Raw genomic sequence first — 140,622 nt, forward strand, 5'->3', positions numbered from 1 at the left:
GCGCCCCGAGGAGCGTCAGGCCACATGTCTTTACTCAGTCTGACTGAGCGCCTCAAGGAGAGAGGCCCAAGCAAGACGCGCCCCGAGGAGCGTCTTGCCACGTGTCAACACTGGGTCTGATTGAGGGCCTTCTGGAGAGAGGCCCAAGCAAGACGCGCCCCGAGGAGCGTCTTGCCACATGTCAACAATGGGTCTGACTGAGGTCCTCCAGGAGAGAAGCCCAAGCAAGACGCGCCCCGAGGAGCGTCTTGCCACATGTCAACAATGGGTCTTACTGAGGGCCTCCAGGAGAGAAGCCCAAGCAAGACGCGCCCCGAGGAGCTCCTTGCCACATGTCAGCACTCGGTCTGACTGAGCGCCTCCAGGAGAGAGGCCAAAGCAGGATGCGCTCGGAGGAGCTTCTTGCCACATGTTAACACTGGGTCTGACAGAGGGCCTCCAGGAGAGAGGCCCAAGCAAGACGCGCCCCGAGGAACGTCTTGCCACATGTCACCTCTGGTTCTGACTGAGCGCCTCCAGGAGAGAGGCCCAAGCAAGACGCACCCTGAGGAGCGTCTTGCCACATGTCAACAATGGGTCTGACTGAGGGCCTCCAGGAGAGAAGCCCAAGCAAGACGCGCCCCGAGGAGCGTCTTGACACATGTCAACACTGGGTCTGACAGAGGGCCTCCAGGAGAGAGGCCACAGCAAGAAGCGCCCCGAGGAGCGTCTTGCCACATGTCACCACTGGGTCTGACAGAGGGCCTCCAGGAGAGAGGCCCAAGCAAGAAGCGCCCCGAGGAGCGTCTTGCCACATGTCAAAACTGGGTCTGACTGAGCGCCTCCAGGAGAGAAGCCCAAGCAAGACGCGCCCCGAGGAGCGTCAGGCCACATGTCACTACTCAGTCTGACTGAGCGCCTCCAGGAGAGAGGCCCAAGCAAGACGCGCCCCGAGGAGCGTCTTGCCACGTGTCAACACTGGGTCTGATTGAGGGCCTTCTGGAGAGAGGCCAAAGCAAGACGCGCCCCGAGGAGCGTCTTGCCACATGTCACCACTGGGTCTGACTGAGCGCCTCCAGGAGAGAGGCCCAAGCAAGACGCGCCCCGAGGAGCGTCAGGCCACATGTCACTACTCAGTCTGACTGAGTGCCTCCAGGAGAGAGGCCCAAGCAAGACGCGCCCCAAGGAGCGTCTTGCCACGTGTCAACACTGGGTCTGATTGAGGGCCTTCTGGAGAGAGGCCAAAGCAAGACGCGCCCCGAGGAGCGTCTTGCCACATGTCAACAATGGGTCTTACTGAGGGCCTCCAGGAGAGAAGCCCAAGAAAGACGCGCCCCGAGGAGCTTCTTGCCACATGTCAGCACTCGGTCTGACTGAGCGCCTCCAGGAGAGAGGCCCAAGCAAGACGCGCCCCGTGGAGTGTCTTGCCACATGTCAACAATGGGTCTGACTGAGGGCCTCCAGGAGAGAGTTCCAAGCAAGATGCGCTCGGAGGAGCGTCTTGCCACAAGTCAACTCTGGTTCTGACTGAGCGCCTCCAGGAGAGAGGCCCAAGCAAGACGCGCCCAGAGGAGCGTCTTGTCACATGTCAACACTGGGTCTGTCTGAGCACCTCCAGGAGAGAAGCCCAAGCAAGACGCGCCCCGAGGAGCGTCTTGCCACATGTCAACAATGGGTCTGACTGAGGGCCTCCAGGAGAGAGGCCCAAGCAAGACGCGCCCCGAGGAGCGTCTTGCCACATGTGAATACTGGGTCTGACTGAGCGCCTCCAGGAGAGAGGCCCAAGCAAGACGCGCCCCGAGGAGCGTCTTGCCACATGTCAGCACTGGGTCTGACTGAGCGCCTCCAGGAGAGAGCCCAAGCAAGATGAGCCCCGAGGAGCGTCTTGCCACGTGTTACCACTGGGTCTGACTGAGTGCCTCCAGGAGAGAGCCCGAAGCAAGACGCGCCCCGAGGATCGTCTTGCCTTATGTCAGCACTCGGTCTGACTGAGCGCCTCCAGGAGAGAGGCCCAAGCAAGACGCGCCCCGAGGATCGTCTTGCCACATGTCACTTCTCAGTCTAACTGAGCGCCTCCAGGAGAGAGGTCCAAGCAAGACGCGCCCCGAGGAGCGTCTTGCCACATGTCACTACTCGGTCTGACTGAGCACCTCCAGGAGAGAGGTCCAAGCAAGACGCGCCCCGAGGAGCGTCTTGCCACATGTCAACACTGGGTCTGACTGAGTGCCTCCATGAGAGAAGCCCCAGCAAGACGCGCCCCGAGGAGCGTCTTGCCACATGTAACTACTCGGTCTGACTGAGCTCCTCCAGGAGAGAGGCCCAAGCAAGACGCGCCCCGAGGAGCGTCTTGCCACATGTCAACAATGGGTCTGACTGAGGGCCTCCAGGAGAGAAGCCCAAGCAAGACGCTCCCCGAGGAGCGTCTTGCCACATGTCAACAATTGGTCTTACTGAGGGCCTCCAGGAGAGAAACCCAAGAAAGACGCGCCCCGAGGAGCTTCTTGCCACATGTCAGCACTCGGTCTGACTGAGCGCCTCCAGGAGAGAGGCCCAAGCAAGACGCGCCCCGAGGAGTGTCTTGCCACATGTCAACAATGGGTCTGACTGAGGGCCTCCAGGAGAGAGTTCCAAGCAAGATGCGCTCAGAGGAGCGTCTTGCCACATGTAACTACTCGGTCTGACTGAGCTCCTCCAGGAGAGAGGCCCAAGCAAGACGCGCCCCGAGGAGCGTCTTGCCACATGTCAACAATGGGTCTGACTGAGGGCCTCCAGGAGAGAAGCCCAAGCAAGACGCTCCCCGAGGAGCGTCTTGCCACATGTCAACAATTGGTCTTACTGAGGGCCTCCAGGAGAGAAACCCAAGAAAGACGCGCCCCGAGGAGCTTCTTGCCACATGTCAGCACTCGGTCTGACTGAGCGCCTCCAGGAGAGAGGCCCAAGCAAGACGCGCCCCGAGGAGTGTCTTGCCACATGTCAACAATGGGTCTGACTGAGGGCCTCCAGGAGAGAGTTCCAAGCAAGATGCGCTCAGAGGAGCGTCTTGCCACATGTCAACACTCGGTCTGACAGAGGGCATCCAGGAGAGAGGCCCAAGCAATACGCGCCCCGAGGAGCGTCTTGCTACATGTCACCACTGGGTCTGACTGAGCGCCTCCAGGAGAGAGGCCCAAGCAAGACGCGCCCCGCTGAGCGTCTTGCCACATGTGAATACTGGGTCTGACTGAGCACCTCCAGGAGAGAGCTCCAAGCAAGACGCGCCCCGAGGAGCGTCTTGCCACCTGTCAACACTGGGTCTGATTGAGGGCCTTCTGGAGAGAGGCCCAAGCAAGACGCGCCCCGAGGAGTGTCTTTCCATATGTCAAAACTGGGTCTGACTGAGCGCCTCCAGGAGAGAGGCCCAAGCAAGATGCGCCCCGAGGAGCGTCTTGCCACGTGTCACCACTGGGTCTGACTGAGTGCCTCCAGGAGAGAGCCCGAAGCAACACGCGCCCTGAGGATCGTCTTGCCTCATGTCAGCACTCGGTCTGACTGAGCGCCTCCAGGAGAGTGGCCCAAACAAGATGCGCCCCGAGGATCGTCTTGCCACATGTCACTTCTCAGTCTAACTGAGCGCCTCCAGGAGAGAGGTCCAAGAAAGACGCGCCCCGAGGAGCGTCTTGCCACATGTCACTACTCGGTCTGACTGAGCACCTCCAGGAGAGAGGTCCAAGCAAGACGCGCCCCGAGGAGCATCTTGCCACATGTCAACACTGGGTCTGACTGAGTGCCTCCATGAGAGAAGCCCCAGCAAGACGCGCCCCGAGGAGCGTCTTGCCACATGTCACTACTCGGTCTGACTGAGCGCCTCCAGGAGAGAATACCAAGCAAGACGTGCCCCGAGGAGCGTCTTGCCACATGTCAACAATGGGTCTGACTGAGGGCCTCCAGGAGAGAAGCCCAAGCAAGAAGCGCCCCGAGGAGCGTCTTGCCACATGTCAACACTGGGTCTGACTGAGGGCCTCCAGGAGAGAGTCCCAAGCAAGATGCGCTCGGAGGAGCGTCTTGCCACATGTCACTACTCGGTCTGACTGAGCACCTCCAGGAGAGAGGTCCAAGCAAGACGCGCCCCGAGGAGCGTCTTGCCACATGTCAACACTGGGTCTGACTGAGTGCCTCCATGAGAGAAGCCCCAGCAAGACGCGCCCCGAGGAGCGTCTTGCCACATGTCACTACTCGGTCTGACTGAGCGCCTCCAGGAGAGAGAACCAAGCAAGACGTGCCCCGAGGAGCGTCTTGCCACATGTCAACAATGGGTCTGACTGAGGGCCTCCAGGAGAGAAGCCCAAGCAAGAAGCACCCCGAGGAGCGTCTTGCCACATGTCAACACTGGGTCTGACTGAGCGCCTCCAGGAGAGAGGCCCAAGCAAGACGCGCCCCGAGGAGTGTCTTGACACATGTCAACAATGGGTCTGACTGAGGGCCTCCAGGAGAGAGTCCCAAGCAAGATGCGCTCGGAGGAGCGTCTTGCCACATGTCAACACTTGGTCTGACAGAGGGCCTCCAGGAGAGAGGCACAAGCAAGACGCGCCCCGAGGAGCGTCTTGCCACATGTCACCTCTGGATCTGACTGAGCGACTCCAGGAGAGAGGCCCAAGCAAGACGCGCCCCGAGGAGCGTCTTGTCACATGTCAACACTGGGTCTGTCTGAGCGCCTCCAGGAGAGAAGCCCAAGCAAGACGCGCCCCGAGGAGCGTCTTGCCACATGTCAACAATGGGTCTGACTGAGGGCCTCCAGGAGAGAAGCCCAAGCAAGACGCGCCCCGAGGAGCTTCTTGCCACATGTCAACACTGGGTCTGACTGAGCGCCTCCAGGAGAGAGGCCCAAGCAAGACACGCCCCGAGGAGCGTCTTGACACATGTCAACACTGGGTCTGACTGAGGGCCTCCATGAGAGAAGCCCAAGCAAGACGCGCCCCGAGGAGAGTCTTGCCACATGTCAACACTCGGTCTGACTGAGCGCCTCCAGGAGAGAGGCCCAAGCAAGACGTGCCCCGAGGAGCGTCTTGCAACATGTCAACAATGGGTCTGACTGAGGGCCTCCAGGAGAGAAGCCCAAGGAAGACGCGCCCCGAGGAGCGTCTTGCCACATGTCAACACTGGGTCTGACTGAGCGCCTCCAGGAGAAAGGCCCAAGCAAGACACGCCCCGAGGAGCGTCTTGACACATGTCAACACTGGGTCTGACTGAGGGCCTCCATGAGAAAAGCCCAAGCAAGACGTGCCCCGAGGAGAGTCTTGCCACATGTCAACACTCTGTCTGACAGAGGGCATCCAGGAGAGAGGCCCAAGCAATACACGCCCCGAGGAGCGTCTTGCCACATGTCACCACTGGGTCTGACTGAGCGCCTCCAGGAGAGAGGCCCAACCAAGACGCGCCCTGAGGAGCGTCTTGCCACGTGTCAACACTGGGTCTGACTGAGCGCCTCCAGGAGAGAGGCCCAAGCAAGACACGCCCCGAGGAGCGTCTTGCCACGTGTCACCACTGGGTCTGACTGAGCGTCTCCAGGAGAGAGGCCCAAGCAAGACGCGCAACGAGGAGCGTCTTGCCACATGTCAACCTTGGGTCTGACTGAGCGCCTCCAGGAGAGAGGCCCAAGCAAGACGCGCCCCGAGGAGCGTCTTGCCACATGTCAACAATGGGTCTGACTGAGGGCCTCCAGGAGAGAGTCCCAAGCAAGATGCGCTCGGAGGAGCGTCTTGCCACATGTCAACACTGGGTCTGACAGAGGGCCTCCAGGAGAGAGGCCCAAGCAAGACGCGCCCCGAGGAGCGTCTTGTCACATGTCAACACTGGGTCTGTCTGAGCGCCTCCAGGAGAGAAGCCCAAGCAAGACGCGCCCCGAGGAGCGTCTTGCCACATGTCAACAATGGGTCTGACTGAGGGCCTCCAGGAGAGAAGCCCAAGCAAGACGCGCCCCGAGGAGCGTCTTGACACATGTCAACACTGGGTCTGACAGAGGGCCTCCAGGAGAGAGGCCCAAGCAAGATGTGCCCCGAGGAGTGTCTTGCCACATGTCACCACTGGGTCTGACTGAGCGCCTCCAGGAGAGAGGCCCAAGCAAGACGAGCCCCGAGGAGCGTCAGGCCACATGTCTTTACTCAGTCTGACTGAGCGCCTCCAGGAGAGAGGCCCAAGCAAGACGCGCCCCGAGGAGCGTCTTGCCACGTGTCAACACTGGGTCTGATTGAGGGCCTTCTGGAGAGAGGCCCAAGCAAGACGCGCCCCGAGGAGCGTCTTGCCACATGTCAACAATGGGTCTGACTGAGGTCCTCCAGGAGAGAAGCCCAAGCAAGACGCGCCCCGAGGAGCGTCTTGCCACATGTCAACAATGGGTCTTACTGAGGGCCTCCAGGAGAGAAGCCCAAGCAAGACGCGCCCCATGGAGCTTCTTGCCACATGTCAGCACTCGGTCTGACTGAGCGCCTCCAGGAGAGAGGCCAAAGCAAGATGCGCTCGGAGGAGCTTCTTGCCACATGTTAACACTGGGTCTGACAGAGGGCCTCCAGGAGAGAGGCCCAAGCAAGACGCGCCCCGAGGAACGTCTTGCCACATGTCACCTCTGGTTCTGACTGAGCGCCTCCAGGAGAGAGGCCCAAGCAAGACGCGCCCCGAGGAGCGTCTTGACACATGTCAACACTGGGTCTGACAGAGGGCCTCCAGGAGAGAGGCCCAAGCAAGATGCGCCCCGAGGAGTGTCTTGCCACATGTCACCACTGGGTCTGACTGAGCGCCTCCAGGAGAGAGGCCCAAGCAAGACGCGCCCCGAGGAGCGTCAGGCCACATGTCTTTACTCAGTCTGACTGAGCACCTCAAGGAGAGAGGCCCAAGCAAGACGCGCCCCGAGGAGCGTCTTGCCACATGTCAACAATGGGTCTGACTGAGGGCCTCCAGGAGAGAAGCCCAAGCAAGAAGCACCCCGCGGAGCGTCTTGCCACATGTCAACACTGGGTCTGACTGAGCGCCTCCAGGAGAGAGGCCCAAGCAAGACGCGCCCCGAGGAGTGTCTTGACACATGTCAACAATGGGTCTGACTGAGGGCCTCCAGGAGAGAGTCCCAAGCAAGATGCGCTCGGAGGAGCGTCTTGCCACATGTCAACACTTGGTCTGACAGAGGGCCTCCAGGAGAGAGGCACAAGCAAGACGCGCCCCGAGGAGCGTCTTGCCACATGTCACCTCTGGTTCTGACTGAGCGACTCCAGGAGAGAGGCCCAAGCAAGACGCGCCCCGAGGAGCGTCTTGTCACATGTCAACACTGGGTCTGTCTGAGCGCCTCCAGGAGAGAAGCCCAAGCAAGACGCGCCCCGAGGAGCTTCTTGCCACATGTCAACATTGGGTCTGACTGAGCGCCTCCAGGAGAGAGGCCCAAGCAAGACACGCCCCGAGGAGCGTCTTGACACATGTCAACACTGGGTCTGACTGAGGGCCTCCATGAGAGAAGCCCAAGCAAGACGCGCCCCGAGGAGAGTCTTGCCACATGTCAACACTCGGTCTGACTGAGCGCCTCCAGGAGAGAGGCCCAAGCAAGACGTGCCCCGAGGAGCGTCTTGCAACATGTCAACAATGGGTCTGACTGAGGGCCTCCAGGAGAGAAGCCCAAGGAAGACGCGCCCCGAGGAGCGTCTTGCCACATGTCAACACTGGGTCTGACTGAGCGCCTCCAGGAGAAAGGCCCAAGCAAGACACGCCCCGAGGAGCGTCTTGACACATGTCAACACTGGGTCTGACTGAGGGCCTCCATGAGAAAAGCCCAAGCAAGACGTGCCCCGAGGAGAGTCTTGCCACATGTCAACACTCTGTCTGACAGAGGGCATCCAGGAGAGAGGCCCAAGCAATACACGCCCCGAGGAGCGTCTTGCCACATGTCACCACTGGGTCTGACTGAGCGCCTCCAGGAGAGAGGCCCAACCAAGACGCGCCCTGAGGAGCGTCTTGCCACGTGTCAACACTGGGTCTGACTGAGCGCCTTCAGGAGAGAGGCCCAAGCAAGACACGCCCCGAGGAGCGTCTTGCCACGTGTCACCACTGGGTCTGACTGAGCGTCTCCAGGAGAGAGGCCCAAGCAAGACGCGCCCCGAGGAGCGTCTTGCCACATGTCAACAATGGGTCTGACTGAGGGCCTCCAGGAGAGAGTCCCAAGCAAGATGCGCTCGGAGGAGCGTCTTGTCACATGTCAACACTGGGTCTGTCTGAGCGCCTCCAGGAGAGAAGCCCAAGCAAGACGCGCCCCGAGGAGCGTCTTGCCACATGTCAACAATGGGTCTGACTGAGGGCCTCCAGGAGAGAAGCCCAAGCAAGACGCGCCCCGAGGAGCGTCTTGACACATGTCAACACTGGGTCTGACAGAGGGCCTCCAGGAGAGAGGCCCAAGCAAGATGTGCCCCGAGGAGTGTCTTGCCACATGTCACCACTGGGTCTGACTGAGCGCCTCCAGGAGAGAGGCCCAAGCAAGACGCGCCCCGAGGAGCGTCAGGCCACATGTCTTTACTCAGTCTGACTGAGCGCCTCCAGGAGAGAGGCCCAAGCAAGACGCGCCCCGAGGAGCGTCTTGCCACGTGTCAACACTGGGTCTGATTGAGGGCCTTATGGAGAGAGGCCCAAGCAAGATGCGCCCCGAGGAGCGTCTTGCCACATGTCAACAATGGGTCTGACTGAGGTCCTCCAGGAGAGAAGCCCAAGCAAGACGCGCCCCGAGGAGCGTCTTGCCACATGTCAACAATGGGTCTTACTGAGGGCCTCCAGGAGAGAAGCCCAAGCAAGACGCGCCCCGTGGAGCTTCTTGCCACATGTCAGCACTCGGTCTGACTGAGCGCCTCCAGGAGAGAGGCCAAAGCAAGATGCGCTCGGAGGAGCTTCTTGCCACATGTTAACACTGGGTCTGACAGAGGGCCTCCAGGAGAGAGGCCCAAGCAAGACGCGCCCCGAGGAACGTCTTGCCACATGTCACCTCTGGTTCTGACTGAGAGCCTCCAGGAGAGAGGCCCAAGCAAGACGCGCCCCGAGGAGCGTCTTGACACATGTCAACACTGGGTCTGACAGAGGGCCTCCAGGAGAGAGGCCCAAGCAAGATGCGCCCCGAGGAGTGTCTTGCCACATGTCACCACTGGGTCTGACTGAGCGCCTCCAGGAGAGAGGCCCAAGCAAGACGCGCCCCGAGGAGCGTCAGGCCACATGTCTTTACTCAGTCTGACTGAGCGCCTCAAGGAGAGAGGCCCAAGCAAGACGCGCCCCGAGGAGCGTCTTGCCACGTGTCAACACTGGGTCTGATTGAGGGCCTTCTGGAGAGAGGCCCAAGCAAGACGCGCCCCGAGGAGCGTCTTGCCACATGTCAACAATGGGTCTGACTGAGGTCCTCCAGGAGAGAAGCCCAAGCAAGACGCGCCCCGAGGAGCGTCTTGACACATGTCAACACTGGGTCTGACAGAGGGCCTCCAGGAGAGAGGCCACAGCAAGAAGCGCCCCGAGGAGCGTCTTGCCACATGTCACCACTGGGTCTGACAGAGGGCCTCCAGGAGAGAGGCCCAAGCAAGAAGCGCCCCGAGGAGCGTCTTGCCACATGACACCACTGGGTCTGACTGAGCGCCTCCAGGAGAGAGGCCCAAGCAAGACGCGCCCCGAGGAGCGTCAGGCCACATGTCACTACTCAGTCTGACTGAGCGCCTCCAGGAGAGAGGCCCAAGCAAGACGCGCCCCGAGGAGCGTCTTGCCACGTGTCAACACTGGGTCTGATTGAGGGCCTTCTGGAGAGAGGCCAAAGCAAGACGCGCCCCGAGGAGCGTCTTGCCACATGTCACCACTGGGTCTGACTGAGCGCCTCCAGGAGAGAGGCCCAAGCAAGACGCGCCCCGAGGAGCGTCAGGCCACATGTCACTACTCAGTCTGACTGAGCGCCTCCAGGAGAGAGGCCCAAGCAAGACGCGCCCCAAGGAGCGTCTTGCCACGTGTCAACACTGGGTCTGATTGAGGGCCTTCTGGAGAGAGGCCAAAGCAAGACGCGCCCCGAGGAGCGTCTTGCCACATGTCAACAATGGGTCTTACTGAGGGCCTCCAGGAGAGAAGCCCAAGAAAGACGCGCCCCGAGGAGCTTCTTGCCACATGTCAGCACTCGTTCTGACTGAGCGCCTCCAGGAGAGAGGCCCAAGCAAGACGCGCCCCGTGGAGTGTCTTGCCACATGTCAACAATGGGTCTGACTGAGGGCCTCCAGGAGAGAGTTCCAAGCAAGATGCGCTCGGAGGAGCGTCTTGCCACAAGTCAACTCTGGTTCTGACTGAGCGCCTCCAGGAGAGAGGCCCAAGCAAGACGCGCCCCGAGGAGCGTCTTGCCACATGTGAATACTGGGTCTGACTGAGCGCCCCCAGGAGAGAGGCCCAAGCAAGACGCGCCCCGAGGAGCGTCTTGCCACATGTCAGCACTGGGTCTGACTGAGCGCCTCCAGGAGAGAGGCCCAAGCAAGATGAGCCCCGAGGAGCGTCTTGCCACGTGTTACCACTGGGTCTGACTGAGTGCCTCCAGGAGAGAGCCCGAAGCAAGACGCGCCCCGAGGATCGTCTTGCCTTATGTCAGCACTCGGTCTGACTGAGCGCCTCCAGGAGAGAGGCCCAAGCAAGACGCGCCCCGAGGATCGTCTTGCCACATGTCACTTCTCAGTCTAACTGAGCGCCTCCAGGAGAGAGGTCCAAGCAAGACGCGCCCCGAGGAGTGTCTTGCCACATGTCACTACTCGGTCTGACTGAGCACCTCCAGGAGAGAGGTCCAAGCAAGACGCGCCCCGAGGAGCGTCTTGCCACATGTCAACACTGGGTCTGACTGAGTGCCTCCATGAGAGAAGCCCCAGCAAGACGCGCCCCGAGGAGCGTCTTGCCACATGTAACTACTCGGTCTGACTGAGCGCCTCAAGGAGAGAGGCCCAAGCAAGACGTGCCCCGAGGAGCGTCTTGCCACATGTCAACAATGGGTCTGACTGAGGGCCTCCTGGAGAGAAGCCCAAGCAAGAAGCGCCCCGAGGAGCGTCTTGCCACATGTCAACACTGGGTCTGACTGAGCGCCTCCAGGAGAGAGCCCCAAGCAAGACAAGCCCCGAGGAGCGTCTTGACACGTCAACACTGGGTCTGACTGAGGGCCTCCATGAGAGAAGCCCAAGCAAGACGCGCCCCGAGGAGAGTCTTGCCACATGTCAACACTCGGTCTGACAGAGGGCATCCAGGAGAGAGGCCCAAGCAATACACGCCCCGAGGAGCGTCTTGCCACATGTCACCACTGGGTCTGACTGAGCGCCTCCAGGAGAGAGGCCCAACCAAGACGCACCCTGAGGAGCGTCTTGCCACGTGTCAACACTGGGTCTGACTGAGCACCTCCAGGAGAGAGGCCCATGCATGACACGCCCCGAGGAGCGTCTTGCCACGTGTCACCACTGGGTCTGACTGAGCTTCTCCAGGAGAGAGGCCCAAGCAAGACGCGCCACGAGGAGCGTCTTGCCACATGTCACCACTGGGTCTGACTGAGCTTCTCCAGGAGAGAGGCCCAAGCAAGACGCGCCACGAGGAGCGTCTTGCCACATGTCACCACTGGGTCTGACTGAGCGCCTCCAGGAGAGAGGCCCAAGCAAGACGCGCCCCGAGGAGCGTCAGGCCACATGTCAACAATGGGTCTGACTGAGGGCCTCCAGGAGAGAAGCCCAAGCAAGACGCGCCCCGAGGAGCGTCTTGCCACATGTCAACAATGGGTCTTACTGAGGTCCTCCAGGAGAGAAGCCCAAGCAAGACGCGCCCCGAGGAGCTTCTTGCCACATGTCAGCACTCGGTCTGACTGAGCGCCTCCAGGAGAGAGGCCCAAGCAAGACGCGCCCCGAGGAGTGTCTTGACACATGTCAACAATGGGTCTGACTGAGGGCCTCCAGGAGAGAGTCCCAAGCAAGATGCGCTCGGAGGAGCGTCTTGCCACATGTCAACACTGGGTCTGACAGAGGGCCTCCAGGAGAGAGGCCCAAGCAAGACGCGCCCCGAGGAGCGTCTTGACACATGTCAACACTGGGTCTGACAGAGGGCCTCCAGGAGAGAGGCCCAAGCAAGATGCGCCCCGAGGAGTGTCTTGCCACATGTCACCACTGGGTCTGACTGAGCGCCTCCAGGAGAGAGGCCCAAGCAAGACGCGCCCCGAGGAGCGTCAGGCCACATGTCTTTACTCAGTCTGACTGAGCGCCTCAAGGAGAGAGGCCCAAGCAAAACGCGCCCCGAGGAGCGTCTTGCCACGTGTCAACACTGGGTCTGATTGAGGGCCTTCTGGAGAGAGGCCCAAGCAAGACGCGCCCCGAGGAGCGTCTTGCCACATGTCAACAATGGGTCTTACTGAGGGCCTCCAGGAGAGAAGCCCAAGCAAGACGCGCCCCGAGGAGCTTCTTGCCACATGTCAGCACTCGGTCTGACTGAGCGCCTCCAGGAGAGAGGCCAAAGCAGGATGCGCTCGGAGGAGCTTCTTGCCACATGTTAACACTGGGTCTGACAGAGGGCCTCCAGGAGAGAGGCCCAAGCAAGACGCGCCCCGAGGAACGTCTTGCCACATGTCACCTCTGGTTCTGACTGAGCGCCTCCAGGAGAGAGGCCCAAGCAAGACGCACCCTGAGGAGCGTCTTGCCACATGTCAACAATGGGTCTGACTGAGGGCCTCCAGGAGAGAAGCCCAAGCAAGACGCGCCCCGAGGAGCGTCTTGACACATGTCAACACTGGGTCTGACAGAGGGCCTCCAGGAGAGAGGCCACAGCAAGAAGCGCCCCGAGGAGCGTCTTGCCACATGTCACCACTGGGTCTGACAGAGGGCCTCCAGGAGAGAGGCCCAAGCAAGAAGCGCCCCGAGGAGCGTCTTGCCACATGTCACCACTGGGTCTGACTGAGCGCCTCCAGGAGAGAGGCCCAAGCAAGACGCGCCCCGAGGAGCGTCAGGCCACATGTCACTACTCAGTCTGACTGAGCGCCTCCAGGAGAGAGGCCCAAGCAAGACGCGCCCCGAGGAGCGTCTTGCCACGTGTCAACACTGGGTCTGATTGAGGGCCTCCAGGAGAGAGGCCCAAGCAAGACGCGCCCCGAGGAGCGTCTTGACACATGTCAACACTGGGTCTGACAGAGGGCCTCCAGGAGAGAGGCCCAAGCAAGATGCGCCCCGAGGAGTGTCTTGCCACATGTCACCACTGGGTCTGACTGAGCGCCTCCAGGAGAGAGGCCCAAGCAAGACGCGCCCCGAGGAGCGTCAGGCCACATGTCTTTACTCAGTCTGACTGAGCGCCTCAAGGAGAGAGGCCCAAGCAAAACGCGCCCCGAGGAGCGTCTTGCCACGTGTCAACACTGGGTCTGATTGAGGGCCTTCTGGAGAGAGGCCCAAGCAAGACGCGCCCCGAGGAGCGTCTTGCCACATGTCAACAATGGGTCTGACTGAGGTCCTCCAGGAGAGAAGCCCAAGCAAGACGCGCCCCGAGGAGCGTCTTGCCACATGTCAACAATGGGTCTTACTGAGGGCCTCCAGGAGAGAAGCCCAATTAAGACGCGCCCCGAGGAGCTTCTTGCCACATGTCAGCACTCGGTCTGACTGAGCGCCTCCAGGAGAGAGGCCAAAGCAGGATGCGCTCGGAGGAGCTTCTTGCCACATGTTAACACTGGGTCTGACAGAGGGCCTCCAGGAGAGAGGCCCAAGCAAGACGCGCCCCGAGGAACGTCTTGCCACATGTCACCTCTGGTTCTGACTGAGCGCCTCCAGGAGAGAGGCCCAAGCAAGACGCACCCTGAGGAGCGTCTTGCCACATGTCAACAATGGGTCTGACTGAGGGCCTCCAGGAGAGAAGCCCAAGCAAGACGCGCCCCGAGGAGCGTCTTGACACATGTCAACACTGGGTCTGACAGAGGGCCTCCAGGAGAGAGGCCACAGCAAGAAGCGCCCCGAGGAGCGTCTTGCCACATGTCACCACTGGGTCTGACAGAGGGCCTCCAGGAGAGAGGCCCAAGCAAGAAGCGCCCCGAGGAGCGTCTTGCCACATGTCACCACTGGGTCTGACTGAGCGCCTCCAGGAGAGAGGCCCAAGCAAGACGCGCCCCGAGGAGCGTCAGGCCACATGTCACTACTCAGTCTGACTGAGCGCCTCCAGGAGAGAGGCCCAAGCAAGACGCGCCCCGAGGAGCGTCTTGCCACGTGTCAACACTGGGTCTGATTGAGGGCCTTCTGGAGAGAGGCCATAGCAAGACACGCCCCGAGGAGCGTCTTGCCACATGTCACCACTGGGTCTTACTGAGCGCCTCCAGGAGAGAGGCCCAAGCAAGACGCGCCCCGAGGAGCGTCAGGCCACATGTCACTACTCAGTCTGACTGAGCGCCTCCAGGAGAGAGGCCCAAGCAAGACGCGCCCCAAGGAGCGTCTTGCCACGTGTCAACACTGGGTCTGATTGAGGGCCTTCTGGAGAGAGGCCAAAGCAAGACGCGCCCCGAGGAGCGTCTTGCCACATGTCAACAATGGGTCTTACTGAGGTCCTCCAGGAGAGAAGCCCAAGAAAGACGCGCCCCGAGGAGCTTCTTGCCACATGTCAGCACTCGGTCTGACTGAGCGCCTCCAGGAGAGAGGCCCAAGCAAGACGCGCCCCGTGGAGTGTCTTGCCACATGTCAACAATGGGTCTGACTGAGGGCCTCCAGGAGAGAGTTCCAAGCAAGATGAGCTCGGAGGAGCGTCTTGCCACAAGTCAACTCTGGTTCTGACTGAGCGCCTCCAGGAGAGAGGCCCAAGCAAGACGCGCCCAGAGGAGCGTCTTGTCACATGTCAACACTGGGTCTGTCTGAGCGCCTCCAGGAGAGAAGCCCAAGCAAGACGCGCCCCGAGGAGCGTCTTGCCACATGTCAACAATGGGTCTGACTGAGGGCCTCCAGGAGAGAGTTCCAAGCAAGATGAGCTCGGAGGAGCGTCTTGCCACAAGTCAACTCTGGTTCTGACTGAGCGCCTCCAGGAGAGAGGCCCAAGCAAGACGCGCCCAGAGGAGCGTCTTGTCACATGTCAACACTGGGTCTGTCTGAGCGCCTCCAGGAGAGAAGCCCAAGCAAGACGCGCCCCGAGGAGCGTCTTGCCACATGTGAATACTGGGTCTGACTGAGCGCCTCCAGGAGAGAGGCCCAAGCAAGACGCGCCCCGAGGAGCGTCTTGCCACATGTCAGCACTGGGTCTGACTGAGCGCCTCCAGGAGAGAGGCCCAAGCAAGATGAGCCCCGAGGAGCGTCTTGCCACGTGTTACCACTGGGTCTGACTGAGTGCCTCCAGGAGAGAGCCCGAAGCAAGACGCGCCCCGAGGATCGTCTTGCCTTATGTCAGCACTCGGTCTGACTGAGCGCCTCCAGGAGAGAGGCCCAAGCAAGACGCGCCCCGAGGATCGTCTTGCCACATGTCACTTCTCAGTCTAACTGAGCGCCTCCAGGAGAGAGGTCCAAGCAAGACGCGCCCCGAGGAGCGTCTTGCCACATGTCACTACTCGGTCTGACTGAGCACCTCCAGGAGAGAGGTCCAAGCAAGACGCGCCCCGAGGAGCGTCTTGCCACATGTCAACACTGGGTCTGACTGAGTGCCTCCATGAGAGAAGCCCCAGCAAAACGCGCCCCGAGGAGCGTCTTGCCACATGTAACTACTCGGTCTGACTGAGCGCCTCAAGGAGAGAGGCCCAAGCAAGACGTGCCCCGAGGAGCGTCTTGCCACATGTCAACAATGGGTCTGACTGAGGGCCTCCTGGAGAGAAGCCCAAGCAAGAAGCGCCCCGAGGAGCGTCTTGCCACATGTCAACACTGGGTCTGACTGAGCGCCTCCAGGAGAGAGCCCCAAGCAAGACACGCCCCGAGGAGCGTCTTGACACGTCAACACTGGGTCTGACTGAGGGCCTCCATGAGAGAAGCCCAAGCAAGACGCGCCCCGAGGAGAGTCTTGCCACATGTCAACACTCGGTCTGACAGAGGGCATCCAGGAGAGAGGCCCAAGCAATACACGCCCCGAGGAGCGTCTTGCCACATGTCACCACTGGGTCTGACTGAGCGCCTCCAGGAGAGAGGCCCAACCAAGACGCACCCTGAGGAGCGTCTTGCCACGTGTCAACACTGGGTCTGACTGAGCACCTCCAGGAGAGAGGCCCATGCATGACACGCCCCGAGGAGCGTCTTGCCACGTGTCACCACTGGGTCTGACTGAGCTTCTCCAGGAGAGAGGCCCAAGCAAGACGCGCCACGAGGAGCGTCTTGCCACATGTCACCACTGGGTCTGACTGAGCACCTCCAGGAGAGAGGCCCAAGCAAGACGCGCCCCGAGGAGCGTCAGGCCACATGTCAACAATGGGTCTGACTGAGGCCCTCCAGGAGAGAAGCCCAAGCAAGACGCGCCCCGAGGAGCGTCTTGCCACATGTCAACAATGGGTCTGACTGAGGGCCTCCAGGAGAGAAGCCCAAGCAAGACGCGCCCCGAGGAGCGTCTTGCCACATGTCAACAATGGGTCTTACTGAGGGCCTCCAGGAGAGAAGCCCAAGCAAGACGCGCCCCGAGGAGCTTCTTGCCACATGTCAGCACTCGGTCTGACTGAGCGCCTCCAGGAGAGAGGCCCAAGCAAGACGCGCCCCGAGGAGTGTCTTGACATATGTCAACAATGGGTCTGACTGAGGGCCTCCAGGAGAGAGTCCCAAGCAAGATGCGCTCGGAGGAGCGTCTTGCCACATGTCAACACTGGGTCTGACAGAGGGCCTCCAGGAGAGAGGCACAAGCAAGACGCGCCCCGAGGAGAGTCTTGCCACATGTCAACACTGGGTCTGACAGAGGGCCTCCAGGAGAGAGTCCCAAGCAAGATGCGCTCGGAGGAGCGTCTTGCCACATGTCAACACTGCATCTGACTGAGGGCCTCCATGAGAGAAGCCCAAGCAAGACGCGGCCCGAGGAGAGTCTTGCCACATGTCAACACTCGGTCTGACAGAGGGCATCCAGGAGAGAGGCCCAAGCAAGACGCGCCCCGAGGAGCGTCTTGCTACATGTCACCACTGTGTCTGACTGAGCGCCTCCAGGAGAGAGGCCCAACCAAGATGCGCCCTGAGGAGCGTCTTGCCACGTGTCAACACTGGGTCTGACTGAGCGCCTCCAGGAGAGAGGCCCAAGCAAGACGCTGCCCGAGGAGCGTCTTGCCACATGTGAATACTGGATCAGACTTAGCGCCTCCAGGAGAGAGGCCCAAGCAAGACGCGCCCCGAGGAGCGTCTTGCCACATGTCAGCACTGGGTCTGACTGAGCGCCTCCAGGAGAGAGGCCCAAGCAAGACGCGCCCCGAGGAGCGTCTTGCCCCGTGTCAACACTGGGTCTGATTGAGGGCCTTCTGGAGAGAGGCCCAAGCAAGACGCGCCCCGAGGAGCGTCTTGCCACATGTCAACAATGGGTCTGACTGAGGGCCTCCAAGAGAGAAGCCCAAGCAAGACGCGTCCCGATCAGCGTCTTGCCACATGTCAACAATGGGTCTTACTGAGGGCCTCCAGGAGAGAAGCCCAAGCAAGACGCGCCCCGAGGAGCTTCTTGCCACATGTCAGCACTCGGTCTGACTGAGCGCCTCCAGGAGAGAGGCCAAAGCAAGATGCGCTCGGAGGAGCGTCTTGCCACATGTTAACACTGGGTCTGACAGAGGGCCTCCAGGAGAGAGGCCCAAGCAAGACGCGCCCCGAGGAGCGTCTTGCCACAAGTCACCTCTGGTTCTGACTGAGCGCCTCCAGGAGAGAGGCCCAAGCAAGACGCGCCCCGAGGAGCGTCTTGTCACATGTCAACGCTGGGTCTGTCTGAGCACCTCCAGGAGAGAAGCCCAAGCAAGACGCGCCCCGAGGAGCGTCTTGCCACATGTCAACAATGGGTCTGACTGAGGGCCTCCAGGAGAGAAGCCCAAGCAAGACGCGCCCCGAGGAGCGTCTTGACACATGTCAACAATGGGTCTTACTGAGGGCCTCCAGGAGAGAGGCCAAAGCAAGACGCGCCCCGACGAGCGTCTTGACACATGTCAACACTGGGTCTGACAGAGGGCCTCCATGAGAGAGGCACAAGCAAGACGCGCCCCGAGGAGTGTCTTGCCACATGTCAACAATGGGTCTGACTGAGCGCCTCCAGGAGAGAGGCCCAAGCAAGACACGCCCCGAGGAGCGTCTTGACACATGTCAACACTGGGTCTGACTGAGCGCCTCCAGGAGAGAGGCCCAACCAAGATGCGCCCTGAGGAGCGTCTTGCCACGTGTCAACACTGGGTCTGACTGAGCGCCTCCAGGTGAGAGGCCCAAGCAAGACGCGCCCCGAGGAGCGTCTTGCCACATGTGAATACTGGGTCTGACTGAGCGCCTCCAGGAGAGAGGCCCAAGCAAGACACGCCCCGAGGAGCGTCTTGCCACATGTCAGCACTGGGTCTGACTGAGCGCCTCCAGGAGAGAGGCCCAAGCAAGACGCGCCCCGAGGAGCGTCTTGCCACATGTCAGCACTGGGTCTGACTGAGCGCCTCCAGGAAAGAGGCCCCAGCAAGACGCGCCCCGAGGAGCGTCTTGCCTTATGTCAGCACTCGGTCTGACTGAGCGCCTCCAGGAGAGAGGCCCAAGCAAGACGCGCCCCGAGGAGCGTCTTGCCCCGTGTCAACACTGGGTCTGATTGAGGGCCTTCTGGAGAGAGGCCCAAGCAAGACGCGCCCCGAGGAGCGTCTTGCCACATGTCAACAATAGGTCTGACTGAGGGCCTCCAGGAGAGAAGCCCAAGCAAGACGCGCCCCGAGGAGCTTCTTGCCACATGTCAGCACTCGGTCTGACTGAGGGCCTCCAGGAGAGAGGCCAAAGCAAGATGCGCTCGGAGGAGCGTCTTGCCACATGTTAACACTGGGTCTGACAGAGGGCCTCCAGGAGAGAGGCCCAAGCAAGACGCGCCCCGAGGAGCGTCTTGCCACATGTGAATACTGGGTCTGACTGAGCGCCTCCAGGAGAGAGGCCCAAGCAAGACGTGACCCGAGGAGCGTCTTGCCACATGTCAGCACTGGGTCTGACTGAGCGCCTCCAGGAGAGAGGCCCAAGCAAGACGCACCCCGAGGATCGTCTTGCCACGTGTCAACACTGGGTCTGATTGAGGGCCTTCTGGAGAGAGGCCCAAGCAAGACGCGCCCCGAGGAGTGTCTTGCCATATGTCAAAACTGGGTCTGACTGAGCGCCTCCAGGAGAGAGGCCCAAGCAAGATGCGCCCCGAGGAGCGTCTTGCCACGTGTCACCACTGGGTCTGACTGAGTGACTCCAGGAGAGAGCCCGAAGCAAGACGCGCCCCGAGGATCGTCTTGCCTTATGTCAGCACTCGGTCTGACTGAGCGCCTCCAGGAGAGAGGCCCAAGCAAGACGCGCCCCGAGGATCGTCTTGCCACATGTCACTTCTCAGTCTAACTGAGCGCCTCCAGGAGAGAGGTCCAAGCAAGACGCGCCCCGAGGAGCGTCTTGCCACATGTCACTACTCGGTCCTACTGAGCCACCTCCAGGAGAGAGGTCCAAGCAAGACGCGCCCCGAGGAGCGTCTTGCCACATGTCACTACTCGGTCTTACTGAGCGCCTCCAGGAGAGAGGCCCAAGCAAGATGTGCCCCGAGGAGCGTCTTGCCACATGTCAACAATGGGTCTGACTGAGGGCCTGAAGGAGAGAAGCCCAAGCAAGAAGCGCCCCGAGGAGCGTCTTGCCACATGTCAACACTGGGTCTGACTGAGCGCCTCCAGGAGAGAGCCCCAAGCAAGACACGCCCCGAGGAGCGTCTTGACACGTCAACACTGGGTCTGACTGAGGGCCTCCATGAGAGAAGCCCAAGCAAGACGCGCCCCGAGGAGAGTCTTGCCACATGTCAACACTCGGTCTGACAGAGGGCATCCAGGAGAGAGGCCCAAGCAATACACGCCCCGAGGAGCGTCTTGCCACATGTCACCACTGGGTCTGACTGAGCGCCTCCAGGAGAGAGGCCCAACCAAGACGCACCCTGAGGAGCGTCTTGCCACGTGTCAACACTGGGTCTGACTGAGCGCCTCCAGGAGAGAGGCCCATGCATGACACGCCCCGAGGAGCGTCTTGCCACGTGTCACCACTGGGTCTGACTGAGCTTCTCCAGGAGAGAGGCCCAAGCAAGACGCGCCACGAGGAGCGTCTTGCCACATGTCACCACTGGGTCTGACTGAGCGCCTCCAGGAGAGAGGCCCAAGCAAGACGCGCCCCGAGGAGCCTCAGGCCACATGTCAACAATGGGTCTGACTGAGGGCCTCCAGGAGAGAAGCCCAAGCAAGACGCGCCCCGAGGAGCGTCTTGCCACATGTCAACAATGGGTCAGACTGAGGGCCTCCAGGAGAGAAGACCAAGCAAGACGCGCCCCGAGGAGCGTCTTGCCACATGTCAACAATGGGTCTTACTGAGGGCCTCCAGGAGAGAAGCCCAAGCAAGACGCGCCCCGAGGAGCTTCTTGACACATGTCAGCACTCGGTCTGACTGAGCGCCTCCAGGAGAGAGGCCCAAGCAAGACGCGCCCCGAGGAGTGTCTTGACACATGTCAACAATGGGTCTGACTGAGGGCCTCCAGGAGAGAAGCCCAAGAAAGACGCGCCCCGAGGAGCGTCTTGCCACATGTAAACACTGGGTCTGACTGAGCGCCTCCAGGAGAGAGGCCCAAGCAAGACACGCCCCGAGGAGCGTCTTGACACATGTCAACACTGGGTCTCACTGAGGGCCTCCATGAGAGAAGCCCAAGCAAGACGCGCCCCGAGGAGAGTCTTGCCACATGTCAACACTCGGTCTGACAGAGGGCATCCAGGAGAGAGGCCCAAGCAAGACGCGCCCCGAGGAGCGTCTTGCTACGTGTCACCACTGTGTCTGACTGAGCGCCTCCAGGAGAGAGGCCCAACCAAGATGCGCCCTGAGGAGCGTCTTGCCACGTGCCAACACTGGGTCTGACTGAGCGCCTCCAGGAGAGAGGCCCAAGCAAGACGCGCCCCGAGGAGCGTCTTGCCACATGTGAATACTGGGTCTGACTGAGCGCCTCCAGGAGAGAGGCCCAACCAAGATGCGCCCTGAGGAGCGTCTTGCCACGTGTCAACACTGGGTCTGACTGAGTGCCTCCAGGAGAGAGGGCCAAGCAAGACGCGCCCCGAGGAGCGTCTTGCCACATGTGAATACTGGGTCTGACTGAGTGCCTCCAGGAGAGAGGCCCAAGCAAGACACGCCCCGAGGAGCGTCTTGCCACATGTCAGCACTGGGTCTGACTGAGCGCCTCCAGAAGAGAGGCCCCAGCAAGACGCGCCCCGAGGAGCATCTTGCCTTATGTCAGCACTCGGTCTGACTGAGCGCCTCCAGGAGAGAGGCCAAAGCAAGACGCGCCCCGAGGAGCGTCTTGCCCCGTGTTAACACTGGGTCTGATTGAGGGCCTTCTGGAGAGAGGCCCAAGCAAGACGCGCCCCGAGGAGCGTCTTGCCACATGTCACCTCTGGTTCTGACTGAGCGCCTCCAGGAGAGAGGCCCAAGCAAGACGCGCCCCGAGGAGCGTCTTGCCACATGTCAACAATGGGTTTGACTGAGGGCCTCCAGGAGAGAAGCCCAAGCAAGACGCGCCCCGAGGAGCGTCTTGCCACATGTCAACAATGGGTCTTACTGAGGGCCTCCAGGAGAGAGGCCCAAGCAAGACGCGCCCCGAGGAGCGTCTTGTCACATGTCAACACTGGGTCTGTCTGAGCACCTCCAGGAGAGAAGCCCAAGCAAGACGCGCCCCGAGGAGCGTCTTGCCACATGTCAACAATGGGTCTGACTGAGGGCCTCCAGGAGAGAAGCCCAAGCAAGACGCGCCCCGAGGAGCGTCTTGCCACATGACAACAATGGGTCTTACTGAGTGCCTCCAGGAGAGAGGCCAAAGCAAGACGCGCCCCGACGAGCGTCTTGACACATGTCAACACTGGGTCTGACAGAGGGCCTCCATGAGAGAGGCACAAGCAAGACGCGCCCCGAGGAGCGTCTTGCCACGTGTCAACACTGAGTCTGACTGAGCGCCTCCAGGAGAGAGGCCCAAGCAAGACGCGCCCCGAGGAGCGTCTTGCCACATGTCACCAATGGGTCTGACTGAGCGCCTCCAGGAGAGAGGCCCAAGCAAGACGCACCCCGAGGAGCGTCTTGCCACTTTTCAACACTGGGTCTGACTGAGCGCCTCCAGGAGAGAGGCCCAAGCAAGACGAGCCCCGAGGAGCATCTTGCCACATGTCAACACTGGGTCTGACTGAGTGCCTCCATGAGAGAAGCCCCAGCAAGACGCTCCCCGAGGAGCATCTTGCCACATGACACTACTCGGTCTGACTGAGCGCCTCCAGGAGAGAGGCCCAAGCAAGACGCACCCCGAGGAGTGTCTTGCCACATGTCAACACTGGGTCTGACTGAGCGCCTCCAGGAAAGAAGCCCAAGCAACACGCGCCCCGAGGAGCGTCTTGCCACATGTCGACACTGGGTCTGACTGACTGCCTCCATGAGAGAAGCCCCAGCAAGACGCGCCCCGAGGAGTGTCTTGTCACATGTCACTACTCGGTCTGACTGAGCGCCTCCAGGAGAGAGGCCCAAGCAAGACGTGCCCCAAGGAGCGTCTTGCCACATGTCAACAATGGGTCTGACTGAGGGCCTCCAGGAGAGAAGCCCAAGCAAGAAGCGCCCCGAGGAGCGTCTTGCCACATGTCAACACTGGGTCTGACTGAGCGCCTCCAGGAGAGAGGCCCAAGCAAGACGCGCCCGGCGGAGCGTCTTGCCACGTGTCAACACTGGGTCTGACTGAGCGCCTCCAGGAGAGAGGCCCAAGCAAGACGCGCCCGGCGGAGCGTCTTGCCACGTGTCACCACTGGGTCTGATTGAGCACCTCCAGGAGAGAGGTCCCAGCAAGACGTGCCCCGAGGAGCATCTTGCCTAAGGTCAGCACTCGGTCTGACTGAGCGGCTCCAGGAGAGAGGCCCAAGCAAGACGCGCCCCGAGGAGCGTCTTGCCACATGTCACTACTCGGTCTAACTGAGCGCCTCCAGGAGAGAGGCCCAAGCAAGAAGTGCCCCGAGGAGCGTCTTGCCACATGTCAACAATGGGTCTGACTGAGGGCCTCCAGGAGAGAAGCCCAAGCAAGACGCGCCCCGAGGAGCGTCTTGCCACATGTCGACACTGGGTCTGACTGAGGGCCTCCAGGAGAGAGGCCCAAATAAGACGCGCCCCGAGGAGCGTCTTGCCACATGTCAACAATGGGTCTGACTGAGGGCCTCCAGGAGAGAAGCCCAAGCAAGACGCGCCCCGAGGAGAGTCTTGCCACATGTCAACACTGGGTCTGACTGAGCACCTCCAGGAGAGAGGCCCAAGCAAGACGCGCCCCGAGGAGCGTCTTGCCACATGTCAACACTGGGTCTGACTGAGTGCCTCCAGGAGAGAGGCCCAAGCAAGACGCGCCCCGAGGAGCGTCTTGTCACATGTCAACACTGGGTCTGACTGAGCATCTCCAGGAGAGAGGCCCAAGCAAGAAACGCCCGGGGAGCGTCTTGAAGCATGTCAACACTGGGTCTGACTGAGCGCCTCCAGGAGAGAGGCCCCAGCAAGACGCGCCCCGACGAGCGTCTTGCCACGTGTCAACACTGGGTCTGACTTAGCGCCTCCAGGAGAGAGGCCCAAGCAAGATGCGCCCCAAGGAGCGTCTTGCCAGGTGTCACCACTGGGTCTGACTGAGCTCCTCCAGGATAGAGGCCCAAGCAAGACGCGCCCCGAGGAGCGTCTTGCCACGTGTCACTACTGGGTCTGATTGAGCACCTCCAGGAGAGAGGCCCCAGCAAGACGCGCCCCGAGGAGCGTCTTGGCTTATGTCAGCACTCGGTCTGACTGAGCGCCTCCAGGAGAGAGGCCCAAGCAAGACGTGCCCCGAGGAGCGTCTTGCCACATGTCAACAATGGGTCTGACTGAGGGCCTCCAGGAGAGAGGCCCAAGCAAGACATGCCCTGAGGAGCGTCTTGACACATGTCAACACTGGGTCTGACTGAGGGCCTCCACGAGAGAAGCCCAAGCAAGACGCACCCCGAGGAGAGTCTTGCCACATGTCAACATTCGGTCTGACAGAGGGCATCCAGGAGAGAGGCCCAAGCAATACGCGCCCCGAGGAGCGGCTTGCCACATGTCACCACTGGGTCTGAATGATTGCCTCCAGGAGAGAGGCCCTACCAAGAAGCGCCCCGAGGAGCGTCTTGCCACATGCCAACACTGGGTCTGAGAGGCCCAAGCAAGACGCGCCCCGACGAGCGTCTTGCAACGTCTCAACACTGGGTCTGACTGAGCGCCTCCAGGAGAGAGGCCCAAATAAGACGCGCCCCGAGGAGCGTCTTGCCACATGTCAACAATGGGTCTGACTGAGGGCCTCCAGGAGAGAAGCCCAAGCAAGACGCGCCCCAAGGAGCTTCTTGACACATGTCAACACTGGGTCTGACTGAGCACCTCCAGGAGAGAGGCCCAAGCAAGACGCGCCCCGAGGAGCGTCTTGCCACATGTCAACACTGGGTCTGACTGAGCGCCTCCAGGAGAGAGGCCCAAGCAAGACGCGCGCCGACGAGCGTCTTGTCACGTGTCACCACTGGGTCTGATTGAGCACCTCCAGGAGAGAGGCCCCAGCAAGACGCGCCCCGAGGAGCGTCTTGCCACATGTCACTACTCGGTCTAACTGAGCGCCTCCAGGAGAGAGGTCCAAGCAAGACGAACCCGAGGAGCGTCTTGCCACATGTCACTACTCGGTCTGACTGAGCGCCTCCAGAAGGGAGGTCCAAGCAAGACGTGCCCCGAGGAGCGTCTTGCCACATGTCACTACTCGGTCTGACTGAGCGCCTCCAGGAGACAGGCCCAAGCAAGACGTGCCCTGAGGAGCGTCTTAACACATGCAAACAATGGGTCTGACTGAGGGCCTCCAGGAGAGAAGCCCAAGCAAAACGCGCCCCGAGGAGCGTCTTGCCACATGTCAACACTGGGTCTGACTGAGCGCCTCCAGGAGAGAGGCCCAAGCAAGACGCGCCCCGACGAGCGTCTTGCCACATGTCACTACTCGGTCTAACTGAGCGCCTCCAGGAGAGAGGTCCAAGCAAGAAGCGCCCCGAGGAGCGTCTTGCCACATGTCACTACTCGGTCTGACTGAGCGCCTCCAGAAGGGAGGTCCAAGCAAGACGTGCCCCGAAGAGCGTCTTGCCACATGTCACTACTCGGTCTGACTGAGCGCCTCCATGAGAGAAGCCCAAGCAAGACGCGCCCCAAGGAGTGTCTTGCCATATGTCAACACTGGGTCTGACTGAGCGCCTCCAGGAGAGAGGCCCAAGCAAGATGCGCACCGACGAGCGTCTTGCCACGTGTCAACACTGGGTCTGACTGAGCGCCTCCAGGAGAGAGGCCCAAGCAAGATGCGCCCCGAGGAGCGTCTTGCCACGTGTCACCACTGGGTCTGACTGAGCGCCTCCAGGAGAGAGGCCCAAGCATAACACGCCCCGAGGAGCGTCTTGACACATGTCAACACTGGGTCTGACTGAGGGCCTCCATGAGAGAAGCCCAAGCAAGACGCGCCCCAAGGAGAGTCTTGCCACATGTAAACACTCGGTCTGACAGAGGGTATCAAGGAGAGAGGCCCAAGCAATACGCGCCCCGAGGAGTGTCTTGCCACGTGTCAACACTGGGTCTGATTGAGGGCCTTCTGGAGAGAGGCCCAAGCAAGACGCGCCCCGAGGAGCGTCTTGCTACATGTCACCACTGGGTCTGACTGAGCGCCTCCAGGAGAGAGGCCCAAATAAGACGCGCCCCGAGGAGCGTCTTGCCACATGTCAACAATGGGTCTGACTGAGGGCCTCCAGGAGAGAAGCCCAAGCAAGACGCGCCCCAAGGAGCTTCTTGACACATGTCAACACTGGGTCTGACTGAGCACCTCCAGGAGAGAGGCCCAAGCAAGACGCGCCCCGAGGAGCGTCTTGCCACATGTCAACACTGGGTCTGACTGAGCGCCTCCAGGAGAGAGGCCCAAGCAAGACGCGCGCCGACGAGCGTCTTGTCACGTGTCACCACTGGGTCTGATTGAGCACCTCCAGGAGAGAGGCCCCAGCAAGACGCGCCCCGAGGAGCGTCTTGCCACATGTCACTACTCGGTCTAACTGAGCGCCTCCAGGAGAGAGGTCCAAGCAAGACGAACCCGAGGAGCGTCTTGCCACATGTCACTACTCGGTCTGACTGAGCGCCTCCAGAAGGGAGGTCCAAGCAAGACGTGCCCCGAGGAGCGTCTTGCCACATGTCACTACTCGGTCTGACTGAGCGCCTCCAGGAGACAGGCCCAAGCAAGACGTGCCCTGAGGAGCGTCTTAACACATGCAAACAATGGGTCTGACTGAGGGCCTCCAGGAGAGAAGCCCAAGCAAAACGCGCCCCGAGGAGCGTCTTGCCACATGTCAACACTGGGTCTGACTGAGCGCCTCCAGGAGAGAGGCCCAAGCAAGACGCGCCCCGACGAGCGTCTTGCCACATGTCACTACTCGGTCTAACTGAGCGCCTCCAGGAGAGAGGTCCAAGCAAGAAGCGCCCCGAGGAGCGTCTTGCCACATGTCACTACTCGGTCTGACTGAGCGCCTCCAGAAGGGAGGTCCAAGCAAGACGTGCCCCGAAGAGCGTCTTGCCACATGTCACTACTCGGTCTGACTGAGCGCCTCCATGAGAGAAGCCCAAGCAAGACGCGCCCCAAGGAGTGTCTTGCCATATGTCAACACTGGGTCTGACTGAGCGCCTCCAGGAGAGAGGCCCAAGCAAGATGCGCACCGACGAGCGTCTTGCCACGTGTCAACACTGGGTCTGACTGAGCGCCTCCAGGAGAGAGGCCCAAGCAAGATGCGCCCCGAGGAGCGTCTTGCCACGTGTCACCACTGGGTCTGACTGAGCGCCTCCAGGAGAGAGGCCCAAGCATAACACGCCCCGAGGAGCGTCTTGACACATGTCAACACTGGGTCTGACTGAGGGCCTCCATGAGAGAAGCCCAAGCAAGACGCGCCCCAAGGAGAGTCTTGCCACATGTAAACACTCGGTCTGACAGAGGGTATCAAGGAGAGAGGCCCAAGCAATACGCGCCCCGAGGAGTGTCTTGCCACGTGTCAACACTGGGTCTGATTGAGGGCCTTCTGGAGAGAGGCCCAAGCAAGACGCGCCCCGAGGAGCGTCTTGCTACATGTCACCACTGGGTCTGACTGAGCGCCTCCAGGAGAGAGGCCCAACCAAGACGCGCCCCGAGGAGCGTCTTGCCACATGCCAACACTGGGTCTGACTGAGGGCCTCCATGAGAGAAGCCCAAGCAAGACGCGCCCCAAGGAGAGTCTTGCCACATGTCAACACTCGGTCTGACAGAGGGTATCCAGGAGAGAGGCCCAAGCAAGACGCGCCCCGAGGAGTGTCTTGCCACGTGTCAACACTGGGTCTGATTGAGGGCCTTCTGGAGAGAGGCCCAAGCAAGACGCGCCCCGAGGAGCGTCTTGCTACATGTCACCACTGGGTCTGACTGAGCGCCTCCAGGAGAGAGGCCCAACCAAGACGCGCCCCGAGGAGCGTCTTGCCACATGCCAACACTGGGTCTGACTGAGCGCCTCCAGGAGAGAGGCCCAAGCAAGACGCGCCCCGAGGAGCTTCTTGCCACGTGTCAACACTGGGTCTGACTGAGCGCCTGCAGGAGAGAGGCCCAAGCAAGACGCGCCCCGAGGAGTGTCTTGCCACGTGTCAACACTGGGTCTGATTGAGGGCCTTCTGGAGAGAGGCCCAAGCAAGACGCGCCCCGAGGAGCGTCTTGCTACATGTCACCACTGGGTCTGACTGAGCGCCTCCAGGAGAGAGGCCCAACCAAGACGCGCCCCGAGGAGCGTCTTGCCACATGCCAACACTGGGTCTGACTGAGCGCCTCCAGGAGAGAGGCCCAAGCAAGACGCGCCCCGAGGAGCTTCTTGCCACGTGTCAGCACTGGGTCTGACTGAGCGCCTGCAGGAGAGAGGCCCAAGCAAGACGCGCCCCGAGGAGCGTCTTGCCACGTGTCACCACTGGGTCTGACTGAGCTTCTCCAGGAGAGAGGCCCAAGCAAGACGCACCCCGAGGAGCGTCTTGCCACATGTCACTACTCGGTCTAACTGAGCGCCTCCAGGAGAGAGGTCCAAGCAAGACGAACCCGAGGAGCGTCTTGCCACATGTCACTACTCGGTCTGACTGAGCGCCTCCAGAAGGGAGGTCCAAGCAAGACGTGCCCCGAGGAGCGTCTTGCCACATGTCACTACTCGGTCTGACTGAGCGCCTCCAGGAGACAGGCCCAAGCAAGACGTGCCCTGAGGAGCGTCTTAACACATGCAAACAATGGGTCTGACTGAGGGCCTCCAGGAGAGAAGCCCAAGCAAAACGCGCCCCGAGGAGCGTCTTGCCACATGTCAACACTGGGTCTGACTGAGCGCCTCCAGGAGAGAGGCCCAAGCAAGACGCGCCCCGACGAGCGTCTTGCCACATGTCACTACTCGGTCTAACTGAGCGCCTCCAGGAGAGAGGTCCAAGCAAGAAGCGCCCCGAGGAGCGTCTTGCCACATGTCACTACTCGGTCTGACTGAGCGCCTCCAGAAGGGAGGTCCAAGCAAGACGTGCCCCGAAGAGCGTCTTGCCACATGTCACTACTCGGTCTGACTGAGCGCCTCCATGAGAGAAGCCCAAGCAAGACGCGCCCCAAGGAGTGTCTTGCCATATGTCAACACTGGGTCTGACTGAGCGCCTCCAGGAGAGAGGCCCAAGCAAGATGCGCACCGACGAGCGTCTTGCCACGTGTCAACACTGGGTCTGACTGAGCGCCTCCAGGAGAGAGGCCCAAGCAAGATGCGCCCCGAGGAGCGTCTTGCCACGTGTCACCACTGGGTCTGACTGAGCGCCTCCAGGAGAGAGGCCCAAGCATAACACGCCCCGAGGAGCGTCTTGACACATGTCAACACTGGGTCTGACTGCGGGCCTCCATGAGAGAAGCCCAAGCAAGACGCGCCCCAAGGAGAGTCTTGCCACATGTCAACACTCGGTCTGACAGAGGGTATCAAGGAGAGAGGCCCAAGCAATACGCGCCCCGAGGAGTGTCTTGCCACGTGTCAACACTGGGTCTGATTGAGGGCCTTCTGGAGAGAGGCCCAAGCAAGACGCGCCCCGAGGAGCGTCTTGCTACATGTCACCACTGGGTCTGACTGAGCGCCTCCAGGAGAGAGGCCCAACCAAGACGCGCCCCGAGGAGCGTCTTGCCACATGCCAACACTGGGTCTGACTGAGCGCCTCCAGGAGAGAGGCCCAAGCAAGACGCGCCCCGAGGAGCTTCTTGCCACGTGTCAACACTGGGTCTGACTGAGCGCCTGCAGGAGAGAGGCCCAAGCAAGACGCGCCCCGAGGAGTGTCTTGCCACGTGTCAACACTGGGTCTGATTGAGGGCCTTCTGGAGAGAGGCCCAAGCAAGACGCGCCCCGAGGAGCGTCTTGCTACATGTCACCACTGGGTCTGACTGAGCGCCTCCAGGAGAGAGGCCCAACCAAGACGCGCCCCGAGGAGCGTCTTGCCACATGCCAACACTGGGTCTGACTGAGCGCCTCCAGGAGAGAGGCCCAAGCAAGACGCGCCCCGAGGAGCTTCTTGCCACGTGTCAACACTGGGTCTGACTGAGCGCCTGCAGGAGAGAGGCCCAAGCAAGACGCGCCCTGAGGAGCGTCTTGCCACGTGTCACCACTGGGTCTGACTGAGCTTCTCCAGGAGAGAGGCCCAAGCAAGACGCACCCCGAGGAGCGTCTTGCCACATGTCAATACTGGGTCTGACTGAGCGCCTCCAGGAGAGAGGCCCAAGCAAGACGCGCCCCGAGGAGCGTCTTGCCACATGTCAGCACTGGGTCTGACTGAGCGCCTCCAGGAGAGAGTCCCCAGCAAGACGCGCCCCGAGGAGCGTCTTGCCTTATGTCAGCACTCGGTCTGACTGAGCGCCTCCAGGAGAGAGGCCCAAGCAAGACGCGCCCCGAGGAGCGTCTTGCCTTATGTCAGCACTCGGTCTGACTGAGCGCCTCCAGGAGAGAGGCCCAAGCAAGACGCGCCCCGAGGAGCTTCTTGCCACGTGTCAACACTGGGTCTGACTGAGCGCCTCCAGGAGAGAGGCCCAAGCAAGACGCGCCCCGAGGAGCGTCTTGCCACGTGTCACCACTGGGTCTGACTGAGCTTCTCCAGGAGAGAGGCCCAAGCAAGACGCACCCCGAGGAGCGTCTTGCCACATGTCAATACTGGGTCTGACTGAGCGCCTCCAGGAGAGAGGCCCAAGCAAGACGCGCCCCGAGGAGCGTCTTGCCACATGTCAACACTGGGTCTGACTGAGGGCCTCCATGAGAGAAGCCAAAGCAAGACGCGCCCCAAGGAGAGTCTTGCCACATGTCAACACTCGGTCTGACAGTGGGCATCCAGTAGAGAGGCCCAAGCAATACGCGCCCCGAGGAGCGTCTTGCCACATGTCAGCACTGGGTCTGACTGAGCGCCTCCAGGAGAGAGTCCCCAGCAAGACGCGCCCCGAGGAGCGTCTTGCCTTATGTCAGCACTCGGTCTGACTGAGCGCCTCCAGGAGAGAGGCCCAAGCAAGATGCGCCCCGAGGAGCGTCTTGCCTTATGTAAGCACTCGGTCTGACTGAGCGCCTCCAGGAGAGAGGCCCAAGCAAGACGCGCCCCGAGGAGCGTCTTGCCACATGTCACTTCTCGGTCTAAATGAGCGCCTCCAGGAGAGAGGTCCAAGCAAGACGCGCCCCGAGGAGCGTCTTGCCACATGTGAACACTGGGTCTGACTGAGTGCCTCCATGAGACAGGTCCAAGCAAGACGCGCCCCGAGGAGCGTCTTGCCACATGTCACTACTCGGTCTTACTGAGCGCCTCCAGGAGAGAGGCCCAAGCAAGACGTGCCCCGAGGAGCGTCTTGCCACATGTCAACAATGGGTCTGACTGAGGGCCTCCAGGAGAGAAGCCCAAGCAAGACGCGCCCCGAGGAGCGTCTTGCCACATGTCAACACTGGGTCTGACTGAGCGCCTCCAGGAGAGAGGCCCTAGCAAGACACGCCCCGAGGAGCGTCTTGACACATGTCAACACTGGGTCTGACTGAGGGCCTCCATGAGAGAAGCCCAAGCAAGACGCGCCCCGAGGAGAGTCTTGCCACATGTCAACACTCGGTCTGACAGAGGGCATCCAGGAGAGAGCCCCAAGCAATACACGCCCCGAGGAGCGTCTTGTCACGTGTCAACACTGGGTCTGCCTTAGCGCCTCCAGGAGAGAGGCCCAAGCAAGACGCGCCCCGAGGAGCGTCTTGCCACATGTCAACACTGGGTCTGACTGAGCGCCTCCAGGAGAGAGGCCCAAGCAAGACGCGCCCCGACGAGCGTCTTGTCACGTGTCACCACTGGGTCTGATTGAGCACCTCCAGGAGAGAGGCCCCAGCAAGACGCGCCCCGAGGAGCGTCTTGCCACATGTCACTACTCGGTCTAACTGAGCGCCTCCAGGAGAGAGGTCCAAGCAAGACGCGCCCCGAGGAGCGTCTTGCCACATGTCACTACTCGGTCTGACTGAGCGCCTCCAGAAGGGAGGTCCAAGCAAGACGTGCCCCGAGGAGCGTCTTGCCACATGTCACTACTCGGTCTGACTGAGCGCCTCCAGGAGACAGGCCCAAGCAAGACGTGCCCCGAGGAGCGTCTTGCCACATGCAAACAATGGGTCTGACTGAGGGCCTCCAGGAGAGAAGCCCAAGCAAAACGCGCCCCGAGGAGCGTCTTGCCACATGTCAACACTTGGTCTGACTGAGCGCCTCCAGGAGAGAGGCCCAAGCAAGACGCGCCCCGACGAGCGTCTTGCCACATGTCACTACTCGGTCTAACTGAGCGCCTCCAGGAGAGAGGTCCAAGCAAGAAGCGCCCCGAGGAGCGTCTTGCCACATGTCACTACTCGGTCTGACTGAGCGCCTCCAGAAGGGAGGTCCAAGCAAGACGTGCCCCGAAGAGCGTCTTGCCACATGTCACTACTCGGTCTGACTGAGCGCCTCCAGGAGACAGGCCCAAGCAAGACGTGCCCCGAGGAGCGTCTTGCCACATGTCAACAATGGGTCTGACTGAGGGCCTCCAGGAGAGAAGCCCAAGCAAGACGCGCCCAGAGGAGCGTCTTGCCACATGTCAACACTGGGTCTGACTGAGCGCCTCCAGGAGAGAGGCCCAAGCAAGACATGCCCTGAGGAGCGTCTTGACACATGTCAACACTGGGTCTGACTGAGGGCCTCCACGAGAGAAGCCCAAGCAAGACGCACCCCGAGGAGAGTCTTGCCACATGTCAACATTCGGTCTGACAGAGGGCATCCAGGAGAGAGGCCCAAGCAATACGCGCCCCGAGGAGCGGCTTGCCACATGTCACCACTGGGTCTGAATGATTGCCTCCAGGAGAGAGGCCCAACCAAGAAGCACCCCGAGGAGCGTCTTGCCACATGCCAACACTGGGTCTGAGAGGCCCAAGCAAGACGCGCCCCGACGAGCGTCTTGCAACGTCTCAACACTGGGTCTGACTGAGCGCCTCCAGGAGAGAGGCCCAAATAAGACGCGCCCCGAGGAGCGTCTTGCCACATGTCAACAATGGGTCTGACTGAGGGCCTCCAGGAGAGAAGCCCAAGCAAGACGCGCCCCAAGGAGCTTCTTGCCACATGTCAACACTGGGTCTGACTGAGCACCTCCAGGAGAGAGGCCCAAGCAAGACGCGCCCCGAGGAGCGTCTTGCCACATGTCAACACTGGGTCTGACTGAGCGCCTCCAGGAGAGAGGCCCGAGGAGCGTCTTGCCACATGTCAGCTCTGGGTCTGACTGAGTGCCACCAGGAGAGAGGCCCAAGCAAGACGCGCCCCGACGAGCGCCTTGTCACGTGTCAACACTGGGTCTGACTTAGCGCCTCCAGGAGAGAGGCCCAAGCAAGACGCGCCCCGAGGAGCGTCTTGCCACATGTCAACACTGGGTCTGACTGAGCGCCTCCAGGAGAGAGGCCCAAGCAAGACGCGCCCCGACGAGCGTCTTGTCACATGTCACCACTGGGTCTGATTGAGCACCTCCAGGAGAGAGGCCCCAGCAAGACGCGCCCCGAGGAGCGTCTTGCCACATGTCACTACTCGGTCTAACTGAGCGCCTCCAGGAGAGAGGTCCAAGCAAGACGCGCCCCGAGGAGCGTCTTGCCACATGTCACTACTCGGTCTGACTGAGCGCCTCCAGAAGGGAGGTCCAAGCAAGACGTGCCCCGAGGAGCGTCTTGCCACATGTCACTACTCGGTCTGACTGAGCGCCTCCAGGAGACAGGCCCAAGCAAGACGTGCCCCGAGGAGCGTCTTGCCACATGCAAACAATGGGTCTGACTGAGGGCCTCCAGGAGAGAGGCCCAAGCAAAACGCGCCCCGAGGAGCGTCTTGCCACATGTCACTACTCGGTCTGACTGAGCGCCTCCAGGAGAGAGGTCCAAGCAAGAAGCGCCCCGAGGAGCGTCTTGCCACATGTCACTACTCGGTCTGACTGAGCGCCTCCAGAAGGGAGGTCCAAGCAAGACGTGCCCCGAAGAGCGTCTTGCCACATGTCACTACTCGGTCTGACTGAGCGCCTCCAGGAGACAGGCCCAAGCAAGACGTGCCCCGAGGAGCGTCTTGCCACATGTCAACAATGGGTCTGACTGAGGGCCTCCAGGAGAGAAGCCCAAGCAAGACGCGCCCAGAGGAGCGTCTTGCCACATGTGAACACTGGGTCTGACTGAGCGCCTCCAGGAGAGAGGCCCAAGCAAGACATGCCCTGAGGAGCGTCTTGACACATGTCAACACTGGGTCTGACTGAGGGCCTCCACGAGAGAAGCCCAAGCAAGACGCACCCCGAGGAGAGTCTTGCCACATGTCAACATTCGGTCTGACAGAGGGCATCCAGGAGAGAGGCCCAAGCAATACGCGCCCCGAGGAGCGGCTTGCCACATGTCACCACTGGGTCTGAATGATTGCCTCCAGGAGAGAGGCCCAACCAAGAAGCGCCCCGAGGAGCGTCTTGCCACATGCCAACACTGGGTCTGAGAGGCCCAAGCAAGACGCGCCCCGACGAGCGTCTTGCAACGTCTCAACACTGGGTCTGACTGAGCGCCTCCAGGAGAGAGGCCCAAATAAGACGCGCCCCGAGGAGCGTCTTGCCACATGTCAACAATGGGTCTGACTGAGGGCCTCCAGGAGAGAAGCCCAAGCAAGACACGCCCCAAGGAGCTTCTTGCCACATGTCAACACTGGGTCTGACTGAGCACCTCCAGGAGAGAGGCCCAAGCAAGACGCGCCCCGAGGAGCGTCTTGCCACATGTCAACACTGGGTCTGACTGAGCGCCTCCAGGAGAGAGGCCCGAGGAGCGTCTTGCCACATGTCAGCTCTGGGTCTGACTGAGTGCCACCAGGAGAGAGGCCCAAGCAAGACGCGCCCCGACGAGCGCCTTGTCACGTGTCAACACTGGGTCTGACTTAGCGCCTCCAGGAGAGAGGCCCAAGCAAGACGCGCCCCGAGGAGCGTCTTGCCACATGTCAACACTGGGTCTGACTGAGCGCCTCCAGGAGAGAGGCCCAAGCAAGACGCGCCCCGACGAGCGTCTTGTCACATGTCACCACTGGGTCTGATTGAGCACCTCCAGGAGAGAGGCCCCAGCAAGACGCGCCCCGAGGAGCGTCTTGCCACATGTCACTACTCGGTCTAACTGAGCGCCTCCAGGAGAGAGGTCCAAGCAAGACGCGCCCCGAGGAGCGTCTTGCCACATGTCACTACTCGGTCTGACTGAGCGCCTCCAGAAGGGAGGTCCAAGCAAGACGTGCCCCTGGAGCGTCTTGCCACATGTCACTACTCGGTCTGACTGAGCGCCTCCAGGAGACAGGCCCAAGCAAGACGTGCCCTGAGGAGCGTCTTAACACATGCAAACAATGGGTCTGACTGAGGGCCTCCAGGAGAGAAGCCCAAGCAAAACGCGCCCCGAGGAGCGTCTTGCCACATGTCAACACTGGGTCTGACTGAGCGCCTCCAGGAGAGAGGCCCAAGCAAGACGCGCCCCGACGAGCGTCTTGCCACATGTCACTACTCGGTCTAACTGAGCGCCTCCAGGAGAGAGGTCCAAGCAAGAAGCGCCCCGAGGAGCGTCTTGCCACATGTCACTACTCGGTCTGACTGAGCGCCTCCAGAAGGGAGGTCCAAGCAAGACGTGCCCCGAAGAGCGTCTTGCCACATGTCACTACTCGGTCTGACTGAGCGCCTCCAGGAGACAGGCCCAAGCAAGACGTGCCCCGAGGAGCGTCTTGCCACATGTCAACAATGGGTCTGACTGAGGGCCTCCAGGAGAGAAGCCCAAGAAAGACGCGCCCAGAGGAGCGTCTTGACACATGTCAACACTGGGTCTGACTGAGCGCCTCCAGGAGAGAGGCCCAAGCAAGACATGCCCCGAGGAGCGTCTTGACACATGTCAACACTGGGTCTGACTGAGGGCCTCCACGAGAGAAGCCCAAGCAAGACGCACCCCGAGGAGAGTCTTGCCACATGTCAACACTCGGTCTGACAGAGGACATCCAGGAGAGAGGCCCAAGCAATACGTGCCCCGAGGAGCGGCTTGCCACATGTCACCACTGGGTCTGAATGATTGCCTCCAGGAGAGAGGCCCAACCAAGAAGCGCCCCGAGGAGCGTCTTGCCACATGCCAACACTGGGTCTGAGAGGCCCAAGCAAGTCGCGCCCCGAGGAGCGTCTTTCCACGTGTCAACACCGGGTCTGACTGAGCGCCTCCAGGAGAGAGGCCCAAGCAAGACGCGCCCCAAGGAGCGTCTTGCCACATGTCAACAATGGGTCTGACTGAGGGCCTCCAGGAGAGAAGCCCAAGCAAGACGCGCCCCGAGGAGCGTCTTGTCACATGTCACTACTCGGTCTGACTGAGCGCCTCCAGGAGAGAGGCCCAAGCAAGACGTGCCCCGAGGAGCGTCTTGGCACATGTCAACAATGGGTCTTACTGAGGGCCTCCAGGACAGAAGCCCAAGCAAGAAGCGCCCGGAGGAGCGTCTTGCCACACGTCAACACTGGGTCTGACTGAGCGCCTCCAGGAGAGAGGCTCAAGCAAGACACGCCCCGAGGAGTGTCTTGACACATGTCAACACTGGGTCTGACTGAGGGCCTCCATGAGAGAAGCCCAAGCAAGACGCGCCCCGAGGAGCTTCTTGCCACATGTCAGCACTCGGTCTGACTGAGCGCCTCCAGGAGAGAGGCCAAAGCAAGATGCGCCCCGAGGAGCGTCTTGACACATGTCAACACTGGGTCTGACAGAGGCCTCCATGAGAGACGCCCAAGCAAGACGCGCCCCGAGGAGTGTCTTGCCACATGTCACTACTCGGTCTGACTGAGCGCCTCCAGGAGACAGGCCCAAGCAAGACGTGCCCCGAGGAGCGTCTTGCCACATGTCAACAATGGGTCTGACTGAGGGCCTCCAGGAGAGAAGCCCAAGACAGACGCGCCCAGAGGAGCGTCTTGACACATGTCAACACTGGGTCTGACAGAGGCCTCCATGAGAGACGCCCAAGCAAGACGCGCCCCGAGGAGTGTCTTGCCACATGTCACTACTCGGTCTGACTGAGCGCCTCCAGGAGACAGGCCCAAGCAAGACGTGCCCCGAGGAGCGTCTTGCCACATGTCAACAATGGGTCTGACTGAGGGCCTCCAGGAGAGAAGCCCAAGACAGACGCGCCCCGAGGAGCGTCTTGCCACATGCCAACACTGGGTCTGAGAGGCCCAAGCAAGTCGCGCCCCGAGGAGCTTCTTTCCACGTGTCACCACTGGGTCTTACTGAGCGCCTCCAGGAGAGAGGCCCAAGCAAGACGCGCCCCAAGGAGCGTCTTGCCACATGTCAACACTGGGTCTGACTGAGCGCCTCCAGGAGAGAGGCCCAAGCAAGACGCGCCCCGAGGAACGTCTTGCCACATGTCAACAATGGGTCTGACTGAGGGCCTCCAGGAGAGAAGCCCAAGCAAGACGCGCCCCGAGGAGCTTCTTGCCACATGTCAGCACTCGGTCTGACTGAGCGCCTCCATGAGAGAAGCCCCAGCAAGACGCGCCCCGAGGAGCGTCTTGTCACATGTCACTACTCGGTCTGACTGAGCGCCTCCAGGAGAGAGGCCCAAGCAAGACGCGCCCCGAGGAGCGTCTTGGCACATGTCAACAATGGGTCTTACTGAGGGCCTCCAGGAGAGAAGCCCAAGCAAGAAGCGCCCCGAGGAGCGTCTTGCCACACGTCAACACTGGGTCTGACTGAGCGCCTCCAGGAGAGAGGCTCAAGCAAGACACGCCCCGAGGAGTGTCTTGACACATGTCAACACTGGGTCTGACTGAGGGCCTCCATGAGAGAAGCCCAAGCAAGACGCGCCCCGAGGAGCTTCTTGCCACATGTCAGCACTCGGTCTGACTGAGCGCCTCCAGGAGAGAGGCCAAAGCAAGATGCGCCCCGAGGAGCGTCTTGACACATGTCAACACTGGGTCTGACAGAGGCCTCCATGAGAGACGCCCAAGCAAGACGCGCCCCGAGGAGTGTCTTGCCACATGTCACTACTCGGTCTGACTGAGCTCCTCCAGGAGACAGGCCCAAGCAAGACGTGCCCCGAGGAGCGTCTTGCCACATGTCAACAATGGGTCTGACTGAGGGCCTCCAGGAGAGAAGCCCAAGACAGACGCGCCCAGAGGAGCGTCTTGCCACATGTCAACACTCGGTCTGACAGAGGACATCCAGGAGAGAGGCCCAAGCAATACGCGCCCCGAGGAGCGGCTTGCCACATGTCACCACTGGGTCTGAATGATTGCCTCCAGGAGAGAGGCCCAACCAAGAAGCGCCCCGAGGAGCGTCTTGCCACATGCCAACACTGGGTCTGAGAGGCCCAAGCAAGTCGCGCCCCGAGGAGCGTCTTTCCACGTGTCACCACTGGGTCTGACTGAGCGCCTCCAGGAGAGAGGCCCAAGCAAGACGCGCCCCAAGGAGCGTCTTGCCACATGTCAACACTGGGTCTGACTGAGCGCCTCCAGGAGAGAGGCCCAAGCAAGACGCGCCCCGAGGAACGTCTTGCCACATGTCAACAATGGGTCTGACTGAGGGCCTCCAGGAGAGAAGCCCAAGCAAGACGCGCCCCGAGGAGCTTCTTGCCACATGTCAGCACTCGGTCTGACTGAGCGCCTCCATGAGAGAAGCCCCAGCAAGACGCGCCCCGAGGAGCGTCTTGTCACATGTCACTACTCGGTCTGACTGAGCGCCTCCAGGAGAGAGGCCCAAGCAAGACGCGCCCCGAGGAGCGTCTTGCCACATGTCAACAATGGGTCTTACTGAGGGCCTCCAGGAGAGAAGCCCAAGCAAGAAGCGCCCCGAGGAGCGTCTTGCCACACGTCAACACTGGGTCTGACTGAGCGCCTCCAGGAGAGAGGCTCAAGCAAGACACGCCCCGAGGAGTGTCTTGACACATGTCAACACTGGGTCTGACTGAGGGCCTCCATGAGAGAAGCCCAAGCAAGACGCGCCCCGAGGAGCTTCTTGCCACATGTCAGCACTCGGTCTGACTGAGCGCCTCCAGGAGAGAGGCCAAAGCAAGATGCGCCCCGAGGAGCGTCTTGACACATGTCAACACTGGGTCTGACAGAGGCCTCCATGAGAGAGGCCCAAGCAAGTCGCGCCCCGAGGAGCGTCTTTCCACGTGTCACCACTGGGTCTGACTGAGCGCCTCCAGGAGAGAGGCCCAAGCAAGACGCGCCCCAAGGAGCGTCTTGCCACATGTCAACACTGGGTCTGACTGAGCGCCTCCAGGAGAGAGGCCCAAGCAAGACGCGCCCCGAGGAACGTCTTGCCACATGTCACTACTCGGTCTGACTGAGCTCCTCCAGGAGACAGGCCCAAGCAAGACGTGCCCCGAGGAGCGTCTTGCCACATGTCAACAATGGGTCTGACTGAGGGCCTCCAGGAGAGAAGCCCAAGACAGACGCGCCCAGAGGAGCGTCTTGACACATGTCAACACTGGGTATGATTGAGCGCCTCCAGGAGAGAGGCCCAAGCAAGACATGCCCCGAGGAGCGTCTTGACACATGTCAACACTGGGTCTGACTGTGGGCCTCCACGAGAGAAGCCCAAGCAAGACGCACCCCGAGGAGAGTCTTGCCACATGTCAACACTCGGTCTGACAGAGGACATCCAGGAGAGAGGCCCAAGCAATACGCGCCCCGAGGAGCGGCTTGCCACATGTCACCACTGGGTCTGAATGATTGCCTCCAGGAGAGAGGCCCAACCAAGAAGCGCCCCGAGGAGCGTCTTGCCACATGCCAACACTGGGTCTGAGAGGCCCAAGCAAGTCGCGCCCCGAGGAGCGTCTTTCCACGTGTCACCACTGGGTCTGACTGAGCGCCTCCAGGAGAGAGGCCCAAGCAAGACGCGCCCCAAGGAGCGTCTTGCCACATGTCAACACTGGGTCTGACTGAGCGCCTCCAGGAGAGAGGCCCAAGCAAGACGCGCCCCGAGGAACGTCTTGCCACATGTCAACAATGGGTCTGACTGAGGGCCTCCAGGAGAGAAGCCCAAGCAAGACGCGCCCCGAGGAGCTTCTTGCCACATGTCAGCACTCGGTCTGACTGAGCGCCTCCATGAGAGAAGCCCCAGCAAGACGCGCCCCGAGGAGCGTCTTGTCACATGTCACTACTCGGTCTGACTGAGCGCCTCCAGGAGAGAGGCCCAAGCAAGACGCGCCCCGAGGAGCGTCTTGCCACATGTCAACACTGGGTCTGACTGAGCGCCTCCAGGAGAGAGGCCCAAGCAAGACGCGCCCCGACGAGCGTCTTGTCACATGTCACCACTGGGTCTGATTGAGCACCTCCAGGAGAGAGGCCCCAGCAAGACGCGCCCCGAGGAGCGTCTTGCCACATGTCACTACTCGGTCTAACTGAGCGCCTCCAGGAGAGAGGTCCAAGCAAGACGCGCCCCGAGGAGCGTCTTGCCACATGTCACTACTCGGTCTGACTGAGCGCCTCCAGAAGGGAGGTCCAAGCAAGACGTGCCCCTGGAGCGTCTTGCCACATGTCACTACTCGGTCTGACTGAGCGCCTCCAGGAGACAGGCCCAAGCAAGACGTGCCCTGAGGAGCGTCTTAAAACATGCAAACAATGGGTCTGACTGAGGGCCTCCAGGAGAGAAGCCCAAGCAAAACGCGCCCCGAGGAGCGTCTTGCCACATGTCAACACTGGGTCTGACTGAGCGCCTCCAGGAGAGAGGCCCAAGCAAGACGCGCCCCGACGAGCGTCTTGCCACATGTCACTACTCGGTCTAACTGAGCGCCTCCAGGAGAGAGGTCCAAGCAAGAAGCGCCCCGAGGAGCGTCTTGCCACATGTCACTACTCGGTCTGACTGAGCGCCTCCAGAAGGGAGGTCCAAGCAAGACGTGCCCCGAAGAGCGTCTTGCCACATGTCACTACTCGGTCTGACTGAGCGCCTCCAGGAGACAGGCCCAAGCAAGACGTGCCCCGAGGAGCGTCTTGCCACATGTCAACAATGGGTCTGACTGAGGGCCTCCAGGAGAGAAGCCCAAGAAAGACGCGCCCAGAGGAGCGTCTTGACACATGTCAACACTGGGTCTGACTGAGCGCCTCCAGGAGAGAGGCCCAAGCAAGACATGCCCCGAGGAGCGTCTTGACACATGTCAACACTGGGTCTGACTGAGGGCCTCCACGAGAGAAGCCCAAGCAAGACGCACCCCGAGGAGAGTCTTGCCACATGTCAACACTCGGTCTGACAGAGGACATCCAGGAGAGAGGCCCAAGCAATACGTGCCCCGAGGAGCGGCTTGCCACATGTCACCACTGGGTCTGAATGATTGCCTCCAGGAGAGAGGCCCAACCAAGAAGCGCCCCGAGGAGCGTCTTGCCACATGCCAACACTGGTTCTGAGAGGCCCAAGCAAGTCGCGCCCCGAGGAGCGTCTTTCCACGTGTCAACACCGGGTCTGACTGAGCGCCTCCAGGAGAGAGGCCCAAGCAAGACGCGCCCCAAGGAGCGTCTTGCCACATGTCAACAATGGGTCTGACTGAGGGCCTCCAGGAGAGAAGCCCAAGCAAGACGCGCCCCGAGGAGCGTCTTGTCACATGTCACTACTCGGTCTGACTGAGCGCCTCCAGGAGAGAGGCCCAAGCAAGACGTGCCCCGAGGAGCGTCTTGGCACATGTCAACAATGGGTCTTACTGAGGGCCTCCAGGACAGAAGCCCAAGCAAGAAGCGCCCGGAGGAGCGTCTTGCCACACGTCAACACTGGGTCTGACTGAGCGCCTCCAGGAGAGAGGCTCAAGCAAGACACGCCCCGAGGAGTGTCTTGACACATGTCAACACTGGGTCTGACTGAGGGCCTCCATGAGAGAAGCCCAAGCAAGACGCGCCCCGAGGAGCTTCTTGCCACATGTCAGCACTCGGTCTGACTGAGCGCCTCCAGGAGAGAGGCCAAAGCAAGATGCGCCCCGAGGAGCGTCTTGACACATGTCAACACTGGGTCTGACAGAGGCCTCCATGAGAGACGCCCAAGCAAGACGCGCCCCGAGGAGTGTCTTGCCACATGTCACTACTCGGTCTGACTGAGCGCCTCCAGGAGACAGGCCCAAGCAAGACGTGCCCCGAGGAGCGTCTTGCCACATGTCAACAATGGGTCTGACTGAGGGCCTCCAGGAGAGAAGCCCAAGACAGACGCGCCCAGAGGAGCGTCTTGACACATGTCAACACTGGGTCTGACTGAGCGCCTCCAGGAGAGAAGCCCAAGCAAGACGCACCCCGAGGAGAGTCTTGCCACATGTCAACACTCGGTCTGACAGAGGACATCCAGGAGAGAGGCCCAAGCAATACGCGCCCCGAGGAGCGGCTTGCCACATGTCACCACTGGGTCTGAATGATTGCCTCCAGGAGAGAGGCCCAACCAAGAAGCGCCCCGAGGAGCGTCTTGCCACATGCCAACACTGGGTCTGAGAGGCCCAAGCAAGTCGCGCCCCGAGGAGCTTCTTTCCACGTGTCACCACTGGGTCTGACTGAGCGCCTCCAGGAGAGAGGCCCAAGCAAGACGCGCCCCAAGGAGCGTCTTGCCACATGTCAACACTGGGTCTGACTGAGCGCCTCCAGGAGAGAGGCCCAAGCAAGACGCGCCCCGAGGAACGTCTTGCCACATGTCAACAATGGGTCTGACTGAGGGCCTCCAGGAGAGAAGCCCAAGCAAGACGCGCCCCGAGGAGCTTCTTGCCACATGTCAGCACTCGGTCTGATTGAGCGCCTCCATGAGAGAAGCCCCAGCAAGACGCGCCCCGAGGAGCGTCTTGTCACATGTCACTACTCGGTCTGACTGAGCGCCTCCAGGAGAGAGGCCCAAGCAAGACGCGCCCCGAGGAGCGTCTTGGCACATGTCAACAATGGGTCTTACTGAGGGCCTCCAGGAGAGAAGCCCAAGCAAGAAGCGCCCCGAGGAGCGTCTTGCCACACGTCAACACTGGGTCTGACTGAGCGCCTCCAGGAGAGAGGCTCAAGCAAGACACGCCCCGAGGAGTGTCTTGACACATGTCAACACTGGGTCTGACTGAGGGCCTCCATGAGAGAAGCCCAAGCAAGACGCGCCCCGAGGAGCTTCTTGCCACATGTCAGCACTCGGTCTGACTGAGCGCCTCCAGGAGAGAGGCCAAAGCAAGATGCGCCCCGAGGAGCGTCTTGACACATGTCAACACTGGGTCTGACAGAGGCCTCCATGAGAGACGCCCAAGCAAGACGCGCCCCGAGGAGTGTCTTGCCACATGTCACTACTCGGTCTGACTGAGCTCCTCCAGGAGACAGGCCCAAGCAAGACGTGCCCCGAGGAGCGTCTTGCCACATGTCAACAATGGGTCTGACTGAGGGCCTCCAGGAGAGAAGCCCAAGACAGACGCGCCCAGAGGAGCGTCTTGACACATGTCAACACTGGGTATGACTGAGCGCCTCCAGGAGAGAGGCCCAAGCAAGACATGCCCCGAGGAGCGTCTTGACACATGTCAACACTGGGTCTGACTGTGGGCCTCCACGAGAGAAGCCCAAGCAAGACGCACCCCGAGGAGAGTCTTGCCACATGTCAACACTCGGTCTGACAGAGGACATCCAGTAGAGAGGCCCAAGCAATACGCGCCCCGAGGAGCGGCTTGCCACATGTCACCACTGGGTCTGAATGATTGCCTCCAGGAGAGAGGCCCAACCAAGAAGCGCCCCGAGGAGCGTCTTGCCACATGCCAACACTGGGTCTGAGAGGCCCAAGCAAGTCGCGCCCCGAGGAGCGTCTTTCCACGTGTCACCACTGGGTCTGACTGAGCGCCTCCAGGAGAGAGGCCCAAGCAAGACGCGCCCCAAGGAGCGTCTTGCCACATGTCAACACTGGGTCTGACTGAGCGCCTCCAGGAGAGAGGCCCAAGCAAGACGCGCCCCGAGGAACGTCTTGCCACATGTCAACAATGGGTCTGACTGAGGGCCTCCAGGAGAGAAGCCCAAGCAAGACGCGCCCCGAGGAGCTTCTTGCCACATGTCAGCACTCGGTCTGACTGAGCGCCTCCATGAGAGAAGCCCCAGCAAGACGCGCCCCGAGGAGCGTCTTGTCACATGTCACTACTCGGTCTGACTGAGCGCCTCCAGGAGAGAGGCCCAAGCAAGACGCGCCCCGAGGAGCGTCTTGCCACATGTCAACAATGGGTCTTACTGAGGGCCTCCAGGAGAGAAGCCCAAGCAAGAAGCGCCCCGAGGAGCGTCTTGCCACACGTCAACACTGGGTCTGACTGAGCGCCTCCAGGAGAGAGGCTCAAGCAAGACACGCCCCGAGGAGTGTCTTGACACATGTCAACACTGGGTCTGACTGAGGGCCTCCATGAGAGAAGCCCAAGCAAGACGCGCCCCGAGGAGCTTCTTGCCACATGTCAGCACTCGGTCTGACTGAGCGCCTCCAGGAGAGAGGCCAAAGCAAGATGCGCCCCGAGGAGCGTCTTGACACATGTCAACACTGGGTCTGACAGAGGCCTCCATGAGAGAGGCCCAAGCAAGTCGCGCCCCGAGGAGCGTCTTTCCACGTGTCACCACTGGGTCTGACTGAGCGCCTCCAGGAGAGAGGCCCAAGCAAGACGCGCCCCAAGGAGCGTCTTGCCACATGTCAACACTGGGTCTGACTGAGCGCCTCCAGGAGAGAGGCCCAAGCAAGACGCGCCCCGAGGAACGTCTTGCCACATGTCACTACTCGGTCTGACTGAGCTCCTCCAGGAGACAGGCCCAAGCAAGACGTGCCCCGAGGAGCGTCTTGCCACATGTCAACAATGGGTCTGACTGAGGGCCTCCAGGAGAGAAGCCCAAGACAGACGCGCCCAGAGGAGCGTCTTGACACATGTCAACACTGGGTATGACTGAGCGCCTCCAGGAGAGAGGCCCAAGCAAGACATGCCCCGAGGAGCGTCTTGACACATGTCAACACTGGGTCTGACTGTGGGCCTCCACGAGAGAAGCCCAAGCAAGACGCACCCCGAGGAGAGTCTTGCCACATGTCAACACTCGGTCTGACAGAGGACATCCAGGAGAGAGGCCCAAGCAATACGCGCCCCGAGGAGCGGCTTGCCACATGTCACCACTGGGTCTGAATGATTGCCTCCAGGAGAGAGGCCCAACCAAGAAGCGCCCCGAGGAGCGTCTTGCCACATGCCATCACTGGGTCTGAGAGGCCCAAGCAAGTCGCGCCCCGAGGAGCGTCTTTCCACGTGTCACCACTGGGTCTGACTGAGCGCCTCCAGGAGAGAGGCCCAAGCAAGACGCGCCCCAAGGAGCGTCTTGCCACATGTCAACACTGGGTCTGACTGAGCGCCTCCAGGAGAGAGGCCCAAGCAAGACGCGCCCCGAGGAACGTCTTGCCACATGTCAACAATGGGTCTGACTGAGGGCCTCCAGGAGAGAAGCCCAAGCAAGACGCGCCCCGAGGAGCTTCTTGCCACATGTCAGCACTCGGTCTGACTGAGCGCCTCCATGAGAGAAGCCCCAGCAAGACGCGCCCCGAGGAGCGTCTTGTCACATGTCACTACTCGGTCTGACTGAGCGCCTCCAGGAGAGAGGCCCAAGCAAGACGCGCCCCGAGGAGCGTCTTGCCACATGTCAACAATGGGTCTTACTGAGGGCCTCCAGGAGAGAAGCCCAAGCAAGAAGCGCCCCGAGGAGCGTCTTGCCACACGTCAACACTGGGTCTGACTGAGCGCCTCCAGGAGAGAGGCTCAAGCAAGACACGCCCCGAGGAGTGTCTTGACACATGTCAACACTGGGTCTGACTGAGGGCCTCCATGAGAGAAGCCCAAGCAAGACGCGCCCCGAGGAGCTTCTTGCCACATGTCAGCACTCGGTCTGACTGAGCGCCTCCAGGAGAGAGGCCAAAGCAAGATGCGCCCCGAGGAGCGTCTTGACACATGTCAACACTGGGTCTGACAGAGGCCTCCATGAGAGAGGCCCAAGCAAGTCGCGCCCCGAGGAGCGTCTTTCCACGTGTCACCACTGGGTCTGACTGAGCGCCTCCAGGAGAGAGGCCCAAGCAAGACGCGCCCCAAGGAGCGTCTTGCCACATGTCAACACTGGGTCTGACTGAGCACCTCCAGGAGAGAGGCCCAAGCAAGACGCGCCCCGAGGAACGTCTTGCCACATGTCAACAATGGGTCTGACTGAGGGCCTCCAGGAGAGAAGCCCAAGCAAGACGCGCCCCGAGGAGCTTCTTGCCACATGTCAGCACTCGGTCTGACTGAGCGCCTCCATGAGAGAAGCCCCAGCAAGACGCGCCCCGAGGAGCATCTTGTCACATGTCACTACTCGGTCTGACTGAGCGCCTCCAGGAGAGAGGCCCAAGCAAGACGCGCCCCGAGGAGCGTCTTGCCACATGTCAACAATGGGTCTTACTGAGGGCCTCCAGGAGAGAAGCCCAAGCAAGAAGCGCCCCGAGGAGCGTCTTGCCACACGTCAACACTGGGTCTGACTGAGCGCCTCCAGGAGAGAGGCTCAAGCAAGACACGCCCCGAGGAGTGTCTTGACACATGTCAACACTGGGTCTGACTGAGGGCCTCCATGAGAGAAGCCCAAGCAAGACGCGCCCCGAGGAGCTTCTTGCCACATGTCAGCACTCGGTCTGACTGAGCGCCTCCAGGAGAGAGGCCAAAGCAAGATGCGCCCCGAGGAGCGTCTTGACACATGTCAACACTGGGTCTGACAGAGGCCTCCATGAGAGAGGCCCAAGCAAGACGCGCCCCGAGGAGCGTCTTTCCACGTGTCACCACTGGGTCTGACTGAGCGCCTCCAGGAGAGAGGCCCAAGCAAGACGCGCCCCAAGGAGCGTCTTGCCACATGTCAACACTGGGTCTGACTGAGCGCCTCCAGGAGAGAGGCCCAAGCAAGACGCGCCCCGAGGAACGTCTTGCCACATGTCAACAATGGGTCTGACTGAGGGCCTCCAGGAGAGAAGCCCAAGCAAGACGCGCCCCAAGGAGCTTCTTGCCACATGTCAGCACTCGGTCTGACTGAGCGCCTCCATGAGAGAAGCCCCAGCAAGACGCGCCCCGAGGAGCGTCTTGTCACATGTCACTACTCGGTCTGACTGAGCGCCTCCAGGAGAGAGGCCCAAGCAAGACGCGCCCCGAGGAGCGTCTTGCCACATGTCAACAATGGGTCTTACTGAGGGCCTCCAGGAGAGAAGCCCAAGCAAGAAGCGCCCCGAGGAGCGTCTTGCCACACGTCAACACTGGGTCTGACTGAGCGCCTCCAGGAGAGAGGCTCAAGCAAGACACGCCCCGAGGAGTGTCTTGACACATGTCAACACTGGGTCTGACTGAGGGCCTCCATGAGAGAAGCCCAAGCAAGACGCGCCCCGAGGAGCTTCTTGCCACATGTCAGCACTCGGTCTGACTGAGCGCCTCCAGGAGAGAGGCCAAAGCAAGATGCGCCCCGAGGAGCGTCTTGACACATGTCAACACTGGGTCTGACAGAGGCCTCCAGGAGAGAGGCCCAAGCAAGACGCGCCCCGAGGAGCGTCTTGCCACGTGTCAACACTGGGTCTGACTTAGCGCCTCCAGGAGAGAGGCCCAAGCAAGATGCGCCCCGAGGAGCGTCTTGCCACGTGTCACCACTGGGTCTGACTGAGCTCCTCCAGGAGAGAGGCCCAAGCAAGACGCGCCCCGAGGAGCGTCTTGCCACGTGTCACCACTGGGTCTGATTGAGCACCTCCAGGAGAGAGGCCCCAGCAAGACCCGCCCTGAGGAGCATCTTGCCTTATGTCAGCACTCGGTCTGACTGAGCGCCTCCAGGAGAGAGGCCCAAGCAAGACGCGCCCCGAGGAGCGTCTTGCCACATGTCACTACTCGGTCTAACTGAGCGCCTCCAGGAGAGAGGTCCAAGCAAGACGCGCCCCGAGGAGCGTCTTGCCACATGTCACTACTCGGTCTGACTGAGCGCCTCCAGGAGAGAGGCCCAAGCAAGACGTGCCCCGATGAGCGTCTTGCCACATATCAACAATGGGTCTGACTGAGGGCCTCCAGGAGAGAAGCCCAAGAAAGACGCGCCCCGAGGAGCGTCTTGCCACATGTCAACACTGGGTCTGACTGAGGGCCTCCAGGAGAGAGGCCCAAGCAAGACGCGCCCCGAGGAGTGTCTTGCCACATGTCACCACTGGGTCTGACTGAGCGCCTCCAGGAGAGAAGCCCAAGCAAGACGCGCCCCGAGAAGCGTCAGGCCAAATGTCACTACTCAGTCTGACTGAGCGCCTCCAGGAGAGAGGCCCAAGCAAGACGCGCCCCGAGGAGCGTCTTGCCACGTGTCAACACTTGTTTTGATTGAGCGCCTTCTGGAGAGAGGCCCAAGCAAGTCGCACCCCGAGGAGCGTCTTGCCACATGTCAACAATGGGTCTTACTGAGGGCCTCCAGGAGAGAAGCCCAAGCAAGACGCGCCCCGAGGAGCTTCTTGCCACATGTCAGCACTCGGTCTGACTGAGCGCCTCCAGGAGAGAGGCCCAAGCAAGACGCGCCCCGAGGAGTGTCTTGCCACATGTCAACACTGGGTCTGACTGAGCGCCTCCAGGAGAGAGGCCCAAGCAAGACGCGCCCCGAGGAGCGTCTTGCCACGTGTCACCACTGGGTCGGACTGAGCGCCTCCTGGAGAGAGGCCCAAGCAAGACGCGCCCCGAGGAGCGTCTTGCCACGTGTCACCACTGGGTCTGATTGAGCGCCTCCAGGAGAGAGGCCCAAGCAAGACGCGCCCCGAGGAGTGTCTTGCCATATGTCAACACTGGGTCTGACTGAGCGCCTCCAGGAGAGAGGCCCAAGCAAGATGCGCACCGACGAGCGTCTTGCCACGTGTCAACACTGGGTCTGACTGAGCGCCTCCAGGAGAGAGGCCCAAGCAAGATGCGCCCCGAGGAGCGTCTTGCCACGTGTCACCACTGGGTCTGACTGAGCGCCTCCAGGAGAGAGGCCCAAGCAAGACACGCCCCGAGGAGCGTCTTGACACATGTCAACACTGGGTCTGACTGAGGGCCTCCATGAGAGAAGCCCAAGCAAGACGCGCCCCAAGGAGAGTCTTGCCACATGTCAACACTCGGTCTGACAGAGGGTATCCAGGAGAGAGGCCCAAGCAATACGCGCCCCGAGGAGCGTCTTGCTACATGTCACCACTGGGTCTGACTGAGCGCCTCCAGGAGAGAGGCCCAACCAAGACGCGCCCCGAGGAGCGTCTTGCCACATGCCAACACTGGGTCTGACTGAGCGCCTCCAGGAGAGAGGCCCAAGCAAGACGCGCCCCGAGGAGCTTCTTGCCACGTGTCAACACTGGGTCTGACTGAGCGCCTGCAGGAGAGAGGCCCAAGCAAGACGCGCCCCGAGGAGCGTCTTGCCACGTGTCACCACTGGGTCTGACTGAGCTTCTCCAGGAGAGAGGCCCAAGCAAGACGCGCCCCGAGGAGCGTCTTGCCACATGTCAATACTGGGTCTGAATGAGCGCCTCCAGGAGAGAGGCCAAAGCAAGATGCGCCCCGAGGAGCGTCTTGACACATGTCAACACTGGGTCTGACAGAGGCCTCCATGAGAGAGGCCCAAGCAAGACGCGCCCCGAGGAGCGTCTTTCCACGTGTCACCACTGGGTCTGACTGAGCGCCTCCAGGAGAGAGGCCCAAGCAAGACGCGCCCCAAGGAGCGTCTTGCCACATGTCAACACTGGGTCTGACTGAGCGCCTCCAGGAGAGAGGCCCAAGCAAGACGCGCCCCGAGGAACGTCTTGCCACATGTCAACAATGGGTCTGACTGAGGGCCTCCAGGAGAGAAGCCCAAGCAAGACGCGCCCCGAGGAGCTTCTTGCCACATGTCAGCACTCGGTCTGACTGAGCGCCTCCATGAGAGAAGCCCCAGCAAGACGCGCCCCGAGGAGCGTCTTGTCACATGTCACTACTCGGTCTGACTGAGCGCCTCCAGGAGAGAGGCCCAAGCAAGACGCGCCCCGAGGAGCGTCTTGCCACATGTCAACAATGGGTCTTACTGAGGGCCTCCAGGAGAGAAGCCCAAGCAAGAAGCGCCCCGAGGAGCGTCTTGCCACACGTCAACACTGGGTCTGACTGAGCGCCTCCAGGAGAGAGGCTCAAGCAAGACACGCCCCGAGGAGTGTCTTGACACATGTCAACACTGGGTCTGACTGAGGGCATCCATGAGAGAAGCCCAAGCAAGACGCGCCCCGAGGAGCTTCTTGCCACATGTCAGCAATCGGTCTGACTGAGCGCCTCCAGGAGAGAGGCCAAAGCAAGATGCGCCCCGAGGAGCGTCTTGACACATGTCAACACTGGGTCTGACAGAGGCCTCCAGGAGAGAGGCCCAAGCAAGACGCGCCCCGAGGAGCGTCTTGCCACGTGTCAACACTGGGTCTGACTTAGCGCCTCCAGGAGAGAGGCCCAAGCAAGATGCGCCCCGAGGAGCGTCTTGCCACGTGTCACCACTGGGTCTGACTGAGCTCCTCCAGGAGAGAGGCCCAAGCAAGACGCGCCCCGAGGAGCGTCTTGCCACGTGTCACCACTGGGTCTGATTGAGCACCTCCAGGAGAGAGGCCCCAGCAAGACCCGCCCTGAGGAGCATCTTGCCTTATGTCAGCACTCTGTCTGACTGAGCGCCTCCAGGAGAGAGGCCCAAGCAAGACGCGCCCCGAGGAGCGTCTTGCCACATGTCACTACTCGGTCTAACTGAGCGCCTCCAGGAGAGAGGTCCAAGCAAGACGCGCCCCGAGGAGCGTCTTGCCACATGTCACTACTCGGTCTGACTGAGCGCCTCCAGGAGAGAGGCCCAAGCAAGACGCGCCCCGATGAGCGTCTTGCCACATATCAACAATGGGTCTGACTGAGGGCCTCCAGGAGAGAAGCCCAAGAAAGACGCGCCCCGAGGAGCGTCTTGCCACATGTCAACACTGGGTCTGACTGAGGGCCTCCAGGAGAGAGGCCCAAGCAAGACGCGCCCCGAGGAGTGTCTTGCCACATGTCACCACTGGGTCTGACTGAGCGCCTCCAGGAGAGAAGCCCAAGCAAGACGCGCCCCGAGAAGCGTCAGGCCACATGTCACTACTCAGTCTGACTGAGCGCCTCCAGGAGAGAGGCCCAAGCAAGACGCGCCCCGAGGAGCGTCTTGCCACGTGTCAACACTGGTTTTGATTGAGCGCCTTCTGGAGAGAGGCCCAAGCAAGTCGCACCCCGAGGAGCGTCTTGCCACATGTCAACAATGGGTCTTACTGAGGGCCTCCAGGAGAGAAGCCCAAGCAAGACGCGCCCCGAGGAGCTTCTTGCCACATGTCAGCACTCGGTCTGACTGAGCGCCTCCAGGAGAGAGGCCCAAGCAAGACGCGCCCCGAGGAGTGTCTTGCCACATGTCAACACTGGGTCTGACTGAGCGCCTCCAGGAGAGAGGCCCAAGCAAGACGCGCCCCGAGGAGCGTCTTGCCACGTGTCACCACTGGGTCGGACTGAGCGCCTCCAGGAGAGAGGCCCAAGCAAGACGCGCCCCGAGGAGCGTCTTGCCACGTGTCACCACTGGGTCTGATTGAGCGCCTCCAGGAGAGAGGCCCAAGCAAGACGCGCCCCGAGGAGTGTCTTGCCATATGTCAACACTGGGTCCGACTGAGCGCCTCCAGGAGAGAGGCCCAAGCAAGATGCGCACCGACGAGCGTCTTGCCACGTGTCAACACTGGGTCTGACTGAGCGCCTCCAGGAGAGAGGCCCAAGCAAGATGCGCCCCGAGGAGCGTCTTGCCACGTGTCACCACTGGGTCTGACTGAGCGCCTCCAGGAGAGAGGCCCAAGCAAGACACGCCCCGAGGAGCGTCTTGACACATGTCAACACTGGGTCTGACTGAGGGCCTCCATGAGAGAAGCCCAAGCAAGACGCGCCCCAAGGAGAGTCTTGCCACATGTCAACACTCGGTCTGACAGAGGGTATCCAGGAGAGAGGCCCAAGCAATACGCGCCCCGAGGAGCGTCTTGCTACATGTCACCACTGGGTCTGACTGAGCGCCTCCAGGAGAGAGGCCCAACCAAGACGCGCCCCGAGGAGCGTCTTGCCACATGCCAACACTGGGTCTGACTGAGCGCCTCCAGGAGAGAGGCCCAAGCAAGACGCGCCCCGAGGAGCTTCTTGCCACGTGTCAACACTGGGTCTGACTGAGCGCCTGCAGGAGAGAGGCCCAAGCAAGACGCGCCCCGAGGAGCGTCTTGCCACGTGTCACCACTGGGTCTGACTGAGCTTCTCCAGGAGAGAGGCCCAAGCAAGACGCGCCCCGAGGAGCGTCTTGCCACATGTCAATACTGGGTCTGAATGAGCGCCTCCAGGAGAGAGGCCCAAGCAAGACGTGCCCCGAGGAGCGTCTTGCCACATGTCAGCACTGGGTCTGACTGAGCGCCTCCAGGAGAGAGTCCCCAGCAAGACGCGCCCCGAGGAGCGTCTTGCCTTATGTCAGCACTCGGTCTGACTGAGCGCCTCCAGGAGAGAGGCCCAAGCAAGACGCGCCCCGAGGAGCGTTTTGCCTTATGTCAGCACTCGGTCTGACTGAGCGCCTCCAGGAGAGAGGCCCAAGCAAGACGCGCCCCGAGGAGCTTCTTGCCACGTGTCAACACTGGGTCTGACTGAGCGCCTCCAGGAGAGAGGCCCAAGCAAGACGCGCCCCGAGGAGCGTCTTGCCACGTGTCACCACTGGGTCTGACTGAGCTTCTCCAGGAGAGAGGCCCAAGCAAGACGCGCCCCGAGGAGCGTCTTGCCACATGTCAATACTGGGTCTGACTGAGCGCCTCCAGGAGAGAGGCCCAAGCAAGACGCGCCCCGAGGAGCGTCTTGCCACATGTCAACACTGGGTCTGACTGAGGGCCTCCATGAGAGAAGCCCAAGCAAGACGCGCCCCAAGGAGTGTCTTGCCACATGTCAACACTCGGTCTGACAGAGGGCATCCAGGAGAGAGGCCCAAGCAATACGCGCCCCGAGGAGCGTCTTGCTACATGTCACCACTGGGTCTTTCTGAGCGCCTCCAGGAGAGAGGCCCAACCAAGACGCGCCCCGAGGAGCGTCTTGCCACATGCCAACACTGGGTCTGACTGAGCGCCTCCAGGAGAGAGGCCCAAGCAAGACGCGCCCCGAGGAGCTTCTTGCCACGTGTCACCACTGGGTCTGACTGAGCTTCTCCAGGAGAGAGGCCCAAGCAAGACGCGCCCCGAGGAGCGTCTTGCCACATGTCAATACTGGGTCTGACTGAGCGCATCCAGGAGAGAGGCCCAAGCAAGACGCGCCCCGAGGAGCGTCTTGCCTCATGTCAGCACTGGGTCTGACTGAGCGCCTCCAGGAGAGAGTCCCCAGCAAGACGCGCCCCGAGGAGCGTCTTGCCTTATGTCAGCACTCGGTCTGACTGAGCGCCTCCAGGAGAGAGGCCCAAGCAAGACGCGCCCCGAGGAGCGTCTTGCCTTATGTCAGCACTCGGTCTGACTGAGCGCCTCCAGGAGAGAGGCCCAAGCAAGACGCGCCCCGAGGAGCGTCTTGCCACATGTCACTTCTCGGTCTAAATTAGCGCCTCCAGGAGAGAGGTCCAAGCAAGACGCGCCCCGAGGAACGTCTTGCCACATGTGAAGACTGGGTCTGACTGAGTGCCTCCATGAGAGAGGTCCAAGCAAGACGCGCCCCGAGGAGCGTCTTGCCACATGTCACTACTCGGTCTTACTGAGCGCCTCCAGGAGAGAGGCCCAAGCAAGACGTGCCCCGAGGAGCGTCTTGCCACATGTCAACAATGGGTCTGACTGAGGGCCTCCAGGAGAGAAGCCCAAGCAAGACGCGCCCCGAGGAGCGTCTTGCCACATGTCAACACTGGGTCTGACTGAGCGCCTCCAGGAGAGAGGCCCTAGCAAGACACGCCCCGAGGAGCGTCTTGACACATGTCAACACTGGGTCTGACTGAGGGCCTCCATGAGAGAAGCCCAAGCAAGACGCGCCCCGAGGAGAGTCTTGCCACATGTCAACACTCGGTCTGACAGAGGGCATCCAGGAGAGAGCCCCAAGCAATACACGCCCCGAGGAGCGTCTTGCCACATGTCACCACTGGGTCTGACTGAGCGCCTCCAGGAGAGAGGCCCAACCAAGACGCGCCCTGAGGAGCGTCTTGCCACATGCCAACACTGGGTCTGACTGAGCGCCTCCAGGAGAGAGGTCCAAGCAAGACACGCCCCGAGGAGCGTATTGCCACGTGTCACCACTGGGTCTGACTGAGCTTCTCCAGGAGAGAGGCCCAAGCAAGACATGCCCCGAGAAGCGTCTTGCCACTGGTCAACAATGGGTCAGACTGAGGGCCTCCAGGAGAGAAGCCCAAGCAAGACGCGCCCCGAGGAGCGTCTTGCCACATGTCAACACTGGGTCTGACTGAGCGCCTACAGGAGAGAGGCCCAAGCAAGACACGCCCCGAGGAGCGTCTTGACACATGTCAACACTGGGTCTGACCGAGGGCCTCCATGAGAGAAGCCCAAGGAAGACGCGCCCCGAGGAGAGTCTTGCCACATGTCAACACTCGGTCTGACAGACGGCATCCAGGAGAGAGGCCCAAGCAATACACGCCCTGAGGAGCGTCTTGCCACATGCCAACACTGGGTCTGACTGAGCGCCTCCAGGAGAGAGGCCCAAGCAAGACACACCCCGAGGAGCGTCTTGCCACGTGTCACCACTGGGTCTGACTGAGCTTCTCCAGGAGAGAGGCCGAAGCAAGACGCACCCCGAGGAGCGTCTTGTCACATGTCAACACTGGGTCTGTCTGAGCGCCTCCAGGAGAGAAGCCCAAGCAAGACCCGCCCCGAGGAGTGTCTTGCCACGTGTCAACACTGGGTCTGACTGAGCGCCTCCAGGAGAGAGGCCCAAGCAAGACGCGCCCCGAGGAGCGTCTTGCCACGTGTCACCACTGGGTCTGACTGAGCTTCTCCAGGAGAGAGGCCCAAGCAAGACGCGCCCCGAGGAGCGTCTTGCCACATGTGAATACTGGGTCTGACTGAGCGCCTCCAGGAGAGAGGCCCAAGCAAGACGCGCCCCGAGGAGCGTCTTGCCACATGTCAGCACTGGGTCTGACTGAGCGCCTCCAGGAGAGAGGCCCCAGCAAGACGCGCCCCGAGGAGCGTCTTGCCTTATGTCAGCACTCGGTCTGACTGAGCGCCTCCAGGAGAGAGGCCCAAGGAGCGTCTTGCCACGTGTCAACACTGGGTCTGATTGAGGGCCTTCTGGAGAGAGGCCCAAGCAAGACGCGCCCCGAGGAGTGTCTTGCCATATGTCAACACTGGGTCTGACTGAGCGCCTCCAGGATAGAGGCCCAAGCAAGACGTGCCCCGAGGAGCGTCTTGCCACATGTCAACAATGGGTCTGACTGAGGGCCTCCAGGAGAGAAGCCCAAGCAAGACGCGCCCCGAGGGGCGTCTTGCCACATGTCAACACTGGGTCTGACTGAGCGCCTCCAGGAGAGAGGCCCTAGCAAGACACGCCCCGAGGAGCGTCTTGACACATGTCAACACTGGGTCTGACTGAGGGCCTCCATGAGAGAAGCCCAAGCAAGACGCGCCCCGAGGAGAGTCTTGCCACATGTCAACACTCGGTCTGACAGAGGGCATCCAGGAGAGAGCCCCAAGCAATACACGCCCCGAGGAGCGTCTTGCCACATGTCACCACTGGGTCTGACTGAGCGCCTCCAGGAGAGAGGCCCAACCAAGACGCGCCCTGAGGAGCGTCTTGCCACATGCCAACACTGGGTCTGACTGAGCGCCTCCAGGAGAGAGGTCCAAGCAAGACACGCCCCGAGGAGCGTATTGCCACGTGTCACCACTGGGTCTGACTGAGCTTCTCCAGGAGAGAGGCCCAAGCAAGACATGCCCCGAGGAGCGTCTTGCCACATGTCAACAATGGGTCTGACTGAGGGCCTCCAGGAGAGAGGCCCAAGCAAGACACGCCCCGAGGAGCGTCTTGACACATGTCAACACTGGGTCTGACTGAGGGCCTCCATGAGAGAAGCCCAAGGAAGACGCGCCCCGAGGAGAGTCTTGCCACATGTCAACACTCGGTCTGACAGACGGCATCCAGGAGAGAGGCCCAAGCAATACACGCCCTGAGGAGCGTCTTGCCACATGCCAACACTGGGTCTGACTGAGCGCCTCCAGGAGAGAGGCCCAAGCAAGACACGCCCCGAAGAGCGTCTTGCCACGTGTCACCACTGGGTCTGACTGAGCTTCTCCAGGAGAGAGGCCCAAGCAAGACGCGCCCCGAGGAGCGTCTTGTCACATGTCAACACTGGGTCTGTCTGAGCGCCTCCAGGAGAGAAGCCCAAGCAAGACCCGCCCCGAGGAGCGTCTTGCCACGTGTCAACACTGGGTCTGACTGAGCGCCTCCAGGAGAGAGGCCCAAGCAAGACGCGCCCCAAGGAGCGTCTTGCCACGTGTCACCACTGGGTCTGACTGAGCATCTCCAGGAGAGAGGCCCAAGCAAGACGCGCCCCGAGGAGCGTCTTGCCACATGTGAATACTGGGTCTGACTGAGCGCCTCCAGGAGAGAGGCCCAAGCAAGACGCGCCCCGAGGAGCGTCTTGCCACATGTCAGCACTGGGTCTGACTGAGCGCCTCCAGGAGAGAGGCCCCAGCAAGACGCGCCCCGAGGAGCGTCTTGCCTTATGTCAGCACTCGGTCTGACTGAGCGCCTCCAGGAGAGAGGCCCAAGGAGCGTCTTGCCACGTGTCAACACTGGGTCTGATTGAGGGCCTTCTGGAGAGAGGCCCAAGCAAGACGCGCCCCGAGGAGTGTCTTGCCATATGTCAACACTGGGTCTGACTGAGCGCCTCCAGGATAGAGGCCCAAGACAGATGCGCCCCGAGGAGCGTCTTGCCACGTGTCACCACTGGGTCTGACTGAGTGCCTCCAGGAGAGAGCCCGAAGCAAGACGCGCCCCGAGGATCGTCTTGCCTTATGTCAGCACTCGGTCTGACTGAGCGCCTCCAGGAGATAGGCCCAAGCAAGACAAGCCCCGAGGAGCGTCTTGCCACATGTCACTTCTCAGTCTAACTGAGCGCCTCCAGGAGAGAGGTCCAAGCAAGACGCGCCCCGAGGAGCGTCTTGCCACATGTCACTACTCGGTCTGACTGAGCACCTCCAGGAGAGAGGTCCAAGCAAGACGCGCCCCGAGGAGCGTCTTGCCACATGTCAACACTGGGTCTGACTGAGTGCCTCCATGAGAGAAGCCCCAGCAAGACGCGCCCCGAGGAGCGTCTTGCCACATGTCACTACTCGGTCTGACTGAGCGCCTCCAGGAGAGAGGCCCAAGCAAGACGTGCCCCGAGGAGCGTCTTGCCACATGTCAACAATGGGTCTGACTGAGGGCCTCCAGGAGAGAAGCCCAAGCAAGACGCGCCCCGAGGAGTGTCTTTCCACATGTCAACACTGGGTCTGACTGAGCGCCTCCAGGAGAGAGGCCCAAGCAAGACACGCCCCGAGGAGCGTCTTGACACATGTCAACACTGGGTCTGACTGAGGGCCTCCATGAGAGAAGCCCAAGCAAGACGCGCCCCGAGGAGATTCTTGCCACATGTCAACACTCGGTCCGACAGAGGGCATCCAGGAGAGAGGCCCAACCAAGACGCGCCCTGAGGAGCGTCTTGCCACATGTCAACACTGGGTCTGACTGAGCGCCTCCAGGAGAGAGGCCCAAGCAAGACACGCCCCGAGGAGCGTCTTGCCACGTGTCACCACTGGGTCTGACTGAGCTTCTCCAGGAGAGAGGCCCAAGCAAGACGCGCCCCGAGGAGCATCTTGTCACATGTCAACACTGGGTCTGTGTGAGCGCCTCCAGGAGAGAGGCCCAAGCAAGACGCGCCCCGAGGAGCGTCTTGCCACATGTCAGCACTGGGTCTGACTGAGCGCCTCCAGGAGAGAGGCCCCAGCAAGACGCGCCCCGAGGAGCGTCTTGCCTTATGTCAGCACTCGGTCTGACTGAGCGCCTCCAGGAGAGAGGCCCAAGGAGCGTCTTGCCACGTGTCAACACTGGGTCTGATTGAGGGCCTTCTGGAGAGAGGCCCAAGCAAGACGCGCCCCGAGGAGTGTCTTGCCATATGTCAACACTGGGTCTGACTGAGCGCCTCCAGGATAGAGGCCCAAGACAGATGCGCCCCGAGGAGCGTCTTGCCACGTGTCACCACTGGGTCTGACTGAGTGCCTCCAGGAGAGAGCCCGAAGCAAGACGCGCCCCGAGGATCATCTTGCCTTATGTCAGCACTCGGTCTGACTGAGCGCCTCCAGGAGATAGGCCCAAGCAAGACAAGCCCCGAGGAGCGTCTTGCCACATGTCACTTCTCAGTCTAACTGAGCGCCTCCAGGAGAGAGGTCCAAGCAAGACGCGCCCCGAGGAGCGTCTTGCCACATGTCACTACTCGGTCTGACTGAGCACCTCCAGGAGAGAGGTCCAAGCAAGACGCGCCCCGAGGAGCGTCTTGCCACATGTCAACACTGGGTCTGACTGAGTGCCTCCATGAGAGAAGCCCCAGCAAGACGCGCCCCGAGGAGCGTCTTGCCACATGTCACTACTCGGTCTGACTGAGCGCCTCCAGGAGAGAGGCCCAAGCAAGACGTGCCCCGAGGAGCGTCTTCTCACATGTCAACAATGGGTCTGACTGAGGGCCTCCAGGAGAGAAGTCCAAGCAAGACGCGCCCCGAGGAGTGTCTTTCCACATGTCAACACTGGGTCTGACTGAGCGCCTCCAGGAGAGAGGCCCAAGCAAGACACGCCCCGAGGAGCGTCTTGACACATGACAACACTGGGTCTGACTGAGGGCCTCCATGAGAGAAGCCCAAGCAAGACGCGCCCCGAGGAGAGTCTTGCCACATGTCAACACTCGGTCTGACAGAGGGCATCCAGGAGAGAGGCCCAAGCAATACACGCCCCGAGGAGCGTCTTGCCACATGTCACCACTGGGTCTGACTGAGCGCCTCCAGGAGAGAGGCCCAACCAAGACGCGCCCTGAGGAGCGTCTTGCCACATGTCAACACTGGGTCTGACTGAGCGCCTCCAGTAGAGAGGCCCAAGCAAGACACGCCCCGAGGAGCGTCTTGCCACGTGTCACCACAGGGTCTGACTGAGCTTCTCCAGGAGAGAGGCCCAAGCAAGACGCGCCCTGAGGAGCATCTTGCCTTATGTCAGCACTCGGTCTGACTGAGCACCTCCAGGAGACAGGCCCAAGCAAGACGCGCCCCGAGGAGCGTCTTGCCACATGTCAACAATGGGTCTGACTGAGGGCCTCCAGGAGAGAAGCCCAAGCAAGACGCGCCCCAAGGAGCTTCTTGCCACGTGTCACCACTGGGTCTGACTGAGCTTCTCCAGGAGAGAGTCCCAAGCAAGACATGCCCCGAGGAGCGTCTTGCCACATGTCAACAATGGGTCTGACTGAGGGCCTCCAGGAGAGAAGCCCAAGCAAGACGCGCCCCGAGGAGCGTCTTGCCACATGTCAACACTGGGTCTTACTGAGCGCCTCCAGGAGAGAGGCCCAAGCAAGACACGCCCCGAGGAGCGTCTTGACACATGTCAACACTGGGTCTGACTGAGGGCCTCCATGAGAGAAGCCCAAGGAAGACGCGCCCCGAGGAGAGTCTTGTCACATGTCAACACTCGGTCTGACAGACGGCATCCAGGAGAGAGGCCCAAGCAATATACGCCCTGAGGAGCGTCTTGCCACATGCCAACACTGGGTCTGACTGAGCGCCTCCAGGAGAGAGGCCCAAGCAAGACACGCCCCGAGGAGCGTCTTGCCACGTGTCACCACTGGGTCTGACTGAGCTTCTCCAGGAGAGAGGCCCAAGCAAGATGCGCCCCGAGGAGCGTCTTGTCACATGTCCACACTGGGTCTGTCTGAGCGCCTCCAGGAGAGAAGCCCAAGCAAGACGCGCCCCGAGGAGCGTCTTGCCACATGTCAACAATGGGTCTGACTGAGGGCCTCCAGGAGAGTAGCCCAAGCAAGACGCGCGCCGAGCAGCGTCTTGCCACATGTCAACACTGGGTCTGACTGAGCGCCTCCAGGAGAGAGGCCCAAGCAAGACTCGCCCCGAGGAGAGTCTTGCCACATGTCAACACTCGGTCTGACAGAGGGCATCCAGGAGAGAGGCCCAAGCAATACGCGCCCCGAGGAGCGTCTTGCTACATGTCACCACTGGGTCTGACTGAGCGCCTCCAGGAGAGAGGCCCAACCAAGATGCGCCCTGAGGAGCGTCTTGCCACATGCCAACACTGGGTCTGACTGAGTGCCTCCAGGAGAGAGGCCCAAGCAAGACGCGCCCCGAGGAGCGTCTTGCCACGTGTCAACACTGGGTCTGACTGAGCGCCTCCAGGAGAGAGGCCCAAGCAAGACGCGCCCCGAGGAGCGTCTTGCCACGTGTCACCACTGGGTCTGACTGAGCTTCTCCAGGAGAGAGGCCCAAGCAAGACGCGCCCCGAGGAGCGTCTTGCCACATGTCAGCACTGGGTCTGACTGAGCGCCTCCAGGAGAGAGGCCCCAGCAAGACGCGCCCCGAGGAGCGTCTTGCCTTATGTCAGCACTTGGTCTGACTGAGCGCCTCCAGGAGAGAGGCCCAAGGAGCGTCTTGCCACGTGTCAACACTGGGTCTGACTGAGCGCCTCCAGGAGAGAGGCCCAAGCAAGACGCGCCCAGAGGAGCGTCTTGCCACGTGTCACCACTGGGTCTGACTGAGCTTCTCCAGGAGAGAGGCCCAAGGAAGACGCGCCCCGAGGAGCGTCTTGCCACATGTCAGCACTGGGTCTGACTGAGCGCCTCCAGGAGAGAGGCCCCAGCAAGACGCGCCCCGAGGAGCGTCTTGCCTTATGTCAGCACTCGGTCTGACTGAGCGCCTCCAGGAGAGAGGCCCAAGGAGCGTCTTGCCACGTGTCAACACTGGGTCTGATTGAGGGCCTTCTGGAGAGAGGCCCAAGCAAGACGCGCCCCGAGGAGTGTCTTGCCATATGTCAACACTGGGTCTGACTGAGCGCCTCCAGGATAGAGGCCCAAGACAGATGCGCCCAGAGGAGCGTCTTGCCACGTGTCACCACTGGGTCTGACTGAGTGCCTCCAGGAGAGAGCCCGAAGCAAGACGCGCCCCGAGGATCGTCTTGCCTTATGTCAGCACTCGGTCTGACTGAGAGCCTCCAGGAGATAGGCCCAAGCAAGACATGACCCGAGGAGCGTCTTGCCACATGTCACTTCTCAGTCTAACTGAGCGCCTCCTTGAGAGAGGTCCAAGCAAGACGCGCCCCGAGGAGCGTCTTGCCACATGTCACTACTCGGTCTGACTGAGCACCTCCAGGAGAGAGGTCCAAGCAAGACGCGCCCCGAGGAGCGTCTTGCCACATGTCAACACTGGGTCTGACTGAGTGCCTCCATGAGAGAAGCCCCAGCAAGACGCGCCCCGAGGAGCGTCTTGCCACATATCACTACTCGGTCTGACTGAGCACCTCCAGGAGAGAGGCCCAAGCAAGACGTGCCCCGAGGAGCGTCTTGCCACATGTCAACAATGGGTCTGACTGAGGGCCTCCAGGAGAGAAGCCCAAGCAAGACGCGCCCCGAGGAGTGTCTTTCCACATGTCAACACTGGGTCTGACTGAGCGCCTCCAGGAGAGAGGCCCAAGCAAGACACGCCCCGAGGAGCGTCTTGACACATGTCAACACTGGGTCTGACTGAGGGCCTCCATGAGAGAAGCCCAAGCAAGACGCGCCCCGAGGAGAGTCTTGCCACATGTCAACACTCGGTCTGACAGAGGGCATCCAGGAGAGAGGCCCAAGCAATACACGCCCCGAGGAGCGTCTTGCCACATGTCACCACTGGGTCTGACTGAGCGCCTCCAGGAGAGAGGCCCAACCAAGACGCGCCCTGAGGAGCGTCTTGCCACATGTCAACACTGGGTCTGACTGAGCGCCTCCAGGAGAGAGGCCCAAGCAAGACACGCCCCGAGGAGCGTCTTGCCACGTGTCACCACTGGGTCTGACTGATCTTCTCCAGGAGAGAGGCCCAAGCAAGACGCGCCCTGAGGAGCATCTTGCCTTATGTCAGCACTCGGTCTGACTGAGCGCCTCCAGGAGACAGGCCCAAGCAAGACACGCCCCGAGGAGCGTCTTGCCACATGTCAACAATGGGTCTGACTGAGGGCCTCCAGGAGAGAAGCCCAAGCAAGAAGCGCCCCGAGGACCGTCTTGCCACACGTCAACACTGGGTCTGACTGAGCGCCTCCAGGAGAGAGGCCCAAGCAAGACACGCCCTGAAGAGCGTCTTGACACATGTCAACACTGGGTCTGACTGAGGGCCTCCATGAGAGAAGCCCAAGCAAGACGCGCCCCGAGGAGCTTCTTGCCACATGTCAGCACTCGGTCTGACTGAGCGCCTCCAGGAGAGAGGCCAAAGCAAGATGCTCCCCGAGGAGCGTCTTGACACATGTCAACACTGGGTCTGACAGAGGCCTCCATGAGAGAGGCCCAAGCAAGACGCGCCCCGAGGAGCGTCTTGCCACATGTCAACACTGGGTCTGACTGAGCGCCTCCAGGAGAGAGGCCCAAGCAAGATTCGCCCCGAGGAGCGTCTTGCCACGTGTCAACACTGGGTCTGACTTAGCGCCTCCAGGAGAGAGGCCCAAGCAAGATGCGCCCCGAGGAGCGTCTTGCCACGTGTCACCACTGGGTCTGACTGAGCTCCTCCAGGAGAGAGGCCCAAGCAAGACGCGCCCCGAGGAGCGTCTTGCCACGTGTCACCACTGGGTCTGATTGAGCACCTCCAGGAGAGAGGCCCCAGCAAGACGCACCCAGAGGAGCATCTTGCCTTATGTCAGCACTCGGTCTGACTGAGCGCCTCCAGGAGAGAGGCCCAAGCAAGACGCGCCCCGAGGAGCGTCTTGCCACATGTCACTACTCGGTCTAACTGAGCGCCTCCAGGAGAGAGGTCCAAGCAAGACGCGCCCCGAGGAGCGTCTTGCCACATGTCACTACTCGGTCTGACTGAGCGCCTCCAGGAGAGAGGTCCAAACAAGACGTGCCCCGAGGAGCGTCTTGCCACATGTCAACAATGGGTCTGACTGAGGGCCTCCAGGAGAGAAGCCCAAGCAAGACGCGCCCCGAGGAGCGTCATGCCACATGTCAACACTGGGTCTGACTGAGTGCCTCCATGAGAGAAGCCCCAGCAAGACGCGCCCCGAGGAGCGTCTTGCCACATATCACTACTCGGTCTGACTGAGCACCTCCAGGAGAGAGGCCCAAGCAAGACGTGCCCCGAGGAGCGTCTTGCCACATGTCAACAATGGGTCTGACTGAGGGCCTCCAGGAGAGAAGCCCAAGCAAGACGCGCCCCGAGGAGTGTCTTTCCACATGTCAACACTGGGTCTGACTGAGCGCCTCCAGGAGAGAGGCCCAAGCAAGACACGCCCCGAGGAGCGTCTTGACACATGTCAACACTGGGTCTGACTGAGGGCCTCCATGAGAGAAGCCCAAGCAAGACGCGCCCCGAGGAGTGTCTTGCCACATGTCAACACTCGGTCAGACAGAGGGCATCCAGGAGAGAGGCCCAAGCAATACACGCCCCGAGGAGCGTCTTGCCACATGTCACCACTGGGTCTGACTGAGCGCCTCCAGGAGAGAGGCCCAACCAAGACGTGCCCTGAGGAGCGTCTTGCCACATGTCAACACTGGGTCTGACTGAGCGCCTCCAGGAGAGAGGCCCAAGCAAGACACGCCCCGAGGAGCGTCTTGCCACGTGTCACCAGTGGGTCTGACTGAGCTTCTCCAGGAGAGAGGCCCAAGCAAGACGTGCCCCGAGGAGCGTCTTGCCACATGTCAACACTCGCGCCCTGAGGAGCATCTTGCCTTATGTCAGCACTCGGTCTGACTGAGCGCCTCCAGGAGACAGGCCCAAGCAAGACACGCCCCGAGGAGCGTCTTGCCACATGTCAACAATGGGTCTGACTGAGGGCCTCCAGGAGAGAAGCCCAAGCAAGAAGCGCCCCGAGGAGCGTCTTGCCACACGTCAACACTGGGTCTGACTGAGCGCCTCCAGGAGAGAGGCCCAAGCAAGACACGCCCTGAGGAGCGTCTTGACACATGTCAACACTGGGTCTGACTGAGGGCCTCCATGAGAGAAGCCCAAGCAAGACGCGCCCCAAGGAGCTTCTTGCCACATGTCAGCACTCGGTCTGACTGAGCGCCTCCAGGAGAGAGGCCAAAGCAAGATGCTCCCCGAGGAGCGTCTTGACACATGTCAACACTGGGTCTGACAGAGGCCTCCATGAGAGAGGCCCAAGCAAGACGCGCCCCGAGGAGCGTCTTGCCACATGTCAACACTGGGTCTGACTGAGCGCCTCCAGGAGAGAGGCCCAAGCAAGATTCGCCCCGAGGAGCGTCTTGCCACGTGTCAACACTGGGTCTGACTTAGCGCCTCCAGGAGAGAGGCCCAAGCAAGATCCGCCCCGAGGAGCGTCTTGCCACGTGTCACCACTGGGTCTGACTGAGCTCCTCCAGGAGAGAGGCCCAAGCAAGACGCGCCCCGAGGAGCGTCTTGCCACGTGTCACCACTGGGTCTGATTGAGCACCTCCAGGAGAGAGGCCCCAGCAAGACGCACCCAGAGGAGCATCTTGCCTTATGTCAGCACTCGGTCTGACTGAGCGCCTCCAGGAGAGAGGCCCAAGCAAGACGCGCCCCGAGGAGCGTCTTGCCACATGTCACTACTCGGTCTAACTGAGCGCCTCCAGGAGAGAGGTCCAAGCAAGACGCGCCCCGAGGAGCGTCTTGCCACATGTCACTACTCGGTCTGACTGAGCGCCTCCAGGAGAGAGGCCCAAGCAAGACGTGCCCCGAGGAGCGTCTTGCCACATGTCAACAATGGGTCTGACTGAGGGCCTCCAGGAGAGAAGCCCAAGCAAGACGCGCCCCAAGGAGCGTCTTGCCACATGTCAACACTGGGTCTGACAGAGGGCCTCCAGGAGAGAGGCCCAAATAAGACGCGCCCCGAGGAGCGTCTTGCCACATGTCAGCACTCGGTCTGACTGAGCGCCTCCAGGAGAGAGGCCCAAGCAAGACGCGCCCGGAGGAGCGTCTTGCCACATGTCAGCACTCGGTCTGACTAAGCGCCTCCAGGAGAGAGGCCCAAGCAAGACGAGCCCCGAGGAGTGTCTTGCCACATGTCACCACTGGGTCTGACTGAGCGCCTCCAGGAGAGAGGCCCAAGCAAGACGCGCCCCGAGGAGCGTCAGGCCACATGTCACTACTCAGTCTGACTGAGCGCCTCCAGGAGAGAGGCCCAAGCAAGACGCGCCTCGAGGAGCGTCTTGCCACGTGTCAACACTGGGTCTGATTGAGGGCCTTCTGGAGAGCGGCCCAAGCAAGTCGCACCCCGAGGAGCGTCTTGCCACATGTCAACAATGGGTCTTACTGAGGGCCTCCAGGAGAGAAGCCCAAGCAAGACGCGCCCCGAGGAGCTTCTTGCCACATGTCAGCACTCGGTCTGACTGAGCGCCTCCAGGAGAGAGGCCCAAGCAAGACGCGCCCCGAGGAGTGTCTTGCCACATGTCAACACTGGGTCTGACTGAGCGCCTCCAGGAGAGAGGCCCAAGCAAGACGTGCCCCGACGAGCGTCTTGCCACGTGTCAACACTGGGTCTGACTGAGCGCCTCCAGGAGAGAGGCCCAAGCAAGACGCGCCCCGAGGAGCGTCTTGCCACGTGTCACCACTGGGTTGGACTGAGCGCCTCCAGGAGAGAGGCCCAAGCAAGACACGTCCCGAGGAGAGTCTTGCCACGTGTCACCACTGGGTCTGATTGAGCGCCTCCAGGAGAGAGGCCCCAGCAAGAAGCGCCCCGAGGAGCGTCTTGCCTTATGTCAGCAATCGGTCTGACTGAGCGCCTCCAGGAGAGAGGCCCAAGCAAGACGCGCCCCGTGGAGCGTCTTGCCACATGTCACTTCTCGGTCTAACTGAGCGCCTCCAGGAGAGAGGTCCAAGCAAGACGCGCCCCGAGGAGCGTCTTGCCACATGTCACTACTCGGTCTGACTGAGCGCCTCCAGGAGAGAGGCCCAAGCAAGACGTGCCCCGAGGAGCGTCTTGCCACATGTCAACAATGGGTCTGACTGAGGGCCTCCAGGAGAGAAGCCCAAGCAAGACGCGCCCCGAGGAGCGTCTTGCCACATGTCAACACTGGGTCTGACTGAGGGCCTCCAGGAGAGAGGCCCAAATAAGACGCGCCCCGAGGAGCGTCTTGCCACATGTCAGCACTCGGTCTGACTGAGCGCCTCCAGGAGAGAGGCCCAAGCAAGACGCGCCCGGAGGAGCGTCTTGCCACATGTCAGCACTCGGTCTGACTAAGCGCCTCCAGGAGAGAGGCCCAAGCAAGACGAGCCCCGAGGAGTGTCTTGCCACATGTCACCACTGGGTCTGACTGAGCGCCTCCAGGAGAGAGGCCCAAGCAAGACGCGCCCCGAGGAGCGTCAGGCCACATGTCACTACTCAGTCTGACTGAGCGCCTCCAGGAGAGAGGCCCAAGCAAGACGCGCCCCGAGGAGCGTCTTGCCACGTGTCAACACTGGGTCTGATTGAGGGCCTTCTGGAGAGCGGCCCAAGCAAGTCGCACCCCGAGGAGCGTCTTGCCACATGTCAACAATGGGTCTTACTGAGGGCCTCCAGGAGAGAAGCCCAAGCAAGACGCGCCCCGAGGAGCTTCTTGCCACATGTCAGCACTCGGTCTGACTGAGCGCCTCCAGGAGAGAGGCCCAAGCAAGACGCGCCCCGAGGAGTGTCTTGCCACATGTCAACACTGGGTCTGACTGAGCGCCTCCAGGAGAGAGGCCCAAGCAAGACGTGCCCCGACGAGCGTCTTGCCACGTGTCAACACTGGGTCTGACTGAGCGCCTCCAGGAGAGAGGCCCAAGCAAGACGCGCCCCGAGGAGCGTCTTGCCACGTGTCACCACTGGGTCGGACTGAGCGCCTCCAGGAGAGAGGCCCAAGCAAGACACGTCCCGAGGAGCGTCTTGCCACGTGTCACCACTGGGTCTGATTGAGCGCCTCCAGGAGAGAGGCCCCAGAAAGACGCGCCCCGAGGAGCGTCTTGCCTTATGTCAGCAATCGGTCTGACTGAGCGCCTCCAGGAGAGAGGCCCAAGCAAGACGCGCCCCGTGGAGCGTCTTGCCACATGTCACTTCTCGGTCTAACTGAGCGCCTCCAGGAGAGAGGTCCAAGCAAGACGCGCCCCGAGGAGCGTCTTGCCACATGTCACTACTCGGTCTGACTGAGCGCCTCCATGAAAGATGCCCCAGCAAGATGCGCCCCGAGGAGCGTCTTGCCACATGTCACTACTCGGTCTGACTGAGCGCCTCCAGGAGAGAGGCCCAAGCAAGACATGCCCCGAGGAGCGTCTTGCCACATGTCAACAATGGGTCTGACTGAGGGCCTCCAGGAGAGAAGCCCAAGCAAGACGGGCCCCAGGAGCGTCTTGCCACATGTCAACACTGGGTCTGACTGAGCACCTCCAGGAGAGAGGCCCAAGCAAGACACGCCCCGAGGAGCGTCTTGACACATGTCAACACTGGGTCTGACTGAGGGCCTCCATGAGAGAAGCCCAAGCAAGACGCGCCCCGAGGAGAGTCTTGCCACATGTCAACACTCGGTCTGACTGAGCACCTCCAGGAGAGAGGCCCAACCAAGACGCGCCCTGAGGAGCGTCTTGCGACATGCCAACCCTGGGTCTGACTGAGCGCCTCCAGGAGAGAGGCCCAAGCAAGACGCGCCCCGAGGAGCGTCTTGCCACGTGTCAACACTGGGTCTGACTGGGCGCCTCCAGGAGAGAGGCCCAACCAAGACGCGCCCTGAGGAGCGTCTTGCGACATGCCAACACTGGGTCTGACTGAGCGCCTCCAGGAGAGAGGCCCAAGCAAGACGCGCCCCGAGGAGCGTCTTGCCACGTGTCAACACTGGGTCTGACTGAGCGCCTCCAGGAGAGAGGCCCAAGCAAGACGCGCCCCGAGGAGCGTCTTGCCACGTGTCACCACTGGGTCTGACTGAGCTTCTCCAGGAGAGAGGCCCAAGCAAGACGCGCCCCGAGGAGCGTCTTGCCACATGTCAATACTGGGTCTGACTGAGCGCCTCCAGGAGAGAGGCCCAAGCAAGACACGCCCCGAGGAGAGTCTTGCCACATGTCAACACTCGGTCTGACTGAGCGCCTCCAGGAGAGAGGCCCAACCAAGACGCGCCCTGAGGAGCGTCTTGCGACATGCCAACACTGGGTCTGACTGAGCGCCTCCAGGAGAGAGGCCCAACCAAGACGCGCCCTGAGGAGCGTCTTGCGACATGCCAACACTGGGTCTGACCGAGCGCCTCCAGGAGAGAGGCCCAAGCAAGACGCGCCCCGAGGAGCGTCTTGCCACGTGTCACCACTGGGTCTGACTGAGCTTCTCCAGGAGAGAGGCCCAAGCAAGACGCGCCCCGAGGAGCGTCTTGCCACATGTCAATACTGGGTCTGACTGAGCGCCTCCAGGAGAGAGGCCCAAGCAAGACGCGCCCTGAGGAGCGTCTTGCCACATGTCAGCACTGGGTCTGACTGAGCGCCTCCAGGAGAGAGGCCCCAGCAAGAAGCGCACCGAGGAGCGTCTTGCCTTATGTCAGCACTCGGTCTGACTGAGCGCCTCCAGGAGAGAGGCCCAAGCAAGACGCGCCCCGAGGAGCGTCTTGCCACGTGTCAACACTGGGTCTGATTGAGGGCCTTCTGGAGAGTGGCCCAAGCAAGACGCGCCCCGAGGAGTGTCTTGCCATATGTCAACACTGGGTCTGACTGAGCGCCTCCAGGAGAGAGGCCCAAGCAAGATGCGCACCGACGAGCGTCTTGCCACGTGTCAACACTGGGTCTGACTGAGCGCCTCCAGGAGAGAGGCCCAAGCAAGATGCACCCCGAGGAGCGTCTTGCCACGTGTCACCACTGGGTCTGACTGAGCGCCTCCAGGAGAGAGGCCCAAGCAAGACACTCCCCGAGGAGCGTCTTGACACATGTCAACACTGGGTCTGACTGAGGGCCTCCATGAGAGAAGCCCAAGCAAGACGCGCCCCAAGGAGATTCTTGCCACATGTCAACACTCGGTCTGACAGAGGGCATCCAGGAGAGAGGCCCAAACAATACGCGCCCCGAGGAGCGTCTTGCTACATGTCACCACTGGGTCTGACTGAGGGCATCCAGGAGAGAGGCCCAAACAATACGCGCCCCGAGGAGCGTCTTGCTACATGTCACTACTGGGTCTGACTGAGCGCCTCCAGGAGAGAGGCCCAACCAAGACGCGCCCTGAGGAGCGTCTTGCCACATGCCAACACTGGGTCTGACTGAGCGCCTCCAGGAGAGAGGCCCAAGCAATACACGCCCCGAGGAGCGTCTTGCCACATGTCACCACTGGGTCTGACTGAGCGCCTCCAGGAGAGAGGCCCAACCAAGACGCGCCCTGAGGAGCGTCTTGCCACATGTCAACACTGGGTCTGACTGAGCGCCTCCAGGAGAGAGGCCCAAGCAAGACACGCCCCGAGGAGCGTCTTGCCACATGTCACCACTGGGTCTGACTGAGCTTCTCCAGGAGAGAGGCCCAAGCAAGACGCGCCCCGAGGAGCGTCTTGTCACATGTCAACACTGGGTCTGTCTGAGCGCCTCCAGGAGAGAAGCCCAAGCAAGACCCGCCTCGAGGAGCGTCTTGCCACGTGTCAACACTGGGTCTGACTGAGCGCCTCCAGGAGAGAGGCCCAAGCAAGACGCGCCCCGAGGAGCGTCTTGCCACGTGTCACCACTGGGTCTGACTGAGCTTCTCCAGGAGAGAGGCCCAAGCAAGACGCGCCCCGAGGAGCGTCTTGCCACATGTGAATACCGGGTCTGACTGAGCGCCTCCAGGAGAGAGGCCCAAGCAAGACGCGCCCCGAGGAGCGTCTTGCCACATGTCAGCACTGGGTCTGACTGAGCGCCTCCAGGAGAGAGGCCCCAGCAAGACGCGCCCCGAGGAGCGTCTTGCCTTATGTCAGCACTCGGTCTGACTGAGCGCCTCCAGGAGAGAGGCCCAAGGAGCGTCTTGCCACGTGTCAACACTGGGTCTGATTGAGGGCCTTCTGGAGAGAGGCCCAAGCAAGACGCGCCCCGAGGAGTGTCTTGCCATATGTCAACACTGGGTCTGACTGAGCGCCTCCAGGATAGAGGCCCAAGACAGATGCGCCCCGAGGAGCGTCTTGCCACGTGTCACCACTGGGTCTGACTGAGTGCCTCCAGGAGAGAGCCCGAAGCAAGACGCGCCCCGAGGATCGTCTTGCCTTATGTCAGCACTCGGTCTGACTGAGCGCCTCCAGGAGATAGGCCCAAGCAAGACAAGCCCCGAGGAGCGTCTTGCCACATGTCACTTCTCAGTCTAACTGAGCGCCTCCAGGAGAGAGGTCCAAGCAAGACGCGCCCCGAGGAGCCTCTTGCCACATGTCACTACTCGGTCTGACTGAGCACCTCCAGGAGAGAGGTCCAAGCAAGACGCGCCCCGAGGAGCGTCTTGCCACATGTCAACACTGGGTCTGACTGAGTGCCTCCATGAGAGAAGCCCCAGCAAGACGCGCCCCGAGGAGCGTCTTGCCACATGTCACTACTCGGTCTGACTGAGCGCCTCCAGGAGAGAGGCCCAAGCAAGACGTGCCCCGAGGAGCGTCTTGCCACATGTCAACAATGGGTCTGACTGAGGGCCTCCAGGAGAGAAGCCCAAGCAAGACGCGCCCCGAGGAGTGTCTTTCCACATGTCAACACTGGGTCTGACTGAGCGCCTCCAGGAGAGAGGCCCAAGCAAGACACGCCCCGAGGAGCGTCTTGACACATGTCAACACTGGGTCTGACTGAGGGCCTCCATGAGAGAAGCCCAAGCAAGACGCGCCCCGAGGAGAGTCTTGCCACATGTCAACACTCGGTCTGACAGAGGGCATCCAGGAGAGAGGCCCAAGCAATACACGCCCCGAGGAGCGTCTTGCCACATGTCACCACTGGGTCTGACTGAGCGCCTCCAGGAGAGAGGCCCAACCAAGACGCGCCCTGAGGAGCGTCTTGCCACATGTCAACACTGGGTCTGACTGAGCGCCTCCAGTAGAGAGGCCCAAGCAAGACACGCCCCGAGGAGCGTCTTGCCACGTGTCACCACTGGGTCTGACTGAGCTTCTCCAGGAGAGAGGCCCAAGCAAGACGCGCCCTGAGGAGCATCTTGCCATATGTCAGCACTCGGTCTGACTGAGCACCTCCAGGAGACAGGCCCAAGCAAGACGCGCCCCGAGGAGCGTCTTGCCACATGTCAACAATGGGTCTGACTGAGGGCCTCCAGGAGAGAAGCCCAAGCAAGACGCGCCCCAAGGAGCTTCTTGCCACATGTCACCACTGGGTCTGACTGAGCTTCTCCAGGAGAGAGGCCCAAGCAAGACATGCCCCGAGGAGCGTCTTGCCACATGTCAACAATGGGTCTGACTGAGGGCCTCCAGGAGAGAAGCCCAAGCAAGACGCGCCCCGAGGAGCGTCTTGCCACATGTCAACACTGGGTCTGACTGAGCGCCTCCAGGAGAGAGGCCCAAGCAAGACACGCCCCGAGGAGCGTCTTGACACATGTCAACACTGGGTCTGACTGAGGGCCTCCATGAGAGAAGCCCAAGGAAGACGCGCCCCGAGGAGAGTCTTGCCACATGTCAACACTCGGTCTGACAGACGGCATCCAGGAGAGAGGCCCAAGCAATATACGCCCTGAGGAGCGTCTTGCCACATGCCAACACTGGGTCTGACTGAGCGCCTCCAGGAGAGAGGCCCAAGCAAGACACGCCCCGAGGAGCGTCTTGCCACGTGTCACCACTGGGTCTGACTGAGCTTCTCCAGGAGAGAGGCCCAAGCAAGATGCGCCCCGAGGAGCGTCTTGTCACATGTCCACACTGGGTCTGTCTGAGCGCCTCCAGGAGAGAAGCCCAAGCAAGACGCGCCCCGAGGAGCGTCTTGCCACATGTCAACAATGGGTCTGACTGAGGGCCTCCAGGAGAGTAGCCCAAGCAAGACGCTCGCCGAGCAGCGTCTTGCCACATGTCAACACGGGGTCTGACTGAGCGCCTCCAGGAGAGAGGCCCAAGCAAGACTCGCCCTGAGGAGAGTCTTGCCACATGTCAACACTCGGTCTGACAGAGGGCATCCAGGAGAGAGGCCCAAGCAATACGCGCCCCGAGGAGCGTCTTGCTACATGTCACCACTGGGTCTGACTGAGCGCCTCCAGGAGAGAGGCCCAACCAAGATGCGCCCTGAGGAGCGTCTTGCCACATGCCAACACTGGGTCTGACTGAGTGCCTCCAGGAGAGAGGCCCAAGCAAGACGCGCCCCGAGGAGGGTCTTGCCACGTGTCAACACTGGGTCTGACTGAGCGCCTCCAGGAGAGAGGCCCAAGCAAGACGCGCCCCGAGGAGCGTCTTGCCACGTGTCACCACTGGGTCTGACTGAGCTTCTCCAGGAGAGAGGCCCAAGCAAGACGCGCCCCGAGGAGCGTCTTGCCACATGTCAGCACTGGGTCTGACTGAGCGCCTCCAGGAGAGAGGCCCCAGCAAGACGCGCCCCGAGGAGCGTCTTGCCTTATGTCAGCACTCGGTCTGACTGAGCGCCTCCAGGAGAGAGGCCCAAGGAGCGTCTTGCCTCGTGTCAACACTGGGTCTGACTGAGCGCCTCCAGGAGAGAGGCCCAAGCAAGACGCGCCCAGAGGAGCGTCTTGCCACGTGTCACCACTGGGTCTGACTGAGCTTCTCCAGGAGAGAGGCCCAAGGAAGACGCGCCCCGAGGAGCGTCTTGCCACATGTCAGCACTGGGTCTGACTGAGCGCCTCCAGGAGAGAGGCCCCAGCAAGACGCGCCCCGAGGAGCGTCTTGCCTTATGTCAGCACTCGGTCTGACTGAGCGCCTCCAGGAGAGAGGCCCAAGGAGCGTCTTGCCACGTGTCAACACTGGGTCTGATTGAGGGCCTTCTGGAGAGAGGCCCAAGCAAGACGCGCCCCGAGGAGTGTCTTGCCATATGTCAACACTGGGTCTGACTGAGCGCCTCCAGGATAGAGGCCCAAGACAGATGCGCCACGAGGAGCGTCTTGCCACGTGTCACCACTGGGTCTGACTGAGTGCCTCCAGGAGAGAGCCCGAAGCAAGACGCGCCCCGAGGATCGTCTTGCCTTATGTCAGCACTCGGTCTGACTGAGAGCCTCCAGGAGATAGGCCCAAGCAAGACATGACCCGAGGAGCGTCTTGCCACATGTCACTTCTCAGTCTAACTGAGCGCCTCCTGGAGAGAGGTCCAAGCAAGACGCAACCCGAGGAGCGTCTTGCCACATGTCACTACTCGGTCTGACTGAGCACCTCCAGGAGAGAGGTCCAAGCAAGACGCGCCCCGAGGAGCGTCTTGCCACATGTCAACACTGGGTCTGACTGAGTGCCTCCATGAGAGAAGCCCCAGCAAGACGCGCCCCGAGGAGCGTCTTGCCACATATCACTACTCGGTCTGACTGAGCACCTCCAGGAGAGAGGCCCAAGCAAGACGTGCCCCGAGGAGCGTCTTGCCACATGTCAACAATGGGTCTGACTGAGGGCCTCCAGGAGAGAAGCCCAAGCAAGACGCGCCCCGAGGAGTGTCTTTCCACATGTCAACACTGGGTCTGACTGAGCGCCTCCAGGAGAGAGGCCCAAGCAAGACACGCCCCGAGGAGCGTCTTGACACATGTCAACACTGGGTCTGACTGAGGGCCTCCATGAGAGAAGCCCAAGCAAGACGCGCCCCGAGGAGAGTCTTGCCACATGTCAACACTCGGTCTGACAGAGGGCATCCAGGAGAGAGGCCCAAGCAATACACGCCCCGAGGAGCGTCTTGCCACATGTCACCACTGGGTCTGACTGAGCGCCTCCAGGAGAGAGGCCCAACCAAGACGCGCCCTGAGGAGCGTCTTGCCACATGTCAACACTGGGTCTGACTGAGCGCCTCCAGGAGAGAGGCCCAAGCAAGACACGCCCCGAGGAGCGTCTTGCCACGTGTCACCAATGGGTCTGACTGAGCTTCTCCAGGAGAGAGGCCCAAGCAAGACGCGCCCTGAGGAGCATCTTGCCTTATGTCAGCACTCGGTCTGACTGAGCGCCTCCAGGAGACAGGCCCAAGCAAGACACGCCCCGAGGAGCGTCTTGCCACATGTCAACAATGGGTCTGACTGAGGGCCTCCAGGAGAGAAGCCCAAGCAAGAAGCGCCCCGAGGAGCGTCTTGCCACACGTCAACACTGGGTCTGACTGAGCGCCTCCAGGAGAGAGGCCCAAGCAAGACACGCCCTGAGGAGCGTCTTGACACATGTCAACACTGGGTCTGACTGAGGGCCTCCATGAGAGAAGCCCAAGCAAGACGCGCCCCGAGGAGCTTCTTGCCACATGTCAGCACTCGGTCTGACTGAGCGCCTCCAGGAGAGAGGCCAAAGCAAGATGCTCCCCGAGGAGCGTCTTGACACATGTCAACACTGGGTCTGACAGAGGCCTCCATGAGAGAGGCCCAAGCAAGACGCGCCCCGAGGAGCGTCTTGCCACATGTCAACACTGGGTCTGACTGAGCGCCTCCAGGAGAGAGGCCCAAGCAAGATTCGCCCCGAGGAGCGTCTTGCCACGTGTCAACACTGGGTCTGACTTAGCGCCTCCAGGAGAGAGGCCCAAGCAAGATGCGCCCCGAGGTGCGTCTTGCCACGTGTCACCACTGGGTCTGACTGAGCTCCTCCAGGAGAGAGGCCCAAGCAAGACGCGCCCCGAGGAGCGTCTTGCCACGTGTCACCACTGGGTCTGATTGAGCACCTCCAGGAGAGAGGCCCCAGCAAGACGCACCCAGAGGAGCATCTTGCCTTATGTCAGCACTCGGTCTGACTGAGCGCCTCCAGGAGAGAGGCCCAAGCAAGACGCGCCCCGAGGAGCGTCTTGCCACATGTCACTACTCGGTCTAACTGAGCGCCTCCAGGAGAGAGGTCCAAGCAAGACGCGCCCCGAGGAGCGTCTTGCCACATGTCACTACTCGGTCTGACTGAGCGCCTCCAGGAGAGAGGCCCAAGCAAGACGTGCCCCGAGGAGCGTCTTGCCACATGTCAACAATGGGTCTGACTGAGGGCCTCCAGGAGAGAAGCCCAAGCAAGACGCGCCCCGAGGAGCGTCTTGCCACATGTCAACACTGGGTCTGACTGAGTGCCTCCATGAGAGAAGCCCCAGCAAGACGCGCCCCGAGGAGCGTCTTGCCACATATCACTACTCGGTCTGACTGAGCACCTCCAGGAGAGAGGCCCAATCAAGACGTGCCCCGAGGAGCGTCTTGCCACATGTCAACAATGGGTCTGACTGAGGGCCTCCAGGAGAGAAGCCCAAGCAAGACGCGCCCCGAGGAGTGTCTTTCCACATGTCAACACTGGGTCTGACTGAGCGCCTCCAGGAGAGAGGCCCAAGCAAGACACGCCCCGAGGAGCGTCTTGACACATGTCAACACTGGGTCTGACTGAGGGCCTCCATGAGAGAAGCCCAAGCAAGACGCGCCCCGAGGAGAGTCTTGCCACATGTCAACACTCGGTCTGACAGAGGGCATCCAGGAGAGAGGCCCAAGCAATACACGCCCCGAGGAGCGTCTTGCCACATGTCACCACTGGGTCTGACTGAGCGCCTCCAGGAGAGAGGCCCAACCAAGACGCGCCCTGAGGAGCGTCTTGCCACATGTCAACACTGGGTCTGACTGAGCGCCTCCAGGAGAGAGGCCCAAGCAAGACACGCCCCGAGGAGCGTCTTGCCACGTGTCACCAGTGGGTCTGACTGAGCTTCTCAAGGAGAGAGGCCCAAGCAAGACACGCCCTGAGGAGCATCTTGCCTTATGTCAGCACTCGGTCTGACTGAGCGCCTCCAGGAGACAGGCCCAAGCAAGACACGCCCCGAGGAGCGTCTTGCCACATGTCAACAATGGGTCTGACTGAGGGCCTCCAGGAGAGAAGCCCAAGCAAGAAGCGCCCCAAGGAGCGTCTTGCCACACGTCAACACTGGGTCTGACTGAGCGCCTCCAGGAGAGAGGCCCAAGCAAGACACGCCCTGAGGAGCATCTTGACACATGTCAACACTGGGTCTGACTGAGGGCCTCCATGAGAGAAGCCCAAGCAAGACGCGCCCCGAGGAGCTTCTTGCCACATGTCAGCACTCGGTCTGACTGAGCGCCTCCAGGAGAGAGGCCAAAGCAAGATGCTCCCCGAGGAGCGTCTTGACACATGTCAACACTGGGTCTGACAGAGGCCTCCATGAGAGAGGCCCAAGCAAGACGCGCCCCGATGAGCGTCTTGCCACATGTCAACACTGGGTCTGACTGAGCGCCTCCAGGAGAGAGGCCCAAGCAAGATTCGCCCCAAGGAGCGTCTTGCCACGTGTCAACACTGGGTCTGACTTAGCGCCTCCAGGAGAGAGGCCCAAGCAAGATGCGCCCCGAGGAGCGTCTTGCCACGTGTCACCACTGGGTCTGACTGAGCTCCTCCAGGAGAGAGGCCCAAGCAAGACGCGCCCCGAGGAGCGTCTTGCCACGTGTCACCACTGGGTCTGATTGAGCACCTCCAGGAGAGAGGCCCCAGCAAGACGCACCCAGAGGAGCATCTTGCCTTATGTCAGCACTCGGTCTGACTGAGCGCCTCCAGGAGAGAGGCCCAAGCAAGACGCGCCCCGAGGAGCGTCTTGCCACATGTCACTACTCGGTCTAACTGAGCGCCTCCAGGAGAGAGGTCCAAGCAAGACGCGCCCCGAGGAGCGTCTTGCCACATGTCACTACTCGGTCTGACTGAGCGCCTCCAGGAGAGAGGCCCAAGCAAGACGTGCCCCGAGGAGCGTCTTGCCACATGTCAACAATGGGTCTGACTGAGGGCCTCCAGGAGAGAAGCCCAAGCAAGACGCGCCCCGAGGAGCGTCTTGCCACATGTCAACACTGGGTCTGACTGAGGGCCTCCAGGAGAGAGGCCCAAATAAGACGCGCCCCGAGGAGCGTCTTGCCACATGTCAGCACTCGGTCTGACTGAGCGCCTCCAGGAGAGAGGCCCAAGCAAGACGCGCCCGGAGGAGCGTCTTGCCACATGTCAGCACTCGGTCTGACTAAGCGCCTCCAGGAGAGAGGCCCAAGCAAGACGAGCCCCGAGGAGTGTCTTGCCACATGTCACCACTGGGTCTGACTGAGCGCCTCCAGGAGAGAGGCCCAAGCAAGACGCGCCCCGAGGAGCGTCAGGCCACATGTCACTACTCAGTCTGACTGAGCGCCTCCAGGAGAGAGGCCCAAGCAAGACGCGCCCCGAGGAGCGTCTTGCCACGTGTCAACACTGGGTCTGATTGAGGGCCTTCTGGAGAGCGGCCCAAGCAAGTCGCACCCCGAGGAGCGTCTTGCCTCATGTCAACAATGGGTCTTACTGAGGGCCTCCAGGAGAGAAGCCCAAGCAAGACGCGCCCCGAGGAGCTTCTTGCCACACGTCAGCACTCGGTCTGACTGAGCGCCTCCAGGAGAGAGGCCCAAGCAAGACGCGCCCCGAGGAGTGTCTTGCCACATGTCAACACTGGGTCTGAAAGAGCGCCTCCAGGAGAGAGGCCCAAGCAAGACGTGCCCCGACGAGCGTCTTGCCACGTGTCAACACTGGGTCTGACTGAGCGCCTCCAGGAGAGAGGCCCAAGCAAGATTCGCCCCGAGGAGCGTCTTGCCACGTGTCAACACTGGGTCTGACTTAGCGCCTCCAGGAGAGAGGCCCAAGCAAGATGCGCCCCGAGGAGCGTCTTGCCACGTGTCACCACTGGGTCTGACTGAGCTCCTCCAGGAGAGAGGCCCAAGCAAGACGCGCCCCGAGGAGCGTCTTGCCACGTGTCACCACTGGGTCTGATTGAGCACCTCCAGGAGAGAGGCCCCAGCAAGACGCACCCAGAGGAGCATCTTGCCTTATGTCAGCACTCGGTCTGACTGAGCGCCTCCAGGAGAGAGGCCCAAGCAAGACGCGCCCCGAGGAGCGTCTTGCCACATGTCACTACTCGGTCTGACTGAGCGCCTCCAGGAGAGAGGCCCAAGCAAGACGTGCCCCGAGGAGCGTCTTGCCACATGTCAACAATGGGTCTGACTGAGGGCCTCCAGGAGAGAAGCCCAAGCAAGACGCGCCCCGAGGAGCGTCTTGCCACATGTCAACACTGGGTCTGACTGAGTGCCTCCATGAGAGAAGCCCCAGCAAGAGGCGCCCCGAGGAGCGTCTTGCCACATATCACTACTCGGTCTGACTGAGCACCTCCAGGAGAGAGGCCCAAGCAAGACGTGCCCCGAGGAGCGTCTTGCCACATGTCAACAATGGGTCTGACTGAGGGCCTCCAGGAGAGAAGCCCAAGCAAGACGCGCCCCGAGGAGTGTCTTTCCACATGTCAACACTGGGTCTGACTGAGCGCCTCCAGGAGAGAGGCCCAAGCAAGACACGCCCCGAGGAGCGTCTTGACACATGTCAACACTGGGTCTGACTGAGGGCCTCCATGAGAGAAGCCCAAGCAAGACGCGCCCCGAGGAGAGTCTTGCCACATGTCAACACTCGGTCTGACAGAGGGCATCCAGGAGAGAGGCCCAAGCAATACACGCCCCGAGGAGCGTCTTGCCACATGTCACCACTGGGTCTGACTGAGCGCCTCCAGGAGAGAGGCCCAACCAAGACGCGTCCTGAGGAGCGTCTTGCCACATGTCAACACTGGGTCTGACTGAGCGCCTCCAGGAGAGAGGCCCAAGCAAGACAAGCCCCGAGGAGCGTCTTGCCACGTGTCACCAGTGGGTCTGACTGAGCTTCTCAAGGAGAGAGGCCCAAGCAAGACGCGCCCTGAGGAGCATCTTGCCTTATGTCAGCACTCGGTCTGACTGAGCGCCTCCAGGAGACAGGCCCAAGCAAGACACGCCCCGAGGAGCGTCTTGCCACATGTCAACAATGGGTCTGACTGAGGGCCTCCAGGAGAGAAGCCCAAGCAAGAAGCGCCCCGAGGAGCGTCTTGCCACACGTCAACACTGGGTCTGACTGAGCGCCTCCAGGAGAGAGGCCCAAGCAAGACACGCCCCGAGGAGCGTCTTGACACATGTCAACACTGGGTCTGACTGAGGGCCTCCATGAGAGAAGCCCAAGCAAGACGCGCCCCGAGGAGCGTCTTGCCACGTGTCACCACTGGGTCTGATTGAGCACCTCCAGGAGAGAGGCCCCAGCAAGACGCACCCAGAGGAGCATCTTGCCTTATGTCAGCACTCGGTCTGACTGAGCGCCTCCAGGAGAGAGGCCCAAGCAAGACGCGCCCCGAGGAGCGTCTTGCCACATGTCACTACTCGGTCTAACTGAGCGCCTCCAGGAGAGAGGTCCAAGCAAGACGCGCCCCGAGGAGCGTCTTGCCACATGTCACTACTCGGTCTGACTGAGCGCCTCCAGGAGAGAGGCCCAAGCAAGACGTGCCCCGAGGAGCGTCTTGCCACATGTCAACAATGGGTCTGACTGAGGGCCTCCAGGAGAGAAGCCCAAGCAAGACGCGCCCCGAGGAGCGTCCTGCCACATGTCAACACTGGGTCTGACTGAGGGCCTCCAGGAGAGAGGCCCAAATAAGACGCGCCCCGAGGAGCGTCTTGCCACATGTCAGCACTCGGTCTGACTGAGCGCCTCCAGGAGAGAGGCCCAAGCAAGACGCGCCCGGAGGAGCGTCTTGCCACATGTCAGCACTCGGTCTGACTAAGCGCCTCCAGGAGAGAGGCCCAAGCAAGACGAGCCCCGAGGAGTGTCTTGCCACATGTCACCACTGGGTCTGACTGAGCGCCTCCAGGAGAGAGGCCCAAGCAAGACGCGCCCCGAGGAGCGTCAGGCCACATGTCACTACTCAGTCTGACTGAGCGCCTCCAGGAGAGAGGCCCAAGCAAGACGCGCCCCGAGGAGCGTCTTGCCACGTGTCAACACTGGGTCTGATTGAGGGCCTTCTGGAGAGCGGCCCAAGCAAGTCGCACCCCGAGGAGCGTCTTGCCACATGTCAACAATGGGTCTTACTGAGGGCCTCCAGGAGAGAAGCCCAAGCAAGACGCGCCCCGAGGAGCTTCTTGCCACATGTCAGCACTCGGTCTGACTGAGCGCCTCCAGGAGAGAGGCCCAAGCAAGACGCGCCCCGAGGAGTGTCTTGCCACATGTCAACACTGGGTCTGACTGAGCGCCTCCAGGAGAGAGGCCCAAGCAAGACGTGCCCCGACGAGCGTCTTGCCACGTGTCAACACTGGGTCTGACTGAGCGCCTCCAGGAGAGAGGCCCAAGCAAGATTCGCCCCGAGGAGCGTCTTGCCACGTGTCAACACTGGGTCTGACTTAGCGCCTCCAGGAGAGAGGCCCAAGCAAGATGCGCCCCGAGGAGCGTCTTGCCACGTGTCACCACTGGGTCTGACTGAGCTCCTCCAGGAGAGAGGCCCAAGCAAGACGCGCCCCGAGGAGTGTCTTGCCACGTGTCACCACTGGGTCTGATTGAGCACCTCCAGGAGAGAGGCCCCAGCAAGACGCACCCAGAGGAGCATCTTGCCTTATGTCAGCACTCGGTCTGACTGAGCGCCTCCAGGAGAGAGGCCCAAGCAAGACGCGCCCCGAGGAGCGTCTTGCCACATGTCACTACTCGGTCTAACTGAGCGCCTCCAGGAGAGAGGTCCAAGCAAGACGCGCCCCGAGGAGCGTCTTGCCACATGTCACTACTCGGTCTGACTGAGCGCCTCCAGGAGAGAGGCCCAAGCAAGACGTGCCCCGAGGAGCGTCTTGCCACATGTCAACAATGGGTCTGACTGAGGGCCTCCAGGAGAGAAGCCCAAGCAAGACGCGCCCCGAGGAGCGTCTTGCCACATGTCAACACTGGGTCTGACTGAGTGCCTCCATGAGAGAAGCCCCAGCAAGACGCGCCCCGAGGAGCGTCTTGCCACATATCACTACTCGGTCTGACTGAGCACCTCCAGGAGAGAGGCCCAAGCAAGACGTGCCCCGAGGAGCGTCTTGCCACATGTCAACAATGGGTCTGACTGAGGGCCTCCAGGAGAGAAGCCCAAGCAAGACGCGCCCCGAGGAGTGTCTTTCCACATGTCAACACTGGGTCTGACTGAGCGCCTCCAGGAGAGAGGCCCTAGCAAGACACGCCCCGAGGAGCGTCTTGACACATGTCAACACTGGGTCTGACTGAGGGCCTCCATGAGAGAAGCCCAAGCAAGACGCGCCCCGAGGAGAGTCTTGCCACATGTCAACACTCGGTCTGACAGAGGGCATCCAGGAGAGAGGCCCAAGCAATACACGCCCCGAGGAGCGTCTTGCCACATGTCACCACTGGGTCTGACTGAGCGCCTCCAGGAGAGAGGCCCAACCAAGACGCGTCCTGAGGAGCGTCTTGCCACATGTCAACACTGGGTCTGACTGAGCGCCTCCAGGAGAGAGGCCCAAGCAAGACACGCCCCGAGGAGCGTCTTGCCACGTGTCACCAGTGGGTCTGACTGAGCTTCTCAAGGAGAGAGGCCCAAGCAAGACGTGCCCTGAGGAGCATCTTGCCTTATGTCAGCACTCGGTCTGACTGAGCGCCTCCAGGAGACAGGCCCAAGCAAGACACGCCCCGAGGAGCGTCTTGCCACATGTCAACAATGGGTCTGACTGAGGGCCTCCAGGAGAGAAGCCCAAGCAAGAAGCACCCCGAGGAGCGTCTTGCCACACGTCAACACTGGGTCTGACTGAGCGCCTCCAGGAGAGAGGCCCAAGCAAGACACGCCCTGAGGAGCATCTTGACACATGTCAACACTGGGTCTGACTGAGGGCCTCCATGAGAGAAGCCCAAGCAAGACGCGCCCCGAGGAGCTTCTTGCCACATGTCAGCACTCGGTCTGACTGAGCGCCTCCAGGAGAGAGGCCAAAGCAAGATGCTCCCCGAGGAGCGTCTTGACACATGTCAACACTGGGTCTGACAGAGGCCTCCATGAGAGAGGCCCAAGCAAGACGCGCCCCGATGAGCGTCTTGCCACATGTCAACACTGGGTCTGACTGAGCGCCTCCAGGAGAGAGGCCCAAGCAAGATTCGCCCCGAGGAGCGTCTTGCCACGTGTCAACACTGGGTCTGACTTAGCGCCTCCAGGAGAGAGGCCCAAGCAAGATGCGCCCCGAGGAGCGTCTTGCCACGTGTCACCACTGGGTCTGACTGAGCTCCTCCAGGAGAGAGGCCCAAGCAAGACGCGCCCCGAGGAGCGTCTTGCCACGTGTCACCACTGGGTCTGATTGAGCACCTCCAGGAGAGAGGCCCCAGCAAGACGCACAAAGAGGAGCATCTTGCCTTATGTCAGCACTCGGTCTGACTGAGCGCCTCCAGGAGAGAGGCCCAAGCAAGACGCGCCCCGAGGAGCGTCTTGCCACATGTCACTACTCGGTCTAACTGAGCGCCTCCAGGAGAGAGGTCCAAGCAAGACGCGCCCCGAGGAGCGTCTTGCCACATGTCACTACTCGGTCTGACTGAGCGCCTCCAGGAGAGAGGCCCAAGCAAGACGTGCCCCGAGGAGCGTCTTGCCACATGTCAACAATGGGTCTGACTGAGGGCCTCCAGGAGAGAAGCCCAAGCAAGACGCGCCCCGAGGAGCGTCTTGCCACATGTCAACACTGGGTCTGACTGAGGGCCTCCAGGAGAGAGGCCCAAATAAGACGCGCCCCGAGGAGCGTCTTGCCACATGTCAGCACTCGGTCTGACTGAGCGCCTCCAGGAGAGAGGCCCAAGCAAGACGCGCCCGGAGGAGCGTCTTGCCACATGTCAGCACTCGGTCTGACTGAGCGCCTCCAGGAGAGAGGCCCAAGCAAGACGCGCCCGGAGGAGCGTCTTGCCACATGTCAGCACTCGGTCTGACTAAGCGCCTCCAGGAGAGAGGCCCAAGCAAGACGAGCCCCGAGGAGTGTCTTGCCACATGTCACCACTGGGTCTGACTGAGCGCCTCCAGGAGAGAGGCCCAAGCAAGACGCGCCCCGAGGAGCGTCAGGCCACATGTCACTACTCAGTCTGACTGAGCGCCTCCAGGAGAGAGGCCCAAGCAAGACGCGCCCCGAGGAGCGTCTTGCCACGTGTCAACACTGGGTCTGATTGAGGGCCTTCTGGAGAGCGGCCCAAGCAAGTCGCACCCCGAGGAGCGTCTTGCCACATGTCAACAATGGGTCTTACTGAGGGCCTCCAGGAGAGAAGCCCAAGCAAGACGCGCCCCGAGGAGCTTCTTGCCACATGTCAGCACTCGGTCTGACTGAGCGCCTCCAGGAGAGAGGCCCAAGCAAGACGCGCCCCGAGGAGTGTCTTGCCACATGTCAACACTGGGTCTGACTGAGCGCCTCCAGGAGAGAGGCCCAAGCAAGACGTGCCCCGACGAGTGTCTTGCCACGTGTCAACACTGGGTCTGACTGAGCGCCTCCAGGAGAGAGGCCCAAGCAAGACGCACCCCGAGGAGCGTCTTGCCACTTGTCACCACTGGGTCGGACTGAGCGCCTCCAGGAGAGAGGCCCAAGCAAGACACGTCCCGAGGAGCGTCTTGCCACGTGTCAGCACTGGGTCTGATTGAGCGCCTCCAGGAGAGAGGCCCCAGCAAGACGCGCCCCGAGGAGCGTCTTGCCTTATGTCAGCAATCGGTCTGACTGAGCGCCTCCAGGAGAGAGGCCCAAGCAAGACGCGCCCCGAGGAGCGTCTTGCCACATATCACTACTCGGTCTGACTGAGCACCTCCAGGAGAGAGGCCCAAGCAAGACGTGCCCCGAGGAGCGTCTTGCCACATGTCAACAATGGGTCTGACTGAGGGCCTCCAGGAGAGAAGCCCAAGCAAGACGCGCTCCGAGGAGTGTCTTTCCACATGTCAACACTGGGTCTGACTGAGGGCCTCCATGAGAGAAGCCCAAGCAAGACGCGCCCCGAGGAGAGTCTTGCCACATGTCAACACTCGGTCTGACAGAGGGCATCCAGGAGAGAGGCCCAAGCAATACACGCCCCGAGGAGCGTCTTGCCACATGTCACCACTGGGTCTGACTGAGCGCCTCCAGGAGAGAGGCCCAACCAAGACGCGCCCTGAGGAGCGTCTTGCCACATGTCAACACTGGGTCTGACTGAGTGCCTCCAGGAGAGAGGCCCAAGCAAGACACGCCCCGAGGAGCGTCTTGCCACGTGTCACCACTGGGTCTGACTGAGCTTCTCCAGGAGAGAGGCCCAAGCAAGACGCGCCCTGAGGAGCATCTTGCCTTATGTCAGCACTCGGTCTGACTGAGCGCCTCCAGGAGACAGGCCCAAGCAAGACACGCCCCGAGGAGCGTCTTGCCACATGTCAACAATGGGTCTGACTGAGGGCCTCCAGGAGAGAAGCCCAAGCAAGAAGCGCCCCGAGGAGCGTCTTGCCACACGTCAACACTGGGTCTGACTGAGCGCCTCCAGGAGAGAGGCCAAAGCAAGATGCTCCCCGAGGAGCGTCTTGACACATGTCAACACTGGGTCTGACAGAGGCCTCCATGAGAGAGGCCCAAGCAAGACGCGCCCCGATGAGCGTCTTGCCACATGTCAACACTGGGTCTGACTGAGCACCTCCAGGAGAGAGGCCCAAGCAAGACGTGCCCCGAGGAGCGTCTTGCCACATGTCAACAATGGGTCTGACTGAGGGCCTCCAGGAGAGAAGCCCAAGCAAGACGCGCCCCGAGGAGTGTGTTTCCACATGTCAACACTGGGTCTGACTGAGCGCCTCCAGGAGAGAGGCCCAAGCAAGACACGCCCCGAGGAGCGTCTTGACACATGTCAACACTGGGTCTGACTGAGGGCCTCCATGAGAGAAGCCCAAGCAAGACGCGCCCCGAGGAGAGTCTTGCCACATGTCAACACTCGGTCTGACAGAGGGCATCCAGGAGAGAGGCCCAAGCAATACACGCCCCGAGGAGCGTCTTGCCACATGTCACCACTGGGTCTGACTGAGCGCCTCCAGGAGAGAGGCCCAACCAAGACGCGCCCTGAGGAGCGTCTTGCCACATGTCAACACTGGGTCTGACTGAGCGCCTCCAGGAGAGAGGCCCAAGCAAGACACGCCCCGAGGAGCGTCTTGCCACGTGTCACCAGTGGGTCTGACTGAGCTTCTCAAGGAGAGAGGCCCAAGCAAGACGCGCCCTGAGGAGCATCTTGCCTTATGTCAGCACTCGGTCTGACTGAGCGCCTCCAGGAGACAGGCCCAAGCAAGACACGCCCCGAGGAGCGTCTTGCCACATGTCAACAATGGGTCTGACTGAGGGCCTCCAGGAGAGAAGCCCAAGCAAGAAGCGCCCCGAGGAGCGTCTTGCCACACGTCAACACTGGGTCTGACTGAGCGCCTCCAGGAGAGAGGCCCAAGCAAGACACGCCCTGAGGAGCATCTTGACACATGTCAACACTGGGTCTGACTGAGGGCCTCCATGAGAGAAGCCCAAGCAAGACGCGCCCCGAGGAGCTTCTTGCCACATGTCAGCACTCGGTCTGACTGAGCGCCTCCAGGAGAGAGGCCAAAGCAAGATGCTCCCCGAGGAGCGTCTTGACACATGTCAACACTGGGTCTGACAGAGGCCTCCATGAGAGAGGCCCAAGCAAGATGCGCCCCGATGAGCGTCTTGCCACATGTCAACACTGGGTCTGACTGAGCGCCTCCAGGAGAGAGGCCCAAGCAAGATTCGCCCCGAGGAGCGTCTTGCCACGTGTCAACACTGGGTCTGACTTAGCGCCTCTAGGAGAGAGGCCCAAGCAAGATGCGCCCCGAGGAGCGTCTTGCCACGTGTCACCACTGGGTCTGACTGAGCTCCTCCAGGAGAGAGGCCCAAGCAAGACGCGCCCCGAGGAGCGTCTTGCCACGTGTCACCACTGGGTCTGATTGAGCACCTCCAGGAGAGAGGCCCCAGCAAGACGCACCCAGAGGAGCATCTTGCCTTATGTCAGCACTCGGTCTGACTGAGCGCCTCCAGGAGAGAGGCCCAAGCAAGACGCGCCCCGAGGAGCGTCTTGCCACATGTCACTACTCGGTCTAACTGAGCGCCTCCAGGAGAGAGGTCCAAGCAAGACGCGCCCCGAGGAGCGTCTTGCCACATGTCACTACTCGGTCTGACTGAGCGCCTCCAGGAGAGAGGCCCAAGCAAGACGTGCCCCGAGGAGCGTCTTGCCACATGTCAACAATGGGTCTGACTGAGGGCCTCCAGGAGAGAAGCCCAAGCAAGACGCGCCCCGAGGAGCGTCTTGCCACATGTCAACACTGGGTCTGACTGAGGGCCTCCAGGAGAGAGGCCCAAATAAGACGCGCCCCGAGGAGTGTCTTGCCACATGTCAGCACTCGGTCTGACTGAGCGCCTCCAGGAGAGAGGCCCAAGCAAGACGCGCCCGGAGGAGCGTCTTGGCACATGTCAGCACTCGGTCTGACTAAGCGCCTCCAGGAGAGAGGCCCAAGCAAGACGAGCCCCGAGGAGTGTCTTGCCACATGTCACCACTGGGTCTGACTGAGCGCCTCCAGGAGAGAGGCCCAAGCAAGACGCGCCCCGAGGAGCGTCAGGCCACATGTCACTACTCAGTCTGACTGAGCGCCTCCAGGAGAGAGGCCCAAGCAAGACGCGCCCCGAGGAGCGTCTTGCCACGTGTCAACACTGGGTCTGATTGAGGGCCTTCTGGAGAGCGGCCCAAGCAAGTCGCACCCCGAGGAGCGTCTTGCCACAAGTCAACAATGGGTCTTACTGAGGGCCTCCAGGAGAGAAGCCCAAGCAAGACGCGCCCCGACGAGCGTCTTGCCACGTGTCAACACTGGGTCTGACTGAGCGCCTCCAGGAGAGAGGCCCAAGCAAGATTCGCCCCGAGGAGCGTCTTGCCACGTGTCAACACTGGGTCTGACTTAGCGCCTCCAGGAGAGAGGCCCAAGCAAGATGCGCCCCGAGGAGCATCTTGCCACGTGTCACCACTGGGTCTGACTGAGCTCCTCCAGGAGAGAGGCCCAAGCAAGACGCGCCCCGAGGAGCGTCTTGCCACGTGTCACCACTGGGTCTGATTGAGCACCTCCAGGAGAGAGGCCCCAGCAAGACGCACCCAGAGGAGCATCTTGCCTTATGTCAGCACTCGGTCTGACTGAGCGCCTCCAGGAGAGAGGCCCAAGCAAGACGCGCCCCGAGGAGCGTCTTGCCACATGTCACTACTCGGTCTAACTGAGCGCCTCCAGGAGAGAGGTCCAAGCAAGACGCGCCCCGAGGAGCGTCTTGCCACATGTCACTACTCGGTCTGACTGAGCGCCTCCAGGAGAGAGGCCCAAGCAAGACGTGCCCCGAGGAGCGTCTTGCCACATGTCAACAATGGGTCTGACTGAGGGCCTCCAGGAGAGAAGCCCAAGCAAGACGCGCCCCGAGGAGCGTCTTGCCACATGTCAACACTGGGTCTGACTGAGTGCCTCCATGAGAGAAGCCCCAGCAAGACGCGCCCCGAGGAGCGTCTTGCCACATATCACTACTCGGTCTGACTGAGCACCTCCAGGAGAGAGGCCCAAGCAAGACGTGCCCCGAGGAGCGTCTTGCCACATGTCAACAATGGGTCTGACTGAGGGCCTCCAGGAGAGAAGCCCAAGCAAGACGCGCCCCGAGGAGTGTCTTTCCACATGTCAACACTGGGTCTGACTGAGCGCCTCCAGGAGAGAGGCCCAAGCAAGACACGCCCCGAGGAGCGTCTTGACACATGTCAACACTGGGTCTGACTGAGGGCCTCCATGAGAGAAGCCCAAGCAAGACGCGCCCCGAGGAGAGTCTTGCCACATGTCAACACTCGGTCTGACAGAGGGCATCCAGGAGAGAGGCCCAAGCAATACACGCCCCGAGGAGCGTCTTGCCACATGTCACCACTGGGTCTGACTGAGCGCCTCCAGGAGAGAGGCCCAACCAAGACGCGCCCTGAGGAGCGTCTTGCCACATGTCAACACTGGGTCTGACTGAGCGCCTCCAGGAGAGAGGCCCAAGCAAGACACGCCCCGAGGAGCGTCTTGCCACGTGTCACCAGTGGGTCTGACTGAGCTTCTCAAGGAGAGAGGCCCAAGCAAGACGCGCCCTGAGGAGCATCTTGCCTTATGTCAGCACTCGGTCTGACTGAGCGCCTCCAGGAGACAGGCCCAAGCAAGACACGCCCCGAGGAGCGTCTTGCCACATGTCAACAATGGGTCTGACTGAGGGCCTCCAGGAGAGAAGCCCAAGCAAGAAGTGCCCCGAGGAGCGTCTTGCCACACGTCAACACTGGGTCTGACTGAGCGCCTCCAGGAGAGAGGCCCAAGCAAGACACGCCCTGAGGAGCATCTTGACACATGTCAACACTGGGTCTGACTGAGGGCCTCCATGAGAGAAGCCCAAGCAAGACGCGCCCCGAGGAGCTTCTTGCCACATGTCAGCACTCGGTCTGACTGAGCGCCTCCAGGAGAGAGGCCAAAGCAAGATGCTCCCCGAGGAGCGTCTTGACACATGTCAACACTGGGTCTGACAGAGGCCTCCATGAGAGAGGCCCAAGCAAGACGCGCCCCGATGAGCGTCTTGCCACATGTCAACACTGGGTCTGACTTAGCGCCTCCAGGAGAGAGGCCCAAGCAAGATGCGCCCGGAGGAGCGTCTTGCCACGTGTCACCACTGGGTCTGACTGAGCGCCTCCAGGAGAGAGGCCCAAGCAAGACGCGCCCCGAGGAGCGTCTTGCCACGTGTCACCACTGGGTCTGATTGAGCACCTCCAGGAGAGAGGCCCCAGCAAGACGCACCCAGAGGAGCATCTTGCCTTATGTCAGCACTCGGTCTGACTGAGCGCCTCCAGGAGAGAGGCCCAAGCAAGACGCGCCCCGAGGAGCGTCTTGCCACATGTCACTACTCGGTCTAACTGAGCGCCTCCAGGAGAGAGGTCCAAGCAAGACGCGCCCCGAGGAGCGTCTTGCCACATGTCACTACTCGGTCTGACTGAGCGCCTCCAGGAGAGAGGCCCAAGCAAGACGTGCCCCGAGGAGCGTCTTGCCACATGTCAACAATGGGTCTGACTGAGGGCCTCCAGGAGAGAAGCCCAAGCAAGACGCGCCCCGAGGAGCGTCTTGCCACATGTCAACACTGGGTCTGACTGAGGGCCTCCAGGAGAGAGGCCCAAATAAGACGCGCCCCGAGGAGCGTCTTGCCACATGTCAGCACTCGGTCTGACTGAGCGCCTCCAGGAGAGAGGCCCAAGCAAGACGCGCCCGGAGGAGCGTCTTGCCACATGTCAGCACTCGGTCTGACTAAGCGCCTCCAGGAGAGAGGCCCAAGCAAGACGAGCCCCGAGGAGTGTCTTGCCACATGTCACCACTGGGTCTGAATGAGCGCCTCCAGGAGAGAGGCCCAAGCAAGACGCGCCCCGAGGAGCGTCAGGCCACATGTCACTACTCAGTCTGACTGAGCGCCTCCAGGAGAGAGGCCCAAGCAAGACGCGCCCCGAGGAGCGTCTTGCCACGTGTCAACACTGGGTCTGATTGAGGGCCTTCTGGAGAGCGGCCCAAGCAAGTCGCACCCCGAGGAGCGTCTTGCCACATGTCAACAATGGGTCTTACTGAGGGCCTCCAGGAGAGAAGCCCAAGCAAGACGCGCCCCGAGGAGCTTCTTGCCACATGTCAGCACTCGGTCTGACTGAGCGCCTCCAGGAGAGAGGCCCAAGCAAGACGCGCCCCGAGGAGTGTCTTGCCACATGTCAACACTGGGTCTGACTGAGCGCCTCCAGGAGAGAGGCCCAAGCAAGACGTGCCCCGACGAGCTTCTTGCCACGTGTCAACACTGGGTCTGACTGAGCGCCTCCAGGAGAGAGGCCCAAGCAAGACGCGCCCCGAGGAGCGTCTTGCCACGTGTCACCACTGGGTCGGACTGAGCGCCTCCAGGAGAGAGGCCCAAGCAAGACACGTCCCGAGGAGCGTCTTGCCACGTGTCACCACTGGGTCTGATTGAGCGCCTCCAGGAGAGAGGCCCCAGCAAGACGCGCCCCGAGGAGCGTCTTGCCTTATGTCAGCAATCGGTCTGACTGAGCGCCTCCAGGAGAGAGGCCCAAGCAAGACGCGCCCCGAGGAGCGTCTTGCCACATATCACTACTCGGTCTGACTGAGCACCTCCAGGAGAGAGGCCCAAGCAAGACGTGCCCCGAGGAGCGTCTTGCCACATGTCAACAATGGGTCTGACTGAGGGCCTCCAGGAGAGAAGCCCAAGCAAGACGCGCCCCGAGGAGTGTCTTTCCACATGTCAACACTGGGTCTGACTGAGGGCCTCCATGAGAGAAGCCCAAGCAAGACGCGCCCCGAGGAGAGTCTTGCCACATGTCAACACTCGGTCTGACAGAGGGCATCCAGGAGAGAGGCCCAAGCAATACACACCCCGAGGAGCGTCTTGCCACATGTCACCACTGGGTCTGACTGAGCGCCTCCAGGAGAGAGGCCCAACCAAGACGCGCCCTGAGGAGCGTCTTGCCACATGTCAACACTGGGTCTGACTGAGCGCCTCCAGGAGAGAGGCCCAAGCAAGACACGCCCCGAGGAGCGTCTTGCCACGTGTCACCACTGGGTCTGACTGAGCTTCTCCAGGAGAGAGGCCCAAGCAAGACGCGCCCTGAGGAGCATCTTGCCTTATGTCAGCACTCGGTCTGACTGAGCGCCTCCAGGAGACAGGCCCAAGCAAGACACGCCCCGAGGAGCGTCTTGCCACATGTCAACAATGGGTCTGACTGAGGGCCTCCAGGAGAGAAGCCCAAGCAAGAAGCGCCCCGAGGAGCGTCTTGCCACACGTCAACACTGGGTCTGACTGAGCGCCTCCAGGAGAGAGGCCCAAGCAAGACACGCCCTGAGGAGCGTCTTGACACATGTCAACACTGGGTCTGACTGAGGGCCTCCATGAGAGAAGCCCAAGCAAGACGCGCCCCGAGGAGCTTCTTGCCAAATGTCAGGCGCCTCCAGGAGAGAGGCCAAAGCAAGATGCTCCCCGAGGAGCGTCTTGACACATGTCAACACTGGGTCTGACAGAGGCCTCCATGAGAGAGGCCCAAGCAAGACGCGCCCCGAGGAGCGTCTTGCCACATGTCAACACTGGGTCTGACTGAGCGCCTCCAGGAGAGAGGCCCAAGCAAGATTCGCCCCGAGGAGCGTCTTGCCACGTGTCAACACTGGGTCTGACTTAGCGCCTCCAGGAGAGAGGCCCAAGCAAGATGCGCCCCGAGGAGCGTCTTGCCACGTGTCACCACTGGGTCTGACTGAGCTCCTCCAGGAGAGAGGCCCAAGCAAGACGCGCCCCGAGGAGCGTCTTGCCACGTGTCACCACTGGGTCTGATTGAGCACCTCCAGGAGAGAGGCCCCAGCAAGACGCACCCAGAGGAGCATCTTGCCTTATGTCAGCACTCGGTCTGACTGAGCGCCTCCAGGAGAGAGGCCCAAGCAAGACGCGCCCCGAGGAGCGTCTTGCCACATGTCATTACTCGGTCTGACTGAGCGCCTCCAGGAGAGAGGCCCAAGCAAGACGTGCCCCGAGGAGCGTCTTGCGACATGTCAACAATGGGTCTGACTGAGGGCCTCCAGGAGAGAAGCCCAAGCAAGACGCGCCCCGAGGAGCGTCTTGCCACATGTCAACACTGGGTCTGACTGAGGGCCTCCAGGAGAGAGGCCCAAATAAGACGCGCCCCGAGGAGCGTCTTGCCACATGTCAGCACTCGGTCTGACTGAGCGCCTCCAGGAGAGAGGCCCAAGCAAGACGCGCCCCGAGGAGCGTCTTGCCACATGTCAGCACTCGGTCTGACTAAGCGCCTCCAGGAGAGAGGCCCAAGCAAGACGAGCCCCGAGGAGTGTCTTGCCACATGTCACCACTGGGTCTGACTGAGCGCCTCCAGGAGAGAGGCCCAAGCAAGACGCGCCCCGAGGAGCGTCAGGCCACATGTCACTACTCAGTCTGACTGAGCGCCTCCAGGAGAGAGGCCCAAGCAAGACGCGCCCCGAGGAGCGTCTTGCCACGTGTCAACACTGGGTCTGATTGAGGGCCTTCTGGAGAGCGGCCCAAGCAAGTCGCACCCCGAGGAGCGTCTTGCCACATGTCAACAATGGGCCTTACTGAGGGCCTCCAGGAGAGAAGCCCAAGCAAGACGCGCCCCGAGGAGCTTCTTGCCACATGTCAGCACTCGGTCTGACTGAGCGCCTCCAGGAGAGAGGCCCAAGCAAGACGCGCCCCGAGGAGTGTCTTGCCACATGTCAACACTGGGTCTGACTGAGCGCCTCCAGGAGAGAGGCCCAAGCAAGACGTGCCCCGACGAGCGTCTTGCCACGTGTCAACACTGGGTCTGACTGAGCGCCTCCAGGAGAGAGGCCCAAGCAAGACGCGCCCCGAGGAGCATCTTGCCACGTGTCACCACTGGGTCGGACTGAGCGCCTCCAGGAGAGAGGCCCAAGCAAGACACGTCCCGAGGAGCGTCTTGCCACGTGTAACCACTGGGTCTGATTGAGGGCCTCCAGGAGAGAGGCCCCAGAAAGACGCGCCCCGAGGAGCGTCTTGCCTTATGTCAGCAATCGGTCTGACTGAGCGCCTCCAGGAGAGAGGCCCAAGCAAGACGCGCCCCGTGGAGCGTCTTGCCACATGTCACTTTTCGGTCTAACTGAGCGCCTCCAGGAGAGAGGTCCAAGCAAGACGCGCCCCGAGGAGCGTCTTGCCACATGTCACTACTCGGTCTGACTGAGCGCCTCCATGAAAGATGCCCCAGCAAGACGCGCCCCGAGGAGCGTCTTGCCACATGTCACTACTCGGTCTGACTGAGCGCCTCCAGGAGAGAGGCCCAAGCAAGACATGCCCCGAGGAGCGTCTTGCCACATGTCAACAATGGGTCTGACTGAGGGCCTCCAGGAGAGAAGCCCAAGCAAGACGGGCCCCAGGAGCGTCTTGCCACATGTCAACACTGGGTCTGACTGAGCGCCTCCAGGAGAGAGGCCCAAGCAAGATGCGCACCGACGAGCGTCTTGCCACGTGTCAACACTGGGTCTGACTGAGCGCCTCCAGGAGAGAGGCCCAAGCAAGATGCGCACCGAGGAGCGTCTTGACACATGTCAACACTGGGTCTGACTGAGGGCCTCCATGAGAGAAGCCCAAGCAAGACGCGCCCCAAGGAGATTCTTGCCACATGTCAACACTCGGTGTGACAGAGGGCATCCAGGAGAGAGGCCCAAACAATACGCGCCCCGAGGAGCGTCTTGCTACATGTCACCACTGGGTCTGACTGAGCGCCTCCAGGAGAGAGGCCCAACCAAGACGCGCCCTGAGGAGCGTCTTGCCACATGCCAACACTGGGTCTGACTGAGCGCCTCCAGGAGAGAGGCCCAAGCAAGACGCGCCCCGAGGAGCTTCTTGCCACGTGTCAACACTGGGTCTGACTGAGCGCCTCCAGGAGAGAGGCCCAAGCAAGACGCGCCCCGAGGAGCGTCTTGCCACGAGTCACCACTGGGTCTGACTGAGCTTCTCCAGGAGAGAGGCCCAAGCAAGACTTACCCCGAGGAGCGTCTTGCCTTATGTCAGCACTCGGTCTGACTGAGCGCCTCCAGGAGAGAGGCCCAAGCAAGACGCGCCCCGAGGAGCGTCTTGCCTTAAGTCAGCACTCGGTCTGACTGAGCGCCTCCAGGAGAGAGGCCCAAGCAAAACGTGCCCCGAGGAGCGTCTTGCCACATGTCAACAATGGCTCTGACTGAGGGCCTCCAGGAGAGAAGCCCAAGCAAGACGCGCCCCGAGGAGCGTCTTGCCACATGTCAACACTGGGTCTGACTGAGCGCCTCCAGGAGAGAGGCCCAAGCAAGACAAGCCCCGAGGAGCTTCTTGACACATGTCAACAGTGGGTCTGACTGAGGGCCTCCATGAGAGAAGCCCAAGCAAGACGCGCCCCGAGGAGAGTCTTGCCACATGTCAACACTCGGTCTGACAGAGGGCATCCAGGAGAGAGGCCCAAGCAATACACGCCCCGAGGAGCGTCTTTCCACATGTCACCACTGGGTCTGACTGAGCGCCTCCAGGAGAGACGCCCAACCAAGACGCGCCCTGAGGAGCGTCTTGCCACATGTCAACACTGGGTCTGACTGAGCCCCTCCAGGAGAGAGTCCGAAGCAAGACACGCCCCGAGGAGCGTCTTGCCACGTGTCAACAATGGGTCTGACTGAGGGCCTCCAGGAGAGAAGCCGAAGCAAGACGTGCCCCGAGGAGCTTCTTGCCACATGTCAGCACTCGGTCTGACTGAGCGCCTCCATGAGAGAAGCCCCAGCAAGACGCGCCCCGAGGAGCGTCTTGTCACATGTCACTACTCGGTCTAACTGAGCGCCTCCAGGAGAGAGGCCCAAGCAAGACGCGCCCCGAGGAGCGTCTTGCCACATGTCAACAATGGGTCTAACTGAGGGCCTCCAGGAGAAAAGCCCAAGCAAGAAGCGCCCCGAGGAGCGTCTTGCCACACGTCAACACTGGGTCTGACTGAGCGCCTCCAGGAGAGAGGCCCAAGCAAGACACGCCCCGAGGAGCGTCTTGACACATGTCACTACTCGGTCTAACTGAGCGCCTCCAGGAGAGAGGTCCAAGCAAGACGCGCCCCGAGGAGCGTCTTGCCACATGTCACTACTCGGTCTGACTGAGCGCCTCCAGGAGAGAGGCCCAAGCAAGACGTGCCCCGAGGAGCGTCTTGCCACATGTCAACAATGGGTCTGACTGAGGGCCTCCAGGAGAGAAGCCCAAGCAAGACGCGCCCCGAGGAGCGTCTTGCCACATGTCAACACTGGGTCTGACTGAGGGCCTCCAGGAGAGAGGCCCAAATAAGACGCGCCCCGAGGAGCGTCTTGCCACATGTCAACAATGGGTCTGACTGAGGGCCTCCAGGAGAGAAGCCCAAGCAAGACGCGCCCCGAGGAGCGTCTTGCCACATGTCAGCACTCTGTCTGACTGAGCGCCTCCAGGAGAGAGGCCCAAGCTAGACGCGCCCGGAGGAGCGTCTTGCCACATGTCAGCACTCGGTCTGACTGAGCGCCTCCAGGAGAGAGGCCCAAGCAAGACGAGCCCCGAGGAGTGTCTTGCCACATGTCACCACTGGGTCTGACTGAGCGCCTCCAGGAGAGAGGCCCAAGCAAGACGCGCCCCGAGGAGCGTCAGGCCACATGTCACTACTCAGTCTGACTGAGTGCCTCCAGGATAGAAGCCCAAGCAAGACGCGCCCCGAGGAGAGTCTTGCCACATGTCAACACTCGGTCTGACTGAGCACCTCCAGGAGAGAGGCCCAACCAAGACGCGCCCTGAGGAGCGTCTTGCGACATGCCAACCCTGGGTCTGACTGAGCGCCTCCAGGAGAGAGGCCCAAGCAAGACGCGCCCCGAGGAGCGTCTTGCCACGTGTCAACACTGGGTCTGACTGAGCGCCTCCAGGAGAGAGGCCCAACCAAGACGCGCCCTGAGGAGCGTCTTGCGACATGCCAACACTGGGTCTGACTGAGCGCCTCCAGGAGAGAGGCCCAAGCAAGACGCGCCCCGAGGAGTGTCTTGCCACGTGTCAACACTGGGTCTGACTGAGCGCCTCCAGGAGAGAGGCCCAAGCAAGACGCGCCCCGAGGAACGTCTTGCCACGTGTCACCACTGGGTCTGACTGAGCTTCTCCAGGAGAGAGGCCCAAGCAAGACGCGCCCCGAGGAGCGTCTTGCCACATGTCAATACTGGGTCTGACTGAGCGCCTCCAGGAGAGAGGCCCAAGCAAGACGCGCCCCGAGGAGAGTCTTGCCACATGTCAACACTCGGTCTGACTGAGCGCCTCCAGGAGAGAGGCCCAACCAAGACGCGCCCTGAGGAGCGTCTTGCGACATGCCAACACTGGGTCTGACTGAGCGCCTCCAGGAGAGAGGCCCAACCAAGACGCGCCCTGAGGAGCGTCTTGCGACATGCCAACACTGGGTCTGACTGAGCGCCTCCAGGAGAGAGGCCCAAGCAAGACGTGCCCCGAGGAGCGTCTTGCCACGTGTCACCACTGGGTCTGACTGAGCTTCTCCAGGAGAGAGGCCCAAGCAAGACGCGCCCCGAGGAGCGTCTTGCCACATGTCAATACTGGGTCTGACTGAGCGCCTCCAGGAGAGAGGCCCAAGCAAGACGCGCCCCGAGGAGCGTCTTGCCACATGTCAGCACTGGGTCTGACTGAGCGCCTCCAGGAGAGAGGCCCCAGCAAGACGCGCCCCCGAGGAGCGTCTTGCCTTATGTCAGCACTCGGTCTGACTGAGCGCCTCCAGGAGAGAGGCCCAAGCAAGACGCGCCCCGAGGAGCGTCTTGCCACGTGTCAACACTGGGTCTGATTGAGGGCCTTCTGGAGAGTGGCCCAAGCAAGACGCGCCCCGAGGAGTGTCTTGCCATATGTCAACACTGGGTCTGACTGAGCGCCTCCAGGAGAGAGGCCCAAGCAAGATGCGCACCGACGAGCGTCTTGCCACGTGTCAACACTGGGTCTGACTGAGCGCCTCCAGGAGAGAGGCCCAAGCAAGATGCGCCCCGAGGAGCGTCTTGCCACGTGTCACCACTGGGTCTGACTGAGCGCCTCCAGGAGAGAGGCCCAAGCAAGACACTCCCCGAGGAGCGTCTTGACACATGTCAACACTGGGTCTGACTGAGGGCCTCCATGAGAGAAGCCCAAGCAAGACGCGCCCAAAGGAGATTCTTGCCACATGTCAACACTCGGTCTGACAGAGGGCATCCAGGAGAGAGAACCAAACAATACGCGCCCCGAGGAGCGTCTTGCTACATGTCACCACTGGGTCTGACTGAGCGCCTCCAGGAGAGAGGCCCAACCAAGACGCGCCCTGAGGAGCGTCTTGCCACATGCCAACACTGGGTCTGACTGAGCGCCTCCAGGAGAGAGGCCCAAGCAAGACGCGCCCCGAGGAGCTTCTTGCCACGTGTCAACACTGGGTCTGACTGAGCGCCTCCAGGAGAGAGGCCCAAGCAAGACGCGCCCCGAGGAGCGTCTTGCCACGTGTCACCACTGGGTCTGACTGAGCTTCTCCAGGAGAGAGGCCCAAGCAAGACGCACCCCGAGGAGCGTCTTGCCACATGTCAATACTGGGTCTGACTGAGCGCCTCCAGGAGAGAGGCCCAAGCAAGACGCGCCCCGAGGAGCGTCTTGCCACATGTCAACACTGGGTCTGACTGAGCGCCTCCAGGAGAGAGGCCCAAGCAAGACAAGCCCCGAGGAGCTTCTTGACACATGTCAACAGTGGGTCTGACTGAGGGCCTCCATGAGAGAAGCCCAAGCAAGACGCGCCCCGAGGAGAGTCTTGCCACATGTCAACACTCGGTCTGACAGAGGGCATCCAGGAGAGAGGCCCAAGCAATACACGCCCCGAGGAGCGTCTTTCCACATGTCACCACTGGGTCTGACTGAGCGCCTCCAGGAGAGACGCCCAACCAAGACGCGCCCTGAGGAGCGTCTTGCCACATGTCAACACTGGGTCTGACTGAGCCCCTCCAGGAGAGAGTCCCAAGCAAGACACGCCCCGAGGAGCGTCTTGCCACGTGTCACCACTGGGTCTGACTGAGCTTCTCCAGGAGAGAGGCCCAAGCAAGACGCGCCCTGAAGAGCATCTTGCCTTATGTCAGCACTCGGTCTGACTGAGCGCCTCCAGGAGACAAGCCCAAGCAAGACGCGCCCCGAGGAGCGTCTTGCCACATGTCAACAATGGGTCTGACTGAGGGCCTCCATGAGAGAAGCCCCAGCAAGACGCGCCCCGAGGAGCGTCTTGCCACATGTCAACAATGGGTCTAACTGAGGGCCTCCAGGAGAAAAGCCCAAGCAAGAAGCGCCCCGAGGAGCGTCTTGCCACACGTCAACACTGGGTCTGACTGAGCGCCTCCAGGAGAGAGGCCCAAGCAAGACACGCCCCGAGGAGCGTCTTGACACATGTCACTACTCGGTCTAACTGAGCGCCTCCAGGAGAGAGGTCCAAGCAAGACGCGCCCCGAGGAGCGTCTTGCCACATGTCACTACTCGGTCTGACTGAGCGCCTCCAGGAGAGAGGCCCAAGCAAGACGTGCCCCGAGGAGCGTCTTGCCACATGTCATCAATGGGTCTGACTGAGGGCCTCCAGGAGAGAAGCCCAAGCAAGACGCGCCCCGAGGAGCGTCTTGCCACATGTCAACACTGGGTCTGACTGAGGGCCTCCAGGAGAGAGGCCCAAATAAGACGCGCCCCGAGGAGCGTCTTGCCACATGTCAACAATGGGTCTGACTGAGGGCCTCCAGGAGAGAAGCCCAAGCAAGACGCGCCCCGAGGAGCGTCTTGCCACATGTCAGCACTCTGTCTGACTGAGCGCCTCCAGGAGAGAGGCCCAAGCAAGACGCGCCCCGACGAGCGTCTTGACACGTGTCAACACTGGGTCTGACTGAGCGCCTCCAGGAGAGAGGCCCAAGCAAGACGAGCCCCGAGGAGTGTCTTGCCACATGTCAGCACTCGGTCTGACTGAGCGCCTCCAGGAGAGAGGCCCAAGCAAGACGAGCCCCGAGGAGTGTCTTGCCACATGTCACCACTGGGTCTGACTGAGCGCCTCCAGGAGAGAGGCCCAAGCAAGACGCGCCCCGAGGAGCGTCAGGCCACATGTCACTACTCAGTCTGACTGAGCGCCTCCAGGATAGAAGCCCAAGCAAGACGCGCCCCGAGGAGCGTCTTGCCACGTGTCAACACTGGGTCTGATTGAGGGCCTTCTGGAGAGAGGCCCAAGCAAGTCGCACCCCGAGGAGCGTCTTGCCACATGTCAACAATGGGTCTTACTGAGGGCCTCCAGGAGAGAAGCCCAAGCAAGACGCGCCCCGAGGAGCTTCTTGCCACATGTCAGCACACGGTCTGACTGAGCGCCTCCAGGAGAGAGGCCCAAGCAAGACGCGCCCCGAGGAGTGTCTTGCCACATGTCAACACTGGGTCTGACTGAGCGCCTCCAGGAGAGAGGCCCAAGCAAGACGCGCCCCGACGAGCGTCTTGACACGTGTCAACACTGGGTCTGACTGAGCGCCTCCAGGAGAGAGGCCCAAGCAAGACGCGCCCCGAGGAGCGTCTTGCCACGTGTCACCACTGGGTCGGACTGAGCGCCTCCAGGAGAGAGGCCCAAGCAAGACGCGTCCCGAGGAGCTTCTTTCCACGTGTCACCACTGGGTCTGATTGAGCGCCTCCAGGAGAGAGGCCCCAGCAAGACGCGCCCCGTGGAGCGTCTTGCCACATGTCACTTCTCGGTCTAACTGAGCGCCTCCAGGAGAGAGGTCCAAGCAAGACGCGCCCCGAGGAGCGTCTTGCCACATGTCACTACTCGGTCTGACTGAGCGCCTCCATGAAAGATGCCCAAGCAAGACACGCCCCGAGGAGCGTCTTGACACATGTCAACACTGGTTCTGACTGAGGGCCTCCATGAGAGAAGCCCAAGCAAGACGCGCCCCGAGGAGAGTCTTGCCACATGTCAACACTCGGTCTGACAGAGGGCATCCAGGAGAGAGGCCCAAGCAATACACGCCCCGAGGAGCGTCTTCCTACATGTCACCACTGGGTCTGACTGAGCGCCTCCAGGAGAGAGGCCCAACCAAGACGCGCCCTGAGGAGCGTCTTGCGACATGCCAACACTGGGTCTGACTGAGCGCCTCCAGGAGAGAGGCCCAAGCAAGACGCGCTCCAAGGAGCGTCTTGCCACGTGTCAACACTGGGTCTGACTGAGCGCCTCCAGGAGAGAGGCCCAAGCAAGACGCGCCCCGAGGAGCGTCTTGCCACGTGTCACCACTGGGTCTGACTGAGCTTCTCCAGGAGAGAGGCCCAAGCAAGACGCGCCCCGAGGAGCGTCTTGCCACATGTCAATACTGGGTCTGACTGAGCGCCTCCAGGAGAGAGGCCCAAGCAAGACGCGCCCCGAGGAGCGTCTTGCCACATGTAAGCACTGGGTCTGACTGAGCGCCTCCAGGAGAGAGGCCCCAGCAGGACGCGCCCCAAGGAGCGTCTTGCCTTATGTCAGCACTCGGTCTGACTGAGCGCCTCCAGGAGAGAGGCCCAAGCAAGACGCGCCCCGAGGAGCGTCTTGCCACGTGTCAACACTGGGTCTGATTGAGGGCCTTCTGGAGAGAGGCCCAAGCAAGACGCGCCTCGAGGAGTGTCTTGCCATATTTCAACACTGGGTCTGACTGAGCGCCTCCAGGAGAGAGGCCCAAGCAAGACGCGCACCGACGAGCGTCTTGCCACATGTCAACACTGGGTCTGACTGAGCGCCTCCAGGAGAGAGGCCCAAGCAAGATGCGCCCAGAGGAGCGTCTTGCCACGTGTCACCACTGGGTCTGACTGAGCGCCTCCAGGAGAGAGGCCCAAGCAAGACACTCCCTTAGGAGCGTCTTGACACATGTCAACACTGGGTCTGACTGAGGGCCTCCATGAGAGAAGCCCAAGCAAGACGCGCCCCAAGGAGAGTCTTGCCACATGTCAACACTCGGTCTGACAGAGGGCATCCAGGAGAGAGGCCCAAGCAATACGCGCCCCGAGGAGCGTCTTGCTACAGGTCACCACTGGGTCTGACTGAGCGCCTCCAGGAGAGAGGCCCAACCAAGACGCGCCCTGAGGAGCGTCTTGCCACATGCCAACACTGGGTCTGACTGAGCGCCTCCAGGAGAGAGGCCCAAGCAAGACGCGCCCCGAGGAGCTTCTTGCCACGTGTCAACACTGGGTCTGACTGAGCGCCTCCAGGAGAGAGGCCCAAGCAAGACGCGCCCCGAGGAGCGTCTTGCCACGTGTCACCACTGGGTCTGACTGAGCTTCTCCAGGAGAGAGGCCCAAGCAAGACGCGCCCCGAGGAGCGTCTTGCCACATGTGAATACTGGGTCTGACTGAGCGCCTCCAGGAGAGAGGCCCAAGCAAGACGCGCCACGAGGAGCGTCTTGCCACATGTCAACACTGGGTCGGACTGAGCGCCTCCAGGAGAGAGTCCCCAGCAAGACGCTCCCCAAGGAGCGTCTTGCCTTATGTCAGCACTCGGTCTGACTGAGCGCCTCCAGGAGAGAGGCCCAAGCAAGAGCCGCCCCGAGGAGCGTCTTGCCACATGTCACTTCTCGGTCTAACTGAGCGCCTCCAGGAGAGAGGTCCAAGCAAGACGCGCCCCGAGGAGCGTCTTGCCACATGTCACTACTCGGTCTGACTGAGCGCCTCCAGGAGAGAGGTCCAAGCAAGACGCGCCCCGAGGAGCGTCTTGCCACATGTCAATACTGGGTCTGACTGAGCGCCTCCAGGAGAGAGGCCCAAGCAAGACGCGCCACGAGGAGCGTCTTGCCACATGTCAACACTGGGTCTGACGAAGCGCCTCCAGGAGAGAGTCCCCAGCAAGACGCGCCCCGAGGAGCGTCTTGCCTTATGTCAGCACTCGGTCTGACTGAGCGCCTCCAGGAGAGAGGCCCAAGCAAGAGCCGCCCCGAGGAGCGTCTTGCCACATGTCACTTCTCGGTCTAACTGAGCACCTCCAGGAGAGAGGTCCAAGCAAGACGCGCCCCGAGGAGCGTCTTGCCACATGTCACTACTCGGTCTGACTGAGCGCCTCCAGGAGAGAGGTCCAAGCAAGACGCGCCCCGAGGAGCGTCTTGCCACATGTCAACACTGGGTCTGACTGAGTGCCTCCATGAGAGAAGCCACAGCAAGACGCACCCCGAGGAGCGTCTTGCCACATGTCACTACTCGGTCTCACTGAGCGCCTCCAGGAGAGAGGCCCAAGCAAGACGTGTCCCGAGGAGCGTCTTGCCACATGTCAACAATGGGTCTGACTGAGGGCCTCCAGGAGAGAAGCCCAAGCAAGACGCGCCCCGAGGAGCGTCTTGCCACATGTCACCACTGGGTCTGACTGAGCGCCTCCAGGAGAGAGGCCCAAGCAAAACACGCCCCGAGGAGCGTCTTGCCACATGTCACCACTGGGTCTGACTGAGCTTCTCCAGGAGAGAGGCCCAAGCAAGACATGCCCCGAGGAGCGTCTTGCCACATGTCAACAATGGGTCTGACTGAGGGCCTCCAGGAGAGAAGCCCAAGCAAGACGCGCCCCGAGGAGCGTCTTGCCACATGTCAACACTGGGTCTGACTGAGCGCCTCCAGGAGAGAGGCCCAAGCAAGACACGCCCCGAGGAGCGTCTTGACACATGTCAACACTGGGTCTGACTGAGGGCCTCCATGAGAGAAGCCCAAGCAAGACGCGCCCCGAGGAGAGTCTTGCCACATGTCAACAATCGGTCTGACAGAGGGCATCCAGGAGAGAGGCCCAACCAAGACGCGCCCTGAGGAGCGTCTTGCCACATGTCACCACTGGGTCTGACTGAGCGCCTCCAGGAGAGAGGCCCAAGCAAGACGCGCCCCGAGGAGCGTCTTGCCACGTGTCAACACTGGGTCTGACTGAGCTTCTCCAGGAGAGAGGCCCAAGCAAGATGCGGCTTGAGGAGCATCTTGCCTTATGTCAGCACTCGGTCTGACTGAGCGCCTCCAGGAGAGAGGCCCAAGCAAGACGCGCCCCGAGGAGCGTCTTGCCATGTGTCACCACTGGGTCTGATTGAGCACCTCCAGGAGAGAGGCCCCAGCAAGACGCGGCTTGAGGAGCATCTTGCCTTATGTCAGCACTCGGTCTGACTGAGCGCCTCCAGGAGAGAGGCCCAAGCAAGACGCGCCCCGAGGAGCGTCTTGCCACATGTCACTACTCGGTCTAACTGAGCGCCTCCAGGAGAGAGGTCCAAGCAAGACGCGCCCCGAGGAGCGTCTTGCCACATGTCACTACTCGGTCTGACTGAGCGCCTCCAGGAGAGAGGCCCAAGCAAGACGTGCCCCGAGGAGGGTCTTGCCACATGTCAACAATGGGTCTGACTGAGGGCCTCCAGGAGAGAAGCCCAAGCAAGACGCGCCCCGAGGAGCGTCTTGCCACATGTCAATACTGGGTCTGACTGAGGGCCTCTAGGAGAGAGGCCCAAATAAGACACGCCCCGAGGAGCGTCTTGCCACATGTCAACAATGGGTCTGACTGAGGGCCTCCAGGAGAGAAGCCCAAGCAAGACGCGCCCCGAGGAGCGTCTTGCCACATGTCAGCACTCGGTCTGACTGAGCGCCTCCAGGAGAGAGGCCCAAGCAAGATGCGCCCGGAGGAGCGTCTTGCCACATGTCAGCACTCGGTCTGACAGAGCGCCTCCAGGAGAGAGGCCCAAGCAAGACGAGCCCCGAGGAGTGTCTTGCCACATGTCACCACTGGGTCTGACTGAGCGCCTCCAGGAGAGAGGCCCAAGAAAGACGCGCCCCGAGGAGCGTCAGGCCACATGTCACTACTCAGTCTGACTGAGCGCCTCCAGGAGAGAGGCCCAAGCAAGACGCGCCCCGAGGAGCGTCTTGCCACGTGTCAACACTGGGTCTGATTGAGGGCCTTCTGGAGAGAGGCCCAAGCAAGTCGCGCCCCGAGGAGCGTCTTGCCACATGTCACTACTCGGTCTGACTGAGCGCCTCCATGAAAGATGCCCCAGCAAGACGCGCCCCGAGGAGCGTCCTGCCACATGTCACTACTCGGTCTGACTGAGCGCCTCCAGGAGAGAGGCCCAAGCAAGACATGCCCCGAGGAGCGTCTTGCCACATGTCAACAATGGGTCTGAGTGAGGGCCTCCAGGAGAGCAGCCCAAGCAAGACGGGCCCCAGGAGCGTCTTGCCACATGTCAACACTGGGTCTGACTGAGCACCTCCAGGAGAGAGGCCCAAGCAAGACACGCCCCGAGGAGCGTCTTGACACATGTCAACACTGGTTCTGACTGAGGGCCTCCATGAGAGAAGCCCAAGCAAGACGCGCCCCGAGGAGAGTCTTGCCACATGTCAACACTCGGTCTGACAGAGGGCATCCAGGAGAGAGGCCCAAGCAATACGCGCCCCGAGGAGCGTCTTGCTACATGTCACCACTGGGTCTGACTGAGCGCCTCCAGGAGAGAGGCCCACCCAAGACGCGCCCTGAGGAGCGTCTTGCGACATGCCAACACTGGGTCTGACTGAGCGCCTCCAGGAGAGAGGCCCAAGCAAGACGCTCCCCGAGGAGTGTCTTGCCACATGTCAACACTGGGTCTGACTGAGCGCCTCTAGGAGAGAGGCCTAAGCAAGACGCGCCCCGAGGAGCGTCTTGCCACGTGTCACCACTGGGTCTGACTGAGCTTCTCCAGGAGAGAGGCCCAAGCAAGACGCGCCCCGAGGAGCGTCTTGCCACATGTCAGCACTGGGTCTGAATTAGCGCCTCCAGGAGAGAGGCCCCAGCAAGACGCGCCCCGAGGAGCGTCTTGCCTTATGTCAGCACTCGGTCTGACTGAGCGCCTCCAGGAGAGAGGCCCAAGCAAGACGCGCCGCGAGGTGCGTCTTGCCATATTTCAACACTGGGACTGACTGAGCGCCTCCCGGAGAGAGGCCCAAGCAAGACGCGCACCGACGAGCGTCTTGCCACGTGTCAACACTGGGTCTGACTGAGCGCCTCCAGGAGAGAGGCCCAAGCAAGATGCGCCCCGAGGAGCGTCTTGCCACGTGTCACCACTGGGTCTGACTGAGCACCTCCAGGAGAGAGGCCCAAGCAAGACACTCCCCGAGGAGCGTCTTGACACATGTCAACACTGGGTCTGACTGAGGGCCTCCATGAGAGAAGCCCAAGCAAGACGCGCCCCAAGGAGAGTCTTGCCACATGTCAACACTCGGTCTGACAGAGGGCATCCAGGAGAGAGGCCCAAGCAATACGCGCCCCGAGGAGCGTCTTGCTACATGTCACCACTGGGTCTGACTGAGCGCCTCCAGGAGAGAGGCCCAACCAAGACGCGCCCCGAGGAGAGTCTTGCCACATGTCAACACTCGGTCTGACAGAGGGCATCCAGGAGAGAGGCCCAAGCAATACGCGCCCCGAGGAGCGTCTTGCCACGTGTCAACACTGGGTCTGACAGAGCGCCTCCAGGAGAGAGTCCCCAGCAAGACGCACCCCGAGGAGCGTCTTGCCTTATGTCAGCACTCGGTCTGACTGAGCGCCTCCAGGAGAGAGGCCCAAGCAAGACGCGCCCCGAGGAGCGTCTTGCCTTATGTCAGCACTCGGTCTGACTGAGCGCCTCCAGGAGAGAGGCCCAAGCAAGACGCGCCCCGAGGAGCGTCTTATCACATGTCATTTCTCGGTCTAACTGAGCGCCTCCAGGAGAGAGGTCCAAGCAAGACGCCCCCCGAGGAGCGTCTTGCCGCATGTCACTACTCGGTCTGACTGAGCGCCTCCAGGAGAGAGGTCCAAGCAAGACGCGCCCCGAGGAGCGTCTTGCCACATGTCAACACTGGGTCTGACTGAGTGCCTCCATGAGAGAAGCCCCAGCAAGACGCGCCCCGAGGAGCGTCTTGCCACATGTCACTACTCGGTCTGACTGAGCGCCTCCAGGAGAGAGGCCCAAGCAAGACGTGCCCCGAGGAGCGTCTTGCCACATGTCAACAATGGGTCTGACTGAGGGCCTCCAGGAGAGAAGCCCAAGCAAGACGCGCCCCGAGGAGCGTCTTGCCACATATCAACACTGGGTCTGACTGAGGGCCTCCATGAGAGAAGCCCAAGCAAGACGCGCCCCGAGGAGAGTCTTGCCACATGTCAACACCCGGTCTGACAGAGGGCATCCAGGAGAGAGGCCCAAGCAATACACGCCCCGAGGAGCGTCTTGCCACATGTCACCACTGGGTCTGACTGAGCTCCTCCAGGAGAGAGGCCCAACCAAGACGCGCCCTGAGGAGCGTCTTGCCACATGCCAACACTGGGTCTGACTGAGCGCCTCCAGGAGAGAGGCCCAAGCAAGACGCGCCCCGAGGAGCGTCTTGCAACGTGTCAACACTGGGTCTGACTGAGCTCCTCCAGGAGAGAGGCCCAAGCAAAACACGCCCCGAGGAGCGTCTTGCCACGTGTCACCACTGGGTCTGACTGAGCTTCTCCAGGAGAGAGGCCCAAGCAAGACATGCCCCGAGGAGCGTCTTGCCACATGTCAACAATGGGTCTGACTGAGGGCCTCCAGGAGAGAAGCCCAAGCAAGACACGCCCCGAGGAGCGTCTTGACACATGTCAACACTGGGTCTGACTGAGGGCCTCCATGAGAGAAGCCCAAGCAAGACGCGCCCCGAGGAGAGTCTTGCAACATGTCAACACTCGGTCTGACAGAGGGCATCCAGGAGAGAGGCCCAAGCAATACACGCCCCGAGGAGCGTATTGCCACATGTCACCACTGGGTCTGACTGAGCGCCTCCAGGAGAGAGGCCCAACCAAGACGCGCCCTGAGGAGCGTCTTGCCACATGCCAACACTGGGTCTGACTGAGCGCCTCCAGGAGAGAGGCCCAAGCAAGACGCGCCCCGAGGAGCGTCTTGCCACGTGTCAACACTGGGTCTGACTGAGCGCCTCCAGGAGAGAGGCCCAAGCAAGACACGCCCCGAGGAGCGTCTTGCCACGTGTCACCACTGGGTCTGACTGAGCTTCTCCAGGAGAGAGGCCCAAGCAAGATGCGCCACGAGGAGAGTCTTGCCACATGTCAACACTGGGTCTGACTGAGCGCCTCCAGGAGAGAGGCCCAAGCAAGACGCGCCCCGAGGAGCGTCTTGCCACATGTCAACAATGGGTCTGACTGAGGGCCTCCAGGAGAGAGTCCCAAGCAAGATGCGCTCGGAGGAGCGTCTTGCCACATGTCAAAACTGGGTCTGACAGAGGGCCTCCAGGAGAGAGGCCCAAGCAAGACGCGCCCCGAGGAGCGTCTTGCCACATGTCACCTCTGGTTCTGACTGAGCGCCTCCAGGAGAGAGGCCCAAGCAAGACGCTCCCCGAGGAGCGTCTTGCCACATGTCAACACTGGGTCTGACTGAGCGCCTCCAGGAGAAAGGCCCAAGCAAGACACGCCCAGAGGAGCGTCTTGACACATGTCAACACTGGGTCTGACTGAGGGCCTCCATGAGAGAAACCCAAGCAAGACGCGCCCCGAGAAGTGTCTTGCCACATGTCAACACTCGGTCTGACAGAGGGCATCCAGGAGAGAGGCCCAAGCAATACGCGCCCCGAGGAGCGTCTTGCTACATGTCACCACTGGGTCTGACTGAGCGCCTCCAGGAGAGAGGCTCAACCAAGATGCGCCCTGAGGAGCGTCTAGCCACATGCCAACACTGGGTCTGACTGAGCGCCTCCAGGAGAGAGGCCCAAGCAAGACGCGCCCCGAGGAGCGTCTTGCCACATGTCAACAATGGGTCTGACTGAGGGCCTCCAGGAGAGAGTCCCAAGCAAGATGTGCTCGGAGGAGCGTCTTGCCACATGTCAACACTGGGTCTGACAGAGGGCCTCCAGTAGAGAGGCCCAAGGAAGACGCGCCCCGAGGAGCGTCTTGTCACATGTCAACACTGGGTCTTTCTGAGCGCCTCCAGGAGAGAAGCCCAAGCAAGACGAGCCCCGAGGAGCGTCTTGCCACATGTCAACAATGGGTCTGACTGAGGGCCTCCAGGAGAGAAGCCCAAGCAAGACGCGCCCCGAGGAGCGTCTTGCCACATGTCAACAATGTGTCTGACTGAGGGCCTCCAGGAGAGAAGCCCAAGCAAGACGCGCCCGGAGGAGCGTCTTGCCACATGTCAACAATGTGTCTGACTGAGGGCCTCCAGGAGAGAAGCCCAAGCAAGACGCGCCCCGAGGAGCGTCAGGCCACATGTCTTTACTCAGTCTGACTGAGCGCCTCCAGGAGAGAGGCCCAAGCAAGACGCGCCCCGAGGAGCGTCTTGCCACGTGTCAACACTGGGTCTGATTGAGGGCCTTCTGGAGAGAGGCCCAAGCAAGACGCGCCCCGAGGAGCGTCTTGCCACATGTCAACAATGGGTCTGACTGAGGTCCTCCAGGAGAGAAGCCCAAGCAAGACGCGCCCCGAGGAGCGTCTTGCCACATGTCAACAATGGGTCTTACTGAGGGCCTCCAGGAGAGAAGCCCAAGCAAGACGCGCCCCGAGGAGCTTCTTGCCACATGTCAGCACTCGGTCTGACTGAGCGCCTCCAGGAGAGAGGCCAAAGCAAGATGCGCTTGGAGGAGCTTCTTGCCACATGTTAACACTGGGTCTGACAGAGGGCCTCCAGGAGAGAGGCCCAAGCAAGACGCGCCCCGAGGAACGTCTTGCCACATGTCACCTCTGGTTCTGACTGAGCACCTCCATGAGAGAGGCCCAAGCAAGACGCGCCCCGAGGAGCGTCTTGTCACATGTCAACACTGGGTCTGTCTGAGCGCCTCCAGTAGAGAGGCCCAAGCAAGACGCGCCCCGAGGAGCGTCAGGCCACATGTCACTACTCAGTCTGACTGAGCGCCTCCAGGAGAGAGGCCCAAGCAAGACGCGCCCCGAGGAGCGTCTTGCCACGTGTCAACACTGGGTCTGATTGAGGGCCTTCTGGAGAGAGGCCAAAGCAAGACGCGCCCCGAGGAGCGTCTTGCCACATGTCAACAATGGGTCTGACTGAGGGCCTCCCGGAGAGAAGCCCAAGCAAGACGCGCCCCGAGGAGCGTCTTGCCACATGTCACCACTGGGTCTGACTGAGCGCCTCCAGGAGAGAGGCCCAACAAAGACGCGCCCTGAGGAGCGTCTTGCCACATGCCAACACTGGGTCTGACTGAGCGCCTCCAGGAGAGAGGCCCAAGCAAGACGCGCCCCGAGGAGCGTCTTGCCACGTGTCAACACTGGGTCTGACTGAGCGCCTCCAGGAGAGAGGCCCAAGCAAGACACGCCCCGAGGAGCGTCTTGCCACGTGTCACCACTGGGTCTGACTGAGCTTCTCCAGGAGAGAGGCCCAAGCAAGATGCGCCACGAGGAGAGTCTTGCCACATGTCAACACTGGGTCTGACTGAGCGCCTCCAGGAGAGAGGCCCAAGCAAGACGCGCCCCGAGGAGCGTCTTGCCACATGTCAACAATGGGTCTGACTGAGGGCCTCCAGGAGAGAGTCCCAAGCAAGATGCGCTCGGAGGAGCGTCTTGCCACATGTCAAAACTGGGTCTGACAGAGGGCCTCCAGGAGAGAGGCCCAAGCAAGACGCGCCCCGAGGAGCGTCTTGCCACATGTCACCTCTGGTTCTGACTGAGCGCCTCCAGGAGAGAGGCCCAAGCAAGACGCGCCCCGAGGAGCGTCTTGCCACATGTCAACAATGGGTCTGACTGAGGGCCTCCAGGAGAGAGGCCCAAGCAAGACGCGCCCCGAGGAGCGTCTTGCCACGTGTCAACACTGGGTCTGATTGAGGGCCTTCTGGAGAGAGGCCCAAGCAAGACGCGCCCCGAGGAGCGTCTTGCCACATGTCAACAATGGGTCTGACTGAGGGCCTCCAGGAGAGAAGCCCAAGCAAGACGCGCCCCGAGGAGCGTCTTGCCACATGTCAACAATGGGTCTTACTGAGGGCCTCCAGGAGAGAAGCCCAAGTAAGATGCGCCCCGAGGAGCTTCTTGCCACATGTCAGCACTCGGTCTGACTGAGCGCCTCCAGGAGAGAGGCCCAAGCAAGACGCGCCCCGAGGAGTGTCTTGACACATGTCAACAATGGGTCTGACTGAGGGCCTCCAGGAGAGAAGCGCAAGCAAGACGCGCCCCGAGGAGCGTCTTGCCACATGTCAACACTGGGTCTGACTGAGTGCCTCCATGAGAGAAGCCCCAGCAAGACGCGCCCCGAGGAGCGTCTTGCCACATGTCACTACTCGGTCTGACTGAGCGCCTCCAGGAGAGAGAACCAAGCAAGACGTGCCCCGAGGAGCGTCTTGCCACATGTCAACAATGGGTCTGACTGAGGGCCTCCAGGAGAGAGGCCCAAGCAAGAAGCGCCCCGAGGAGCATCTTGCCACATGTCAACACTGGGTCTGACTGAGCGCCTCCAGGAGAGAGCCCCAAGCAAGACACACCCCGAGGAGCGTCTTGACACGTCAACACTGGGTCTGACTAAGGGCCTCCATGAGAGAAGCCCAAGCAAGACGCGCCCCGAGGAGAGTCTTGCCACATGTCAACACTCGGTCTGACAGAGGGCATCCAGGAGAGAGGCCCAAGCAATACACGCCCCGAGGAGCGTCTTGCCACATGTCACCACTGGGTCTGACTGAGCGCCTCCAGGAGAGAGGCCCAACCAAGACGCACCCTGAGGAGCGTCTTGCCACGTGTCAACACTGGGTCTGACTGAGCGCCTCCAGGAGAGAGGCCCATGCAAGACAACCCGAGGAGCGTCTTGCCACATGTCACCACTGGGTCTGACTGAGCTTCTCCAGGAGAGAGGCCCAAGCAAGACGCGCCACGAGGAGCGTCTTGCCACATGTCACCACTGGGTCTGACTGAGCGCCTCCAGGAGAGAGGCCCAAGCAAGACGCGCCCCGAGGAGCGTCAGGCCACATGTCACTACTCAGTCTGACTGAGCGCCTCCAGGAGAGAGGCCCAAGCAAGACGCGCCCCGAGGAGCGTCTTGCCACGTGTCAACACTGGGTCTGATTGATGGCTTTCTGGAGAGAGGCCCAAGCAAGACGCGCCCCGAGGAGCGTCTTGCCACATGTCAACAATGGGTCTGACTGAGGGCCTCCAGGAGAGAAGCCCAAGCAAGACGCGCCCCGAGGAGCGTCTTGCCACATGTCAACAATGGGTCTTACTGAGGGCCTCCAGGAGAGAAGCCCAAGTAAGACGCGCCCCGAGGAGCTTCTTGCCACATGTCAGCACTCGGTCTGACTGAGCGCCTCCAGGAGAGAGGCCCAAGCAAGACGCGCCCCGAGGAGTGTCTTGACACATGTCAACAATGGGTCTGACTGAGGGCCTTCAGGAGAGAGTCCCAAGCAAGATGCGCTCGGAGGAGCGACTTGCCACATGTCAACACTGGGTCTGACAGAGGGCCTCCAGGAGAGAGGCACAAGCAAGACGCGCCCCGAGGAGCGTCTTGCCACATGTCACCTCTGGTTCTGACTGAGCGCCTCCAGGAGAGAGGCCCAAGCAAGACGCGCCCCGAGGAGCGTCTTGTCACATGTCAACACTGGGTCTGTCTGAGCGCCTCCAGGAGAGAAGCCCAAGCAAGACGCGCCCCGAGGAGCGTCTTGCCACATGTCAACACTGGGTCTGACTGAGCGCCTCCAGGAGAGAGGCCCAAGCAAGACACGCCCCGAGGAGCGTCTTGACACATGTCAACACTGGGTCTGACTGAGGGCCTCCATGAGAGAAGCCCAAGCAAGACGCGCCCCGGGGAGAGTCTTGCCACATGTCAACACTCGGTCTGACTGAGCGCCTCCAGGAGAGAAGCCCAAGCAAGACGCGCCCCGAGGAGCGTCTTGCCACATGTCAACACTGGGTCTGACTGAGCGCCTCCAGGAGAAAGGCCCAAGCAAGACACGCCCCGAGGAGCGTCTTGACCCATGTCAACACTGGGTCTGACTGAGGGCCTCCATGAGAAAAGCCCAAGCAAGACGCGCCCCGAGGAGAGTCTTGCCACATGTCAACACTCGGTCTGACAGAGGGCATCCAGGAGAGAGGCCCAAGCAATACACGCCCCGATGAGCGTCTTGCCACATGTCACCACTGGGTCTGACTGAGCGCTTTCAGGAGAGAGGCCCAACCAAAACGCGCCCTGAGGAGCGTCTTGCCACGTGTCAACACTGGGTCTGACTGAGCGCCTCCAGGAGAGAGGCCCAAGTAAGACACGCCCCGAGGAGCGTCTTGCCACGTGTCACCACTGGGTCTGACTGAGCGTCTCCAGGAGCGAGGCCCAAGCAAGACGCGCCACGAGGAGCGTCTTGCCACATGTCAACACTGGGTCTGACTGAGCGCCTCCAGGAGAGAGGCCCAAGCAAGACGCGCCCCGAGGAGCGTCTTGCCACATGTCAACAATGGGTCTGACTGAGGGCCTCCAGGAGAGAGTCCCAAGCAAGATGCGCTCGGAGGAGCGTCTTGCCAAATGTCAACACTGGGTCTGACAGAGGGCCTCCAGGAGAGAGGCCCAAGCAAGATGCGCCCCGAGGAGCGTCTTGTCACATGTCAACACTGGGTCTGTCTGAGCGCCTCCAGGAGAGAAGCCCAAGCAAGACGCGCCCCGAGGAGCGTCTTGCCACATGTCAACAATGGGTCTGACTGAGGGCCTCCAGGAGAGAAGCCCAAGCCAGACGCGCCCCGAGGAGCGTCTTGACACATGTCAACACTGGGTCTGACAGAGGGCCTCCAGGAGAGAGGCCCAAGCAAGATGCGCCCCGAGGAGTGTCTTGCCACATGTCACCACTGGGTCTGACTGAGCGCCTCCAGGAGAGAGGCCCAAGCAAGACGCGCCCCGAGGAGCGTCAGGCCACATGTCTTTACTCAGTCTGACTGAGCGCCTCCTGGAGAGAGGCCCAAGCAAGACGCGCCCCGAGGAGCGTCTTGCCACGTGTCAACACTGGGTCTGATTGAGGGCCTGCTGGAGAGAGGCCCAAGAAAGACGCGCCCCGAGGAGCGTCTTGCCACATGTCAACAATGGGTCTGACTGAGGTCCTCCAGGAGAGAAGCCCAAGCAAGACGCGCCCCGAGGAGCGTCTTGCCACATGTCAACAATGGGTCTTACTGAGGGCCTCCAGGAGAGAAGCCCAAGCAAGACGCGCCCCGAGGAGCTTCTTGCCACATGTCAGCACTCGGTCTGACTGAGCGCCTCCAGGAGAGAGGCCAAAGCAAGATGCGCTCGGAGGAGCTTCTTGCCACATGTTAACACTGGGTCTGACAGAGGGCCTCCAGGAGATTGGCCCAAGCAAGACGCGCCCCGAGGAACGTCTTGCCACATGTCACCTCTGGTTCTGACTGAGCGCCTCCAGGAGAGAGGCCCAAGCAAGACGCGCCCTGAGGAGCGTCTTGCCACATGTCAACAATGGGTCTGACTGAGGGCCTCCAGGAGAGAAGCCCAAGCAAGACGCGCCCCGAGGAGCGTCTTGACAAATGTCAACACTGGGTCTGACTGACGGCCTCCAGGAGAGAGGCCCAAGCAAGAAGCGCCCCGAGGAGCGTCTTGCCACATGTCACCACTGGGTCTGACTGAGCGCCTCCAGGAGAGAGGCCCAAGCAAGACGCGCCCCGAGGAGCGTCAGGCCACATGTCACTACTCAGTCTGACTGAGCGCCTCCAGGAGAGAGGCCCAAGCAAGACGCGCCCCGAGGAGCGTCTTGCCACGTGTCAACACTGGGTCTGATTGAGGGCCTTCTGGAGAGAGGCCAAAGCAAGACGCGCCCCGAGGAGCGTCTTGCCACATGTCAACAATGGGTCTGACTGAGGGCCTCCAGGAGAGAAGCCCAAGCAAGACGCGCCCCGAGGAGCGTCTTGCCACATGTCAACAATGGGTCTTACTGAGGGCCTCCAGGAGAGAAACCCAAGGAAGACGCGCCCCGAGGAGCTTCTTGCCACATGTCAGCACTCGGTCTGACTGAGCGCCTCCAAGAGAGAGGCCCAAGCAAGACGCGCCCCGAGGAGTGTCTTGCCACATGTCAACAATGGGTCTGACTGAGGGCCTCCAGGAGAGAGTTCCAAGCAAGATGCGCTCGGAGGAGCGTCTTGCCACATGTCAACACTCGGTCTGACAGAGGGCATCCAGGAGAGAGGCCCAAGCAATACGCGCCCCGAGGAGCGTCTTGCTACATGTCACCACTGGGTCTGACTGAGCGCCTCCAGGAGAGAGGCCCAACCAAGATGCGCCCTGAGGAGCGTCTTGCCACATGCCAACACTGGGTCTGACTGAGCGCCTCCAGGAGAGAGGCCCAAGCAAGATGTGCCCCGAGGAGCGTCTTGCCACGTGTCAACACTGGGTCTGACTGAGCGCCTCCAGGAGAGAGGCCCAAGCAAGACGCACCCCGAGGAGCGTCTTGCCACGTGTCACCACTGGGTCTGACTGAGCTTCTTCAGGAGGGAGGCCCAAGCAAGACGCGCCCCGCTGAGCGTCTTGCCACATGTGAATACTGGGTCTGACTGAGCACCTCCAGGCGAGAGGCCCCAGCAAGATGCGCCCCGAGTAGCGTCTTGCCTTATGTCAGCACTCGGTCTGACTGAGCGCCTCCAGGAGAGAGGCCCAAGCAAGACGCGCCCCGAGGAGCGTCTTGCCACGTGTCATCACTGGGTCTGATTCAGGGCCTTCTGGAGAGAGGCCCAAGCAAGATGCGCCCCGAGGAGTGTCTTGCCATATGTCAACACTGGGTCTGACTGAGCGCCTCCAGGAGAGAGGCCCAAACAAGATGCGCCCCGAGGAGCGTCTTGCCACGTGTCACCACTGGGTCTGACTGAGTGCCTCCAGGAGAGAGCCCGAAGCAAGACGCGCCCCGAGGATCGTCTTGCCTTATGTCAGCACTTGGTCTGACTGAGCGCCTCCAGGAGAGAGGCCCAAGCAAGACGCGCCCCGAGGAGCGTCTTGCCACATGTCACTTCTCAGTCTAACTGAGCGCCTCCAGGAGAGAGGTCCAAGCAAGACGCGCCCCGAGGAGCGTCTTGCCACATGTCACTACTCGGTCTGACTGAGCACCTCCAGGAGAGAGGTCCAAGCAAGACGCGCCCCGAGGTGTGTCTTGCCACATGTCAACACTGGGTCTGACTGAGTGCCTCCATGAGAGAAGCCCCAGCAAGACGCGCCCCGAGGAGCGTCTTGCCACATGTCACTACTCGGTCTGACTGAGCGCCTCCAGGAGAGAGGTCCAAGCAAGACGCGCCCCGAGGAGCGTCTTGCCACATGTCAACACTGGGTCTGACTGAGCGCCTCCAGGAGAAAGGCCCAAGCAAGACACGCCCCGAGGAGCGTCTTGACACATGTCAACACTGGGTCTGACTTAGGGCCTCCATGAGAAAAGCCCAAGCAAGACGCGCCCCGAGGAGAGTCTTGCCACATGTCAACACTCGGTGTGACAGAGGGCATCCAGGAGAGAGGCCCAAGCAATACACGCCCCGAGGAGCGTCTTGCCACATGTCACCACTGGGTCTGACTGAGCGCCTCCAGGAGAGAGGCCCAACCAAGACGCGCCCTGAGGAGCGTCTTGCCACATGTCAACACTGGGTCTGACTGAGCGCCTCCAGGAGAGAGGCCCAAGCAAGACACGCCCCGAGGAGCGTCTTGCCACGTGTCACCACTGGGTCTGACTGAGCGTCTCCAGGAGAGAGGCCCAAGCAAGACGCGCCACGAGGAGCGTCTTGCCACATGTCAACAATGGGTCTGACTGAGGGCCTCCAGGAGAGAGTCCCAAGCAAGATGCGCTCGGAGGAGCGTCTTGCCACATGTCAACACTGGGTCTGACAGAGGGCCTCCAGGAGAGAGGCCCAAGCAAGACGCGCCCCGAGGAGCGTCTTGTCACATGTCAACACTGGGTCTGTCTGAGCGCCTCCAGGAGAGAAGCCCAAGCAAGACGAGCCCCGAGGAGCCTCTTGCCACATGTCAACAATGGGTCTGACTGAGGGCCTCCAGGAGAGAAGCCCAAGCAAGACGCGCCCCGAGGAGCGTCTTGACACATGTCAACACTGGGTCTGACAGAGGGCCTCCAGGAGAGAGGCCCAAGCAAGATGCGCCCCGAGGAGTGTCTTGCCACATGTCACCACTGGGTCTGACTGAGCGCCTCCAGGAGAGAGGCCAAAGCAAGACGCGCCCCGAGGAGTGTCAGGCCACATGTCTTTACTCAGTCTGACTGAGCGCCTCCAGGAGAGAGGCCCAAGCAAGACGCGCCCCGAGGAGCGTCTTGCCACGTGTCAACACTGGGTCTGATTGAGGGCCTTCTGGAGAGAGGCCCAAGCAAGACGCGCCCCGAGGAGCGTCTTGCCACATGTCAACAATGGGTCTGACTGAGGTCCTCCAGGAGAGAAGCCCAAGCAAGACGCACCCCGAGGAGCGTCTTGCCACATGTCAACAATGGGTCTTACTGAGGGCCTCCAGGAGAGAAGCCCAAGCAAGACGCGCCCCGAGGAGCTTCTTGCCACATGTCACCTCTGGTTCTGACTGAGCGCCTCCAGGAGAGAGGCCAAAGCAAGACGCGCCCCGAGGAGCGTCAGGCCACATGTCTTTACTCAGTCTGACTGAGCGCCTCCAGGAGAGAGGCCCAAGCAAGACGCGCCCCGAGGAGCGTCTTGCCACGTGTCAACACTGGGTCTGATTGAGGGCCTTCTGGAGAGAGGCCCAAGCAAGACGCGCCCCGAGGAGCGTCTTGCCACATGTCAACAATGGGTCTGACTGAGGTCCTCCAGGAGAGAAGCCCAAGCAAGACGCGCCCCGAGGAGCGTCTTGCCACATGTCAACAATGGGTCTTACTGAGGGCCTCCAGGAGAGAAGCCCAAGCAAGACGCGCCCCGAGGAGCTTCTTGCCACATGTCACCTCTGGTTCTGACTGAGCGCCTCCAGGAGAGAGGCCCAAGCAAGATGCGCCCCGAGGAGCGTCTTGCCACGTGTCGCCACTGGGTCTGACTGAGTGCCTCCAGGAGAGAGCCCGAAGCAAGATGCGCCCTGAGGATCGTCTTGCCTTATGTCAGCACTCGGTCTGACTGAGCGCCTCCAGGAGAGAGGCCCAAGCAAGACGCGCCCCGAGGATCGTCTTGCCACATGTCACTTCTCAGTCTAACTGAGCGCCTCCAGGAGAGAGGTCCAAGCAAGACGCGCCCCGAGGAGCGTCTTGCCACATGTCACTACTCGGTCTGACTGAGCACCTCCAGGAGAGAGGTCCAAGCAAGACGCGCCCCGAGGAGCGTCTTGCCACATGTCAACACTGGGTCTGACTGAGTGCCTCCATGAGAGAAGCCCCAGCAAGACGCGCCACGAGGAGCGTCTTGCCACATGTCACTACTCGGTCTGACTGAGCGCCTCCAGGAGAGAGAACCAAGCAAGAAGTGCCCCGAGGAGCGTCTTGCCACATGTCAACAATGGGTCTGACTGAGGGCCTCCAGGAGAGAAGCCCAAGCAAGAAGCGCCCCGAGGAGCATCTTGCCACATGTCAACACTGGGTCTGACTAAGGGCCTCCATGAGAGAAGCCCAAGCAAGACGCGCCCCGAGGAGTCTTGCCACATGTCAACACTCGGTCTGACAGAGGGCATCCAGGAGAGAGGCCCAAGCAATACACGCCCCGAGGAGCGTCTTGCCACATGTCACCACTGGGTCTGACTGAGCGCCTCCAGGAGAGAGGCCCAACCAAGACGCACCCTGAGGAGCGTCTTGCCACGTGTCAACACTGGGTCTGACTGAGCGCCTCCAGGAGAGAGGCCCATGCAAGACACGCCCCGAGGAGCGTCTTGCCACGTGTCACCACTGGGTCTGACTGAGCTTCTCCAGGAGAGAGGCCCAAGCAAGACGCGCCACGAGGAGCGTCTTGCCACATGTCACCACTGGGTCTGACTGAGCGCCTCCAGGAGAGAGGCCCAAGCAAGACGCGCCCCGAGGAGCGTCAGGCCACATGTCACTACTCAGTCTGACTGAGCGCCTCCAGGAGAGAGGCCCAAGCAAGACGCGCCCCGAGGAGCGTCTTGCCACGTGTCAACACTGGGTCTGATTGAGGGCCTTCTGGAGAGAGGCCCAAGCAAGACGTGCCCCGGGGAGCGTCTTGCCACATGTCAACAATGGGTCTGACTGAGGGCCTCCAGGAGAGAAGCCCAAGCAAGACGCGCCCCGAGGAGCGTCTTGACACATGTCAACACTGGGTCTGACTGAGGGCCTCCATGAGAAAAGCCCAAGCAAGACGCGCCCCGAGGAGAGTCTTGCCACATGTCAACACTCGGTCTGACAGAGGGCATCCAGGAGAGAGGCCCAAGCAATACACGCCCCGAGGAGCGTCTTGCCACATGTCACCACTGGGTCTGACTGAGCGCCTCCAGGAGAGAGGCCCAACCAAGACGCACCCTGAGGAGCGTCTTGCCACATGTCAACAATGGGTCTGACTGAGGGCCTCCAGGAGAGAGTCCCAAGCAAGATGCGCTCGGAGGAGCGTCTTGCCACATGTCAACACTGGGTCTGACAGAGGGCCTCCAGGAGAGAGGCCCAAGCAAGACGCGCCCCGAGGAGCGTCTTGTCACATGTCAACACTGGGTCTGTCTGAGCTCCTCCAGGAGAGAAGCCCAAGCAAGACGCGCCCCGAGGAGCGTCTTGCCACATGTAAACAATGGGTCTGACTGAGGGCCTCCAGGAGAGAAGCCCAAGCAAGACGCGCCCCGAGGAGCGTCTTGACACATGTCAACACTGGGTCTGACAGAGGGCCTCCAGGAGAGAGGCCCAAGCAAGATGCGCCCCGAGGAGTGTCTTGCCACATGTCACCACTGGGTCTGACTGAGCGCCTCCAGGAGAGAGGCCCAAGCAAGACGCGCCCCGAGGAGCGTCAGGCCACATGTCTTTACTCAGTCTGACTCAGCGCCTCCAGGAGAGAGGCCTAAGCAAGACGCGCCCCGAGGAGCGTCTTGCCACGTGTCAACACTGGGTCTGATTGAGGGCCTCCAGGAGAGAAGCCCAAGCAAGACGCGCCCCGAGGAGCTTCTTGCCACATGTCAGCACTCGGTCTGACTGAGCGTCTCCAGGAGAGAGGCCAAAGCAAGATGCGCTCGGAGGAGCTTCTTGCCACATGTTAACACTGGGTCTGACAGAGGGCCTCCAGGAGAGAGGCCCAAGCAAGACGCGCCCCGAGGAACGTCTTGCCAAATGGCACCTCTGGTTCTGACTGAGCGCCTCCAGGAGAGAGGCCCAAGCAAGACGCGCCCTGAGGAGCGTCTTGCCACATGTCAACAATGGGTCTGACTGAGGGCCTCCAGGAGAGAAGCCCAAGCAAGACGCGCCTCGAGGAGCGTCTTGACAAATGTCAACACTGGGTCTGACAGACGGCCTCCAGGAGAGAGGCCCAAGCAAGAAGCGCCCCGAGGAGCGTCTTGCCACATGTCACCACTGGGTCTGACTGAGCGCCTCCAGGAGAGAGGCCCAAGCAAGACGCGCCCCGAGGAGCGTCAGGCCACATGTCACTACTCAGTCTGACTGAGCTCCTCCAGGAGAGAGGCCCAAGCAAGACGCGCCCCGAGGAGCGTCTTGCCACATGTCAACAATGGGTCTGACTGAGGGCCTCCAGGAGAGAAGCCCAAGCATGACGCTCCCCGAGGGCAAGACGCTCCCCGAGGAGCGTCTTGCCACATGTCAACAATGGGTCTTACTGAGGGCCTCCAGGAGAGAAACCCAAGAAAGACGCGCCCCGAGGAGCTTCTTGCCACATGTCAGCACTCGGTCTGACTGAGCGCCTCCAGGAGAGAGGCCCAAGCAAGACGCGCCCCGAGGAGTGTCTTGCCACATGTCAACAATGGGTCTGACTGAGGGCCTCCAGGAGAGAGTTCCAAGCAAGATGCGCTCAGAGGAGCGTCTTGCCACATGTCAACACTCGGTCTGACAGAGGGCATCCAGGAGAGAGGCCCAAGCAATACGCGCCCCGAGGAGCGTCTTGCTACATGTCACCACTGGGTCTGACTGAGCGCCTCCAGGAGAGAGGCCCAACCAAGATGAGCCCTGAGGAGCGTCTTGCCACGTGTCAACACTGGGTCTGACTGAGCGCCTCCAGGAGAGAGGCCCAAGCAAGACGCACCCCGAGGAGCGTCTTGTCACGTGTCACCACTTGGTCTGACTGAGCTTCTCCAGGAGAGAGGCCCAAGCAAGACGCGCCCCGCTGAGCGTCTTGCCACATGTGAATACTGGGTCTGACTGACCACCTCCAGGAGAGAGGCCCAAGCAAGACGCGCCCCGAGGAGCGTCTTGCCACATGTCAGCACTGGGTCTGACCGAGCGCCTCCAGGAGAGAGGCCCCAGCAAGATGCGCCCCGAGGAGCGTCTTGCCACGTGTCACCACTGGGTCTGACTGAGTGCCTCCAGGAGAGAGGCCCAAGCAAGACGCGCCCCGAGGAGTGTCTTTCCATATGTCAAAACTGGGTCTGACTGAGCGCCTCCAGGAGAGAGGCCCAAGCAAGACGCGCCCCGAGGAGCGTCTTGCCACATGTCAGCACTGGGTCTGACCGAGCGCCTCCAGGAGAGAGGCCCCAGCAAGATGCGCCCCGAGGAGCGTCTTGCCACGTGTCACCACTGGGTCTGACTGAGTGCCTCCAGGAGAGAGGCCCAAGCAAGACGCGCCCCGAGGAGTGTCTTTCCATATGTCAAAACTGGGTCTGACTGAGCGCCTCCAGGAGAGAGGCCCAAGCAAGATGCGCCCCGAGGAGCGTCTTGCCACGTGTCACCACTGGGTCTGACTGAGTGCCTCCAGGAGAGAGCCCGAAGCAACACGCGCCCTGAGGATCGTCTTGCCTCATGTCAGCACTCGGTCTGACTGAGCGCCTCCAGGAGAGTGGCCCAAACAAGACGCGCCCCGAGGATCGTCTTGCCACATGTCACTTCTCAGTCTAACTGAGCGCCTCCAGGAGAGAGGTCCAAGAAAGACGCGCCCCGAGGAGCGTCTTGCCACATGTCACTACTCGGTCTGACTGAGCACCTCCTGGAGAGAGGTCCAAGCAAGACGCGCCCCGAGGAGCGTCTTGCCACATGTCAACACTGGGTCTGACTGATTGCCTCCATGAGAGAAGCCCCAGCAAGACGCGCCCCGAGGAGCGTCTTGCCACATGTCACTACTCGGTCTGACTGAGCGCCTCCAGGAGAGAATACCAAGCAAGACGTGCCCCGAGGAGCGTCTTGCCACATGTCAACAATGGGTCTGACTGAGGGCCTCCAGGAGAGAAGCCCAAGCAAGACGCACCCCGAGGAGCGTCTTGCCACATGTCAACACTGGGTCTGACTGAGCGCCTCCAGGAGAGAGGCCCAAACAAGACGCACCCCGAGGAGCGTCTTGCCACATGTCAACACTGGGTCTGACTGAGTGCCTCCAGGAGAGAGGCCCAAGCAAGACGCGCCCCGAGGAGTGTCTTGACACATGTCAACAATGGGTCTGACTGAGGGCCTCCTGGAGAGAGTCCCAAGCAATATGCGCTCGGAGGAGCGTCTTGCCACATGTCACCTCTGGTTCTGACTGAGCGCCTCCAGGAGAGAGGCCCAAGCAAGACGCGCCCCGAGGAGCGTCTTGTCACATGTCAACACTGGGTCTGTCTGAGCGCCTCCAGGAGAGAAGCCCAAGCAAGACGCGCCCCGAGGAGCGTCTTGCCACATGTCAACAATGGGTCTGACTGAGGGCCTCCAGGAGAGAAGCCCAAGCAAGATGCGCCCCGAGGAGCTTCTTGCCACATGTCAACACTGGGTCTGACTGAGCGCCTCCAGGAGAGAGGCCCAAGCAAGACACGCCCCGAGGAGCGTCTTGACACATGTCAACACTGGGTCTGACTGAGGGCCTCCATGAGAGAAGCCCAAGCAAGACGCGCCCCGAGGAGAGTCTTGCCACATGTCAACACTCGGTCTGACTGAGCGCCTCCAGGAGAGAGGCCCAAGCAAGACGTGCCCCGAGGAGCGTCTTGCAACATGTCAACAATGGGTCTGACTGAGGGCCTCCAGGAGAGAAGCCCAAGGAAGACGCGCCCCGAGGAGCGTCTTGCCACATGTCAACACTGGGTCTGACTGAGCGCCTCCAGGAGAAAGGCCCAAGCAAGACACGCCCCGAGGAGCGTCTTGACACATGTCAACACTGGGTCTGACTGAGGGCCTCCATGAGAAAAGCCCAAGCAAGACGTGCCCCGAGGAGAGTCTTGCCACATGTCAACACTCTGTCTGACAGAGGGCATCCAGGAGAGAGGCCCAAGCAATACACGCCCCGAGGAGCGTCTTGCCACATGTCACCACTGGGTCTGACTGAGCGCCTCCAGGAGAGAGGCCCAACCAAGACGCGCCCTGAGGAGCGTCTTGCCACGTGTCAACACTGGGTCTGACTGAGCGCCTCCAGGAGAGAGGCCCAAGCAAGACACGCCCCGAGGAGCGTCTTGCCACGTGTCACCACTGGGTCTGACTGAGCGTCTCCAGGAGAGAGGCCCAAGCAAGACGCGCCACGAGGAGCGTCTTGCCACATGTCAACACTGGGTCTGACTGAGCGCCTCCAGGAGAGAGGCCCAAGCAAGACGCGCCCCGAGGAGCGTCTTGCCACATGTCAACAATGGGTCTGACTGAGGGCCTCCAGGAGAGAGTCCCAAGCAAGATGCGCTCGGAGGAGCGTCTTGCCACATGTCAACACTGGGTCTGACAGAGGGCCTCCAGGAGAGAGGCCCAAGCAAGACGCGCCCCGAGGAGCTTCTTGTCACATGTCAACACTGGGTCTGTCTGAGCGCCTCCAGGAGAGAAGCCCAAGCAAGACGCGCCCCGAGGAGCGTCTTGCCACATGTCAACAATGGGTCTGACTGAGGGCCTCCAGGAGAGAAGCCCAAGCAAGACGCGCCCCGAGGAGCGTCTTGACACATGTCAACACTGGGTCTGACAGAGGGCCTCCAGGAGAGAGGCCCAAGCAAGATGTGCCCCGAGGAGTGTCTTGCCACATGTCACCACTGGGTCTGACTGAGCGCCTCCAGGAGAGAGGCCCAAGCAAGACGCGCCCCGAGGAGCGTCAGGCCACATGTCTTTACTCAGTCTGACTGAGCGCCTCCAGGAGAGAGGCCCAAGCAAGACGCGCCCCGAGGAGCGTCTTGCCACGTGTCAACACTGGGTCTGATTGAGGGCCTTCTGGAGAGAGGCCCAAGCAAGACGCGCCCCGAGGAGCGTCTTGCCACATGTCAACAATGGGTCTGACTGAGGTCCTCCAGGAGAGAAGCCCAAGCAAGACGCGCCCCGAGGAGCGTCTTGCCACATGTCAACAATGGGTCTTACTGAGGGCCTCCAGGAGAGAAGCCCAAGCAAGACGCGCCCCGTGGAGCTTCTTGCCACATGTCAGCACTCGGTCTGACTGAGCGCCTCCAGGAGAGAGGCCAAAGCAAGATGCGCTCGGAGGAGCTTCTTGCCACATGTTAACACTGGGTCTGACAGAGGGCCTCCAGGAGAGAGGCCCAAGCAAGACGCGCCCCGAGGAACGTCTTGCCACATGTCACCTCTGGTTCTGACTGAGCGCCTCCAGGAGAGAGGCCCAAGCAAGACGCGCCCCGAGGAGCGTCTTGTCACATGTCAACACTGGGTCTGTCTGAGTGCCTCCAGGAGAGAAGCCCAAGCAAGACGCGCCCTGAGGAGCGTCTTGCCACATGTCAACAATGGGTCTGACTGAGGGCCTCCAGGAGAGAAGCCCAAGCACGACGCGCCCCGAGGAGCGTCTTGACACATGTCAACACTGGGTCTGACAGAGGGCCTCCAGGAGAGAGGCCCAAGCAAGATGCGCCCCGAGGAGTGTCTTGCCACATGTCACCACTGGGTCTGACTGAGCGCCTCCAGGAGAGAGGCCCAAGCAAGACGCGCCCCGAGGAGCGTCAGGCCACATGTCTTTACTCAGTCTGACTGAGCGCCTCTAGGAGAGAGGCCCAAGCAAGACGCGCCCCGAGGAGCGTCTTGCCACGTGTCAACACTGGGTCTGATTGAGGGCCTTCTGGAGAGAGGCCCAAGCAAGACGCGCCCCGAGGAGCGTCTTGCCACATGTCAACAATGGGTCTGACTGAGGTCCTCCAGGAGAGAAGCCCAAGCAAGACGCGCCCCGAGGAGCGTCTTGCCACATGTCAACAATGGGTCTTACTGAGGGCCTCCAGGAGAGAAGCCCAAGCAAGACGCGCCCCGAGGAGCTTCTTGCCACATGTCAGCACTCGGTCTGACTGAGCGCCTCCAGGAGAGAGGCCACAGCAAGAAGCGCCCCGAGGAGCGTCTTGCCACATGTCACCACTGGGTCTGACAGAGGGCCTCCAGGAGAGAGGCCCAAGCAAGAAGCGCCCCGAGGAGCGTCTTGCCACATGTCACCACTGGGTCTGACTGAGCGCCTCCAGGAGAGAGGCCCAAGCAAGACGCACCCCGAGGAGCGTCAGGCCACATGTCACTACTCAGTCTGACTGAGCGCCTCCAGGAGAGAGGCCCAAGCAAGACGCGCCCCGAGGAGCGTCTTGCCACGTGTCAACACTGGGTCTGATTGAGGGCCTTCTGGAGAGAGGCCAAAGCAAGACGCGCCCCGAGGAGCGTCTTGCCACATGTCACCACTGGGTCTGACTGAGCGCCTCCAGGAGAGAGGCCCAAGCAAGACGCGCCCCGAGGAGCGTCAGGCCACATGTCACTACTCAGTCTGACTGAGCGCCTCCAGGAGAGAGGCCCAAGCAAGACGCGCCCCAAGGAGCGTCTTGCCACGTGTCAACACTGGGTCTGATTGAGGGCCTTCTGGAGAGAGGCCAAAGCAAGACGCGCCCCGAGGAACGTCTTGCCAAATGGCACCTCTGGTTCTGACTGAGCGCCTCCAGGAGAGAGGCCCAAGCAAGACGCGCCCTGAGGAGCGTCTTGCCACATGTCAACAATGGGTCTGACTGAGGGCCTCCAGGAGAGAAGCCCAAGCAAGACGCGCCTCGAGGAGCGTCTTGACAAATGTCAACACTGGGTCTGACAGACGGCCTCCAGGAGAGAGGCCCAAGCAAGAAGCGCCCCGAGGAGCGTCTTGCCACATGTCACCACTGGGTCTGACTGAGCGCCTCCAGGAGAGAGGCCCAAGCAAGACGCGCCCCGAGGAGCGTCAGGCCACATGTCACTACTCAGTCTGACTGAGCTCCTCCAGGAGAGAGGCCCAAGCAAGACGCGCCCCGAGGAGCGTCTTGCCACATGTCAACAATGGGTCTGACTGAGGGCCTCCAGGAGAGAAGCCCAAGCAAGACGCTCCCCGAGGGCAAGACGCTCCCCGAGGAGCGTCTTGCCACATGTCAACAATGGGTCTTACTGAGGGCCTCCAGGAGAGAAACCCAAGAAAGACGCGCCCCGAGGAGCTTCTTGCCACATGTCAGCACTCGGTCTGACTGAGCGCCTCCAGGAGAGAGGCCCAAGCAAGACGCGCCCAGAGGAGTGTCTTGCCACATGTCAACAATGGGTCTGACTGAGGGCCTCCAGGAGAGAGTTCCAAGCAAGATGCGCTCAGAGGAGCGTCTTGCCACATGTCAACACTCGGTCTGACAGAGGGCATCCAGGAGAGAGGCCCAAGCAATACGCGCCCCGAGGAGCGTCTTGCTACATGTCACCACTGGGTCTGACTGAGCGCCTCCAGGAGAGAGGCCCAACCAAGATGCGCCCTGAGGAGCGTCTTGCCACGTGTCAACACTGGGTCTGACTGAGCGCCTCCAGGAGAGAGGCCCAAGCAAGACGCACCCCGAGGAGCGCCTTGTCACGTGTCACCACTTGGTCTGACTGAGCTTCTCCAGGAGAGAGGCCCAAGCAAGACGCACCCCGCTGAGCGTCTTGCCACATGTGAATACTGGGTCTGACTGACCACCTCCAGGAGAGAGGCCCAAGCAAGACGCGCCCCGAGGAGCGTCTTGCCACATGTCAGCACTGGGTCTGACCGAGCGCCTCCAGGAGAGAGGCCCCAGCAAGATGCGCCCCGAGGAGCGTCTTGCCACGTGTCACCACTGGGTCTGACTGAGTGCCTCCAGGAGAGAGGCCCAAGCAAGACGCGCCCCGAGGAGTGTCTTTCCATATGTCAAAACTGGGTCTGACTAAGCGCCTCCAGGAGAGAGGCCCAAGCAAGACGCGCCCCGAGGAGCGTCTTGCCACATGTCAGCACTGGGTCTGACCGAGCGCCTCCAGGAGAGAGGCCCCAGCAAGATGCGCCCCGAGGAGCGTCTTGCCACGTGTCACCACTGGGTCTGACTGAGTGCCTCTAGGAGAGAGGCCCAAGCAAGACGCGCCCCGAGGAGTGTCTTTCCATATGTCAAAACTGGGTCTGACTGAGCGCCTCCAGGAGAGTGGCCCAAGCAAGATGCGCCCCGAGGAGCGTCTTGCCACGTGTCACCACTGGGTCTGACTGAGTGCCTCCAGGAGAGAGCCCGAAGCAACACGCGCCCTGAGGATCGTCTTGCCTCATGTCAGCACTCGGTCTGACTGAGCGCCTCCAGGAGAGTGGCCCAAACAAGACGCGCCCCGAGGATCGTCTTGCCACATGTCACTTCTCAGTCTAACTGAGCGCCTCCAGGAGAGAGGTCCAAGAAAGACGCGCCCCGAGGAGCGTCTTGCCACATGTCACTACTCGGTCTGACTGAGCACCTCCAGGAGAGAGGTCCAAGCAAGACGCGCCCCGAGGAGCGTCTTGCCACATGTCAACACTGGGTCTGACTGATTGCCTCCATGAGAGAAGCCCCAGCAAGACGCGCCCCGAGGAGCGTCTTGCCACATGTCACTACTCGGTCTGACTGAGCGCCTCCAGGAGAGAATACCAAGCAAGACGTGCCCCGAGGAGCGTCTTGCCACATGTCAACAATGGGTCTGACTGAGGGCCTCCAGGAGAGAAGCCCAAGCAAGAAGCGCCCCGAGGAGCGTCTTGCCACATGTCAACACTGGGTCTGACTGAGGGCCTCCAGGAGAGAGTCCCAAGCAAGATGCGCTCGGAGGAGCGTCTTGCCACATGTCACTACTCGGTCTGACTGAGCACCTCCAGGAGAGAGGTCCAAGCAAGACGCGCCCCGAGGAGCGTCTTGCCACATGTCAACACTGGGTCTGACTGAGTGCCTCCATGAGAGAAGCCCCAGCAAGACGCGCCCCGAGGAGCGTCTTGCCACATGTCACTACTCGGTCTGACTGAGCGCCTCCAGGAGAGAGAACCAAGCAAGACGTGCCCCGAGGAGCGTCTTGCCACATGTCAACAATGGGTCTGACTGAGGGCCTCCAGGAGAGAAGCCCAAGCAAGAAGCACCCCGAGGAGCGTCTTGCCACATGTCAACACTGGGTCTGACTGAGCGCCTCCAGGAGAGAGGCCCAAGCAAGACGCGCCCCGAGGAGTGTCTTGACACATGTCAACAATGGGTCTGACTGAGGGCCTCCTGGAGAGAGTCCCAAGCAATATGCGCTCGGAGGAGCGTCTTGCCACATGTCAACACTGGGTCTGACAGAGGGCCTCCAGGAGAGAGGCACAAGCAAGACGCGCCCCGAGGAGCGTCTTGCCACATGTCACCTCTGGTTCTGACTGAGCGCCTCCAGGAGAGAGGCCCAAGCAAGACGCGCCCCGAGGAGCGTCTTGTCACATGTCAACACTGGGTCTGTCTGAGCGCCTCCAGGAGAGAAGCCCAAGCAAGACGCGCCCCGAGGAGCGTCTTGCCACATGTCACTACTCGGTCTGACTGAGCGCCTCCAGGAGAGAATACCAAGCAAGACGTGCCCCGAGGAGCGTCTTGCCACATGTCAACAATGGGTCTGACTGAGGGCCTCCAGGAGAGAAGCCCAAGCAAGAAGCGCCCCGAGGAGCGTCTTGCCACATGTCAACACTGGGTCTGACTGAGGGCCTCCAGGAGAGAGTCCCAAGCAAGATGCGCTCGGAGGAGCGTCTTGCCACATGTCACTACTCGGTCTGACTGAGCACCTCCAGGAGAGAGGTCCAAGCAAGACGCGCCCCGAGGAGCGTCTTGCCACATGTCAACACTGGGTCTGACTGAGTGCCTCCATGAGAGAAGCCCCAGCAAGACGCGCCCCGAGGAGCGTCTTGCCACATGTCACTACTCGGTCTGACTGAGCGCCTCCAGGAGAGAGAACCAAGCAAGACGTGCCCCGAGGAGCGTCTTGCCACATGTCAACAATGGGTCTGACTGAGGGCCTCCAGGAGAGAAGCCCAAGCAAGAAGCACCCCGAGGAGCGTCTTGCCACATGTCAACACTGGGTCTGACTGAGCGCCTCCAGGAGAGAGGCCCAAGCAAGACGCGCCCCGAGGAGTGTCTTGACACATGTCAACAATGGGTCTGACTGAGGGCCTCCTGGAGAGAGTCCCAAGCAATATGCGCTCGGAGGAGCGTCTTGCCACATGTCAACACTGGGTCTGACAGAGGGCCTCCAGGAGAGAGGCACAAGCAAGACGCGCCCCGAGGAGCGTCTTGCCACATGTCACCTCTGGTTCTGACTGAGCGCCTCCAGGAGAGAGGCCCAAGCAAGACGCGCCCCGAGGAGCGTCTTGTCACATGTCAACACTGGGTCTGTCTGAGCGCCTCCAGGAGAGAAGCCCAAGCAAGACGCGCCCCGAGGAGCGTCTTGCCACATGTCAACAATGGGTCTGACTGAGGGCCTCCAGGAGAAAAGCCCAAGCAAGATGCGCCCCGAGGAGCTTCTTGCCACATGTCAACACTGGGTCTGACTGAGCGCCTCCAGGAGAGAGGCCCAAGCAAGACACGCCCCGAGGAGCGTCTTGACACATGTCAACACTGGGTCTGACTGAGGGCCTCCATGAGAGAAGCCCAAGCAAGACGCGCCCCGAGGAGAGTCTTGCCACATGTCAACACTCGGTCTGACTGAGCGCCTCCAGGAGAGAGGCCCAAGCAAGACGTGCCCCGAGGAGCGTCTTGCAACATGTCAACAATGGGTCTGACTGAGGGCCTCCAGGAGAGAAGCCCAAGGAAGACGCGCCCCGAGGAGCGTCTTGCCACATGTCAACACTGGGTCTGACTGAGCGCCTCCAGGAGAAAGGCCCAAGCAAGACACGCCCCGAGGAGCGTCTTGACACATGTCAACACTGGGTCTGACTGAGGGCCTCCATGAGAAAAGCCCAAGCAAGACGTGCCCCGAGGAGAGTCTTGCCACATGTCAACACTCTGTCTGACAGAGGGCATCCAGGAGAGAGGCCCAAGCAATACACGCCCCGAGGAGCGTCTTGCCACATGTCACCACTGGGTCTGACTGAGCGCCTCCAGGAGAGAGGCCCAACCAAGACGCGCCCTGAGGAGCGTCTTGCCACGTGTCAACACTGGGTCTGACTGAGCGCCTCCAGGAGAGAGGCCCACGCAAGACGCGCCCCGAGGAGCGTCTTGCCACATGTCAACAATGGGTCTGACTGAGGGCCTCCAGGAGAGAGTCCCAAGCAAGATGCGCTCGGAGGAGCGTCTTGCCACATGTCAACACTGGGTCTGACAGAGGGCCTCCAGGAGAGAGGCCCAAGCAAGACGCGCCCCGAGGAGCGTCTTGTCACATGTCAACACTGGGTCTGTCTGAGCGCCTCCAGGAGAGAAGCCCAAGCAAGACGCGCCCCGAGGAGCGTCTTGCCACATGTCAACAATGGGTCTGACTGAGGGCCTCCAGGAGAGAAGCCCAAGCAAGACGCGCCCCGAGGAGCGTCTTGACACATGTCAACACTGGGTTTGACAGAGGGCCTCCAGGAGAGAGGCCCAAGCAAGATGTGCCCCGAGGAGTGTCTTGCCACATGTCACCACTGGGTCTGACTGAGCGCCTCCAGGAGAGAGGCCCAAGCAAGACGCGCCCCGAGGAGCGTCAGGCCACATGTCTTTACTCAGTCTGACTGAGCGCCTCCAGGAGAGAGGCCCAAGCAAGACGCGCCCCGAGGAGCGTCTTGCCACGTGTCAACACTGGGTCTGATTGAGGGCCTTCTGGAGAGAGGCCCAAGCAAGACGCGCCCCGAGGAGCGTCTTGCCACATGTCAACAATGGGTCTGACTGAGGTCCTCCAGGAGAGAAGCCCAAGCAAGACGCGCCCCGAGGAGCGTCTTGCCACATGTCAACAATGGGTCTTACTGAGGGCCTCCAGGAGAGAAGCCCAAGCAAGACGCGCCCCGTGGAGCTTCTTGCCACATGTCAGCACTCGGTCTGACTGAGCGCCTCCAGGAGAGAGGCCAAAGCAAGATGCGCTCGGAGGAGCTTCTTGCCACATGTTAACACTGGGTCTGACAGAGGGCCTCCAGGAGAGAGGCCCAAGCAAGACGCGCCCCGAGGAACGTCTTGCCACATGTCACCTCTGGTTCTGACTGAGCGCCTCCAGGAGAGAGGCCCAAGCAAGACGCGCCCCGAGGAGCGTCTTGTCACATGTCAACACTGGGTCTGTCTGAGTGCCTCCAGGAGAGAAGCCCAAGCAAGACGCGCCCTGAGGAGCGTCTTGCCACATGTCAACAATGGGTCTGACTGAGGGCCTCCAGGAGAGAAGCCCAAGCACGACGCGCCCCGAGGAGCGTCTTGACACATGTCAACACTGGGTCTGACAGAGGGCCTCCAGGAGAGAGGCCCAAGCAAGATGCGCCCCGAGGAGTGTCTTGCCACATGTCACCACTGGGTCTGACTGAGGGCCTCCAGGAGAGAGGCCCAAGCAAGACGCGCCCCGAGGAGCGTCAGGCCACATGTCTTTACTCAGTCTGACTGAGCGCCTCTAGGAGAGAGGCCCAAGCAAGACGCGCCCCGAGGAGCGTCTTGCCACGTGTCAACACTGGGTCTGATTGAGGGCCTTCTGGAGAGAGGCCCAAGCAAGACGCGCCCCGAGGAGCGTCTTGCCACATGTCAACAATGGGTCTGACTGAGGTCCTCCAGGAGAGAAGCCCAAGCAAGACGCGCCCCGAGGAGCGTCTTGCCACATGTCAACAATGGGTCTTACTGAGGGCCTCCAGGAGAGAAGCCCAAGCAAGACGCGCCCCGAGGAGCTTCTTGCCACATGTCAGCACTCGGTCTGACTGAGCGCCTCCAGGAGAGAGGCCAAAGCAGGATGCGCTCGGAGGAGCTTCTTGCCACATGTTAACACTGGGTCTGACAGAGGGCCTCCAGGAGAGAGGCCCAAGCAAGACGCGCCCCGAGGAACGTCTTGCCACATGTCACCTCTGGTTCTGACTGAGCGCCTCCAGGAGAGAGGCCCAAGCAAGACGCACCCTGAGGAGCGTCTTGCCACATGTCAACAATGGGTCTGACTGAGGGCCTCCAGGAGAGAAGCCCAAGCAAGACGCGCCCCGAGGAGCGTCTTGACACATGTCAACACTGGGTCTGACAGAGGGCCTCCAGGAGAGAGGCCACAGCAAGAAGCGCCCCGAGGAGCGTCTTGCCACATGTCACCACTGGGTCTGACAGAGGGCCTCCAGGAGAGAGGCCCAAGCAAGAAGCGCCCCGAGGAGCGTCTTGCCACATGTCACCACTGGGTCTGACTGAGCGCCTCCAGGAGAGAGGCCCAAGCAAGACGCACCCCGAGGAGCGTCAGGCCACATGTCACTACTCAGTCTGACTGAGCGCCTCCAGGAGAGAGGCCCAAGCAAGACGCGCCCCGAGGAGCGTCTTGCCACGTGTCAACACTGGGTCTGATTGAGGGCCTTCTGGAGAGAGGCCAAAGCAAGACGCGCCCCGAGGAGCGTCTTGCCACATGTCACCACTGGGTCTGACTGAGCGCCTCCAGGAGAGAGGCCCAAGCAAGACGCGCCCCGAGGACCGTCAGGCCACATGTCACTACTCAGTCTGACTGAGCGCCTCCAGGAGAGAGGCCCAAGCAAGACGCGCCCCAAGGAGCATCTTGCCACGTGTCAACACTGGGTCTGATTGAGGGCCTTCTGGAGAGAGGCCAAAGCAAGACGCGCCCCGAGGAGCGTCTTGCCACATGTCAACAATGGGTCTTACTGAGGGCCTCCAGGAGAGAAGCCCAAGAAAGACGCGCCCCGAGGAGCTTCTTGCCACATGTCAGCACTCGGTCTGACTGAGCGCCTCCAGGAGAGAGGCCCAAGCAAGACGCGCCCCGTGGAGTGTCTTGCCACATGTCAACAATGGGTCTGACTGAGGGCCTCCAGGAGAGAGTTCCAAGCAAGATGCGCTCGGAGGAGCGTCTTGCCACAAGTCATTTCTGGTTCTGACTGAGCGCCTCCAGGAGAGAGGCCCAAGCAAGACGCGCCCAGAGGAGCGTCTTGTCACATTTCAACACTGGGTCTGTCTGAGCGCCTCCAGGAGAGAAGCCCAAGCAAGACGCGCCCCGAGGAGCGTCTTGCCACATGTCAACAATGGGTCTGACTGAGGGCCTCCAGGAGAGAGGCCCAAGCAAGACGCGCCCCGAGGAGCGTCTTGCCACATGTGAATACTGGGTCTGACTGAGCGCCTCCAGGAGAGAGGCCCAAGCAAGACGCGCCCCGAGGAGCGTCTTGCCACATGTCAGCACTGGGTCTGACTGAGCGCCTCCAGGAGAGAGGCCCAAGCAAGATGAGCCCCGAGGAGCGTCTTGCCACGTGTTACCACTGGGTCTGACTGAGTGCCTCCAGGAGAGAGCCCGAAGCAAGACGCGCCCCGAGGATCGTCTTGCCTTATGTCAGCACTCGGTCTGACTGAGCGCCTCCAGGAGAGAGGCCCAAGCAAGACGCGCCCCGAGGATCGTCTTGCCACATGTCACTTCTCAGTCTAACTGAGCGCCTCCAGGAGAGAGGTCCAAGCAAGACGCGCCCCGAGGAGCGTCTTGCCACATGTCACTACTCGGTCTGACTGAGCACCTCCAGGAGAGAGGTCCAAGCAAGACGCGCCCCGAGGAGCGTCTTGCCACATGTCAACACTGGGTCTGACTGAGTGCCTCCATGAGAGAAGCCCCAGCAAGACGCGCCCCGAGGAGCGTCTTGCCACATGTCACTACTCGGTCTGACTGAGCGCCTCCAGGAGAGAGGCCCAAGCAAGACGTGCCCCGAGGAGCGTCTTGCCACATGTCAACAATGGGTCTGACTGAGGGCCTCCTGGAGAGAAGCCCAAGCAAGAAGCGCCCCGAGGAGCGTCTTGCCACATGTCAACACTGGGTCTGACTGAGCGCCTCCAGGAGAGAGCCCCAAGCAAGACACGCCCCGAGGAGCGTCTTGACACGTCAACACTGGGTCTGACTGAGGGCCTCCATGAGAGAAGCCCAAGCAAGACGCGCCCCGAGGAGAGTCTTGCCACATGTCAACACTCGGTCTGACAGAGGGCATCCAGGAGAGAGGCCCAAGCAATACACGCCCCGAGGAGCGTCTTGCCACATGTCACCACTGGGTCTGACTGAGCGCCTCCAGGAGAGAGGCCCAACCAAGACGCACCCTGAGGAGCGTCTTGCCACGTGTCAACACTGGGTCTGACTGAGCACCTCCAGGAGAGAGGCCCATGCATGACACGCCCCGAGGAGCGTCTTGCCACGTGTCACCACTGGGTCTGACTAAGCTTCTCCAGGAGAGAGGCCCAAGCAAGAGGCGCCACGAGGAGCGTCTTGCCACATGTCACCACTGGGTCTGACTGAGCGCCTCCAGGAGAGAGGCCCAAGCAAGACGCGCCCCGAGGAGCGTCAGGCCACATGTCAACAATGGGTCTGACTGAGGGCCTCCAGGAGAGAAGCCCAAGCAAGACGCGCCCCGAGGAGCGTCTTGCCACATGTCAACAATGGGTCTGACTGAGGGCCTCCAGGAGAGAAGCCCAAGCAAGACGCGCCCCGAGGAGCGTCTTGCCACATGTCAACAATGGGTCTTACTGAGGGCCTCCAGGAGAGAAGCCCAAGCAAGACGCGCCCCGAGGAGCTTCTTGCCACATGTCAGCACTCGGTCTGACTGAGCGCCTCCAGGAGAGAGGCCCAAGCAAGACGTGCCCCGAGGAGTGTCTTGACACATGTCAACAATGGGTCTGACTGAGGGCCTCCAGGAGAGAGTCCCAAGCAAGATGCGCTCGGAGGAGCGTCTTGCCACATGTCAACACTGGGTCTGACAGAGGGCCTCCAGGAGAGAGGCACAAGCAAGACGCGCCCCGAGGAGAGTCTTGCCACATGTCAACACTGGGTCTGACAGAGGGCCTCCAGGAGAGAGTCCCAAGCAAGATGCGCTCGGAGGAGCGTCTTGCCACATGTCAACACTGGGTCTGACAGAGGGCATCCAGGAGAGAGGCCCAAGCAAGACACGCCCCGAGGAGCGTCTTGCTACATGTCACCAATGTGTCTGACTGAGCGCCTCCAGGAGAGAGGCCCAAGCAAGACGCGCCCCGAGGAGCGTCTTGCCACATGTCACCTCTGGTTCTGACTGAGCGCCTCCAGGAGAGAGGCCCAAGCAAGACGCACCCCGAGGAGCGTCTTGTCACATGTCAACACTGGGTCTGTCTGAGCGCCTCCAGGAGAGAAGCCCAAGCAAGACGCGCCCCGAGGAGCGTCTTGCCACGTGTCAACAATGGGTCTGACTGAGGGCCTCCAGGAGAGAAGCCCAAGCAAGACGCGCCCCGAGGAGCGTCTTGCCACATGTAAATACTGGGTCTGACTGAGCGCCTCCAGGAGAGAGGCCCAAGCAAGACACACCCCGAGGAGCGTCTTGACACATGTCAACACTGCATCTGACTGAGGGCCTCCATGAGAGAAGCCCAAGCAAGACGCGCCCCGAGGAGAGTCTTGCCACATGTCAACACTCGGTCTGACAGAGGGCATCCAGGAGAGAGGCCCAAGCAAGACGCGCCCCGAGGAGCGTCTTGCTACATGTCACCACTGTGTCTGACTGAGCGCCTCCAGGAGAGAGGCCCAACCAAGATGCGCCCTGAGGAGCGTCTTGCCACGTGTCAACACTGGGTCTGACTGAGCGCCTCCAGGAGAGAGGCCCAAGCAAGACGCGCCCTGAGGAGCGTCTTGCCACATGTGAATACTGGATCAGACTTAGCGCCTCCAGGAGAGAGGCCCAAGCAAGACGCGCCCCGAGGAGCGTCTTGCCACATGTCAGCACTGGGTCTGACTGAGCGCCTCCAGGAGAGAGGCCCAAGCAAGATGCGCCCCGAGGAGCGTCTTGCCACATGTCAGCACTGGGTCTGACTGAGCGCCTCCAGGAGAGAGGCCCCAGCAAGACGCGCCCCGAGGAGCGTCTTGCCTTATGTCAGCACTCGGTCTGACTGAGCGCCTCCAGGAGAGAGGCCCAAGCAAGACGCGCCCCGAGGAGCGTCTTGCCCCGTGTCAACACTGGGTCTGATTGAGGGCCTTCTGGAGAGAGGCCCAAGCAAGACGCGCCCCGAGGAGCGTCTTGCCACATGTCAACAATGGGTCTGACTGAGGGCCTCCAAGAGAGAAGCCCAAGCAAGACGCGTCCCGAGCAGCGTCTTGCCACATGTCAAAAATGGGTCTTACTGAGGGCCTCCAGGAGAGAAGCCCAAGCAAGACGCGCCCCGAGGAGCTTCTTGCCACATGTCAGCACTCGGTCTGACTGAGCGCCTCCAGGATAGAGGCCAAAGCAAGATGCGCTCGGAGGAGCGTCTTGCCACATGTGAATACTGGGTCTGACTGAGCGCCTCCAGGAGAGAGGCCCAAGCAAGACACGCCCCGAGGAGCGTCTTGCCACATGTCAGCACTGGGTCTGACTGAGCGCCTCCAGGAGAGAGGCCCAAGCAAGACGCGTCCCGAGGAGCGTCTTGCCACATGTCAGCACTGGGTCTGACTGAGCGCCTCCAGGAGAGAGGCCCCAGCAAGACGCGCCCCGAGGAGCGTCTTGCCTTATGTCAGCACTCGGTCTGACTGAGCGCCTCCAGGAGAGAGGCCCAAGCAAGACGCGCCCCGAGGAGCGTCTTGCCACATGTCAGCACTGGGTCTGACTGAGCGCCTCCAGGAGAGAGGCCCCAGCAAGACGCGCCCCGAGGATCGTCTTGCCTTATGTCAGCACTCGGTCTGACTGAGCGCCTCCAGGAGAGAGGCCCAAGCAAGACGCGCCCCGAGGATCGTCTTGCCACATGTCACTTCTCAGTCTAACTGAGCGCCTCCAGGAGAGAGGTCCAAGAAAGACGCGCCCCGAGGAGCGTCTTGCCACATGTCACTACTCGGTCCTACTGAGCCACCTCCAGGAGAGAGGTCCAAGCAAGACGCGCCCCGAGGAGCGTCTTGCCACATGTCACTACTCGGTCTTACTGAGCGCCTCCAGGAGAGAGGCCCAAGCAAGATGTGCCCCGAGGAGCGTCTTGCCACATGTCAACAATGGGTCTGACTGAGGGCCTGAAGGAGAGAAGCCCAAGCAAGAAGCGCCCCGAGGAGCGTCTTGCCACATGTCAACACTGGGTCTGACTGAGCGCCTCCAGGAGAGAGCCCCAATCAAGACACGCCCCGAGGAGCGTCTTGACACGTCAACACTGGGTCTGACTGAGGGCCTCCATGAGAGAAGCCCAAGCAAGACGCGCCCCGAGGAGAGTCTTGCCACATGTCAACACTCGATCTGACAGAGGGCATCCAGGAGAGAGGCCCAAGCAATACACGCCCCGAGGAGCGTCTTGCCACATGTCACCACTGGGTCTGACTGAGCGCCTCCAGGAGAGAGGCCCAACCAAGACGCACCCTGAGGAGCGTCTTGCCACGTGTCAACACTGGGTCTGACTGAGCGCCTCCAGGAGAGAGGCCCATGCATGACACGCCCCGAGGAGCGTCTTGCCACGTGTCACCACTGGGTCTGACTGAGCTTCTCCAGGAGAGAGGCCCAAGCAAGACGCGCCACGAGGAGCGTCTTGCCACATGTCACCACTGGGTCTGACTGAGCGCCTCCAGGAGAGAGGCCCAAGCAAGACGCGCCCCGAGGAGCCTCAGGCCACATGTGAACAATGGGTCTGACTGAGGGCCTCCAGGAGAGAAGCCCAAGCAAGACACGCCCCGAGGAGCGTCTTGCCACATGTCAACAATGGGTCAGACTGAGGGCCTCCAGGAGAGAAGACCAAGCAAGACGCGCCCCGAGGAGCGTCTTGCCACATGTCAACAATGGGTCTTACTGAGGGCCTCCAGGAGAGAAGCCCAAGCAAGACGCGCCCCGAGGAGCTTCTTGCCACATGTCAGCACTCGGTCTGACTGAGCGCCTCCAGGAGAGAGGCCCAAGCAAGACGCGCCCCGAGGAGTGTCTTGACACATGTCAACAATGGGTCTGACTGAGGGCCTCCAGGAGAGAAGCCCAAGAAAGACGCGCCCCGAGGAGCGTCTTGCCACATGTAAACACTGGGTCTGACTGAGCGCCTCCAGGAGAGAGGCCCAAGCAAGACACGCCCCGAGGAGCGTCTTGACACATGTCAACACTGGGTCTGACTGACGGCCTCCATGAGAGAAGCCCAAGCAAGACGCGCCCCGAGGAGAGTCTTGCCACATGTCAACACTCGGTCTGACAGAGGGCATCCAGGAGAGAGGCCCAAGCAAGACGCGCCCCGAGGAGCGTCTTGCTACGTGTCACCACTGTGTCTGACTGAGCGCCTCCAGGACAGAGGCCCAACCAAGATGCGCCCTGAGGAGCGTCTTGCCACGTGCCAACACTGGGTCTGACTGAGCGCCTCCAGGAGAGAGGCCCAAGCAAGACGCGCCCCGAGGAGCGTCTTGCCACATGTGAATACTGGTTCTGACTGAGCGCCTCCAGGAGAGAGGCCCAAGCAAGACGCGCCCCGAGGAGCGTCTTGCCACATGTCACCACTGGGTCTGACTGAGCGCCTCCAGGAGAGAGGCCCCAACACGACGCGCCCCGAGGAGCGTCTTGCCTTATGTCAGCACTCGGTCTGACTGAGCGCCTCCAGGAGAGAGGCCCAAGCAAGACGCGCCCCGAGGAGCGTCTTGCCCCGTGTCAACACTGGGTCTGATTGAGGGCCTTCTGGAGAGAGGCCCAAGCAAGACGCGCCCCGAGGAGCGTCTTGCCACATGTCAACAATGGGTCTGACTGAGGGCCTCCAAGAGAGAAGCCCAAGCAAGACGCGTCCCGAGGAGCATCTTGCCACATGTCAACAATGGGTCTTACTGAGGGCCTCCAGGAGAGAAGCCCAAGCAAGACGCACCCCGAGGAGCTTCTTGCCACATGTCAGCACTCGGTCTGACTGAGCGCCTCCAGGAGAGAGGCCAAAGCAAGATGCGCTCGGAGGAGCGTCTTGCCACATGTTAACACTGGGTCTGACACAGGGCCTCCAGGAGAGAGGCCCAAGCAAGACGCGCCCCGAGGAGCGTCTTGCCACATGTCACCTCTGGTTCTGACTGAGCGCCTCCAGGAGAGAAGCCCAAGCAAGACGCGCCCCGAGGAGCTTCTTGCCACATGTCAGCACTCGGTCTGACTGAGCGCCTCCAGGAGAGAGGCCCAAGCAAGACGCGCCCCGAGGAGTGTCTTGACACATGTCAACAATGGGTCTGACTGAGGGCCTCCAGGAGAGAAGCCCAAGAAAGACGCGCCCCGAGGAGCGTCTTGCCACATGTAAACACTGGGTCTGACTGAGCGCCTCCAGGAGAGAGGCCCAAGCAAGACACGCCCCGAGGAGCGTCTTGACACATGTCAACACTGGGTCTGACTGAGGGCCTCCATGAGAGAAGCCCAAGCAAGACGCGCCCCGAGGAGAGTCTTGCCACATGTCAACACTCGGTCTGACAGAGGGCATCCAGGAGAGAGGCCCAAGCAAGACGCGCCCCGAGGAGCGTCTTGCTACGTGTCACCACTGTGTCTGACTGAGCGCCTCCAGGACAGAGGCCCAACCAAGATGCGCCCTGAGGAGCGTCTTGCCACGTGCCAACACTGGGTCTGACTGAGCGCCTCCAGGAGAGAGGCCCAAGCAAGACGCGCCCCGAGGAGCGTCTTGCCACATGTGAATACTGGTTCTGACTGAGCGCCTCCAGGAGAGAGGCCCAAGCAAGACGCGCCCCGAGGAGCGTCTTGCCACATGTCACCACTGGGTCTGACTGAGCGCCTCCAGGAGAGAGGCCCCAACACGACGCGCCCCGAGGAGCGTCTTGCCTTATGTCAGCACTCGGTCTGACTGAGCGCCTCCAGGAGAGAGGCCCAAGCAAGACGCGCCCCGAGGAGCGTCTTGCCCCGTGTCAACACTGGGTCTGATTGAGGGCCTTCTGGAGAGAGGCCCAAGCAAGACGCGCCCCGAGGAGCGTCTTGCCACATGTCAACAATGGGTCTGACTGAGGGCCTCCAAGAGAGAAGCCCAAGCAAGACGCGTCCCGAGGAGCATCTTGCCACATGTCAACAATGGGTCTTACTGAGGGCCTCCAGGAGAGAAGCCCAAGCAAGACGCACCCCGAGGAGCTTCTTGCCACATGTCAGCACTCGGTCTGACTGAGCGCCTCCAGGAGAGAGGCCAAAGCAAGATGCGCTCGGAGGAGCGTCTTGCCACATGTTAACACTGGGTCTGACACAGGGCCTCCAGGAGAGAGGCCCAAGCAAGACGCGCCCCGAGGAGCGTCTTGCCACATGTCACCTCTGGTTCTGACTGAGTGCCTCCAGGAGAGAAGCCCAAGCAAGACGCGCCCCGAGGAGCGTCTTGCCACATGTCAACACTGGGTCTGACTGAGGGCCTCCAGGAGAGAGGCCCAAGCAAGACGCACCCTGAGGAGCGTCTTGCCACATGTCAACAATGGGTCTTACTGAAAGCCTCCAGGAGAGTGGCCAAAGCAAGACGCGCCCCGACGAGCGTCTTGACACATGTCAACACTGGGTCTGACAGAGGGCCTCCAGGAGAGAGGCCCAAGCAAGACACGCCCCGAGGAGCGTCTTGACACATGTCAACACTGGGTCTGTCTGAGCGCCTCCAGGAGAGAAGCCCAAGCAAGACGCGCCCAGAGGAGCGTCTTGTCACATTTCAACACTGGGTCTGTCTGAGCGCCTCCAGGAGAGAAGCCCAAATAAGACGCGCCCCGAGGAGCGTCTTGCCACATGTCAACAATGGGTCTGACTGAGGGCCTCCAGGAGAGAGGCCCAAGCAAGACGCGCCCCGAGGAGCGTCTTGCCACATGTGAATACTGGGTCTGACTGAGCGCCTCCAGGAGAGAGGCCCAAGCAAGACGCGCCCCGAGGAGCGTCTTGCCACATGTCAGCACTGGGTCTGACTGAGCGCCTCCAGGAGAGAGGCCCAAGCAAGATGAGCCCCGAGGAGCGTCTTGCCACGTGTTACCACTGGGTCTGACTGAGTGCCTCCAGGAGAGAGCCCGAAGCAAGACGCGCCCCGAGGATCGTCTTGCCTTATGTCAGCACTCGGTCTGACTGAGCGCCTCCAGGAGAGAGGCCCAAGCAAGACGCGCCCCGAGGATCGTCTTGCCACATGTCACTTCTCAGTCTAACTGAGCGCCTCCAGGAGAGAGGTCCAAGCAAGACGCGCCCCGAGGAGCGTCTTGCCACATGTCACTACTCGGTCTGACTGAGCACCTCCAGGAGAGAGGTCCAAGCAAGACGCGCCCCGAGGAGCGTCTTGCCACATGTCAACACTGGGTCTGACTGAGTGCCTCCATGAGAGAAGCCCCAGCAAGACGCGCCCCGAGGAGCGTCTTGCCACATGTCACTACTCGGTCTGACTGAGCGCCTCCAGGAGAGAGGCCCAAGCAAGACGTGCCCCGAGGAGCGTCTTGCCACATGTCAACAATGGGTCTGACTGAGGGCCTCCTGGAGAGAAGCCCAAGCAAGAAGCGCCCCGAGGAGCGTCTTGCCACATGTCAACACTGGGTCTGACTGAGCGCCTCCAGGAGAGAGCCCCAAGCAAGACACGCCCCGAGGAGCGTCTTGACACGTCAACACTGGGTCTGACTGAGGGCCTCCATGAGAGAAGCCCAAGCAAGACGCGCCCCGAGGAGAGTCTTGCCACATGTCAACACTCGGTCTGACAGAGGGCATCCAGGAGAGAGGCCCAAGCAATACACGCCCCGAGGAGCGTCTTGCCACATGTCACCACTGGGTCTGACTGAGCGCCTCCAGGAGAGAGGCCCAACCAAGACGCACCCTGAGGAGCGTCTTGCCACGTGTCAACACTGGGTCTGACTGAGCACCTCCAGGAGAGAGGCCCATGCATGACACGCCCCGAGGAGCGTCTTGCCACGTGTCACCACTGGGTCTGACTAAGCTTCTCCAGGAGAGAGGCCCAAGCAAGAGGCGCCACGAGGAGCGTCTTGCCACATGTCACCACTGGGTCTGACTGAGCGCCTCCAGGAGAGAGGCCCAAGCAAGACGCGCCCCGAGGAGCGTCAGGCCACATGTCAACAATGGGTCTGACTGAGGGCCTCCAGGAGAGAAGCCCAAGCAAGACGCGCCCCGAGGAGCGTCTTGCCACATGTCAACAATGGGTCTGACTGAGGGCCTCCAGGAGAGAAGCCCAAGCAAGACGCGCCCCGAGGAGCGTCTTGCCACATGTCAACAATGGGTCTTACTGAGGGCCTCCAGGAG

Source organism: Nothobranchius furzeri, chromosome 10 (genome assembly GCF_043380555.1).
Source record: "Nothobranchius furzeri strain GRZ-AD chromosome 10, NfurGRZ-RIMD1, whole genome shotgun sequence".
NCBI classification, from domain to species: Eukaryota; Metazoa; Chordata; class Actinopteri; order Cyprinodontiformes; family Nothobranchiidae; genus Nothobranchius; species Nothobranchius furzeri.